Source organism: Pleurodeles waltl, chromosome 10 (assembly GCF_031143425.1).
Source record: "Pleurodeles waltl isolate 20211129_DDA chromosome 10, aPleWal1.hap1.20221129, whole genome shotgun sequence".
NCBI classification, from domain to species: Eukaryota; Metazoa; Chordata; class Amphibia; order Caudata; family Salamandridae; genus Pleurodeles; species Pleurodeles waltl.
Window position 1 is genome coordinate 614,207,721 of NC_090449.1, and position 144,179 is coordinate 614,351,899.

The following is a 144,179-nucleotide window of genomic DNA, read 5'->3' on the forward strand; positions in this document are numbered from 1 at the left end:
ATGTCTAGTTTCCAGAAATGTGTGGGTTTAGTGTGTTTCTCTATATGGCCGCCGAATCCAGGACCAAAAACACAGGTGCCTGCCTTACAAAACCAGTTTGTTTTGCCATAGACAATTTTGATGTCTCCACAATATGATTTGGGTGGTGGAATTTGGGGCTGAACTAAATTGGGGAGCTCCCAAGAGAGCACTCTCTCTCTGCTTCCCGCCGCATTCACCTGCTCTCTGGGTTGGCCTAACCCACTATTACCCAGTTGCACGAACAGCTTGCGAAGGGACAGCAGGACTGTCCTCATCACCTCCCTCATAATGTACTGGAAGAGGAGTTTTCGAATGGGACTCCTCTGACTGAAAAATCACTCCCAGAGTCTGCGCCATTGTCCTATCCCTCAGATGCTGTCTCAGTATCTGATGTCTCAGTCTCTGATCCTATGTCAGAGCGGTCCTCTATAACCCGAGTGCAGGCAGCAGTCATCCATCAAGATGCCATCTCTGCTATTGGCTAAACTGTTGCTCTAAAACACTAGACTACGTAGACAGTCACAAAATCGATGGTGTGTGTGAGATACGTGCTGCGATCGGGGGCCAGATACAGTTTCAGAAGGCCTCGTAAGAAAGGGGAGAGTCTCCCCTTTCTTACGAGGCCTTTTCAAAGTGTTTCCTGGCCCCCCCGATCGCAGCTGTGCTGCGATCGGGGGGGCCAGGAAACCTGAAAGTGTTTCCTGGCCCCCGATCACAGCACAGCTGCGACCGGGGGCCAGGAAACACTTTCAGGAAGGCCTCGTAAGAAAGGGGAGTGTCTCCCCTTTCTTACGAGGCCTTCCCTAACGTGGAAAAGGCCGTTTTCCCCATCAAAGCAGGAAGCGTCCGCAAGGCTGCTTCCTGCTTTGATGGGGAAAACACCTTTGAGACCTCAGCGCGCCTCGCGGCGCGCTGACGTCACAAAGGGGCGGGTGGGGGGCAGGGGGGCGGGGGGAGACACGGTAGCTTCCGTGTCTCCCGAGGGAAGTAAAAAAGAAAAAAATCCTCGGGTGCAACGCACCCGAGGATTTATTAATGCCCTTCCTGGTGTCGGCCACTGGTCGTGACCCGCACCAGGGAGGGTGTGTGGCCGTCGCCCGCACCAAAGCGGTTAAACACCGACCGCCAGGGTTGTAATGAGGGCCTATATATTTTATGATTCTCCTATTCTCTCACATTGGTCATATTTATTGTTTACCTCTACCTTATTTCCTTGCAGTTAGGACCCTTGTTGCTTAGATTGGTGTTTTACCATGTCATCACGGAAACAGTCTTTGACATAAACGAATTGTGTGGTTATGCATTTGAAGAGTTAAAGGGGTTCTGCGGGGAGGAGGGCCTACCCTTAAGTGAGAAATCTGGCAGATTGGACCTTCTGAAAATCCGGTACTATTTTCAGAGGGGCTGTGGGGAAGCATCTGAGAAAGTGGACCAGGAGGGAGACCCTGAGGAGGACCCCGAGAATGGTGAAGACTCTAAGTGAGAGGGTTCCTAATCCACACCCCCAGAGGGCAGTGACCTTGAGGAAGATGAGGAGGAGGGAGAAAATGACCAGGCAGGGTCGCCAGTAGAGTGAGAACCCCATAGATATGGAGTACTTTGCTGGGTCTAATGTCAGAAGTAGTGTCACCTCCCATTCCTGGTCCCCTGAGGAGCTCAGGGATAAATAGGCTGAGTGGGGCCTGAGGTTGCAGCTGGTGCAGCTGGCTGTAGAGGAGAGGAGGCTGAGGTCTTAGTTCGGGAGAGGATGGCAGAGGCTGAAAGTGCCTTCGCCAGAGAAACGCTTGCCTTTGAGGAAAGGAAGCCGACCCTTGAACATAGTTTTAGAGTTCTGGACTCACCAGCATTGCAGGTGAAGCCCAGTGGTGGCAGAAATTGTGAGTCTAGTGTTAGGAACACCACTCACAACCCATAGACTTGGTACCTAGCTTCAAGGAGGAGGGATGACATATATCAGTGGCAGCAGTAGTATGAGAGTGCTGTGTCAGTACACAGGATCCCTGAGGAGTATGATTGGGGAGCTGGCCTGGGGAGTTATATTCCTGATAGTGGGAGGAATGCCCTACCAGCCCTAGAAGGGAGAGACAGGCAGAGGTACATCCCTATGAAGAAATCCCTGATTGCAAAGTATGGAGTTACCCCTTAAGAGTATTGGTTGCATTTCAAGGCCAATAGGAAACTGTCATACAAGTCTTGAGAGGAGTTTGTGGAGAAGTGTAGCACAGTACTAGATGGATGGATGTTGAGTAGTGCAGCAAGCAATTTTCAAGGGCTGTATAATCTGGTTATCAGAGGGCACATGTTCTGTTATTTTAAAGAGCTATGCCAACATCTCTTGGATAACAAATGCTCTGCCCACAGGGAACTTGCAAAGGAGGAAGAGCTCTGGGTGAGTACCAGGAGGTCTGGAAAGACACTTGGGAGTGATCCTAAAGGAGTGGCTCAGGTTCCCCGAACCGAGGGCAGGGACAGTTTAGAGTCAACCAGACATGTCCCCTTGTAGTAGGGTGGGTGCAGGGTTCCATGTCCCTTCGAGGAGGAGGAGGATAAGTGGGGGTGGGAGATGTCCCAGGGTGTCCTATGCCCAGAGCCTGGGAAGTATGCCAAGGGGGCCCCAAGAAGGGAATCTACTTTGTACCAGAAGACAATCCACTGAGGGGGCCCACATAGTGTCAGGAAAACTTAAGGAAATGGCTGAGACAAGCATGCCAACCAGTTCTTGTATCTGACAGTACCACGCTGCAGAGGAGGGTGCAGATGTCCAGATTGAGGGATAGGGGGAGGAAGGACTCATCCCCTAACCCCTGTCGACACCTGCAAAGGAGACATGGCGAGGAAGTTGCATCTCCCAAAGGCCAGTCCGTACCAGTCCAATCTGCCAAACTAACACCTGAAGAGGTTCACAACAGAGAAAAACAAGGCCACAACACAGATAAAAACACTGAAATATTTCACTACAAACCCGGGGAGGAGGGGATACTGTTTAACCTTAAATTCAATACCTATATAATTATATACAAGGGGCACTTGAATTATGAGATTGTGTGGTCGCAGCATTTTCGTATACTTATAGATTTGCTGCATTGGCTACGTAATCTACCATCTGCTGCATATTCTGCAGATTTAAAAAAAAGAAAATCATTTGTTTCTAGCTCTAATGGTTCGAAAGTCACTAAAAGCACAGCAAGATGTTTTGCCACGCATTAGAAGTCCCTGTGCAAAGATTGACTCATCACCTTTTGGTTGCTTATTGCTACATTTGAGGTGCAACCAAATTCCAGACAGTGGTAACCAGTGTAAAAATTATAAAGGAATGAAATAATACCATCATAAAATGTGCCACATTAAGCTGCATAATTTGTCTTTCCTGGCACATAATTTACTCCACCCTGCTCAGTGCTTAATTTGTAAATAAAAACGTGCCGGTGCCCAAAACCCTCCTCTTAAACACGCGGCTGCTGCATTTAAATGTGAGAGCAAGGAATACTGAGTCAGCGTAATCCTGAAGCCATCTCAGGCCTCTTCAATCCATTAAAATCCACTCCTTGCCCCTTCAGCTGACTGGCAGCTTTCTGCTTTCTTCCATAGTGTCGATTTTTCCTTTTTCTCTTCCTCTGCCTTTCCATTATGTGTCTTTTGCTCGCAGCAAATACTTGAGGCAGAAGAATAAGCCCCGGCCTTCAAAAATAAATGCCTGTGTTCAGCACCGGAAACAATAAGCACAAATTAAGCACTGACCCTGCTGCATATTCTGACCCTCACCTGGTGCATAATTCCAGTGCTCATGATTATGTAATATTTTGGACCCCTGTAATAATAAAAGTTATTTCTTTTCACAAACAAAAAAAGCAAAGCACGGAGCTGGACATTGACTTATTGGGTCTGTTGGGTGATTGTTCAGTTTTGAGTTTCTTGGCCACACGGTAATCTGAACAGTGATGTATTACGTCTGTTGGCTGCATTTTTTTTTATTACCACACCACTACCTTGAGAAGCCTTTGACTACTCCCCTCAGTCAAGCATGGAAAGGATGTAATTGGCACACGTTGCAGAGACATAGTATGATGGATCACAACCTCAAACACCACTGTTGGGCCCAATAGCTCCTATCTGCCCTGTCGCCCCAAAAGCAACAGGAGATTGGTAACCCAGGCAGCTATCTCATCCTGTTTAGATCACATGAATACAATCTTACTTACCGAAACAAAAGCTTACCTGTCGTCTTCAGACTGGGCTACATGCAGCTGCCAAGTCTGTTTCTTAATTTACCTCAGCACCCTTTTGTAAAATCCCAGTTTGACTTCCTCCACAGGTTACCACGAATCAAAAGACTCATGCTTTAAGACACGGGTGCACATGACACTTGCTGGTACTTTTTCCTGAGCTTCTTGGCTTCAGCCCTACATGACCTCTCTCATGCTTTGTTCCTCTTCTGATGCATTATTTCGTGTGTTAATGTTCCACTGAACCACAGCATACACACTTTCCTGGTTCCCGTTCTTGTTCCCAGTGCACCAGCATTATAAGACTGCCCGTGCAAGGTGGGTGGTGTGGCTGTGAGAGTGCATGATGAAGCAAGTTACAGCCAGGTGTATTACCTTTGCCAATGCTTGTTTACGTGACGTTTTAATAAGCTGCTATTAACATTTATTGGTGTTGCTGCTCAGTGCAGAGTGAAAGAAAAAGCAACTGAATACATTGCAGCAGTTACAATTCATCCCACAAAAACTCAAAGATCAGCCCCTTCTACCCTGTCCTTTCCAGGGATGCATCGTCAAATTCTAAAATTGGTCTCAGTAGACCTACGCTTCATTCAGTCTCTGGCTGTCTTATTTTTAACACACTTGTCTTATCAGTTTGGAACATCATTGATATCCATCCTTTGTTTTCACCCTCCAATACGGAGTCTGCCCAAACTTCAATACCTTTTTATTTTAACCAAAGGTAGACTACTAACTGCACAAGTTTCAATGGCTGGTCGTTTTTAACACCAACGTCATTTATAGTTTCTTGAAATATTTAAGCACCCCTTTGTTTCCCAGGTGCGTTAGTGTTATTTTACTATTATCCTTTTGTTTTAGTCACAAAATCTGAGTACGGCCTCACTAGTATGTGTGCTGTTTCGCATCTGCCAGTTCTTCAAAACGGAGCCTTGCTGGGTTTTCCCAGGCCACACAATGGCCCAAATAGACAAAGGCTTTTTGGAGCCATGAACATATGTTTGCGGCAAAAAATGTCTTCTCTCATACCTGTTAGGAATTCACAGAGGATGTCTTACAGGAGTAAATGATTTTACTATCACATTACTGCCACACTTACACCTGGGCCGTTTGATGTTACAAGTAGTAATGTTCACAGTTGCATCGTCTTCCTTTCATATGCTGACGAGTATAGTTTCAATGTTTTGACAGTTTGGTGCTCCTTAAGTAATGTTTTTCAAATCGTTATTTATCAACTTCCATAAACCAGCAACAACAACAAAATATTTCCAAACAACAGCTCCAGAATCACCTTTATCATATTTTCCTTCCCCCTTGGTCTGTAACTTACTTCTGTTACAAAACTGTTATTTTATTCAATGCAGCAGTACGTTGCTCTTAATGTCTTCCAGACTTCAGTTTAGTTTGAAACCAGTGATAGCGCGTCCTTTTCTGTTAATTTATTACACATTAGGACTCGTTTTAGGCCAATGAATCTTGTGACCCAGTTGAGAGACACCGTAGGACGAGATAGCTGATCATTATGTCAATCAATATATCAATAATGTCATCAATATTTATCACAACAATACACTTCACTTTGGTTAAAGACATTAATCAAAATTGGCGACGCAACCATGACCTTTCAGCCATGAATAACCACACCTTTAATAGAATTTTATGAATTTTATTCCCGATTAGTTACAATCTACGAGAAAAAGGGTTAATCTCAATACCAAGAAGCATAATAGCATAGTCACAATGTGGCAACTGTGATAAGATTTCATTAACGCAAGAATCACAAATATTAGAACATAATACGGCGTAAACATAGATCAAGATAGCAGAATTCTGAACACACGTCAATTCAACATAGCATAATGTCAGTCGTTTGTCTATTTGCGTCAGTTTAAATGAAACCCTGTCCTAACCACTGATTAGCATTAGCATGTTGGGCTTCATGCAAAACAATTTAGAACACCAATTTGGAAAACATCTAACTATGGTCTCTAACAAAATGAGCAGTTGGTACCTAGAAAGGAAAAGAAAACAGACAAATTACAAATTGCATTGTCATAATTTCCCTCCAAGGATTAGGTCAGCACTCAGGATCAGTCTTCGTCTTCAGGACATCAGTCAAAACGCCATCAGTCTAAACTCAACTAAAGGGCATAGGGGACACTTCCCTCATAAGGAGGAGTAGTGTAAAAAAATGGGCACTCTGTGGATGAGGATGGTTTTGATAAGTCTCAAAGTCACCAAACAGAGTGACAGAGTTTCTGGATAAAATCAATAGCATTCCCTACCTAGTTCTAATGGCCCTTCTGTGACATGGGTTTTTATCCCTTTTCCGTAGTACATTCCCCCAAAATTCTATTGGACATTTACTATACCCCACTATCTTCAACCTATCCAACTTAATATTAGGTAATCCCAATTGTCACTCCACATTAATTCATCACATTTTGATTGGTCTCCATAATTGACGTCTTCGGAGGTGGCACGTCCGGTGTTACTTCACTCCTTGGCACGTCCTTTGGGTCAGCAGATCCATTGTCCATCGGTCTAAATGACCTTGTACATTACATTAATCTACACTTGTTTCAATATGCTCATACTTTTTAAACCAAGGCATCGAGTATGCGCTTGGGAACGGTGTTAACATAGATACATTCATCTTCAAAGCTGAAGAAAAAGAACATTTGCAAGGTCATGGCCCTTTGCGAGTCAGCACACTGGAAAAACAGAAAAATACATTTAATATGAGAGCTGAGCGACTAAACTGCAGCTCACGCTAACTTAAGGCTTACGAGGAATTTCAATACAGTTTCATCAATACGAACGTTAATATAAGCTTAATTGAATCTAACATAAACATTTTATTCATCATTATTAGTTTGCGTATACATTGGTGGCCATTTACCGTGGTCACAATTCAGGTGCGTGTTTTAGCAAATTCGCTATTATTACAGTTTCTATGCAGTATTGTCACACATTAATATAGATATTCTGCTCTAATATAGGTTATATAAATCTATGCTCTCTCACCAGTACATTTCAGGCTTAGGAGAACCTGTTATATCAGTCCAATTTAAATAAAAGTAGTTCTTCTCACTGTGTCAGTCAAGGATAACCCCTTTTGTTCACTGAACTGTATTACGTTATGGTGCTCATTTTGACTTTGGTGGTAAAAAAATGCCTACCGCTGTGGTGACGGCCGCCAAAATACCACCATCGGGGCTACCATCTGTCCACCATATAATGAGCACTGCCGGACTTCCGCCACAAGAAGAGCAGAAATACAGCAGTGTTCATGGTGGCGGACGGTGGTAAGGTGGGACTGCTACCACCAGCACCGCCACGCCAGTAGAACACCGCCAGTCGTATCAAGACTTGTGATACGGCCTGGTGGGATGCTGCTGACAGCCCCTTCCTGTTCCCAGCCGGAAGACTTCCTTGTGCAAGGTAAGTCGGGCTTCCGACAGGGGAGGGGGGAAGGGGGCGGGAGGGTGAGAGGGTGGGAGGTGTTGTGTGTGTGTGTGTATGTGTGTGTGTGTGAGTGTGTGCATGAGTGTGTGAGTGTGTGTTTGTATACATCTGTGTGTGTTGTGTGGTTGTATGTGTGTGAGTGAATGAGTGTAAGAATGGTGAAGTGAGTGCATGTCTGCATGTCAGTGTGATTATGTGTAAGAATGTGTGCAAGCATGTCTGGAAGTATGCATGTATGAATGCGTGTATGCCAGTGTGAGTGGTTGGGTGTATGCATGGTGCGTGTCTGCGGGTGTGTGCATGTATGGGGGTGGTGGGGTGAGTGAGAGGATCGAAGGAGATGGGAGGTGTGTGTGTGTTTGGATCGGGGTGGGGTGTATTTGAATGTCAGGGTGGGAGGTTAGTGTGTGTATTGGGGGTGGGAGGTCTTTGGATCGAGGGGGGTGGGAGAGCTGCCTACCGCCATGGTTTTTGTGGCATTGATAACGCCACGAAAACCATGGTGGTAGGCAGGCTCATAATGCCGCCGGCGGTACTGTGCTGGCAGCCAGGCTGGAGACTGACATCTCCGGCCCAGCGGCTGATACCGCCATGGCGGTATGAGTGGGGAAGTGGTGGGGTGGCTGCAGCCAACCCACCATTCTCATAATGTGGCGGTATGTACCGCCAGCCTGTTCGTGTTACTACTGCCACATTAACACTCACTGCTGGGGTCATAATGACCCTCTATGTCTTCAAGAACTCTCACAGCCATGGAGGGGTGTGGCTTGGCAACAATGGCGTAGCACACAAGCATCTGAGCTCTTAGCTAAAATTCACTATCCGCATTAATCCTGCAGCATTTTGCCAGCATTGGTGCCCCCTCAGCCCATGATGACTGATCGTGGCCCAGGCCGACATCTCAATAGCCTTGCACACAAGATGGCATCTCCCTGTGCGCTTTGACCCCGCTACCTATGAGGCCCGCGTCGGTAGAGGGAGCAGAGACTACAAGCAGAGCGGGGACATTGAAGTGAGGCCCCAGCCCTGGCAATCACCAGACATGGCAGAGTACCTGTGATGCTACCTGTGCCCTGCGTCCCCTAGTGGTGTGTGGGGTTCACCCATGGCACGGGTGGCCTGAAGTTATGGCTGAGTGCAGACAGGCACAAGGATCTCGAGTGCTGCAGTGGGGAGCCGCTGCACGAATCGAGGCTCCACCTTGGCAGACTAGCAATAGCTGACCCGAGGAAGGCGCCGTGTAATGCCTGTGGAGCTATGGATGGTGGGCGAAGGAAGCGCTGCCACAATGTCAGAGGTACTGTGCAACAGCGGTGCAGCACACAGCTCCTGATTTCTTCTATACACATGCGGGGATTGCAAAAGGGCGGTGCTGTGCGAGGCGGGGTCTGACCCTTCCCAATAACCTGTTGCTGTTCTGGTCAAAGTGGGGGCCCCCCCTCACTTAATTGGGTACTCTATTACCCCCAGGTGGGGACTGGAGCCCTGCTACATGTGTCCAACGCGGCATGCAGAGGTTGCTGGGTGCATGGGAGGACAGGACGCTGACTACCTAGAACACTTTAGGGGCGAATGACGAGGCACCACGCCACACTGAACTTCTGGGAGCGCCCATTTCCCTAAGGCCTAATGCAGCGTGTTATACTGGTAAAGGACAAAACTAACGTGCCAACACAGGTGCTGCAGGCCCTTACTGTTTAATAATGGAAGCTTTGTGGGGGAGTGGCCAACAATATTGGGGACTAGACATGCCAGAGCGAAGGTCCAGCCGGGCCCACAATAATACAACATTAATCCTTGTCCCCGGATGGCATTGACCCCGCAATCTACTGGCAGACTGCCCTCCTGCACACAGTGACTTGTCTGAGGCAGAGAAATGCAATGTTACTTGCACTATCGGTTGGTTGGGACAGTAGTCACCGTTGGACATTGCAGGAAAGTACCATCTTTCTTGGCATGTTACCCCCAAATTTACATGTATGTCAGTATGTTTTTGCCTGTCTCACTGGGATCCTGCTAGCCAGGGACCCCAGTGCTCATAGCTTGTGGCCTAACTGTGTCACGGAGGCTCTGCTAATCAGAACCTCAGTGCTCATGCTCTCTCTGCCTTTAAAATTGTCACTATAGGCTAGTGACTACATTTACCAGTTCCAATTGGCATACAGGACCCCCCTTATAAGTCCTTAGTATATGGTGCCTAGGTACCCAGGGCATTGGGGTTCCAGGAGATCCATATGGGCTGCAGCATTTCTTTTGCCACCCATAGGGGGCTCAGACAAACCTTTACACAGGACTGCCATTGCAGCCTGCGTGAAATAACGCACACGTTATTTCACAGCCATTTTCACTGCACTTAAGTAACTTATAAGTCACCTATATGTCTAACCTTCACTTGCTGAAGGTTAAGTGCAAAGTTACTAAGTGTGAGGGCACCCTTGCACTAGCAATGGTACCCCCACATAGTTCAGGGCCATTTCCCCGGACTTTGTGAGTGCGGGGACACCATTCCACGCTTGCACTACATATAGGTCAATACCTATATTTAGCTTCACAATGGTAACTCTGAATATGGCCATGTAACATGTCTAAGTTCATGGAATTGTCCCCCCATACCAAATCTGGTATTGGGGAGCCAGTTCCATGCATCCTGGGGGCTCTACTGTGGACCCCCAGTACTGTCAAACCAGCTCTCTGGGGTTTTCTCTGCAGCTACAGTTGCTGCCACCCCACAGACAGGGATCTGCCCTCCTGGGGTCTGGGCAGCCCAGTTCTAGGAAGGCAGAACAAAGCATTTCCTCTGAGAGCAGGGTGTTACACACACTCTCTTTGGAAATAGGTGTTAAAGGCTTGGGAGGGGTAGCCTCTCCCAGCCTCTAGAAATGCTTTGAAGGGCACAGATGGTGCCCTCCTTGCATAAGCCAGTCTACACCGGTTTAGGGAACCCCCAGTCCTTGCTCTGACGCGAAACTGGACAAAGGAAAGGGGAGTGACCAAGGCCCTGTCCATCACCACCCCAGGGGTGGTGTCCAGAGCTCCTCCAGTGTGTCTCAGACCTCTGCCATCTTGTTTCCAAAGGTGTGGGGGCACTCTGGAGGCCTCTAAGTGGCCAGTGCCAGCAGGTGACGTCAGAGACCCCTCCTGATAGGTGCATACCTGACTAGGTAGCCAATCCTCCTCTAAGGGTTATTACGGTCTCTCCAGTAGGCTTTTCCTCAGATTACGACTTGCAAGAATCCAGCAGGACTCCTCTGCACTTCTCTCTTCAACTTCTGCCAAGGATCAACCGCTGACTACTCCAGGACGCCTGCAAAACTGCAACAAAGTAGCCAGAAGACTACCAGTGACATTGTAGCGCCTAATCCTGCTGGCTTTCTCAACTGTTTCCTGGTGGTGCATGCTCTGGGGGCTGCCTGCCTTCATCCTACACTGGAAGCCACAAAGAAATCTCCCATGGGTCGATGGAATCTTCCCCTTGATTCAGCAGGCACCAAACTTCAGCTTCACCGGTATTCTGGGTCCCCTCTCATCCTGACGAACATGGCCCCTGGAACACAGGTGGTGGACCCAAGTGACCCAGACTGTTCAGAGGTCCAACTGTCCGAATTTGGAGGAGGTAAGTCTGTGCCTACCCTCCCCAGACAGTAATCCTGTGCACCGTGTGATCTGCAGCTACAAGGGCTTCTGTGCACATTTCCAAGAAATCCTGCATGCACAGCTGAGCCTAGGTCCCCAGCACTCTGTCCTGCGATGCTCTGCTCCCTGAGTTGACCTCCAGTGTCGTGGGACCTCTCTTTGTAGTGTTGAGACGACCGCCATGTTCAGTCTTCTTGAACCCGTGTTTAAGGACTTCTGCGGATGCTTCATTCCTGTCCGTGGGCTCTCTACGTTGCTGAGGGCCCCCTCTGTCTCCTCTCCCAAGTGGCGACATCCTGGTCCTTCCTGGGCCCGGGCAGCACCCTTTTTCTCCAACTGCGACTCTTGCAGGTAGCAAGGCTTGTTTGTGGTATTTTGCCAAGGAAACAACTCTGCGTCCTCCAGCACGCCATGGGACATCTTCTGCATGAAGAAGAACCTCATACCTCCTTTTGTTGGTGGAAAACCAGCATCTTCTTTCAACCAGAGGCAGCCATTTTGCACCTTCATCCAGGGTTCAGTGGGGTCCTGCACCCCCCCGGACACTTTAGCGACTCTTGGCCTTCGTCCCCTTCCTTTGAAGGTCTTCAAGTCTAGGAATCCGTCTTCAGTGCTTTGCAGTCTGTTCTGGTCCTCGCAAAATCCTGTATCACGACTTTAGTGTGTTTTTGGGGAAATAGTAGTACTTTACTCCTACTTTCCAGGGTCTTGGGGTGGGTTCTCCTTTACACCCTTAGTGTTTTCTCACACTCCCAGCAACCCTCTATACACTACACTTGCCTAGGGGTGCATTCGTGGTTCGCATTCCACTTTCTTAGTATATGGTTTGTGTTGCCCCTAGGCCTATTGCATCCTATTGTGTTTTACAGTATTTGCACTACTTTCTGACTGTTTTACTTACCTGATTTGGTTAGTTGTGTATATTTTATGTTTGTTACTTACCTCCTAAGGGAGTATATCCTCTGAGATATTTTTTGCACATTGTCACTAAAATAAAGTACCTTTATTTTTTTAGTACCTATGAGTATTGTCTTTTTTATGATTATAGTACCTATATGATATAGGTGGTATTGCGTGAGCTTTGCAAGTCTCCTAGTTCAGCCTTGGCTGCTCTGCTATAGCTACCTCTATCAGCCTAAGCTGCTAGAACACTACTACACTCTACTAAAAAAGGATATCTGGACCTGGCCTAAGGTGTAAGTACCATTGGTACCCACTATAAGCCAGGCCAGCCTCCTACAGATATGGACACCGACCGACACAGGGGGGCGAGTGAAGCACGGTGGAGTCGGACTGCTGCCCTGGACCCCGGAAGATCTGCATTGCAGAGGGCCTGGGCCAGCGCTGGGGAGCTGAAGGTTTCCTACCTTCTTCCCTGCTTACCAGATAGCGGTTGCTGAGAGCGTATATGCCGCAAGGGAGGAACAATGAAGCCAGGCTATACACCAATGGACATTCTGGGGAGACCCCGGGGAGAGGGCCTCAGCTGCACTGGTGCCTGCTTGATGGGAAGAATATAGTGGCAGAGCTCAAGGGGGTGCGTGATTGACCCAAGCAGTGGCACCCGACTTACCCTGGTGCTCCCGGCGTCGTCGTGAGGGTCCCTCTCGTAGGCCTTTTAGCCAGCGGAGGTGTTGTGCGGGGCAGTGCGGCATACGGTGGCATTCCCAGCTATTCAACGCAACAGCAAGGATCCTGTAGATGCCCCCTATCCCAAATCCCTGAAGTGACCTGATCAGCGGAGGCCCCATTGAGGAGTGGGTAAATGGGGGAGTGCCTGGATACAGCGCTGTTGGGCCACACGTGGTGCAGAGGCACCAGAGAAGGCCCAATAATCCTTGGCCTGCACCCGGGCTGATACCAGGAGACGAAGGGCCCGAGAAGACGGTGTGAAGAATCCTCACTTTTACTTGACAAGACCAGTGGCATAATTAGAGGCACGGCAGAATCAGGGAGAACAAGGAGTAGATATTATCAGAAGAGATGCTGAAACGTTATACAGCAATTTTCCCTCTCCTGAGCAGCTTGCACTGAGAATTGAACCCTCTACTTGCCTAACAGACTGTGACACATTGCACTCTGCGAGAGTCAGAGTTATGTTATTATGTTGATAATGTTTACTAAGCTTGTTAAATTGTTGAATCAAGGTAGCAGGAGTCCACCTTAAAAGGCAATACATCCGGGGGGCATGGCTAGGCCAGCCAGCAAGATGGCCATCACCTCGTGAGGCTCTGCTGGGCTGGGGGCCTTTCCGACTCATTTATCCTTCCTGGAGCGGCCACTACATTTTCTTTGCTCCCGCGGCTCCCTCTGGGACCGGGGTGCCTCGACTGGTGTTTTCGGCGGGTGCTGGTGGGGGCCTGTTGCCCCGGTTTCGCTACCGCTGCCTGATCAGGTCCCGCGGCTCGGCCGGATCGGAAGCGCAGAAGGGGCGTCCTCTTAGAGGCCTCCTTCCGCTGTGCGCGCTCTGAGTTGTTTCGGCTCGGTGCGCAGTTGCCTCCTCTGGGGTGGGGAGCCGCGCCGAGTCAGTTTCGGGTCGGTTTGGCGGCCGGAGCTGCTGAGCCGGCCGGCCCGGTTCACTGAGAGCCGGGTGGACCTTTTTTTTTTCTGCTGCCTGGTTGGGTCTGCACGCGGGGGTTCGCCTCTTTCCGAGGCTCCCTCCCGGTCGACATCACTGTCTCGAGGCAGGAGTTTCGAGTTTTTGCCTCCGAGGATGGAGGTGGAAGAAGAGTGGATTACCAGTCCGTGGTCATTTTGGCAGTTGTTTTGGGCCGCGACCTCGGACAGTGGACTCTAGACCTGGGCCCGCTTCGGCCTCTTGGGTGGTGCCCGGTGCTACTTTCTTTTCCGGCGGCCCGCTCTGGGGCCTGGGTCACTGGCACAGGGGCTCTGCATCTGCCCCCCTGCCGGGGGGGTGCTGGTGAATCCTGTGGGCCCCCCCTTGGATGTACCGAAGAGATAGGCATGGAGGGATCCGAGTCAATCCCTTCTACGGTGGAAGCAGCGGGGGTTCCCCGGTTGGACCCTCCTTTGATGCCCTGTGGGACTGGTGAGTGACCGGACGTGGCTTGCCTTGGACTCGGTGGGCCTCCTCTGTGGTTTGGGGTGGCCCTCGCGGGGGTGGGGTCCACCTGGATTGGTCCTGAGAGACTGCGGCGCCCTTGCCCCGGAGTGGGCGTGCATGGGACGTGGTACCTCAGACATTTCACTGGGCGTTGCTTCTGTGGTGCCCTACGTGCGAAGATCTTCGTGGGATTGCTGGCAAGTTCTAGTGTGTGACAGCTTGCTGAGTTGGAGACGGGCTGGCGAACGTAATAATGGTGGAACCTTGAAGGTGCAGTGACCATGCGGCGGGATCGGCCACCTTGTTCATTAGGGTGGTGGGTGCTGTTGCGTGATCTGTGACCCGGGGGAATTCAGTTCTTTTAAAATCGGCCTTTGGCGGTCCCCCTGCCTGCTGGGGCATTGCTGCTGTGAGGATGGGAAAGGTGGAGCACAAGCAGTCCAAGCTTACCTTTGATGGCGGTAAGAAGAAGGATGGCACATCCACCTCTCAGCCAGAGGAGTCACCGGTAGATGCAGGATCTGCCGACATCTCGAAATAAAGCTATGTTTTTAGATCTCAAAAGCAGCCTCTCCGGCATTGATGCTAAACTAGATCATCTGACTGAACAACTAGACCGAATTAAGGCGAGAGTAGATGATCATGACTCGCGGTTTGAGCAGCTGGAGGCACGCACATCTGAGTTGGAGGATCAGCGCCACGGTGCTCGAGAACAGCTGACAAGTATGGAACGAGTACTGGAAGACATCCACAGCAAAAATGAAGATTTGGAGGCCAGATCGCGGCGCAACAACATCCGTATAGTTGGTCTTCCGGAGTCCACAAACATGGGTCGGATGGAGGACTTCGTGGAGGGTATGCTTTCCGACATTTTTCCGGGAGAACTTTCCCGCCTGCTGGTGGTGGACAGGGCACATTGATCACTGGGGCCTAGGCCCCCACCCGGCGCTCCACTGCGTCCTTTCATCGCTCGTCTGTTGAACTATTGCGATAGCGATGCGGTCCTCAGACTGGCCAGGGATCGACAACCGGTGATATACAAGAACTCCGAATTAAGTATTTTTCTGGATTACACTCCCAGTGTGCAGACTGCTCAGAGAGCTTTTGTGCCGATCAAACGTACTCTGAGCCAAACGGATGCTAGATTCTCCCTTATCTATCCTGCAAAATTGAAGATACAGCACAGGGGTAAACTGCACTTCTTCACAGATCCTAAGCTGGCAGCGAAGTTTGCTAAGACAGTTCCTAAGAAAGTGACAGCTGCTGATGAGGCGGCCTGGGGAGATGGGCGTGCAGAACTACGTGACAATGACTGATCTGAGCTATGTTGCGGGATCCGGGGGCCCCTTCTTTTGGAAAGCAGGGGTGCTTGCATATCCAGAGATTCTTTAAATTAGCCACTCTGTTGACTGTTTTGCATTTTGGGCCCTATGCCCCACCTCCCTCCTGCCTCTTCGGGGAGGCAGGGTGGACGGTCTAGCACACGCCTATCGGATGAGTCCTTTCATAATGTTTGATGTTGTTGTTGGGGGTCTGAATGTTTTGGGGGGTGGGTTCTCAGCTTTGACCCGGTTGGGGGGTCTGCATGGGTGCGGGAAGGGCATGTATTTCTTTTGATTTCCTTTTCTTTTTCTCCCTTCTTTCCTTTCTCTTTTTCCTTATGATGGGACTGGCAGATCTGGAGGGTCGCGCCGGGCTGGCGATGCTGTTAATCAAATGTCTGTGAGCATACAGGGACCATGACAACGGTTAGATGTTTAACATGGAATGTGCGTCGCTTGAAAGATGCACGTAAGATGCGACTGGTGTCCGCTTACGTTTAACGCCAAGAAATTGATGTCTGTATGCTTCAGGAGACATACTTAGTAGCGGCGACGCAGGACCGCCTGAAGGCGGGTTGGATTGGGGAATATCACTGTGCGGGGTTTTTGCGATATGCTAGAGGAGTGGCAATCCTGCTGCGCAGGGGCTTGCCTTGGCGCACTCAGAAAGTAATAGTGGACCCTAATGGCAGATATGTTTTGCTGAGCGGCATGCTTTCAGACAGGGACTGCAGGCTTGTGTCAGTATACGGCCCCAACACGGACAACCCTGGGTTTTTTCATGAGATATGGCGCTTGATTGATTCCCTCGGCAATGGGGCTGTTATCTGGGTTTGGGGATTTCAATGTCATTTTGGACCCAGTGGCTGACCGAGAGAGTCTGGCCAGAGTGCATCATGTTGCTGCGGCCATGGCCCTAACTTCTGTGATGACCGCGGGTTCCCTGGTAGACTTGTGGCGGGCGACGCATGGGACTAGGCGGGAGGGTACATGTGTTAATTATGCCAATAAAAGTTGGTCGTGTATTGATTGCTGGCTTGAGATGAAGGATGCGGAACTCTGGACTAGGTCGTGGATCATATGGCGCATACCCTTTTGGATCACCCCCCCTGTAAAGTTGGTGTTGGAGGTGCCTGGGGGTCCGGGCGTGCATTTACTTGGCGCCTGCATCCTGGGGCACTTAGGGACTGCGCGTTTAGGGAGGAGTGTGAGGCAATAACACATTATTTTGCTGAGAATGAGGGGTCAGTGCAATCTGCTGAAACACTCTGGGAGGCCTTTAAGGTGGTGATCCGTGGGGTGTGCCTCTCGAAGTAATACGGGGTTCTAAAATCACTGCGCCGGGAGTTGGTGGATCTGGAGGCACAGATAGTGGAGTTAGAGCAGCATTTGGTGACAGACTGGTCTGGTGCTACTCTTGCGGCCCTGCGGAGTGCACTGTCCGCGTATGAGGAGGCCTCGGTCCGTGAGACCTGCTTCCTGGGTAAGTTTGCCAGAGTTAGGAGGTATCGTGAGGGTGAGAGGGCTGGTCGCACTCTGTCGAACATGCTGCGCGGACCATGGGCCAGTGACTATATTACAGAAATCAATGATGCTGCAGGTGAGCGAGTGGCGGGCACGAATGGAATATTGCAGGTATTCACTGATTTTTTCACGGATCTCTATGCTGAGCCCCCACAGCTGGATGCTGATGCTGCTCAGGACTACTTCTCGAAGATTAGCCTCCTCTGGTTTGATGATGTGCACAGGTTGTATTTTGATGCCCCCTTCACGGTTGAGGAGGTAAAGGCTGCAATTCAGAGCTTGCCTGGTGAAAAGTCCCCCAGCTTGGATGGGTTAAACCCTGCCTTCTTTAAGGAATTTGTTGATATTCTTGCCCCCCCGGCTTCTGGATGTGTATGCGGAGGCTTTGGAGGCTGGGATCCTCCCCGCTTCCCTGCACGAGGACTTAATCGTTACGATCCTTAAGCCTGACAAAGACCCACATTGTTGTGACTCGTATCGTCCGCTATCTATGATTAACACAGACAATAAGATTTTGGCGAAGATGATAGCGGCGAGGTTACAGCTGCTGTTTCCGAAGTTGGTGCTTCCGGATCAGTCGGGGTTTGTCCCGGGCCGGTCTACGACCCACAATCTGCACACTTTCTTCGCAGTCGCGGGGACAATTGACGATGAGGAGGAGGATGCTGCGGTGTTCTTGGGCGTCACTAAGGCCTTTGATTCGCTGGCATGGGAGTATTTGTTCAGGCTACTCGCCAAAGTGGGCATGAGTATGGGTTTTGTGAAGCTGATTCGTTTATTATATACCGAACCCACTGCCAGGCTGCGGTTGAATGGCTGTATCTCCGACCCTTTCAGGGTAGCTCGTGGGACCTGACAGGGGTGCCCCTTGTCGCCGCTGCTGTTTGCGGTGGCGATGGAGCCACTTGCAGCATACTTAAGGCAGCACCATAATGAAAGAGGACTGGTGTACCGTCAGCACCCGGTACTGATCTCGATGTATGCAGATGATATAGTGCTGTATGTGCGCACACCGCGGGCTAACCTGGATATATTGCTGGATGAGATAGTGCATTTCGGTGCCTTCTCCGGCATTGTGATTATTTGGTCCAAATCTGTAGTGCTGCCTCTGACCGGCGCAACGATGCGTTCCCCTAGTCAATACCCCATCAACTGGACGGATGAGCCTGTACGTTATTTGGGAGTTTGGCTGAGCCGAGATGAGAACTTCCTCCGGTCGACTAATTATGGCAGGGCCATTACATGGCTGGAAGAGAAGGTGGAGGTGTGGCGTTCGCTGCCTCTCTCGTTGACAGGGGGAATTGCTATTGCCAAAATGTTAGTGCTGCCTAAATTTCTATATTTATTTGTAAATGTTCCTCTCCATCTTAATGCGACCTTTTGGCGGAGACTCCGTTCTGCTTTGATATGGTTGGTGTGGGTGGGCGGACAGCCAAGGGCCGCTTGGGAGACGTTGACGCTGTCCTTCAAGCAGGGTGTCCTGGCTGCCCCCGATCTGGAGCTTTACTATTATTGTGCTCTAGCGCATTTTGCTTATTACTGGCTACGTCCCATTCGGTATCTGCCTCACCTCGCGCATGAATGCGATGCGCTGTGGCCGTACGGCCTATCCTGAGCCCCTTGGGGTTCGGCTCGTGCTGGGCCCCGGGGTGTGGACAAGGTGGCATGCCCCCTTTGCTCCATCGATGTCAGTATTGGATGTCGCGGATGAGCAAATGTTCCGAGATGCGGGGCTCCGCAGCTTTCTTTGTGCTTCTAACTTGATTAAGCTGGGGGACTGGTTTGTGGACGGGCAGCTGCTTTCACCGGAGGCTGCGATCGGAGGGGGGCAGGACAGTGCGCTGCATAAATTGTATGTGGTGTGGGTGAGTGCAATGCTTTGCGCCCGTTTTCCCCGATTGCCTGAGATACCATTGACGTGCCAGGCCCAGGAGGTGCTGTGCAGTGTGAAGTCGCCGCGTAAGCTCATCACTAAACTGTATAACGGAGTGCAGACGCAGAGGGGGGGATCTGGCGCAGTCGGCTAGGGCTAAATGGGAGGTGGATGTTGGCGAGAGTATCTCAGAGGAAGAATGGAGGAAATGTTGTGCACATATGAAAGTCCTGTCACCTAACTACCAACTGCACCTCATACATTTTAAATTCCTACATCGCATGTAATATACCCCACGCAGACTGCACTCTATGGGTCTGCACGCAGACGCATGTTGTGAGCGGTGCCATGCTCCCGATGCTGACTTTTTGCACCTGTTGTGGTCTTGTCGAGATGTGAGTACTTACTGGTCAGGGGTGCTCTGCATGATTGGGGAGATGATTAGCTTGGATTTACCCCTTTCTCCTAAGCTAGCGCTCCTAGGCTGTGTCGAGAGGGTACCGCCTGCTTATAGGAGATTTGTGGACATGTTGCTGCTGCTGGCTAAGCGCAGGGTTGCGATGTGCTGGGGTCGCGGACTTGCTCCCCGGGGATCAGACTGGCTGAGAGACGCCTCCTTCTGCCAGGAACAATTCATGATATTTTGGGAGCTGACCCCAGAGGGCTCTAGACCTAGAGATATTTGGACTCCACTGCGTTCCTTTCTTGAATCTCATACATACGCTGCGATGTAATCATATTCTGCTACTCGCACATACACGTTCTATTTCCCGATTGCTTTTGCGCTGCAAGATGGATCTGTAAAGAATGACTGTGTCCCTCTTCGGTGTATTCTCTCTGCTGGTCCCCCCTCTCCCTTTCTTTCTCTTTCTTTTGTGGATCTCTGATCCCCTCCTTTCCTACACGAATTGTGTTCACTATGCACTACTCATTGATATTTTAACATTGTCAAGAGCATTCTTCGTGCTGTCAGTGAGCTATGAGGTTGGATTTTCCTTCTGAGTGGCCGCTTGTTTATTTGAACCTCAATCCAATACTCCTGTATAATTACAGATCACGAGATCTACTATCTTCCTTATGTTGTTGATTGTGTTCTATATTTTGGGAGTTCGCTTTATAATTGCATAATCAATCAATAAATAATTTTTTTTAAAGGAAAAAGGCAATACATCCAGAGAGAATGAGGAGGCACCGTTCTATACTTACATGGAATGTGAACAGATTGGAAATAAAGTGAAAAGGGGCCTGGTGACTGCCTACATTCGATGCCTGAAGCCGGATGTGGTGCTCCTATAGGAGACCTTTCTTAGGGATACCCTGCTGTCACTTTTTAGCTCATGGAGCATATACTATGCTAGCGCATGTAGGATTCACATTATGGTCCAGGGCAGTAGCAATTCTAGTCTGGAAATTCCCCCTTTTTCAAATACAAAGAACATGGCTGGATTCACAGGGGATCTATGCCATGGTTAAGGCCCTTTGGAGATAACAGAATGTCACTATAATAAGCATCTATGCCCCTCCACAACTGCAGCAACCCACTACACAAATTGATGGGAATTATGTTAGATACTGAACACTCCTTCATATCATTGAGAGTTGTTTTAATGATGTGATGTGATTGCGCTGGATATGGACAGATCTGGGGCAAACCTGACCACTCCTCGGACTACACCTCTGGCTACATTTGCACACATTTTAGGGCTCTGACTTATGACGATGCATACATCCTCGAGACAGAGGATTATTTTACTGTTCAGGTACACAGAGTATTTTCCAGACTGGATTACGTCTTCACACTGACCGGGGAGGGGAGAACGACATATCAAGCCAAATATCTTGCAAGGGGCCTATCCATTCTGGCTATTGATGGGACAGAAACCCCTTGAGACCAACAAAGATTGGAGATTGAATACCTAAGAACTGCGAGGTGAGACTACCCTGAGTGAGATTTGAACTATTTTTCTGAAAATGAGGATTCAGCTATCTCAAGTGTAAAATTATGGGAGGATTATAAGGCAGTCATAAGGAATAGAACCCAAAATATAATTATCCACAAAGAAAAGGGCTGTCAGGGAATTAGAAGACCTAGAACAGCCACGTCAGAGGACAAAGGCCATTAATATATGCTCTCCGACTCCCCTGTCACTGAGAAGGGCAAAAGCCCTACTAGCAGAGTATGTAACTCTAGCATCAGATGAAGCCCGCAAACAGATGCTTGCCACACACCACTGCCTGTGCGAAGTGGGCGATAAATCTGGAAAATTATTGGCTAAGCCGATGGGAGATGGAGGCTAGGTTGGTGCACCAAATTGTATGATTGGAGGGCATCCTGTGTGGTACAGATCAGGGAGTAGCAGCGGAATTCGTGACATTTTATGAGACCTTTACAGAGAACACCCAATAGTAAATCCCACACAGATAGAAGACTATCTTAATACAATAGATCTGCTTACCCTCTCTAGCCAAGAATGTGAGGCATTAGAGACGGATTTCACTCTTGCTGAGGTGTGGGCAACAGTTTCCAAACTTAACTCAGGGAAAACACCAGGGCCCAATAGTCTACCGGTGGAAGAAAAAAAAAAAAATAATAATAATACACCAGCATACTGGCTCCCTATTTATTAAAATTATTCCTGACAGCCCAAGAGAAAGGGATTCTCCCGCTAGATTTACAGAAAGCTGTGATGGTTGTTGTACTGAAAACTGGTAGGCCACCAACTGAGTGTGGCTCGTACCACTCTATATCTCTGCTCAGCATGGAAAAGAAAGTGCTGGCTATTATCTTAGCCACACAACTCGTGTGTGTTGCCTCCCCCTTGGTCTGTAAGGACCAATCTGGTTTCTTCTCCAAGTGATCCACTAGGGGCAACTTCTGTTGACTCCATAACTGGATGGCAGAGGTCCAGTGAAGACCTGACCCAAACGTGTGGTCTCTCTGGATGCCAAAAGGTCCTTTGATGCTGTACACTGGCCTTTTATGACACAAACGCTGAAGAGTATAGAGTTCGATCCACAGTTCCTGTTGTGGGTTAACCTACTCTATACCGAACCAGGAACGGACGTAAGAGTCAATGGAATCCTGCCTGCAGAGTTTCCTATCAGGATAGGTACCCAACAGGGTTGCCCCATGTCTCACCCTCCTATTCACATTGCCCCTGGAACCACTGGCGTGTTTGGTGCATGCACACCCTGACATCAAATTATTCCTGATAAATGGGTCCCCAATTCCAGACGAAGAAATATCCTTATATGCTGACGATATTCTCCTGCACATGGCCCACCCAGAGATATTGCTTTCAAAGGTCTTCCAGGTCTTTGAATGCTATGGAATTTACAGTGGCTAAACGATAAACTGGGGTAAAACAGTCCTAGTTCCTGCCAGAGGCTCTCAGGATCAGACAGGTCACCCCCAGCAACTACGGGTGGCACAAGAGGGTTTCCAGTATTTGGGGATATATGTCACACCTGAAAAGGAGAAATCCATAGACAAACATTAGGAAAGTAATGTCAGAATTTCAGCCACATGCAGACCTCTGGACACTGCTTCCCCTTAACATACTAGGCAGAGCCGCACTATTCAAAATGATCACGCTTCTGAAATTCCTGTATGCTCTACAAATCACCTACAATAAGATTCCGGACAACATGTTCGACAAGATAGACAATATACTTCAGAAACTATTGTGGAATAATGCCTATTCTAGGACAGCCCTATGTACTCTACAGCACAACTCTTACAATGGTGGGATAGCACTCACAGATCTCTAGGCTTACTACTGGGCCTCACATCTTATCGCTATAAATGAATGGAGCCAACTAGATGAAGACCACCCCACCTGTGCACTGGAACTAGCCACTGAGGCATGGCATAAGACTACTAACTGCCTGGAATGGACAAGTAGGGTCACCCAAGAGACCCCATTGCGGACAGGACTCCTCCTTAAGGAAATAGGGAAACTGAGAGGATTTGAGGCCTGGGACAGTCTGGGCATCTCCAGGATAGGAGACTTACTTGAAGAGGGAACCCTGATGTCCTTTTCACCCCTCCAGAGAGAAATCCAGTTTAGTGAAACACAACACTATGAACACCTGCAACTCACCCATGTCGAAAAGTAGAAAATATTCCCATAGCTCCTCTTGACTACTCACCACTAGAGGCTAGCCTCCTGCTGGAGGATATAATTGAAAAAGCAGTCTTTGTTGTCTACAAAACTATTAGCAATAATATCCCTGACACACTTCTGAAACTTAGAAACAGGTGGGAAACTGACGTGGGCAAATTGGAAGACCTGGACTGAGACGCTGCACTAATGTTTCCACAGGAAGTAGTGATAAAATCCAAACTGAGGCTTATCCAGCGTATCCACTATGACAAAATTCATCTGTACACAATAGGCAGGACGACCTCCCCGGGATTTCTAAGATGCAGAGCCGTGCAGGGATTTTTTTTTTCAAACGCTGTGGACACGTCCTTCATAAACGGTTACTGGCGCAAAATACTCCTAGAATTGGGCAAAGCGGTAGAGATGACTATACCAGACGATCTCAAATTTGTATTCCTAGACACACCCAGGCAATACTCAATGACACAGACCTGCAGAGAGACAGGTTCTGACAACGCATCAATCTACTCCTTTAACTCTACAGGCTCACCCCCAGTGGTAATTTCTGGTAACTCCAAGGAAATCATATAGTCTGGTATTTGCTTTTCTGGTACATGATATAGCATGCAGGTTCTGAGTAACTACTTTGGGCCTGTATGCTCGGTGTCTGCTGGAGACTCTTAAGGAACTACTTCAGCTATATTGTAAATAACTTCTCAACAAGGCTGAGTGAACCGAGGGGCTGTATATAGTGTACCAGTTGTTCCATAACTTGAGTGAATTCCACCTGGGGAAGGCCCTGGGGAGCGAGATTAGGTCCTTCTTACCCTGCTATTACAGATGATTTGAAGTGACAGTTAAGCGCACTGTAAGAGTGCACACATGCTGCATGGTTGCTTGATTGTTTGGATGGGGAGGTTTTATTTCCTTGTCTTAGGGTTAGGGAGTTGGGTTGTTCTTATTGGTTTTATTGGGAACTTTGTATTGGCTCGCCTCCACCAGCTTACCACTACTCCAACACACACGAGTTATCCCCTTTGTCCGACATGGGTCCTGGGCTTAACGGTCCAGTGGCTCAACTTGCTTCCTCAATCCCCAGGACCTATAACATTATTAGTTCAAACATCGGGGACTTAACAACATGACGAAACAGGATAAGTTTTATTCCTGCTTGTAGTGGAGGGGGATACATGTTGTTTTACTTCAAGAAACTTACCTTACAGCCCCAGAATGTGACGCCCTAAAGAAAAGATGGTGTGGCCACGTATACAGCATACTCTGCTTTTGCTAGGGGAATTCTGGTATGGGTTCATCCTGGAGTCCCATTTCAGGTCACAAGGGAAGTAATAGATCGTAATGGCCGTTTCGTGTTAGTGTCAGTGTCAGGAGGCCTGGCAGGACAGGACCTGACTATAGCTCAGATATATGTCCCCAACTCTGACCAGGGGTGGGGGCTCTGGCTGGATTGCCTCAAGTAATGGCTCCTTTTCTGGCGCAGACCATCCTGTTAGGAGGAGACTATAATTGCATCTCTGATCCTCTCCTTGATTGATCACATCCACCACTAGGTGGTTCCCAAGTGGTATGGATTGTAAGCGCTTACCAGGAATGGCAGCATCAATGGGGCTTTGTCGATTCCTGGAGACATCTGCACCCAGATTTTAGATACCGTTCCTTCTACTCTGGGATGCACGATCTACAAGTCCGATCTGACACATTCCTAACCTCACCAGATGTACAGAGATCCATGCGGCATGCAGAATACCTCTACATCAGTGTGTCAGATCATAACCGCCTATTAGTGTCACTGGTCTACAATAGAGAACGTCCTGCATCCTGGACTGGTGTCTGCACGTAGATGTCCTGGAGGACCCTGCCTTCTGTCAGTCCATTGGGGAGGCCATCCAGAACTACTTCTTAGAAAATTCTACCTCCACTTCTTTTTTTGTTGTTAGAGTGGGAGGCCTTTAAGACAGTGATCCATGGGAGGTGTATAACAGAGATAGGTGGTACCCTGCCCTAGTGAAAGACATCAATGAAAAGGAAAAGGCCCTTCGGGATCTAGAAATAAAGAGACCAGGTAAATGGATTTGGCACAACCGCCCTTAGAGGCCAAAGAACAGATGGAGGTCTGTACAGAGAGTCTACTGTGCTTTGATTACCGGGCCTATATGGTGCAGGCACATGCCGAACATGATGAGGCAGGGACTCTTCTGGCATGGCTTGTCAATCCCACATCCCGTAACTCAATGATTCTAGAAACAGTCTACCACTGGGGAGCAACTGTATGATTAAAGGGCCATCATAGATCGTTTTACGAAATACTACACCTCTTCATATGCACCTCCCCCGAGTGTCCCATCTACTGCACAAATAGACTTCATTGAGGAAATGGACCTACCTCGTCTAGGGGAGCAGATGGCTTTCCAGTAGAGTTGCAGTTGCCAAAAAGGTGGCCTTACTACACTTGCTTTATTTATTTTCTACCCTCCCAGTGTATATTTCTCAATCTATGTTGTGTGACCTGGACTAGCTATTAATAAAGCTGATCTGGGGAGCGGGTAGACAGAGAGTGGCACTAAGCAAACTACAGCGCCCAACTCTTGAGATAAGTTTGGCGTCCCAAGACATGGAGGCCTATTACTTGGGTGCTTCATTTCAGTGGTTCACCCAATGGCTTAGCACACCAATCCACCCTGGAGGTGAGGTCCTTAACGGGATCCCAACTTTTGATATAGTGTTCCATCTCCTATTAATACCCAGGAGAGCACCTCTGAGGGAACCCATGGCCTTGCAGGTTCTACAGCGCTGCTGGCAGCCTAGCCTACAGTGCACCCACTACCTCACCATATTCCTCGTAGCTCCCTCTTGGAGGTGCATGTCCCCGTTGCCCGGAGGAAAAGCCCTATGGGGCCTAACAGGATGGGCGACATACGAAATTACAAAAATAGGAGACATATATATATATATATATATATATAAATATATATATATATATATATATATATAGATGGGGAGCTGTTGGCCTTTGAGGCCCTTACAGAAGATTTTGGATTACTGCAGGGGCAGTTTCTACTGCACTGGTAGCCACAATCAGGGAACATTGGAGACAAGGCATAGTACAGCCTGCTGCTCACCAAAGTTATCAAGTGCTTTGTTCTTCGAACAGTAGAATTAAAGCTCTCACACTACTGTATCAGTCATTATGAGCAGACATGCTAATTCCAATGGAGAATCTGCATCTTAAGTGGGAGGAGGACATAGGTTCCCCTACACCTGAAGCACAATGGACATCTATTCTGTTCCACACTTACATGGGGTCTCGCGGAACACCAGGTTCAAACTGATATATTTCTAAATCAAGCAGAGGGCTTATCTAATCCCAGGTGAAAAAGTTAGAACATTTGGTGCACAGAGGTCCACTACCCTAGATATGGAGAACATGGAGTGGAGCTTCTCCATATGCTGTGGTCCTGCCTTGCTCTGCTTGACTTCAGAGAAGGAGCATTTGACTGCATTGTTGAGGTCACTGACAGATCAATTTCCTGGGCCCTTTAGCAGGTCTCCTGGAAAGATTCCCCCGCAGTCTTAAACTCACCACCAAATTCGTAGATCTAGCCCTCTTATTAGCAAAACAGGAGATTACATTATGTTGGAAGGTGCCTAGCAGTCTTCGTCTGATTAAGTGGAAGGAAACTCTGACTTTAATAGCAGGCCTGGAGGTGCAAGTACTGTTTCGGGAGGTGACGAGGGGACAATGTACTATGGACAAGGCTAGAGCATAAGATAAATTTGTTGGCTGCCTAAAGGGGCCTGAAATAAATTTCCCCAACGGCTCCCTCATGTCACTGCATGACATGGAGGTTGAGGATATCTAACTTTTTAATCTGATACCCAAGGGGGCTGTACAACTGCAGGTTACCACTTTGTGGGTATACGGTGTACTAGCTATGGAGTGTGTATGGCGGACGCTTGAGGAGGGTGGGTTGGATGTCAGTACTGTTGATTTGTTTTCAGTGGTACAGGTCACACAGCAGACTACCTTATAAGGCTATTCCAAGAGCACTAGCTAAGGGACACCTTAACGATGATTACTGAAAGGCCTAAATGCATAAACTGATTTGTTACTTATATGACCTGTATTGCTCTTACTTGTATGCACGTTAAAACTAATAAAATCTGTTTAAGAAAATGTTATACACACACAAACCTCCCCCCAACCCCACACCGAGCAAAGTTAAGTAGAATATTTTTGCCTCTTTATTGGATGCACATACCAGATAACTGTTGGGTCCTGTTCAAGTACATTAAAAGCAACAAAAAAAAAGGAAAATGTTTGTGGTTTTACGGATTTTTTGAGCAAATATTTCATGCGTGTTTATCATACTGTAAAACGTTTTACAAAATGTCCAAACAACATTTTTTTTTTACATTAACTATCAAAAAAGAACCCTTGCAGACTGGTCGATAAATTTCCCTTACGTGTAATCCTAGACAACCGTCAGGCCAACCTTCACTGACGTCATGAAAATTGAAGAAACTCCACCTAGGTGTAGTATCATATAGGGCACGTCTTAAGACAAAAAGTAAGACTGAAAAAATATACAATTCTACGGCCCCAATGGCAGACCTAGGCAGCTTTTACAGGCTATCACCTATTACAGAAATGCCTTCACTTAGGCTACAAAGACATTAGACGTTCAGACATTAGAGATTACACTAGTCAAAAGCACGTTTGAAAAGCAGTAGTAGGTGTCACTCAAATATTCTCTTTCAGTGTATATTAGGAAATACAATCGTTTGTGTCATAGAAATGTGCTTGTTAAAGTATGTAGATAGACCCTTTTGTTATCAAAAACAAACTTTTTAATTATAAAAACAAAAAAACTATGTCCTGAAATAATTTTCGTGAAAAAATACACTTTTTGTATCCTGAAACCCAAGGGAATTATTCTTTCGCAAATGGAGACCGTATGTAGTTTTATAAAAACCTTCCTTTCACTCACCTTTCCCTAGCTTCTGACTGGAAACATCTGTGTTCAATACTGGAAGCTTCCATCAATAAAAGATTAAGTTGTTATCAGCATCACTCCCAGGGGGATCCAGGGCACAAGGCTAGTACGGGTGTAAACCCTGACAGTACAAAGGAATTCAAGGTGCTGTGTCCCTGCAGGTAGACTCATTGGTTATGTTCAAGCAGGCAAGGTCAGTAGCAAGTAAGTCTGTTAAGCTTCAGCAGGGGCCTTCAGGCTTGTTCTTTGCTAGGCGAAATTGGGTGGCACTCACCACCAAGTTCTATAATCACAAACTGCAATAGGGAACATGGAGGTGCAGGTTCAAAATGTGTTCAGTAAGCTATAGGGAAGATCCAGCATGTACAACTAATTTCAGGCAGTTGGGCCACTGTCCATCACAGTTAGTGCATCTATCAAGCTCAAAGGGTCTATCCAAAAAGGCTGGGACACAGTTTCCCTCCTCCCTCAGAAAGGGTGGGGAAAGGTCACCCACCACTGAAAGTAACACAGGCTTTACTGTCTACATGATGATGACAACGTGTGTTTTTAGGTGGGGTTGCCATGGTGGGAAACTTTTGTCTATTTCTCAAGTCAAATAAACAAAACAAAAAGGAAGAATAAAGAGGAATAAGGATCGGGACTGCCACCTGTGGGTAGTACCTTTAGACTATAAACCAATGTTTGGTGGTGGCTTGGAAGTCCTGGAGCATGGGGACATTTATTTGTGACACAACGTTAATGGACTAAGCTTGTCTAAGACAACTAGTTTTCTGATAAAACATACGAATAAAATATAAGTAGATATTTTAGAACCATTTCCTTCACCCAACGAGGCAGAAATAATCCTGGCAAGATGCTAACTTTATCTGAGAAGCTGAGACAAAGTGCACTTTGTGAAAGATGGCAGCACTTTCCAACTTCTTTGATGAAATGTGATTATAAAAAAAACTTGCATTTTGTCCGTGTTTTAACTCCAAATGTTCTTACCACTCCTCAAGTTAACTGTCCTGGTACATGGCACTCAAAAACATACCGAATCAGTGATTGATTTTGTTGATTTAAGGTGTCCAGAACTTTTCCCTGAAGAAACGCAAAGAAAGGAAAATGCATTGGGACTCATTTCAGTAGTTGTAGAAATGATGAACTTATGATGCTGTGCTACCGTTGCCTCGAAGTCAGTACTTTTAGGGTCATTACATCACAGATATGTACTTGCAAAGTATATTGTAGGTTGGAGTTCAGTTTCTTTATATCACGGTACTTTTACATAACCTCAATCCTATAGATATTCACTGAAAAAAACAGGTTACAGTGATGCTATAGTTAGGTGTTCAAGTTACTAAACAAGGAACATTAAAGACAAAAACACCAGTTAAAGTTTACTGTGCTAACTATAACTTTGCCTGCAGTCATTCACAGCTTATGACTTCACATATTGCATCACTCATGACATGTTAAATGCCATCAAATTTTACACGATATAGTCATTCTGATGCTATTCAATAGGGTTAGTGGAAGTAATTAAACACTGTACAGCGATAGGTAATTTTCTATCACCAATCATGTGATAATGAACATAATATTTGACCACATGTTGGACATAGCATATTCGTTATTCTTGTAACTAAAATAATAAATTTTAAGGGAAATGTACAAAGTGCATTTCCTGAAGGAAGCTCCGTATCAACAAGCAATTTAGTCCACTTATTTGCAAATATAAAATATTGGAGAAATAATATGAACTTTGGTAAGATCGCATTAAAGGGTACATGGTCTTGGATTCGAGATACATTATTTTTTTCACATCCCACAATCAGGTCTTTATAAAAAATGTTTACAAAAACAGTTCTCCTTTATGCAGATTTACAAATTCACAATGGCGAACAAATATTTTTGGAGTACACTAATCATCCAGTTTTCCTTTCTCTGGTCACCTTCGGGTCTTGCAGTATTTCATCCTCTTTTTTCTTGTACAGATTCAATAGATATTCATTAGGGTGGATGCCAGACTCTTTCAGCTCAGACATCACCTTTTCTAATCTGTCTAATGTCTTGGCACTTTGAATTTTACGACCAGCCAAAAACAATGTGAACTCCTCAAATTCAATAAGCTTACAGTGGTGAATGTCACAGATGTTCTTACAGTTCTTGGCTTTGTCAAGGCGGGGGAAAAACGTCAATCCAGACATCTTTTCTAGCTCTTCAATGTCAACTTGAAATTCAGGCAGTTGATGACTGAAGCTAATGGGTCTGTTTGGCACCACAAAGGCCCCGAGCACCAATGGTTCAGGCTCAGTTTTGCCTCTTCTCGCAAGAATCACCTTGAATAAATGTGATGGAACAGCTACATCATCTTTGCCGATTACCTTCAAGTAAAACAAAGAGTGGGTATTAGGAAAAAAAGTGCAGGGTTTGTTTTTTTAAATTTTCACTTCAGAAATACACTCTGAAAGACCTACTCATGGGTCTCATACTAGCCCAGCATAGAACGGCCATTCGATGAATGTCCCCAATTGGACCAAAGACAACGGAATGGCTGAGAGATCTGGCCTAATGGCCAAATGCTGAGGAGGGCCATGTGTGTAAAACACGTAGGGAGAATAAACTCGTAGAAGACTTACAGGCCTGGGCATCCATTGCTCACCGAGCTTTAAAATCCCCCAGATACACTGCCTCCTTAGGTATGAATGAAGATAAAGATCAGAGTGATTGCGTTGATTGACTGAGGCATGGATGATGGTGTGCGCTACAGTACGAATCAGAGCCATGTATAATTGTCCTCACTACATCTTTCACGGTGTGCCAAGTTCATCACACTGTGCTTCATTAAAGAAATTAGATTATGTGGGACACTGAAGGGGAGGTTTGGGGGGGATATAGCGGGGAGATTTGTAGTTGAAAATATTCGTCAAACCATTTTGTGTTCTCTAATTATGTAAGAGTTGAACTGTTGATCAGGAAAATGCCAATAAAACCATATACATAAAAAACCTGAGACCTACTCAAAGAATTGAAAGCCATGTTGCACTTCCCTTAATTTACCGTCCAGCCTACAATAAAAAGAAAACCGGAGCAAAACAGGTGTAATGATCTCTTCAACAGTCCACCACCAAAGCTCAAAACAATTTGGAATTTTGTAGATACATTGGTTTCCTGTACTGAATATACACTGTCCACTGTAAATTCCCAGGAATGTTGGAGGAGTAAGAGGAGTTCTGTGAGGTAAAAGAAACATGCACAAAAACCCATCACTCAGTTACTCAAAACAAGAAATATCACTTCCCCTCCTATGTCAGAGCCGCAATGACATCAGTAACATCTGTCAAGATAAAATATCAGTCTATATAAAATTATTCTGCTGATCTAGTAAATAGTATGCAACAGGATTGTTAAGACAACTCACACTACAAGAATTTTAATTTAGGATATTCAGAACAGATATTCATTTTAAACCGAGAAGCCTCATACCATCAGCAGATTTTATTTAGTTCCCGCTTGACTTACCTCTAGTAAACATACACCACAAAACACACCCTTTCAATTTCATGTCACTAAACAAGTCCATATTCACATTCAACAACCATTCAAATTCTAACTTCATTCACATCTAACATTCACAACATATTCACAGAGAGGGATGGTTCTGACATTGCTGACTTCATTCAATTACACAAATAGGCCATACTTTGCATCTATTGAATTGAAGATTAACAAATTCTCACTTTCAATCCATTATAGATACACTATATCAATAAAGTAGGCAACTAAAACAAGAAGAGGGGGTGGGGGAATTACTTGCATATATGAAGTCACTGAACAGTGGGCCTATCTCCCCCAACTCATCCTCTACATTCAACTGTCTAAAAGCTGCAATATGTCTATGCCAAACCAACAACAACATTATTGATCTGATATCTGAATATTTCTCTCACAGTTACGTACAAAAAGGAGGATGCCTACCTGTCTTATCAGGATCTATTTAGCTCTATGTCCGTCTCAATGAAAGGAGCAATAGGCTTTATTAAAATGGCTCTCATACACTTGAGCTTGTGTAGCACGCTTCATCACTGAATCCTCATATGGTGAGTCTACTACTCTAAATGCAGGAGTTACAGACCAACACTAGGTGCAAAACCGGAAGGACTTGATGGAGAAACTGTGATGTGGCAGATCAGCCTGTGTGTAAAGTGCTATGGGGAGAGTCATAGCCTATTAACACATTTGAAAGGTCTGGAAATACCCAAGCGAAAAGCATCATCGCTAACTAGAAGATGTGTGTGTGTGCGTGCAAGGCTATGTGAATTTCTTGTACAGCGGCGAGAATGCAAAGTTGTTATAAAGTTCACCCGTTTTTAAGTTTTTTAGATATAAAATAATGTCCCCAAGTTATTTTGTGTGTGGAGATAATTTATTACATTGTCTGCATCAGTTCAATCTAAATCTATTATTAGTCTAAAGGAGACAAAAAAGACTGCAATAGATACACAAGAAATAAACATTTGGGAGTTGTTCACTTACAGCCCTAAACTATGTAAGTGGTAAAAAAAAATACTCTCAATTGAGTAACTGAAAAACATATTTAATTTTAACCCCATATTAAAAGTAGGTTTCCTACGGAGCACGCAACTTTGGAGTACGTAAAACAGTACTTGTGTAGTACTCTTTTACATACAGTTACATGTTTTCGTGAACTCTCCACAAAACCTCTAAAATGGGAAAAAAATGAGATAACCAAGGGAATATGAATATACAATTCGTACAAATCGAAAGGACTGTGCCAATATTACCACTTCCCGTATTCACAAATGATTTTGTGAACCAGTCATTAAGATTATTCGACGTGTGATCTGACAGGAATACTCATGGTGGAAAGTAACCTTTGATTTTCAGCCCACCACGACCAAAATAGGAGGACAGCGCATCATGTGTAGTAACAGTCACCTCGAGAAGTGTGTCATTAGCAATCGAAAGAGAAACCGTACTGAAATAAAGGCGCGCAATATGCAATAACAACAATAATTTTGCTCATCGGGTTACGATTATTTCTAAAAAGAAAATATGATCAGATAGCAATTACATTAACTGAACTATAACCCAGCATATTCCCTACCAGGGACCAGGGCAGCTGTCATCTTTTGAGAACAATATCTTTAGCTTAATTTGTGCTGGTGGTTGTCGGTGGTGGGCACCCGAAGTGACCTTTGGGGATCGGGGCTTATTCTTCATCATCGGACTTTGACCCAGAGCAAGAGAGAGAGAAAGGCAGAGGGGATGAGGAAGAGAAAGATAGGAAACAGTGGCAATGTGAGAAAGCAGGGATGTAATAAAGAAAAACGCAAGAAAGATATAACGAGACCAGAAGAGCAGGCTGATTAAGAAAGTGAAACAAGGTGGAATCGCGCTGTGCTACAAAATAAATAGAAAAAATAGTCCAGAAACCATACGGAAAACATGGAGCCTCGTTTGTTTCCAGTAGTTTGCCGGTGCTCTGGAGGAGGGCTAAACACCGGAAAGGGCATGACCAATGCATGTGTTTCACAAATTAAAACAAGCAGAGTTTAAAAGGCAAGCTCACAAACCAATAAAAGTGACTGACATAACATGGGTGTGGTTAAAATCCCCATAAAGAGAGATAAGAAGAGGGACAGAGGGCTTTGAGCTCGCCCCTAATAAATGAAAGCGACTTTGCAGCTTTATTTTTGGCACTAAAGTACAGCTAACAGCTAGGCTTCGCTATAATGTTAAGCGCAGGGCACAAGAAAATAAAAGAAACAAAATAAAGGTGGGGTAAGTTAGGCAGTATGCAAGTGACATCATGGTGTGGGACATCACCTTGTGTGAAATCACACTGTGTGACATCGCACATAGAATAACGGCATCACAACCCATGACCTCATAGAAAGTGACATCACAAGGTGTGACACTGTATCTTAAGACCTCACACATATGTTTAGCAGGTCTAGTATTAGTACATCCTAGCGCATTACAATGTTTAACTGATGAGATAAAGTGTTGCGGTTACGCCAAAAAAGTGATGCAAACCTAGTGCAAAATCTGGGCCTCAACTTATACATTATTTAAAACCCTGCCACAAAGAAATGGTAACAAGGAGAGATGTGCCAGTAAATCTGTTCAGCTTAACTGGTTGCAAAGTCTGCATTTTAAAATATCATATGGGGTTAAGAGATCTTTGTATGTCAACTAAATCTCGGGGAATTATAATAATTGTAATATAACTCTAAAGGTTAATGCACTTGCTGAAGAGGTCTATGTTTTGTCTAGTCCTCTTGTCTAGGGCTCATGGTAGCCCCGTGGGCTAATGCGTCTCCTGCAAAGTACACCATGAGACATGCAGATGGCACATTATTTCAGGTAGATCAGTAAGTGGGATACTGTTTTTAACAGAGATCCTTTTCTTGCTTGCAGTTCATAAACTGTATTCCTTCTAATATATCACAGTGAACCGTGAAGGAGATGTGGCTCCTATACCTTGTAATCCTAATATATCAGACACTGAAAAATTATTTACACACATTATTTGGCAATGCATAATAAACAAAAGAGTCGAATTTAAATTGGGATTTGTGTAAATATTGAGACAGCCCAACACCTCGGACATTTTTGCAGTGCAAGCATTTATCTTATATACAGGGATTGCACAAAGTCAAAAGCATGTCTCTCTTAAATACTTGTGAAGTGATAAGCTGTGAACCTTTGTTTCACCTTCATTGCATTTAGGTGGGAGGCTTCCCTATAGTTAGTTCCCAGCCAGGATACTCCAATAGAAGGAGGCCTGATGGCTCCTTAACTTTGGGTTTTGGTATGGGCCTAGCTGGAATCTGATAAGCCGCCTCTCCGCCTGCACGTTGCTGCTGTCTGAAAATGGCAGAGAATGAAGGTGCTTCTGAATGTGTCGTTTAGCATATTTCTGTAGGGCCCAACTTCTTGACAGGGCAGAAGGCGTCTAGCCTATAAAAATAGTGGGTAGGTGCCGTCTACCAGCATATACCCTCGACTTGTGCCCTGGTTAACTGAAAAATACAAACATGGTCAGCGTATACGATTTTTTTTTGTCTATTAGATTGCAAAAATGGGTTAGCATGTTTCTCAAAGGTACATAATTACACCAAAAGCAATAACCGAAGCAATTAGGGCTATAAAATCAGCTATGTTGGTGGTCTCTCAAACACCTGCACCCGCTTGGGGATATGTAAACTATAATAATTGACGAGTGGATGACAAGTCCACTGATCAAGGAATATATATTTTCTTGTCATCCGTTTGTGCATCACATTTGCTTTTTGAATGGGTTGTTTCCTTGTAAATAACTGCTTCTAGGAGCATTTCTTCACACTATGGCTTTGTTACATTAAGTTTTGTTAAGTTTTGCCTGCATTATACATGTACTAAAGAAGTTCTGTTTCTAGTGTGCTTAACATTGTAGACGTTAGTCACGTCTTTAGTGCATCTTCAAATGATTTTGCAGTCCGATATTTACACAGCTTAGAGGAGAATTTGAGCCAGAAGAAAATATATATTGTGCTACCCGCAAGCAGCCGCGGGCCACAATTCTCTCCCTCTAGTAAGCCAGATAGCATCCATGAAACCACCACGTTTTTGTAACCAAAATTAAACAGCTTCTAGACGGAGTGCGGACAGTGATAAATTAGATAACACACAAAAAAACAACTAATCACAACTAGAGTGTGAATTTTCGTATTCTGGCATTTGGCTGCTCTCTTCACGAATAGAAATTTGGTTTATCACTCACCCTGTCCTCTCAGCATAGTTGATCCCGCAGAGCAACAACTGCATTTGTGAATAGAGGTAAATTAATAGGCATAAAAATAAAATAAAGTCGAAGTACGGCGCACAGCAGTACTACATCACAATATTGAAAAAATATATCGAAGCACTGATAATCATATGCCAGGGTCACCAATTCAGGCTGCGACCTCCAGCAGCATCAAGGTCTCCTGTCCCCAGGAGCCAGGTTAGCTGCTTTGCCCTTGGGGTTCCGCACCCCTGCGCTCTTGCCCTTCCTGTGCTCCTGGTTCCCGCTTTTTTCCCCGCCTCCCTGCATCCCTTCCAGGACCTATTTAGTGGAGGTCGCAGTGCATCCGCGCAGAAGGTGCACTGCTGGTGCACCAAAGGCAAGCTGTCCACGCCTCGACTGTCGCCAGCGCCAGTAACCCAGGACTTCCAGACGACCGCAGATACTCCACTCCTGACCTTCACACACTTGACCCCAGTCGCATCAACAACTACTTCCTAGCTTTGCAATGCCCTCGCTGACCCCTTCCACATCAAAATAGAAAGCATCTACAACAACTTCAACCCCCAACCCTCCAACACCCTCTAACCTCCAACCAACCACCACTACTGACCACCCACTCAACGCCTGGAAACAACTCAGCGATGCAGACACAACCACCCTTATGTGCTCCATCCACTCTGGAGCACCCTCCGACCCCTATCCCACCGACTTATCAACCTCGGAAGGACCGAGATCAGCTGCCAACTCACCACAATCATCAATGCCTCACTGGCCATGGCCACCTTTCTCGACGTCTGGAAACAAGCTGAGATCAGACCCCCTCCTCAAGAAACCCTCGGCTGACCCCAACAAACTACAAAACTACTGACCCATTTCGCTGCTCCTTACCCCGCAAAGTCCTGGATAAGCCAGCCAACCTCCAACTCACCGAACACCTGGAGAGAAACAACCTACTAGACCCATCTCAATCAGGTTTCAGAAGCAACCACAGCACAGAGACAGCTCTAATCGCTTCCTCAGACGACATTCGTGCCTTATTTGACAAAGGGGAATCCGATGGCTCCATCCTGCTCGACCTATTAGTCACCTTTAACAGTCTTGCACCTTACACTCATGTACTGCCTACGCCAGACGGGAATCACTAACGACACGCTCAACTGGATGGCTTTCTTACTCACAGGACACACCTAAAAAGTCTGGCTCCCCCCCTTCGCATCACAAGCCAAGCACAACATCTGTGGCGTTCCCCCAGGCTTGTCCCTCAGCCTCACACTCCTCAATATCTACATGACTCCACTTGCAGACATAGTCAGATCGCATGACATCAACATCATCTCCTATGCCGACGACACTCAGCTCTTCCTATCACTATCCACCAACACCAATACTACCAAGACAAATTTCCACAACTGCATGAAGAATATTGCAGCATGGATGAAAGACAATTGCTTAAAGCTGAACACAGACAAGACGGAAGTTCTCATCTTCGGCAAAAAAAACACCCTCTGGAATGACTCCTGTTGGAGCTAAGCCCTGCCCATATGCCAAAAGACCATGCCCGCAACCTTAACATCATCCTAGACAGCGAGCTCTCCATGAGCCGTCAAGTTAACTCCGTCGCCTCAGCCTGCTTCCACATGCTATGCATATTCCGGAATGTCTTCAAGTGGCTCTCCATCAACACAAGAAAGTCAGTCACTCGTGCCCTCATCACCACCAGTCTTAACTATGGCAACGCACTCTATGCAGGCACCATCAGCAAACTCATGCAAAGACTCCAATCAATACAGAATGCGCCCGCCAAGCTGAATCTCAACCTGCCCAAGAGAACCCATATGTCCCAGCACCTCAAAGACCTCCACTGGCTCCCAGTCCAGAAGAAATGCCACTTCAAGCTACTCACCCATGCCTACAAAGCCCTCCACGACTGTGGACCCGCCTACCTGAACCAACGTCAGAATTTCCACCACACCAGCAGCAACCTCCGCTCCGCACACCTGGACCTCACACAGATCCCCCAGCACTTGCCGCTGTTGTGCCGAAGGGCACTCCTTCTCCCACCTTGCCTCCAAGGCCTGGAATACTTTCCCCCTCCACCTCCATACCGTTCCAAGCCGACATTATGAAAGGGTTCAAGACCTTGCTTTTCAAGTGAAGACCTGCTCCTAGTGCCTGGATAACCGCACGGGGGACAAGCCACGCTCTACAAATACTTGATCGATTTATTCATTGAATGGTAAATTAGGCATATTCAGTACTGCATCTAAATTTGGTGCAAAGGGGACACTGGACAGCATTTTGTTAAAAACAAGGAAATGTCTTTAAATGACCATGCAAGAAGCCACTGCGCATGTGCAATAGGACAGCACATTGCATTAGTAAGCAATGCATATAATTCCACAAATAGCTTTTGGCTTTTATTTCACTATGATGGCATACTAGCCCAAATATTTATTGTGCCCTATTTTTATATATAAAACGTAGGTTTTTCATACACATCAGTGGCAGTTTGGCATTGGCATTTTGGCCATGTAGCACTACAATCCAGTTAGAGCATACTAGTGTTACTGCAGACAAGTAATTTGACATATACAAGGTTGGTATACATAATGCACTCCACCCAGGACATTTAGCTTTCCTACCATTAGGAGCCCCATTTACAATGGACTTATAGGGAACGTAAATAGGTCAAATAGAGAGTTCCAATGTATAGCACATGAAGGGACTCACAAGCACTTCACTGCTATTTAGCAGTGGTAAAGAGTACAACATCATATATTTAGCACAAATAGGGTTGACCATGCAGAGAAGGACGATTTCCTACAGACAGTATGTATGTATGTCTTGGTATTTCTGAAGTTCAAACCTAAAAGACTAGTATTTCAGCATAGTATAGTGGGCAAGCAACATCTCATGTATTTAGGAGGTGGGAGACACATGGAGGCGGTACAGCTGGTGTAAGGGATACAAAGTCAGCCTATCGGAGGTAGTGGTCCTTGAAGAGATGATTTAGAGTTCCTTCCTGAATTGTAAGAGGACTGACCAAGATCTACATCCTTGGGAAATACTGGTCACTTGGTTAGCTAGGTAGAGATTGGGTCTTGATGTAGAGGATCCTATAAGTGATGCAGCTGATCATAAAGATCCTTTAGATTGAGGGTGAAGTGATTGGATTTTGTTAAGCTTGTGATGAGCTGTGCTGCTGAGCAAAGGATGCTTTTCAGAGCAGCAAGTATGGTGTCTGAGATGCCGATGAATAGGGCATTGCCCCATCTAGGTGGCTGAAGATGTAGGCTTGAATTGTAATTAGGAATTCTTCTAGGAGAGAAGGTTTCCACTTTTTTGGGCAATACAGTTAGATTCAGGAAGTTTGGGGCTTTTTGGTAAACAATGTTTTGAGTGAAAGGTTTTAGTCCAGGAGAAATCTGAAGGATTTAGCCTTTTCATTCAGTTGGGGTGTGAAGCCTGATAGGTTTTAAATTGGAGAGCCATGACTGAATTAGAAACTATTTGGCTTGTTGGCAAGTAGGAGATAATCGATGCTCAAGTTAATTAGCTCAAAGTACTTTACTGACATCCAGGTTTGGATTTGTTCGAGGCATGCTTTTACTCTCTGTATGCCATTGGTTGAGGAGATTTTGAGGTAGAGTTTGGTCTCGATTTACATATTAATGGATACTGAGTTTGAGGCAAGGATGGCTTGAAAGATTTGATAAAAAGATTGAAAATGACAAGGAACAAGATGCAGCCTTGGGGCATCCCACAGGTGTCAGGGAGAGACCAGGATCTGGTGGTTCATTTATGAACAGGTTCCTTTCAGGGAGGATATGAACGACTGAGGGACTAAGCCAGTGAAGTCAATGCAAGCTTTCCAGATGTCGATCAAAACGGATGGTCTACAGTGTCAAACACTGGCGAGAGGTTGATCAGAAACAAGAGATTAGGATTGTTTTCATACTGAGAAAGAGAGAATTGTGAACTACTTTAAGCATGGCTGTTTCAATATTGCTGTGTGCTTTAAACCCTTACTGAAAGTCTTGAAGTGGGGTATTATTGCTGATGTGCTCCTGTGGCTGGGTGAAGACTGTCTTCTCAATGATTTTTCCAACTAATTAGAGGTGGGTGATAGGACAAAAGTTGGCAAGGTTGGCTGGATCCGGTGTAGCATTTATCAGCAAGGGGAGGATTTGTCCTGTCTTCAGGATGTCTGCCAAAGGGCCTTTTATTAGTGAGGTGTTGACAACGAGAATAAGGGGTGTGAGGGCATCTCTGTGCAGACTTAACATAGGTGATGGGAACTACATCATCTTTGTAAGAGGTGGCCTTGAGTGAGTTCAGTATATTAGAAAGGTTTGTGTGGAAAACATGGAGACATTGAAGATATGATGTCAGATCTGATGTAGTTAATTTTCTCAGTGAAGAAGTAGATAGTGTTGCATCTGTCAGCTGATGGTGGGATAGTAGTCTCTGGGATGGAGTTGGCAGGCTTAAAGAGTATTGCTTCTGTTGATTGCTCTACTGATAGTGGTCTTGCAGTTGGTGGCTTTAGCTGTGGTGAGGAATGGAATAACGGTTAGGAGTGATGTGCTTTCAGAAGACTAAGGTTCTCGTGGCATTTTCATCTTCCTCCATTTCTACTTCTGTCTTCGCATGGTACATTTGCTTCTGGTAAGTTCTTTGGGTTCAGCAGAGTGCTAACTGCTTGGGTACACAAATCTTCAGAGAAGCATAACATTCCATGTGTTTGTTTCTTCAGAGTGGGGTCGAGAAGGGTGTTGACATCAGTATCTTTGTTATACCAGGATCTCCTGGCAACCCATGGTGGCTCTTTATCTTGATGACACTGGCTTCAAGCACATCATTAACAATGACCAGCCTTATTAAAAACTCTTTTGTTTAAGGCTGGTTTCCACCTGTACTGAATAGACATTATTTTGGCACTATTTAGCAAACCTAACTTGGTTCCTTTTCATTAGGCCAACTATTGACTTACTAGTTTTCTCTCTGCTATCATAAAGACTGTGGAGAAGCATCTTCCTGGTTGTATATGCAAGTCTTTTTCTTGAAGGGACACAAGCCGCATGCATTTGGAAAATCCTTGGGCAGAGACTAACACAGTTGCCACCATGAATATCTAAGCATGATTAGGAGACCTGGATGGTCTATTCTTACTTGATATCTCAAAGTCCTTTGAAATGGCCAACCATAATATTTTAATTGGCAGGTTGTGATATTATGAGCTTAAGCTCACGAGGATATGATTCTTTTGTTACATGCGCTAGTGTCGCCCCAATCTGGGTTTTGCTCTGGCTAACTAACAGTGCCTCATCTCTACCCAACAGCAGGGATGATTGGGTAGCTGAGCGCATGACACAATTGACTTCTCAAAGAAATCGTGGTGACTTAGGTCCCATCCGTTTCTCTCAGTTACATTAGTCTCACATACACAAAGACAAACAGAGGTAGTCTATGTTTCAATAAGGTTTTTAATGAAGCAACTGCATCTTAGATAGCAAAGCATGTACTGCAATAACCAGGGCGAAACAGCATGACAGAATTAGAATGGTGACAAGGAGAGTGAAGCACAGAAATAACGCTACCATATTGTCACTAAAGTCAATGGACTAATTCCTACCCAGGCTATAATAGAGCACAGCATGTTAAGCTCTTGTTCTGCCCTTTAGGTTCCCCTGGGAAGACATCATCCCCCATACCTGAGCAAAGGCCTGAAGTCTGCATAAGCAGCTGTTGCGAAGAGCTCAGCAATCAGCATACAGTTGTGGTCCTCTGGCTGGAATCTCCCTCTAACGTGTAAGAGACAAGGAAGTGTTTTTATAATAAAACAGCTGATGTTCTGAGAAACTGTCCCTACGTAAGGATGTGTGTTTTTCTATGAATACCAGAGACAAACCTTTTACCACATTCACCGGCAACCTAGCTCACTGCAGCCTTGAAAGAAGCACAGAGCAAACAAAAATGTCTTGTTTGAGAATGTAGTGCTGGCCTAAGCAAGAACAGCTTGTATACATTTGGTTGTGCTCATGGTTCTGGAATGGAGAGCTTGTAGAAGACAGATACAGCTTATCAGCTGCAACCTGTCCTCTCCGTGAGCAGTCCGTCTCAGGTCGTGGGTGGGTGACGTCACTCTCCAGGTGATGGCAGATTCAGGATCACCTATCACCATCTTGAGAGACAACTTTCCACAAGAATTGGGGAAATAGCCTTAACCTGACTCCCACCGACATTAACCCAAAAGCTTTTGGGGAAAAAGACATTGACATGTTAGGATATTTTCTCTCCAGAGACAAGTGTATAGGCAGAAATACATATACCAAAGTGTATGTTGCAATTAAAGGCAAGGATATAATAGGGTGGAGAGATTTAGCCAAGAGTGGGTCCGTACCTTAAGCCAGGTATGAAAATCCCTGTGGTGTTAGGTGAGTTACCAATTGCCCAAGTAAGTGTGAACCTAAAGCTACAGACATTGAGTCCATTTTAGAAAATTGCAAAAATGTTTTTACTAATAAAGCAGGTTTAGTCAGAGGGTTTCAACATCGGATTTGGTTAAAACCTATGATCAAGTTATTGCCCACAAAGTTCGTCCTATAGCTTTGAGTATCAAAGAAGAGCTTAAAGTAACTCTTAAAAAGTTATGCGAGGAATGGTATAATTGTGCCATGTGAGTCATCACAATGGTTCTCCCAGGTTGCGGTGGCAAGCAAAAGCTCAGGAGAAATTAGGTTATGCACTGACTTACGCTCTATCAATAAAAATATCCTTAATGATTGACATCCCTTAGCTAGGATTCATGATTGGCAAATTTAGAAGGAGCAAGTGTGTTTTCCAACACTGATTTACGCTCAGCATACCACTAAGTGCCCCTAGCAGAAAAATCTTAGGAGTTGACAACGTTTATCGTGCCTTTCAGAGGGTACAAAAATGTCAGATTACCATTTTGACTCCCATCAGCAGCAAGTGTGTTTCCGAGGCTAACGAACATCTGTTTGTAGCAAACTAAGAAGACATCTGCCGGATTAGGGAGATTACTATTAAAACTCCAAGAATATACATTAGATGTTAAGCATGTATCTGGTGGAAAAAACGTCAGAGCTGATTGCCTGTCTAGAATGGCACTGAATGTAACTGATGAAAGTGATCTATATACTGACAGTGTGTGACAGCTATAGAGGATAGCACAGTTTCAGGAATGTTGCTTTTATAGAAAAAGAATCAAACGAAGCAAACACAGATGATGAGAATCTAACTAAATTAAGAAAATGTATTGTAGAAGGATGGCCAGAAACCAGAAATTTGATGGGGGATTTAAAAGTATATTCTCAGGTGACCAATGAATTATCCTTGGTGGGTGACAGGGTGATGTGACATAATCTATTTGTACCACCAGAAAAATTAAGAAAATCCTTGATCACAATTGCACATTAAGATCACCAAGGTGTTAGCAGAGCTATTAAGCATTTGAAACAACACTACTGGTGGCCTTATATGGATGCACAAGTGAAATCTATGCTAGACAACTGCCCTTAGTGTTTAGTGTCCGATGAACAGTGAAAAACAATGAGTATGCCCTTGCAACCAATTCCCTTTCCTGATGCACTGTGGTATAAAGGTTGCATTGGATTTTGTTGGTTCTTACTTACCTCCTCAAGCAACATGAAGTAGCTTGTCATTGTAATTGATTTCCACTCCAAATGGATTAATTATTCTTTGTCAGAGCTCCCAATACTGAGCCTACCATTACATTTTTGAGTAATATGTTCCCTCTAGAGGGTTCACCAAAAGAGATTGTCACAGATAATGGCACTCACTTCAACTCTTATGGCTTGTGCAAATTTCTTGAGTTATATGATGTTAAACACATTGAAGTTGTACTATACTCACCTAAATCTAATGGATTAATAGAACAAGCTAACACGTTTGTAAAAGAAGGCATTCAGTGAGTGTTAGCAGTTGGAAAGAATGTCAAAGAAGTCGTACATAGGAAGACTTGGAGTTATACCATGTCACCTCATACTATTACAGGTACTGCACCTTTTACTTTGATGCAGGGAAGAAATGCACATACAAGTCTGTAATCAACATAGTTATTACCCAAGGAAAGCTGTGTACCATCCAATAATTTCAAAACTGCACATAACAAGGTTTTGCAAAAACAGAAAGAGATGTAACAAAGATTTGATATTAGTTATATCGGCAGAAGTAACCTAGCTTTACAAGACAATGAATGGGTACTAATAAAGAAACCCAGAGGTGTAAAAACAAAAAGGGGCGTCCAAGTTTTCCCATCCCATACAAGTGAATAAGGTTAGTAAAGGCACAGCATTACTTGAAAGGAAAGGGTGCTGAAACAAACACAGTTTGGTAGAGTCACTCAGGAGAAAGCTGCAATAATACATAAACACAAAATGGAAAGCAATGTCAAGGAATGTGATTGGCCAGTATGATTACAAAGGGACAAAGTGCACACAGGTAATGGAGTTTGCAGTCACTCAGTGAGCTCTGATACTAATGTTCAGCACAGTGAATCTAGTCCAAATAGGCAGCAGAATCAAGAGCCAGGAATATCAGCTTGTGTGTGAAGGAAAAAAAGGTTTTATATTCTGCGAACTGTTTAAAAATGACGTGCAAGTTTAATGACTATATCATGAAGTACCTAAAACTTAGCTTCTGAGCTAATCAATCAATCAGGAATTTGTAAAGCGCACTACTCACCCGTGAGAGTCTCAAGGCACAGGGGCTGCTCCTATTGCTTGAACAGCCAGGTCTTGAGAAGTTTCCTGAAGGTAATGAGGTCTTTGGTCTGGCACAGGTGGGTAGGAAGGGTGTTCCATGTTTTGGCGGCGAGGTTCGAGAATGATCTACCGCCGGTTGTAGTTCTGTGGACGCGTGGGACGGTTGCGAGGGTGAGGGCGGCTGAGATGCCAGGTCAGGGTGTAGAAGGAGAGCCATCTGTTGAGGTATTCTGGTCCAGTGTTGTGCAGTGCTTTGTGAGCGTGGGTGAGGAGTTTGAAGGTGATTCTCTTGTTGACTGGGAGCCAGTGCAGGTTTCTCAGGTGGTCTGTGATGTGGCAGTGGCGGGGATGTCCAGGATGAGGTGTGCTAAGGCGTTCTGGATGCGTTGCAGCCTCTTCTGGAGTTTGGCCATTGTTCATGCGTAGAGGGCATTGCCGTAGTCCAGTTTGCTGCTTACGAGGGCTTGGGTGACCGTTCTTCTGGTTTCGGTGGGTATCCATTTGTAGATCTTTCGGAGCATGTGGAGGGTGTTGAAGCAGGAGGAGGAGGAGATGGCGTTGACTTGCTGGGTCATGGATAATGAGGAGTCCAAGATGAATCCTAGGTTGCATGCATGGTCAGTGGGAGTCGGGGCAGCTCCGAGAGTGGCAGGCCACCAGGAGTCATCCCTTCCGGAGGGGGTGGAGCTGAAGATGAGGACTTCCGTCTTGTCGGAATTGAGTTTGAGGCAGCTGCTGTTCATCCATTTTGCAATGGCCTTCATTCCTTCGTCCTTGGTGAGGGAGAGGATCAGCTGGGTGTCGTCGGTGTACGGGTTGATGTTGAGGTTGTGGGATCGGGCAATGTTAGTGAGCGGGGCCATGTAGTTGTCTGTTGACTGCCTTCTCAATTACTTTTGCAGTGAAGGGGATCAGGGAGACAGGCTGGAAGTTCTTGAGGTCCTTTGGGTCCGTCTTGTGTTTTTTGAGGAAGGCGTTGATCTCGTCGTGTTTCAAGCTCTCCAGGAAGGTGGTGGACTCGAAGGACCTACTGATGATCTTCCGTAGTTGGGGTGTGATGACAGAGCTTGCTTTGTTGAGGGTGTGGTGAGGCCAGGGGTCAGATGGAGAGCCAGAGTGGATGGTGTTCATGATTTCGATGGTGTTGTTTACGGAGGTCCAGGAGAGCAGGAGGTTGGTCGGAGGTGAATCTGTGGTGTTGGTGGTTGCCGGGGGAGTCTGGGTGCTGAAGCTGTTGTGGATGTCTGCAATCTTGTGGTGGAAGTAGGCTAGGGAGCCGCAGGTCATGTGATGGCGGGATGTCGTTGGAGCTGGGGTTGGAGAGTTCCTTCATGACGTTGAAGAGCTCTTTGTGGCTCTGTGAGTTGTTGTTGATTCGGTTTTGAAGGCGGTTCTCTTGGCGTCTCAGATGAGTTGGTGGTGGCTGCAAATGGCGTTTTTGAAGGCTATGTGATTGTACAGAGTCAGATCTTGGCTCCACTTTCTTTCAAGTCTTCAGCAGGTTTGCTTAGATTCGTGGAGGTCGGCGGTAAACCAGAAGGCCTTTCTGTCAGTGCGTCTGTTGGAGGGATTCTTGATTGGGGCAAAAGTATTGGCACAGGAGTCGACCCAGTGCCTGAAGTTGTGGGCAGCTGCATAAGTGTTGGTGGTGTCGATGGGTGGGTTCCGGGAGTGGGGCGCGTTAAGTTGGTCTTCGGTGAGTATGTAGTCAGCAAGCATAGCAAAGCAAAGCATAGAAAGGAGGAGAGAGGCAGAAGGTAGCCTAGTAGGAAAGCAGAGCTCTTACACTAGACCCCAGGGATGAGGCACAGGCAGAAGCCTGCGGGTGGAGGCGGCCCTCGAACTCCCGACAGGGGTCAGGAGTTCAGAGGAGCCAGGGAAAGGGCTCTACTTGCAAGGTGGAGCCACGGGAGGCAAAGCAGTGCACTTACCAGGTCAGTGGTATTGCTAATCAAAAGTACATTGCAATTTTATTGACTATGTTATATATTGTTCTACACAATTAATATTTTGTTTTATGTTGCATTGTACTTACGTTTGTGTAAGAGGGAAGGTGTGTGATATTATGAGCTGAGTTATCAAGTTGACCAGTGAACTTCCAAGGACTGCCACTGGACATTCTAATTTAGTATTCATTAGACCTGGCCAAAATTAATGTAATATTCTTTGCAAAAATTATGTAAAATGGCCATAAAATTAGGCGGAATTACTTGAAATGCTGGTCTGACTTTTTTTTTTTTTCTTCAAGGAATGCGTTCCGACATGTATTTGGATCCAAGAGTGCATTTTTGTGATAGAAATAGCACAAAATTGCAGATTCCACAAACAGCTGCTTACATTCCATTTGTTCGCATCATTCCCAATCTCAATTACGTAGCTTTACCTAATCTCTGGCATTTTGTTTAGCAAGTGTAATGCAAAATTCCAAATACTACGCAAGATTATGCCAGCAAAACAAAAATTTGCCTTGGCCTAGCACTCACCAGATAGTCAAACCTTTTCACATTGGATCAATATTCCCAGAACCTCAACTAGGTTGTATATATATTCTTCTTTTCATAAAAGATAATGCGTTACGATTCTTCAGATGACAGACCCCGTAAAATCGCTAATTTGATACTAGTGCATCACAAGGTAGAGTCGAAATACAATGGAACACAATGTCAGCTTCTGCTCACCTACTCTCAAACTGCCCATTTCCCTTTCCATAAGGTAAATTCAGAATAAAAGGATGACAGATTTGAAATACTTTTTTATTTTAAACAAAATGTGCCATCTGCTGATAAGCAAGAGAAATATATTTGCCCTGGACAACTACTCAAAGCACTGTTTGTAATCTATATTGCTTAAAGAAGCATGGGAAGCTTCAGTGCTCAGATTTTTTTTTTTAATCCGCATAAATGTCCCTAGTGCAGATTTCCTACAGCCGGACACCCAGGACATATTGTTTAGGGTCAAGGACAACAAGTTCTCTGGTTTATTTTGTCCTGAGACAAGTAGGCCCAACCCACTGCAGCACAAACCCTTTGCCTGCCGATTTACAGCACCACAATATCGAACAGTGAAGGAGGAAATTGTCTGCTCAAGGTAATATTTATGTCCATATGTTAATATTGTTCAAACTTGTATTTATGGCTCATTACTGCAAAACCTTTATTTTTAGGGTGAGCTTTCTAAATAAATATGATCTCGGACTGCACTACTGACAGTAGTTCCAGAAAAAAAAAAAAAGTGTACACACCTTTGCAAAGTTTAACAATATGAGGCTACGTATAATGCTCCCAGAAAGCACTCTGATTAGATGCAAATATCCGCAGAACCTTTAAAGCAAAACTGCTGATTCTTTGCTTTCAAAATAAAATGTTCACAAAAAAATGCAACTAGGAACAAAAATGTTTTGCAAAACTACTGTGAAATTTCTTTGAAGCATTATTTCTCAAAATGTGTTGATGAATGCTAATATTTCCAAAGAATATTCACAAATGGAATGTCAGTCTAACACGTTTCAACAAGATTAAGCGAAACATGAATATAAGCAGACACTAGCAAAGCCATTAGATTAGACACTGGTGGTCAGTATTTTGGTTTTGTCAATGTATGTCTTTTTTTTGGCATGGCTTTTGTGAGACTTTATTGTTGTGGGAGCAACTGGGCCCTCACCATAGTAACAAATAATTACAAAAAGCAAAAATATTTTTGGCTCAAAAAGAACAAACTGCACAGTAGTTCCTGGAACTGAACAAAACTACTTTGTTTGCCGGTATGCTCCATCTGAAAGAGCAGATTTTGATCTTCCACAGTGAAGCTAGCTGATTGATGGACAGAGAGGGAGGTAGGACTGTAATAAAAACAAATGTCTTGATTAACATCATACCTAATTCGGGGCTTAATTCTTAAAGTAAGTCACAAAAGTGCACCAATGGTATATGTCTTTGCATTAGTGCAGATTTACATATTTCATGAATTCACAGAAGTAGACTAGGAAATTGTACTCCTAGAAAATAATTGTGAACTGTATTTTAGCACAAGCAAATACATGTGTAGATTTGCTCATGCGAAAATGTGTTGAGCGTTTACTAGTTCACTTTCCCTTTACCCACTTTCTTCCCCAACCCTGGAAAAAGTTTTACTTCAGACCCTTGTCAAATATAACTTTCAAACCTTTCACAGTATGGGAAATGATTAGAAGAGAGAAGGTGAAAACCCTTAAAAAAACATGCAGGCTCAAAGGGGCATTCCAACCCTGGAACTATTGCTTACCCCTTCCCCTAGTATGTAGATCTGCAGAAATGTGGCAAAATAAGGAAAATGCTAGTATTGAAGCCCTACTATAGCATTAGCCCTGGCATAATCAGAGAGGCTATTATCAGAGCTCTTATATAATGAGATTGCTGCATTAATTTGTTGCTGCATTACATGCCAAAAAAAGAGAAATAGATTTTTTAAAAGGACAAGTAGATTTATGAAGTAATCTGTCCCATTGACGAGTAGATACTTTAATAAATTCCACACCCCTGATGACGTGTAAAAATTAGACCAATTTTCCATCAAAAACATTGTAATCCCATAGCACTGCACATTATGTTGGATAAGCACTGTGTTGTTGTGTGGGGATTTGTAAGGTGCTGCATACTCTTTACATTTTGGGCATGTGCGGGTTCAAGCCCAAACATCACTCTGAAGTGGAGCTGAATAGCAAAGGCAAGGCAACAGCAAGTGAGACAGACTTCTAACCTAACTTATTTGCCCTGAAAAAAAAAAAAAAAGTCAGTCAATTTTATTGTACAGTTATATATAAAACCTTCACAAACACAGAAACAATTTGGAATATTCAGCATAAAGAATTAAAACACTACATTATACCAACGACAATTCTAATTCCAGGCAAGGAATGATTCAAGTGCGTCATGCTGTGAAAAAAGAGAAAAAATAAATAATAATAAAAATAATACAGAAATGGATAGTTTCTCTTACGGAAAGAGAGGCAACTGCCCTACAAAACCCCAAAAAGGCACTGCAAGCCTATATAGATCTCGGTTGGGACCCTTACACTCATAATAACATTGAAAAACCACCTAATTTCACAGAAAAAGTCCAGGCAAAGACACCAGTACTGTTCTGTAGATCTACTCGCAATTCAAAAAAAAAAAAGACGCAATAACGCCGCCAGTGTTGCCGGCCGCATCATTGAGTAGGTGCACACATGAGTCAACACACATGCACAAACAAACAGAATTAAATAAATGCCATTTCCTTTCTTTTTTTCTAATTATTGGACAGTCTAAGATGGCACATGCTGCCTGTAGCAGTAAATAATTTTTAAAAAGAGCAAAGTTAAGTGAGTGAAAACATTTTTCTTGTAGTGAATTTCTGGCAACAAATGATAGGTGTCAGACCCTTCAAAACACAACAAAAAGACAAGCTTTGGCAAAGCCAATAGGTCTCGCCTTTACAAGACTTATTGGCTTTGTTTTGCCATGCAGTACACCAGTGTGGCTTCTTTTCAGCATGGCTAAAGGTTAGTGGCGTGGAGTGTCATTGTGGAGCGGGGGAGTAGAGTGTCCGAGAGTGGGTTTGGCTGAATTTTGTACAGTGGAGTAGGACGGTTAGAGTGTTGTATAGCTAAGTAGAGGGGAGTAGGATTGAGTGGCAGAAAGTGTTGTAGGGTGGGGTGGAATGGGGTGGAGTGGATTAAAGTGGATTGAGGTAGTGGGGTGGATTTAATTGGAATAGAATGGGGTGGATTGGATTGGGGTGGTTTGAGTCAAAAGAGGTGGATTGGTGTGGGGTGGTTTGGCGTGCGGTGGACTGAAATGGGGTGGATTTGAGTGGGGCAAATTAGTTTGGGTGGGTGGTTTGGATTGCGCTGAGAGGGCTGGAGTGGGGTGGATTGCAGTGGAGTGGGGTGGATTGCAGTGGGGTGTGTTGAATTGAATTGCAGTGGATTGGATTGAAGTGGGGTGGATTGCATGGAGGTGGGGTGGACAGATTCGATTGGAGTAGGGTGGACTGAACTAAGATAGGGTGGGGTGGATTGGGTTTGGGCGGACTGGAGTGGATTGTGTTGAGGTGGGGTGGACTGGAGTGGGGTAGGCTGGATGGATTGGACTGGAGTGTGGTGTAATGAACTGGGATTGGGTGGGCTGGAGTGGGGTAGAGTGTGGTAGACTGTACTGGAGTGAGGTGGATTGGAGGGGCTGGAGTGGATTGAAATGGGGTGGGTGGATTGGGGTGGGGTAGATTGGAGGGGTGGGCTGGGATGGATTGGATTGGGGTGGACTGCATTGAGGTGAGGTAGATTGGATTGGTGTGGGGTGCGGTGGACTGCAATGGGGCTGACTGGAGTGGGGTGCATTAAGTGGAGTGGAGTGAGGTGGGTAGGACTGAGTGGGATGTATTGGCTATAGAGTGGTGGATTGGATTTGGGTGGATTGGATAAGGGGTAGGGTGGTGCTGGATATTGGTGGGGTGGATTGGGTTGTGGTGGATTGGACTGGAGTGGGGTGGGGTGGATTTGGTTGGAGTGGGGTGGATTGGGTCAGAGTGCGGTGGACTGATTGGAGAGTGGTGTAATGGATTAAAGTGGGGTAGATTAAGGGGGTTTGGAGTGGGGTGGATTCAACTGAGTAGGCTAATGTGGACTAGACTGGACTGACTGGGGTGAATTAAAGTGAATTGCACTGGAGTGGGGTGGACTGTATTGGAATGACGTGGATTGGATAGCGGTGGATTTGATTGGAGTGGGGTGGGGTGGGGTGGGGTGGCTTGGAGTGTTCTGGGATGATTGGAGTGGGTGGGATGGCTGGAGTGGACTGGGTTAGAGTGGGCTAGGGTGGGTTGGATTAGAGTAGGGCGGAGGGGACTGCAGTGGGTGGACTGGACTGGAGCGGGTATGATAAACAGGATTGGAGTGAGATGTATTGAATTGGAGTGGGGTAGATTGGGCTGTGTTGGGGTGGATTGGGCAGGGTTGGGGTGGGGTGGACTGGAGTGGGGTGAACTGGGAAGGAGTGGGTTGGATTGGGGTGAGGTGGATTGAATTGGAGTGGGGCAGATTGTTTTGGACTGAAGTGGGTTGTTTGCATTGTAGTGGGTCAGGTTGTTTTGAATTGAATTGGGACAGACTCAGGTGGGGCAGATTGTTTTGGAATGGAATGGGGCAGATTGTTCTGGATTGGAATGGAGCAGACTGGAGTGGGCCAGTTTGTTATGGCTTGATTGGAGTGGACAGATTGTATTAGAGTGGATTGGAGTGGGTTAGTGTCGGGTGATTGGATGGGAGTGGGTGGATTGGAGTGGGTGAATTGGGATGGAGTGGGGTGGAATGGATTGGAGTAGGGCATATTGTTGTGGATTGGAGTGGGGCAGATTCAAGTGGGGCGGATTCCAGTGGGACAGATTGTCTTGGATTGAAGTGAAGCAGGTGGGAGTGGTGCGGATTAGAGATGGGGAAGATATCTTTGGATTGCAGCGGGGAAGATTGTTTTGGATTACAGTTTGGCAGACTGGAGTGAGGCAAATTAGAGTGGGACAGATTGTTTTGGATTTGAGTGGCAGACTGTAATGGGGGATTGGAATGGGCTGGATTAGGTTGTGCAGGCTTGATTGGATGGGAGTGGGATGGACAGGTGTGGGGTGAACTGGAATGGAGTTGGGTGGAGTGGATTGAGGTGAGGTGGATTGGATTGGAGTAGGGCATATTGTTTAGATTGGCGTGGGGTATATTGTTTTGATTGCAGTGGGGCATATTGTTTTGGAATGGAGTGGAGCAGATTAGAGTGTGTCAGATTGTTTTGATTGGAGTGCGTCAGATTGCTTTGGGGTGGAGAGAGGGGTGGAGTGGTTTTGGAGGAATGAAGTAGAGTGGGATGGAGTGGACTGGACTGGTGTGGGGTAAAGTGGGTTGGATTGGGGTGGCCAGTAGTGGGGTAGATTTGAGGGGGTGCATTACGATTATGTGTTAAAATATAATTTCAAAGATTTCACATAATAAAGAAACACTGTTGCTTTGCAATATTTCAAACAGGTTAATTGTTATATTTTGAGAACAGGGCCCACGGGCAACAATAAAAGAAAACATGAGTGGAAAGTGAGTAAAGACGACTTGGCAGAATAAATGAAAGCTAACTTTAAAAAATAAAACGTTACTATTTTGTTTGTCCTGCTGGGCATGTTTTGCCAGTCACTAGCAACAAAACAGTACCTAGCTCACATTATGAGCAGCGGACGGGCACTAATTAAGTTGAATCAATTAGTGCTTTATCCCTGCTCCATACAGAGGATTGGAAATTATGCTAAGCGTGCCTTGATGAATTACGAGGATGTAAAGAAGAGTGCCATGCAAACCAACAAATGGGGAGCGACTGAGATGCACGCGCTCGCAACACCAACCCTAAGAAATTCAAATGCCTGCATGGGGTGGAATCAAGTGGGGGATGGGTGTGCAACAGAGGAGCAGTTGAGGGAAAACCAAAGAGGAGGGACAAAATAAAAATAAAGAGAGGTGAGGTGAAAAGCAGCACCTGGGGTAGACAGCACCCAGGAGAATGGGGAACAGGGATAAGCACACAAAAACGCAGCGCACAAGGGGGAGAGTACAATGGAGCAAGGAGGCAGGTATTTGGCAGCAAAGGCGAAAGATTTGAAATATTTGCACTGAGTGCTTAATGGAAAAACAAGAAAAAAGTAGTTCCCTAAAAGTGAGCCTGGGAAGGATACAAGTCAGGCAAATCGAAAGCATGGCAAAGAGCATATGCTCTAAGGGAAGGATAAGAGAAATGAAAGCCATCAAATAAAGAGCAAGTAAATGAGAGTGATCACAAATAAAAAAATAAAAAAAACACAACCAGTGGAAGCAGTGGGATAATCATAAACCCACTGTCAGCACTTGGTATAGCCCACAAAGCTGTTTCGCAATCAGACAGCTGTCCCTGTCTGGCCGGCACAACCTAAAACCATGAAGCCTATCCGAGTGACACTCATGATGGCGAACCTCAAAATAAGGATGTCCTTTTGCTTAAGAAATGAGTAAATACACAAATAAAAAAACATAAGACAAGGGGAAAAAAAAGAGGTGCACCAGAAAAAAGGAGAGGACAAAACGATACAGGATAATAGAGAGAGGAAGGAGTACTAGGGTATAAAAAAGAAATGGAAATAATAGGATTTAAGTAGTGCAAAATAGGCAAAGAAAGATTTTAAAGAAAAAAACAGTTGAGGGAGAGTGGGCAGCAGCAACACAATCAGACGCAATCCTCGGCATGCGCAGCACCCTTGGGCCCTGAATCAGAGGAGCAGGCAGCCGAGGGTGCACCACGCTAACACAAGTGTGCTTGAAGGCTATTCGCCAATATGTGATGTGAGACGGAAATCAGTGAGGAGTTGAAGAGATAAGGAGGTGAGGATGCCACTAGAGAGCCATGGGACCCGCGGAAGGGCTGGGGCCCCAGTAACATCACCTGCCCCCTCTCCACCATCGGCATCGCCATTGCGCAGCCCCTTTAATCCTCCATCGACCACGCCTCATGACAGCCAGAAGAGGAAGGGGCCATAAGCGGGCTGCAGGCAGCAAGCGGAACAGTGGGGGGATACAGAGAAGTGAATGAAACATGACTCCCCGTCTGTGATACTGCAGACCGTGACTCAGGGGATGCACGCAGCAAGTAAGGGGGAGCATTAAAGCATCAAGGTATGCGTAGTGGCCCAGCAGCAGGGGGAGCAGAGGCGATAGAGCATCAGCATCAGGTTGAGCCCCCTGGTCGCAGAGGAGGCCCGGCTAGGTGCAGGCGCTGCTTGTGGCCAGGGGCGTGCAACCACCCCGTCAACTCCACAATACCTCCGCAACTTCAACAATTCGCAGCAATCCACAGCAGCAGCGGCAAGAGCCAGGGAGGGCGGCCAACATATAGCAAGTTGCAGAGGGAAAAGCAAACAACCAACATACCTCCAATGGCTGAAAAGGTAGCTTCAAGAGACTTTGTTTTTGTGCTCAAACCTGCACCCCGGTGATATTGTGCAGCCTAATTAGCTGTCCAGAAGTGTGCCTTGAAAGCCTCCCAAAGAACACAGCGGGTGTCAAGAATAAACCCAGGGACTGACCGGTGGCAAGCCAGAAGGAGGCAGGGGCACAAAACAGCAGAGCGATCCATGCATTTCACGCTGGAAGGTCACCCATAGAGTCTTCCCACAAAGGAGGGCAGTTACCATGGCAAAAGGGTGAAGAAAGAAGCAGCAAATAAAATCTAGTGGCCTGAGTTGGGCCCAGGAGGCAGCAAAGGCAAAGTCCCTGGTCAAGTACTTCAGGATCAGCCCAGGAGATACAGCATGGAACCTAATTCCCAATACTGGAAGCGTCCCGGCACTAACGTCCCGCGGGCAAGCTAGATGCAGGCAGCCAAGAGTCACTAACCCCCAGGGTGACTGCTCAGACAAAGGGATACTCCGTTTTGGACGATAAACACAGAAGAGAGCATGACAGCCCAAAAAGTAAGGAAGAGTTACTAAGCCACAAACTGGCTATTCAGAGTAGAAGCAGAAAAAGCAGTAAAAAAGCAGCACACCTTCTATTCTCAATCAGGAAAATGAAAATGTACTCAACACAACAAAGCTCTCTTCAGCCTCACTTGTAATGCCCTGTCCAGGGGCCATAGAAAGCGCTGAGATGCCACCAAGGACATCAAGACACAAGGCCTCAGAGCAGCCATCGCAAGGGGTGACTTTAGCAGTTGTACCTATTAAGGACACAGGGGGCTTGGGGAGGAGCCCAGAAATGTCTCAATGAGTGCACAGATACCAAGAAGCCCAGAAGGTCCGAGCAGGAGCAGAATGATTCTGTGGCCCGAGCAACACCAACACGGTACAAGCCCGATCAGCATGATAGATGCAATGGACAAATTAGACGACAAAATCCAGGAGTGCAGTCCAGAAACAAGCCTAGACCTCTACAAAACTCAAGACACACTACTGACATAAATCATTGCCACTCTCATGACTGTCACAAACACCCTCACTTGGTAGTCACACAAGTTGGAGGTTCAAATGGACATTATGCAAACATTAGCACCCGCTATAGCAAACATGGCAGCCAAGCTAGAAGAGAAGGAAAAAGAGCTACTTTAAAAGAATGTCACTGTAGAATTATAGTGGAGAAGCTACTGACGTTACCCGAAGTACTTACAACAATGATAGGGATTTGGGAAGCCTCCAAAATAAGCATGATAACCAATAAAAAGAGAGATAACCAATACAAATAATAAGGGGCCAGAGTCACTATCAGGGGCACAGAGCCCAGGAGATGACGGAGCAACGTCCGGGAATGAGCAGTCATCCTTGTTATCTCCATCAAACATAGTTAACAGCTGCAATAACACTAACTCCAACCAGCAAACAGGCATGAGTTCAGCGGGCATCAACAGCATTAACTCCAACCAGCAAACCACCATGAGCTCCGCTGGTAACATCATCATCAATAACAACAACAATAACAATCAAGGATAATAATTCATTGACAAGGCGATAGAAAAAAGGTTAAACAAAAAACACTAAGGGAGACACTCCTACGAAGGAGTTGGGGCAGCACCCCTATGTAGGGGAGGAAAGAGAGGAAAACGCAAGTGCAAACCTCTTCCCAATATTTGAAAGAAAAGTTGCATCCCAAAGGGTTGCAAGAGATCGGGATTCCAAAGCCATCGTGGAAGAGGGCTCAGGTCAAGAGAAAGCACATGAGGAGCTCCGGCCATCTAAATTAGCATCTCTGCCGGGCCAGGAAGCAGAAAGGGGAGCACACAAAGACACAGCCTGCCAGGTTAAGCAGGAATAATTAAACGAACCACATGGAATGGGCCTAAGTTCAGCAGCCTCATGTTGTGACTTGAAATACAGGGGACAGCAAACTGTTGGACCAAATGACATCCAGTCAGAAAGTATGGCTCAACAGCCCACAACAAACAAAGACCCTCCGGCCAAGTAGCTGTCTCACGCAAAGTTACATTTCGCCCACAGTTCAGGTCACAAGGGAGACAGGATATCCTTAACAGGGCCAACATCTTGAAGCTACTTTAACACATTCCCTCTTTACTTCGCATAACAAGTAGAGAGCTTCTAAGCATTCAATTTGAGGGTGGCAACCAGATGAATACCCTGGAAAAGCGGTTCTTGAGACGGCGGTCCCCAGCGGAGCGGTGCTGGAGACGGCGGGGCCCAGTTCAGCGGTTCTTGCCTTGAAGGGCCCAGTTCAGCGGTTCTTGAGACGGCGGTCCCCAGCAGAGCGGTGCTGGAGACGGCGGACATTCTATGGCCAACTGCTCATTGCCTGGTGGTGCCCTCCTGGGCAGCGGGGATGGTGCTCCTTCAATGCCCACCTGGGCTGTGGGTGGTGGGGCCCTCCTGGCCAGCTGGGCTGGGTCCTCCCTGGGCAGCGGCTATGGGGGTGGTGGGCTCTCCCGGGGCAGCTGTGCCGGTTCCTCCCGGGGCAGCGGCTATGGGGGTTGCGGGCTCCTCCTGGGCAGCTGTGACGGGTCCTCCATGGGCAGCAGGCCTGCTGCCTGACTTCTCCGCCTTGCTGCCCTTGCCCTCCTTAGTCGGGAGTCTGTGGCCCTTTCCTCCCTTTGGAGCTGTGGCTGTTGACTGTGGCTGGCTAGTGTCCTGGGGGGATATCGAATCCGGGCTCCGGCGGCGGCCCTTCCGCCTTCTGCTCCTCTTCCCAGGGGGTGGGCTGGCTGTCCCCTTGCTGCTGGGCGAAGATCCAGACCTGCGGGCTGGTGGGCTCCAATACCCCTGCACCCTTGTCAAGGGGGCTGCAGGGCTGGTGGTGGCTGAGGTGCTCTTTTTACCCCGACGAGAAGGAGGGGGGGGCTCAGGGTCAGGAAAGAAGGTAGCAGTAGAGAGATAGATTTTCTTGGGACAATGGATAGTGGTAGGTACAGTGGGTATGGGAGTGGAGGGAGAGGATGTGGTTGTAGGCGAGACAAGTTTGCTGTCTTTGGGTGCAGGTGCAGGAGCGGGAGGCTGTCGTGAGGTGGATGGCTGTTGGGTGGGTGGGTGGCTGCGTTGGTGTGGTGTGGAAGAGGGGGTGACAGACACAGTGGGAGAGGACACAGGGGACGTGTAAATGGCAGTGGGGGTGGTGACTGCACGTGTGCGGACTGTAGTGGAGGGTATGCTGGTGATGGAAACACTGGCTGATGGTGAGGTGAATGAAGGTGTGAGTGTAGACGTCACAGGGAGGGAGGAGGGAGACGAGGAGGTGGGGGTCACAGAGGTGGTAGTGACTGTTGGCATGTCTGCATCGGAATGTTGCTTGTGTGAATGTCTGCGTGATCTGTGGTGCTTATGTTTGGATGAGCTGCTCTTGGGTGTTGAGGTGTGTGCAGGCTGGTCTGATGGTGTGGGTGGGACAGGCAGAGGAACAGGAGACTGGGAGGAGGGAGTTAGTAGAGGGAGGCAGGAGACAGGGACAATGGCTGCCGTCAGTGCTGAGGCCAGAGCCTGGAACGATCGCTGATGGGCAGCCTGACCCGAATGAATGCCCTCCAGGTACGCATTGCTGCGATGAACCTCCCTCTCCACCCCCTGGATGGCATTCAAAAGGGTAGTCTGCCCAACAATGAGCGTTCGGAGGAGGTCAATGACCTCCTCACTGAGGGCAGCGGGGGTAACAGGGGCAGGGCCTGAGGTGCCTGGGGCGAAGGAGATGCCCGGCTTCCTGGCAGAGAGCGGCACGGGGCGAACGCTGAGGGGCTGCTGGGAGGGCGGAGATGGTGCGCTGGGTGGCGGCTGTACCTGTAATGGCGGGGGGCACGGATGGTGCCACCCCCGCAAGGGAGCTCCCTTCCAAGGACGTGTCCGTGTCGCTGCAGGGTCCAGTCGTCCCCGTTGTGGAGCTCCCCTCGCCCTCCGTCTCACTGGTCCAGTCAGACTCTGTGGCATGGCCCTCCTGGGCCATGTGAGATGCAGCTCCCTCCTGCCCCGATGCCACTTCTCCTCCGCCTGATGATGCTGATGCACACAAGCACAGAAAGACAAACAAAAAGGGGGGGGGGAGAGAGAAATAAAGAGATTTTGAGTACATGGATCACCGGTACAGTTAGCGGACATGACAGACACAGATGCCCCCTGCACTAAGTTGCGCACTTGGGGTCCGCTACGCATTCCGTGGAACATGCCCTACACGCCTAGAGTTGACAACTGCACCCATGGATGACAAGGCCCAGGGATGGCTGTACTGACACACTACTGAGGGTGGTGGCTGGGGACACAGGGGCTTACGGGGGTGCCCAGCCTACAGATATCGCCCTGGCCTAGGGGGACCCCCAGCCCTCCTCCCCCACCCAGACACCTCCACTGCGCGACAACAGAGTAGATAATGCTTGTACTCACCCCCTTGTGTCTGCTGTGCTGCCCTCACGCGCCCATCCAAATCAGGGTAGGCCACCGCCAGGATCCGGAACATCAGGGGGGTCAGTTGACGGCAGGCACCCCGCCTACGTTGGGAGGCCATCCCCAGCAGAGACTCGGCGGTCTTCTTGGTCCCGCGGCGGATGTCCTCCCACCTCTTGCGGCAGTGGGTGCCCCGTCGATGGTGGACCCCCAGGGTCCGGACTTCCTTGGCGATGGCACGCCAAATCCCGATCTTCTCATGGGCGCGGACCTATGTGACACGTACAGGGAGGGAGAAATACCACGTTCAAGTTTGTCTGCATTTTCGTTGCCAGTGGCCCAACGCCCCCCATCCACGCCAGGCCCCCCTCCAGGCCCCCCGCCAGGCCCAACATGCCCCCCATCCCCGCCAGGCCCCCCGCCATGCCCCCCGCCAGGCCCAACATGCCCCCCATCCCCGCCAGGCCCCCCGCCATGCCCCCCGCCAGGCCCAACATGCCCCCCATCCCCGCCAGGCCCCCCGCCAGCCCCAACATGCCCCCCATCCCCGCCAGGCCCCCCGCCATGCCCCCCGCCAGCCCCAACATGCCCCCCATCCCCGCCAGGCCCCCCGCCATGCCCCCCGCCAGGCCCAACATGCCCCCCATCCCCGCCATGCCCCCCGCCAGGCCCAACATGCCCCCCATCCCCGCCAGGCCCCCCGCCATGCCCCCGCCAGCCCCAACATGCCCCCCATCCCCGCCAGGCCCCCCGCCATGCCCCCGCCAGGCCCAACATGCCCCCCATCCCCGCCATGCCCCCCGCCAGGCCCAACATGCCCCCCATCCCCGCCAGGCCCCCCTCCAGGCCCCTGCCAGGCCCAACATGCCCCCCATCCCCGCCAGGCCCCCCGCCAGGCCCAACATGGCCCCCATCCCCGCCAGGCCCCCCGCCAGGCCCCCCGCCAGCCCCAACATGCCCCCCATCCCCGCCAGGCCCCCAAGCCAGCCAGTGGCCCCAAATCCATATTGAATTAAACTCACTTGTTGGTCTGGAGGACCGTAGAGTAGCGCATACTGGGGGAGGACCCCATCCACAAGTTTCTCCAACTCCTCTCCAGTGAAGGCAGGGGCCCTTTCCCCAGTCGCAGCAGCCATTGTCCCTTCCAGACTGAGGTCACAGCAACACTTACAGTATAGGTCCTCTCCTGTGAAAGTTCAAGTCGCAAGTGGATAAGTAGATAGAAAATGGCGGTCACGTCCGCAGCGGTGCGTACCGCGGCGGTGCGTACCGCCACCGCCGGCGCCCTTCGCCATTGGCTCCTGAAACCCATAGGCTTCAATGTTAACCAATGCGGCTTCGCGCCGCGGTCTTCGACCGCCGACCGCCGCGGTGTGCCACGCCAGCGCATTGACCTCACATCCCATTGTCACACTTCACAGGTCAGGCAGCCGCCATTTCGAGGGTCCACATGGCTCAATTTCAACTGCGTCACACAGGCCTAGGCCTTGCATAGCCACTCAGACACGCCATTCACTGCATAGAGAATCGTTTACTGTGCAAGCTGTGAGTACGTACCTGTGGGTTGCTTGACTGTGTGCTCCATGTTGTCCTTCCTAGGCACCGTCCGCTGGGTTTGGCAAGGAGACGGATGAATCCTCGCGTGTACCGACCGCTGGTGGACCTGTCGACAATGGAAGAACGCCACATTATCCTGACCTACCGGCTTGACCGTGCCACTATACATGAACTGTGTGCCCAGCTGGAGCCCGACCTGATGTCCCCCATCCGCCAACCCACAGGGATTCCCCCTCTGGTGCAGGTCCTGTCAGTACTCCATTTCTTGGCAAGTGGGTCATTTCAGACAACAGTGGGAATTGCTTCTGGGATGTCTCAGCCCATGTTTTCGAAGGTGTTATCCAGAGTGTTGTCTGCCCTGATGAAATACGTGAGGAGCTACATCATTTTCCCTGAGGTGGGCGAATTGGCTACAGTGAAGGGTGATTTCTACGCCCTTGGACATATTCCCAACGTCATTGGTGCCATTGATGGGACCCATGTGGCTTTGGTTCCCCCAAGAGACAGGGAGCAGGTGTACAGGAACAGAAAAAGTTACCATTCCATGAACATCCAGGTGGTGTGTTTGGCTGACCAGTACATCTCGCATGTAAATGCCAAATTCCCAGGGTCAGTGCATGACGCCTACATCCTGAGGAATAGCAGCATCCCTTATGTGATGGAACAGCTAGAGAGACACCGTGTATGGCTATTGGGGGACTCTGGGTACCCCAACCTGTCGTGGCTACTGACCCCAGTAAGGAATCCCCAGACCAGGGCAGAGGAACGGTACAATGAGGCCCATGGGCGTACTAGGAGGGTGATCGAACGCACCTTTGGCCTCCTTAAGGCCAGGTTTCGGTGCCTGCATATGACAGGTGGATCCCTAATGTACTCACCTAAGAAGGTGTGTCACATCATCGTGGCCTGCTGCATGCTTCACAACCTGGCTTTGCGCCGCCAGGTGCCTTTCCTGCAGGAGGATGGTCGAGACGGTGGTGTTGTGGCAGCTGTGGAACCTGTGGAGAGTGACGAGGAGGAAGACGACGGGGCTGAAACAGACAACAGGGACAGAATCATTGAACAGTACTTCCAATAGGACACAGGTAACAATTCAAACATAATTTAGTAAATGTGAACTACTCTCCTGCATCTCTGCTGCCTGTCTATTTGCCCCAGTGTATGATGACTGAGTTGTGGCTTTTCCCTCCCTATTTCAGATCTGGGGTCCCCACTACGAGTCCTGTGCTTCGTTTCCCCATGGCTTACAGCTTTGTAGCAGCTGTTTGTTGACTTCACTATGTACAAGGACATATTTGCACTGTCATGTCAATTACAATATTTTGAAATCACAGCCAGACTCCAGATAGTTTTGTGCAAAATAGGTGTTTATTTCAGTGCTCAAAATGGGATGGGTGGTTTCAAGTGGGTGGGGGCTATGGTGAAGGAATGTCCATGGCAGAGTCCAGAGTAACAGTCACACAGGTGCATTGTCCAGAGGCCTGTGGAGAGATGGAGCATGGGCAGTTCAAGGAGGGACAGGGTGACAATGTGGGACAGTGGGATGACATCAGGTGGTATCCTTTGCTGGCGGGGGTCTTGACATCCTACTCTGTCTTCTTGCGAGATCTCAGGGCCCTCTTGCGGGGTGGTTCTTCTCCTGCAGGAGGTGGGGGTCTGGTGGGCTGCTGTTGTGCGGGGGCCTCCTGTCCACTAGCGCCGGCGGAGGTGGTTGGCTGTTCTTGGTCCAGGCTAGTGGCAGGGGCCCTTTGTTGTTGTTGAGTGTCCGTCCTGGTGTTGATGAGGTCCTGCAGCAGCCCTACCATGGTAACCAGGGTGGAGGTGAGGGCTCTGATGTCCTCCCTGTACCCCTGATAGTGTTCCTCCTGCAGTACCTGGATCTCCTGGAACCGGGCCAGTACCGTCGCCATCGTCTCCTGGGAGCGGTTGTATGCTCCCATGATGGTGGTGAGGGCCTCGTGGAGAGTGGGTTCCCTGGGCCCGTCCCCCCCCTGTCGCACAGCTGCCCTCCGAGTTGCCCTGTTTCCCTGGGCCTCTGCCCCCTGGCCGGTGTGCCCACTACCACTGCCCCCAGGTCCCTGTTGTTGTTGGGGTGGTGGGTTATCCTGGGTGCCCTGTAGTGGTAGACACACCGCAGATTGACGCGCCCTGGAGACAGAGGCATGGGCCCGCTGGGTGGGAGCTGTGCTGGTGTTCCCAGAGGGGTTTGGGTCTGTAGTGGCCTGTGCCTGTGTGAGGGGAACCGACTGTCCAGAGGTCCCCGATGGTCCGGGCTGGTCATCAGTGTCCAGGTCGACAGAGCTGCTGTCATCGCTGACGGCCTCTTGGGTGGGGGGTGGGGAGAATTCTGGGCCCTCCGTGGCGGTGTGTTGACGGTCGGATCCCGCAGGGGTATAGAGGTATGGTTATAGTTTCAATGTGTGGCATATGGGTGTATCTGTGGGTTCCCGTGTCCCCAAGTGCTGGCATTCGTGTGTGGGGGCTTTGGTGAGGGTGGCTTGTGGGGGGGATGTGTATATGCATTGGGCATGCTTTGGTGATGGGTGTCCATGCTTAGTGGACGCATGCAGGCCTAGGTTTTGGGATGTGTGGGTTGTGATGGTGAGACATTGGCAGGGAATAGGTGTGCTGGGGGTGGGGGTGAGGATGGTGGTGGGGGTGAGGATGGTGGTGGGGGTGAGGGTGGGGGTGAGGATGGGGGTGGGGGTGAGGGTGTGGTTCGAGGATGGGGGTGAGGGTTGGGGTATGATTTGGCATGCAGGTGGGGGGAAGCAGTAGTGAAGCTTCAACTTACCAGTATCCATTCCTCCGCCGACTCCTGCCAGGCCGTCAGGATGCAGGATGTTCAAGACTTCCTCCTCCCATGTTGTAAATTGTGGGGGTTGAGGTGGAGGTCCTCCGCCAGTCTTCTGCACGGCGATGTTGTGCCTGGATACCATGGAACGCACCTTCCCCCGTAGGTCGTTCCATCGCTTCCTGATGTCTTCCCGATTTCTGGGGTGCTGTCCCACAGCGTTGACCCTGTCGACAATCCTCTGCCATAGCTCCGTCCTCCGGGCAATGCTGGTGTATTGGGCCTGTGTGCCGAAGAGCTGGGGCTCTACCCGAACGATTTCCTCCACCATGACCCTGAGTTCTTCGTCTGAGAAGCGGGGGTGTCTTTGGGGTGCCATGGAGTGGTGTGTATGATGTGTGGGGTGGAGTATGTGTAGTTAAGTGTGTTGAGTGTGGTGGTGTGTGTTGTTTTGTGTGTGGATATTGTGTGGGTGATGGTGTAGTGTGCCTCTGTGTGATGGTATTCTGTGATCGCTGATGTGTCTCTCAGTGCTTCTTTCTGAATTTTTGGTCGTAGGGGTTTGTGGGTGATGTGGGTGTGTGTTTTATATTGTATTGTGTGTGTGGGAGTGGTGTGTGTATGTGTATCAGGTGTGTGGAATTCAAATCGTCCAATGTGGCTGAGTTTTGTTCGTTTGTGTCTATTCTGACCGCGGCGGTGTGTACCGCCAATGGAAAACCGCGTTTGAAAGACCGCCGCGTGGATTCGTGGGTCAGAATGGCATGGGCGTATTTCTGTTGGCGTGACGGTGGAGGTTTGGTCACCTCCACTTTTCCGCCGACCGCTGGTCTGGCGGTCTGTTGTGGCTGTCGGATTTTCGGAGGTTTGGCTGCTGCGGGTCAGAATGACCGTGGCGGGTTACCGCGACCACGGCGGAATTATGGAGGATTTCTGACCGGCGGTAGGCGCCTTTTACCGCCGAGGTCAGAATGACCACCATAGTCCCATGTGCTCTATTGTCCATCAGGTAGCCAAAGGGGCACGCATAGCAATATCAAACCCACACAATGCCTGTTACGGGGGGCTCCACCCGTACAACTAACCACCTTCTTTCAGAACCTCAGTATAGAATACAAACCAAGTAAGGGTCCAATCAAGAAAAGAATTACAGAATGCAATACAGCAGAAGGAGATGCGAGGGCCAGGACCACATAGTATCCACCTTGTGGGGGCAGAAACAATCATCATCTCTAGAACAAAGGACGGGCACTGGACCCCCAGAGAGTGAGAGGCTGGCACAAAAAAAACAAGTAATTAAAGGTGAAGTAGTATATCCCAGAGCAAAATAGATCAGCTTTAAATTCATGTCTTGGAACATTGCAAGTGTCCTAAACAGTGAATCAGCCATGAAGGAGTTGCAGGAGGGGGACATACTCTGCCTACAAGAAACTTGGTCAATTAATGTCGTACACCTAGAAGATGTTTCTGGTCTGCATATACCAGCAAGCAAAGTACACTCCTATGACAAGCCTTCAGTGGTCTTTCAATACACGTGAATCAGTCTCGAGAAGTGATCATTAAAGAACAAAGGATAATCTCAGATGTGCTTCAGAGCATTTTAGTAGAGGGCATCCACGATGGTGAAAGAGGGAAGGATCTGCTAATCATTAATGCCTACCTCAACGGGCATGGAGCTTCAAAGCTAGAGACAACTAAAAAGGCAATCTTTGCTCTAGAAGAAGTATTGTGCGAGTACCTTCAATCTCCATTATCTGGGAATTCAGGTGGCCAATAATAGGAGTAGTACACCTGCAGAAAGAGCATTAACAGCTTCCTTCATGCTTACAATCTCGTTTCGGCAGAGGCCTCGGACAACAAATTACATCTTAAGGCACCAAGTGTCCCCTCCTTTAATAACTGTATTACCATTGATTACACATTTTTAAGTAATAACATCAAACAATGGATGTCAGATTTCCAGATGTATCGGCCATGGTCATAGTAAAATTCAAACTTCATAGCGAGCATCAAGAGCAAACAGAGGCCATTAGTCACACTAGGAGGTAGAGGACCATAGACTATTAAGGAGGATTAAATGTCAATTCAGCAGAAATTGATATAGGAGCAGGGAAGTGGGAGAAAAAGAGAATCCCATCGCCCCCATTTAGAACTGGGGCACCTGGATGGCAGACTTGCACACTGCCCTTCTAAGGGGTGCTCGGACACCTACAAACAAGTCCGGGAGTAGTCTAACATATAATACAAGCCTTAGGGACAGCACCCGCATCTTAAGGCATGCGAAAGGGATCCACCAAACATCAGGACACAAGACAAGGCCTAAAAGCAAGCAACCAAGATCATGAAACTCCTCAGTTGGAAATTAAAACAAAGGCATAACGAGAAGGAATTGATCAAAGTATATGAGCTGTGCAAAGACAGAAGCAATTCTGGGAATAAGTAGCCAAATTGGAGAATGAATAAATAGATAGGTGCAATTCAGTGACTGTGGAAGTTTGGCTAGCTCATGTAGTGAGAATATACACAACTAACCCAGCCAGGTGGTTCTCGCCAAGGGAGACCTCACTGGTCGACAGCCTAACACCTAGTGCGGGGTACCCAAAGAAAGGAGGATGCAGGGTGCAGGAACAGCAGGCTGTCACTAAAATTATAAAAAAGATAAGGGATGGGACACCAGGGCCCAATGGCCTCCCTGGTGGCATGTTCAAAGAAGATCTGGCAGAGATATTATCTATTTTGTACACAGAATGGATGATTCAAGCAGATGTTCTGGACTCTTGGCAAGGCTCCTTGCTGCAGCTAATATACAGGAATAGCAACACAATGGATCCAAAGAACTACAGGCTAACCACACTATTGCATATAGAAGGGAAATCATATGACAGTACTTTACTAAATTAGCTAATGACTGGATAAAGAACAACAACATTCTAGCCCTCTATCAAACTGGGTTCTGCAAAGGGGGTTTAACTATTCACAATATAGTAGTACTATCCTACCTAGCACAGCAAGCAAATACCAAGAAAAACCTGCCGGTGTTCGCCTGCTTTGTGGACTATTTGGTGGCGTTTGATGGTGTGTCCAGAAACAATCTATGGAAACAATTGAAAATGTGGAAGATCGAAGACAACCTCCTGAAGGCCATCATCTCGTTATACAGTAAGACCTAGGTGAGAATAAAACTAGCTGGGGATATAGACTCCCAAACGCTGTACACTGATGGAGGCTTAAAACAGGGCTGCGTCCTTGCCCCAACGTTCTTTAAATCTGCACACACAGCTGACTTAGGCAAGGCACTTCAAGGAACTACCTTGGTTACCCCCAAAATTGGGGGTCATAGATTGCATATAATACAGTGCGCAGATGACCTGGTGATTTTTTGACCCCACCAGAGTTGGCCTACAAATGGGACTTGATATCCTGGACACATATAATGAGACTAATGAGCTAGTAGCCAAAGGAAGCAAGACCAAAGAGGTGTTCTTTGACAAGACGCACAAAATGCCCTCCTCAGGTGGAGGCTGGACACTCAGACCATGGAACAGCAAGAACTTATAATTACCTGGGGGCAGGGCTAAGCGATACTGAGAAGACAATAGTACACCAGTCTAAGATGAAGGTCAAAACACAAGCAACCATATGTGCTGTGTAAATTACGGGGGGAATTATGTAGCCCAACAACAGTACCGATCAATAGAGCTATAAAATACAAATTGCTAGTGGTCACAGGGTACGCCCAGCAAGCTTTCCAGGGCAAATGGAGACGACACTGGAAAAAGCCCAGAGCCAGGGCTACAAATGTGTCTTCAGGTTACCAAAATACACATACAACTGCTTGATCCAGCTTGAGTTTGGATTGGTCCAGCAAAAGTACGAACGTGTGAGCACTCAAGTGAATAAATATTATTATCAGATTCTTAAAGCTCGTACAAGATCATTAAAGGAATTACTCAATGCAATATTTGAAGGGGGGCCAAACCCCTGGAACAGCCTCAAGAAAGTTGCTGTGTCAAAATTGAATCCAGCAACAGCAAACTGGTCACTGGAGGAAGTAAACTATGTGTCAATAAAGAAAGCTCTAAATAAACCAATCTCTCAGCTATTGAGGAAAGATGATATGGCCCAATACAAAGAAAATGGAGGGCTACCAGGCCTAGCTTCGTCTTAGAGTGGAATCCCTGCTACATCTCATATGATGCTGCCCCGCTTTACTCCAACAACGTTGGGTGCTTCTAAGGCCAATGTTCCTATTGCATAGAATTAGGACATGTGCAGAGGCAGTCCCTAGGTCCCTGGCCTGCACAGTGCCATCAGAGCTGGCCTAATTTGAAAGATAAATGAGAGCGGTTCAAACTGAGCTGAATAAGGCAACAGGCTCTGACAGCAAGCATTAAAATAGTGAAAACGGAACAAGCGATTTGAAAGAGGAAGAAGAAACCAGCCAGCAGGTGCATGACAGCTAATATAGAACACTTGTTCACAGCCAGAAAGTACATGCAAGTGGCCTGAACTTTGTGTTATCATACAGCAGGCCACAACTGGAAATGTGGGACATCAAGGAACCAAGGAAGAGATAAACCATCCTCTGAACACTTGCAGAAAAAAAAACTGTGCATGGTTGTATTCGTTTGTTTAGAACATCTCTAAACAGCTCGCAAGGAATACTTTGAATATTACTATTTTCATTGAAGTGGCTGGAGGGTGCAGAGATAGTTAAGACAAATCATACAACACGCAAACATTTTATGCCATGTCTACCTGCTGTGCAAAGGCACGGGGTGGGTGTTAATACCGTGCCTGCATCCAAAGTGGTGGGATGCGTTCCGTGCCGCTACGCCAAATCATAAATCACAAGCCCTTTACACATTAGGACTATCTGAATGTACGAGGTGGACTTTTTAGCAGTCTTTGTTTATATTTTGCATCTTGACGGGATGCAGCCGTAAGATATGAAACACAGATGCATTGGCTAGCTTTCACGCATTTCTCTTGTACTTTTAATCAGAGAAATGTTTTATGTTACGTGTCCGTATGTGTGTGTACTTACAACGATTTTAAGTAATTATGCTATAAAATGTTTTCATTTCATTCATTCATTCATTCAGTTGAGAGAGAAGGAGGAAGAAGTATAGAAAGAGGAATGAAGAGAGGAGAAAAGAAGCACTGGAAGAGCAAATAGGTCTGTGTCAATGGACATAAACAACATTTGTTCGTGTCTGTTTGCATGCTTTAGAATATTGAAGGCAGACCTATTGTCTTGTGTTAGGAGCAGGAAAGGTTCCCCTCCATCTATTATTTTCAAACCTTGGCCTCTTTGTAAGTGTGGTTCTCATAATAGTCGGAAGCTACAGATTTTCCTAAAAGCAATTCACACCTTTCAGCAGGCTACCAGGTCACTGTTAAGGACCTCATTGAGGGCTAATAGAGACTTTAGGCAGGCAGGACAATGCCAACTCAGAGTAATTACCAATGGCTAAAATTACTTCGGTAACTCAATTCATCACTATTTTGTGTCACGCAAAGCTAGTCTTGTTTCAAGTTGTTACTTTTACTATCCAGGCATGTTCAAACTTTACTTCTGGTGAAGTAGAGGTTTCACAACTAGGCATACTTTAAACATATCGTTTTTTTTTACTTAAAGTGTATTTATATATACCAATGTGTAGTGAGACAGGCTACCCATTCACAGAAGGTTTTTTGGAGGAAATATTTCCCTTTTGTCTTGTGAGGAGATGTGAATGATTTTAAAAGGATCAAAACAAGAGGAGCATGCAGGATACCAGGTTCGGGGTGGCTTCCTTTTCAAGTACTTCTCTATGAAGCTCTGTAGACAGCTTTTCTGGGGGGTGATGCCCCCTCACAGCACTGTAGTCTCCAGCCTGGAGAATCAATAACAGAGACCTAAAGAGATGTGAACTATCTGCATCTGGCTATGGACAACCACAAAGGTATTGATCAGGAAAGAGACAGAGAAGGTTGGTCTCATCTAAGGACCCTTTCTCACCCCAAACACTCAGTTCCCTTCATCCCAACCACCTATTAAATGGCCGTACTATAGTAAGCACCTAATCTAATTTCTAGAGAAGTAGTGTCTCTTTGGTCCTCACTTTACTGTCCAACTCTTCTCCCTTCTAATACATTTCCACTGTCCAGGAAAAAACTTCACCTGCTGCAGTTAACTGATGCTCTAGAGAAACTATTTTAAATTTGTATTTTAAAAGCATAATAGTTTAGCAGAACTATCTGATTTTCCTTTCAAATTGCAAACATGTTTGTGTACATTTTATTTTGAAAGCAAACAATCATCAATCTTAATATATTCTTTTCAAAATAACAACAGCAGTATATGTGATCAAAGGACTGCATGTTCAAATCCAAGGTAGGTCCACTCAGGCTTTCATCCTTCCAATGTCAGCAAACTGAATACTATCACAATTGTATCAAGTGTTATTTACAGATTTAGACACAGCAGAATTTTGGTATTAAACCACACATAAAAACAAATTTATCAACTTTAAGTGAGCTTACCACCTCTACGTAAGAGATATAGATGCATGAAATTTAAATTCTACAGGTTTAGTTGCCTTGATTCCAGAGCCTTGTTCCTTTGCTAATTGACAAACTTTGAGGACTCCACACAACCTCCCTTGCTGTGAATTTTCCAGGCAGAAGGACTTTTCCTATTGCTAGAAACAGGAACTGCTGTTTTTTATCTCACAATATCAACATTATAACCATTTTAAGTTTTTCGAGTATTTCCCAACTTCATAAAGTTTGCAAAGTTAGTTAAGTTTTTAAAACACTTGCCGAAATGAGCAACAATCCAGTGCTACAATGTTTGATTTATAAATTTGGTATAATTATTGTGTAGTGTTTCCGCCAAAAAACACAATTTTCCACCAACTCATATCTAAGATGACGTTTAATGTTTCCATTCTATTGAATGCTGGCTACTTTCAGTTCTTATAAAATCGGTGCCGCCAACATGTTCGTTGCAGAATACTAATAAATACTAATGCTCTCCCCTATACATCATAAAATATAAACAAGATTAAGTAGGCATGTTTGCCCACAAAGACCCAGAACATGGCCGGTTTTGCATCAGCACTGAGAACACCATAGAAACATAAAAAAACATATTCAGGGCCATGATTAAAAATATTTAATATTTTCTCAACAAAGATTTCATATTTACTTAACAATATGTTTATACCCGTAAAAATATCACTAATTATGTATTGCACGCCCCAAACTAAACCTTCCCTTTGCGTTTAGAGACAGAGGTTTAAATGATATGTTGTATCAAAACATTGCATCAAAATGTGCACATTTGAAAATTAAACTTCTTACCGGATAAATAACTTTTCTTTTCCCATCGTCCCCCGTTTCAGGCAGTGTTAGTGGTCCAGAAACTATCCAAACATCATCAAATTTTGCAGTTAAATCCCGACAATACATTTCCACCCTGCAAGAACAAGAATTAAGTGAACTTAATTAAACTACAAAAAATATAAACTTAAAAATATAAGCTTAAAAATGCATTTGCGTAACTCTTAATAATTCCAAAGCGAGGTTGATAGTTCAGCACAGAAGAAACTAAACATCTATCACATCACTGTCTACATAGGTTTTCATCTTGGTACTGCTAAAGATTATCATAAAACTGCTGTAGTGCTGTATATGTAACATGTGCTCTTCTTGATCTACAACTAAAACCCTCGAATGTTATAGCACTCTTTGACGCTGCAGGTATAAAAATAATATAGGGTTTAACTCTCTCAGCAATAGGCTGAAGATAATTCAAGCTGACTCCTTTGGAATCTCTGCGGTGTTAACTATGCTAGAAGTGCTGCTGTAATATATTTTTTAGGGTGAAAAATACCTTAAAATAGTTTGATACTAACACAGAGTCTCTTTCCACTTTGCCAAAACCTAAACACATTCTACTTCAAGCATCATATTTGTTTATCTTGAAATCTAATGGGCAAAGACGTCATGACTAAACCATAAAATGCATAGTGCTGGTATCACAAATAATTATTGACAGTTAGGCTTTGGGGTCCAACCTTCTATTTGTTTGACTTTCAGACAGGCAACTGAATACGCACTAGTCACAGTATTCTGCCAAAATTATTTATAAATACCAAGTTACTCCTTTGATGTAACCTTCGAGGTTTCACAATCACACGACAATCTTACAAATGATAGATCTCTCATAAAGCTAAAGGTTTTATGTGTCTATAAACTATATGTTTCTAGCTATCTCCTATATGTGACAAAGGTGTAACTTTCTTTTATTACGTGCAGGTCCCCATGGAATTATGCGAGCCCTCATCTAATTTTCTCTTAAACATCCTTCAACATTCCCATTTGGTCACATCTGCCGTTTTACCATTGATTTCCTCCAGGCGCTTGTATGGATGACTCTCGTCTTCAGTTGTCTACAGTATTATGTATCCAGGCAGGCCACACAAACTACGAACCAATTTAGGTAACCCCTCACATCCCAGCGCTCTATAATGAAGAGGGGAGATTAATTGCTCAAAAAGTGAAAGGAGGTTCCATAAGTCTGGGGCTTTGTCTGGGAGAAGCCCTAAATAACTTGTCAAGCATAAATCACCGAAGGGGCCGCTCTTTATGAAGGATTCTTCTCAGGTTATTCAGATGGTCTTTAATCCTTCTGTACTACACTTGCACTTCTAACTCTTCAGGCGCCCCTTTTGGAACCCTCTCCCACTCCAGGGGATGCTGCTCTTTTTCCTCAAAACCAACATTTCGTTGGTGATATTACCTGAGCTCATCAACGGAAGGCTCACATTCAGGGAAACAGCAATGATACGGATTGAATAGTCAGCATACCCAAAATGTGTGTGGGAGGGGGGGGGGGGAACTACAAGAGATTGAGAATAATCAGCTTTAGGAGGATGGAATGATTTTATTGAAATCAATAATCGTCCCAGGAGAGACGGGTGGGTTCTATCCCACCCCAAACTGCTGTTCTCAGTAGTTTTTACATCCTTGTACTGCTTCTGCTGCTCATTTCTGACAGAGATGCTCGCAGTCCCCAAGCTTCCTACAGGTTACACACAGAGTAAATGTAAAGAAATGGCTCCCTGTTGCAGATACCCCCCCACTTTTTGCCTGATACTGATGCAGACTTGACTGAGAAGTGTGCTGGGACCCTGCTAACCAGGCCCCAGCACCAGTGTTCTTTCACCTAAAATGTACCATTGTCTCCACCATTGGCACAACCCTGGCACCCAGGTAAGTCCCTTGTAACTGGTACCCCTGGTACCAAGGGCCCTGATGCCAGGGAAGGTCTCTAAGGGCTGCAGCATGACTTATGCCCCCTAGGGACCCCTCACTCAGCACAAACACACTGCTTGCCAGCTTGTGTGTGCTGATGGGGAGAAAATGACTAAGTCGACATGGCACTCCCCTCAGGGTGCCATGCCAACCTCACACTGCCTGTGGCATAGGTAAGTCACCCCTCTAGCAGGCCTTACAGCCCTAAGGCAGGGTGCACTATACCACAGGTGAGGGCATATGTGCATGAGCACTATGCCCCTACAGTGTCTAAGCAAAACCTTAGACATTGTAAGTGCAGGGTAGCCATAAGAATATATGGTCTGGGAGTCTGTCAAAAACGAACTCCACAGCTCCATAATGGCTACACTGAATACTGGGAAGTTTAGTATCAAACTTCTCAGAATAATAAACCCACACTGATGCCAGTGTTGGATTTATTAAAAAATGCACACAGAGGGCATCTTAGAGATGCCCCCTGTATTTTACCCAATTGTTCAGTGTAGGACTGACTGGTCTGTGCCAGCCTGCTGCTGAGAGACGAGTTTCTGACCCCATGCGGTGAGAGCCTTTGTGCTCTCTGAGGACAGAAACAAAGCCTGCTCTGGGTGGAGGTGCTTCACACCTCCCCCTGCAGGAACTGTAACACCTAGCAGTGAGCTTCAAAGGCTCAAGCTTCGTGTTACAATGCCCCAGGGCACTCCAGCTAGTGGAGATGCCCGCCCCCTGGACCCAGCCACCACTTTTGGCGGCAAGTCCAGGAGAGATAATGAGAAAAACAAGGAGGAGTCACTGGCCAGTCAGGACAGCCCCTAAGGTGTCCTGAGCTGAGGTGACTCTGACTTTTAGAAATCCTCCATCTTGTAGAAGGAGGATTCCCCCAATAGGGATAGGAATGTGACCCACTCCCCTTGGGAGGAGGCACAAAGAGGGTGTACCCACCCTCAGGGCTAGTAGCCATTGGCTACTAACCCCCCCAGACCTAAACACGCCCTTAAATTTAGTATTTAAGGGCTTCCCTGAACCTAAGAATTTAGATTCCTGCAACTTACGAAGAAGAGGACTGCTGAGCTGAAAAACCCCTGGAGAGAAGAAGAAGACACCAACTGCTTTGGCCCCAGCCCTACCGGCCTGTCTCCCTCCTTCAGAAGAAACCTGCTCCAGCGACGCTTTCCCCAGGACCAGCGACCTCTGAATCCTCAGAGGACTGCCCTGCTTCCAAAAGACCAAGAAACTCCCGAGGACAGCGGCCCTGTTCAACAAAGACTGCAACTTTGTTTCCAGAGGAGCAGATTTAAAGACCCCTGCAATCCCCGAAAGAAGCGTGAGACTTGCAACACTGCACCCGGCGACCCCGACTCGACTGGTGGAGAAACAACGCTACAGGGAGGACCCCCAGGCGACTCCAAGACTGTGAGTAACCAAAGTTGTCCCCCCTGAGTCCCCACAGCGACGCCTGCAGAGGGAATCCCGAGGCTCCCCCTGACCGCGACTGCCTGACTCTAAAATCCCGACGCCTGGAAAAGACCCTGCACCCGCAGCCCCCAGGACCTGAAGGATCGGAACTCCAGTGCAGGAGTGACCCCCCAGGAGGCCCTCTCCCTTGCCCAGGTGGTGGCTACCCCGAGGAGCCCCCCCCTTGCCTGCCTGCATCGCTGAAGAGACCCCTTGGTCTCTCATTGAAACCTATTGAAAACCCGACGTGTGTTTGCACACTGCACCCGGCCGCCCCGTGCTGCTGAGGGTGTACTTTTTGTGCTGACTTGTGTCCCCCCCGGTGCCCTACAAAACCCCCCTGGTCTGCCCTCCGAAGACGCGAGGACTTACCTGCTGGCAGACTGGAACCGGGGCACCCCCTTCTCCATTGAAGCCTATGTGTTTTGCGCACCACTTTGAACTCTGCACCTGACCGGCCCTGAGCTGCTGGTGTGGTGACTTTGGGGTTGCTCTGAACCCCCAACGGTGGGCTACCTTGGACCCCAATCTGAACCCCGTAGGTGGTTTACTTACCTGCAAGAACTAACATTACTTTACCTCCCCCAAGAACTGTTGAAAATTGCACTGTGTACACTTTTGAAATAGCTAAATGTGTTTTATGTAAAAAGTATATATGCTATTGTGATTATTCAAATTTCCTAAAGTACTTACCTGCAATACCTTTCAAATGAGATATTACATGTAGAATCTGAACCTGTGGTTCTTAAAATAAACTAAGAACAAATATTTTTCTATAACAAAAACCTATTGGCCTGGATTTGTCTCTGAGTGTGTGTTCCTCATTTATTGCCTGTGTGTATGTACAACAAATGCTTAACACTACTCCTTTGATAAGCCTACTGCTCGACCACACTACCACAAAATAGAGCATTAGTATTATCTCTTTTTGCCACTATCTTACCTCTAAGGGGAACCCTTGGACTCTGTGCATACTATTCCTTACTTTGAAATAGTGCATAGAGCCAACTTCCTACATTGGTGGAACAGCGGTGGGGTACAAGACTTTGCATTTGCTGGACTACTCAGCCAATACCTGACCACACGACAAATTCCAAAAATTGTCATTAGAAATTGATTTTTGCAATTTGAGCTATTTTTCTAAATTCTTAAAAGACCTGATAGGGCCTTGTGTTAGATCCTGTTTAGCATTTCTTTTAGAGTTTAAAAGTTTGTGAAAGTTTGAATTAGAACCTAGAACTAGTTTTAGATTCTTAAAAAGTATTCCAACTTTTAGAAGCATAATGTCTAGTACAGAGATGAATGTGGTGGAACTCGACACTACCCCTTACCTCCATCTTAAGATGAGGGAGCTAAGGTCACTCTGTAAAATAAAGAAAATAACAATGGGCCCCAGACCTTCCAAACTACAGCTCCAGGAGCTTTTGGCAGAGTTTGAAAAGGCCAACCCCTCTGAGGATGGCAACTCAGAGGATGATGATAGTGACTTGGAGGGTGATTCCCCCCTACCAGTCCTATCTAGGGAGGACAGGGCCTCTCAAGCCCTGACTCCAAGCATAATAGACAGAGATGCTGGCTCCCTCACAGGAGGGACCAACCTCTCTGAAATCACTGAGGATAACTCCAGCGAAGAGGACATCCAGTTAGCCAGGATGGCCAAAAGATTGGCTTTGGAAAGACAGATCCTAGCCATAGAAAGGGAAAGACAAGAGATGGGCCTAGGACCCATCAATGGTGGCAGCAACATAACTAGGGTCAGAGATTCTCCTGACATGTTGAAAATCCCTAAAGGGATTGTAACTAAATATGAAGATGGTGATGACATCACCAAATGGTTCACAGCTTTTGAGAGGGCTTGTGTAACCAGAAAAGTGAACAAATCTCACTGGGGTGCTCTCCTTTGGGAAATGTTCACTGGAAAGTGTAGGGATAGACTCCTCACACTCTCTGGAAAAGATGCAGAATCTTATGACCTCATGAAGGGTACCCTGATTGAGGGCTTTGGATTCTCCACTGAGGAGTACAGCATTAGGTTCAGGGGGGCTCAAAAATCCTCGAGCCAGACCTGGGTTGATTTTGTTGACTACTCAGTGAAAACACTGGATGGTTGGGTAACTGGAAATGAAGTGCATGACTATGTTGGGCTTTATAATTTGTTTATGAAAGAACACATTTTAAGTAACTGCTTCAATGAAAAGTTGCATCAGTATCTGGTAGACCTAGGTCCAATTTCTCCCCAAGAATTGGGAAAGAAGGCAGACCACTGGGTCAAGACTAGGATAACCAAAACTTCCACTGGGGGTGACCAAAAGAAAGGGGTTACAAAACCTCCTCAGGAGAAAGTAGGTGACACTAGAAACAAAGAAAAAGAGTCCTCTGTAGGCCCCCAAAAACCAGACCAGGTCGGTGGGCCCCGAGACACAACCCAAAACAAAGGTGGGTACCAGGGTAAGAACTGGGATGCCACTAAGGCATGGTGCCATAACTGTAGACAGACAGGGCACCACACCAAGGACACTTCTTGTCCCAAAAACAAACCCCCTAGCAAAATCCCAGGGGTGACCAGTGTAGCCATTGGAGATGACTCCTCAGATGAGGAGGTCTTCATAGCCTTCAACTGGAAAAAGGGCCCAACAGGTGAGTTGGAGATTCCAGAGGGAAGTAGACACTTCCACCACCTACTGGTGAATGGAATCCCAGCCACTGCCCTGAGAGACACTTGTGCCAGTCACACTATTGTGCATGACAGGTTGGTGTTCTCAAACCAGTACATCCCAGGTGAGACTGCCAGAGTAAGAGTTAGCCCAGACAGGGTCACTGATAGGCCTGTGGCTTTTGTGCCCATAGAAGTGGGTGGGACTTTTAGCTGGAGAAGGGTGGTAGTCAGTACAGACCTCCCCCTTGATGGTCTCCTTGGAAATGACTACCCAGAGGTTAGTCAGAGCCCAAGAGAGGAACTGGTCCAGTGCCAGTCCTCTCCCAAGGATTCTAGAGTTCCTGCCTCTGCAGTAAATGCAAGTAGGCCCCAGAAGAAAAAGAAAAGAAAACAGTGTAGGAAGGGTGGACAACCTTTAGCCAAGGTTCCAGCAAGCCAAGGAGATTCTGCTCCAGTAGGGGAGAACTCCAAAAGTGGCACTGGTAAAGTCCAACCTGACCCACAAGAAGTCCTGGCTAGTCAGGCAACTGTTAAGCCTGAGTGGGTGGCTCCTCAGCTAACAGAAGAAAGAGTGGAAGAAGGGTGTTTACTACAAGATGTGGTAACCCCCCACTCTAATACAGCAGACAGGCACCCTGAACCCAAACAAGCCTGTAACTTAGCCCCTTCCCTTGTAGGTGAAGAGCTAAAGGTGTGGTTCTGGGCACTGACAGCTGTCAGTGGCCTCTGCTGGGTGTTAGCCTTTATGGCTGCACTATCCTTGGCATGGTGGTCAGACCCCATGCCAAATAGCAAGTTAGGCCCCCTGACCCTCTTGGTCATGGTGGGGTTACTCCAGCTCTGGGTAACCTCTTTGGGTAAGCTAGGGGTGAACCTGGCTAAGATAAGATTAGCAGAGGTGGATACCTCTAACCCCAAAATAGAGAGAATGGGTGGAGACATTAAAAGCACAGACAAGCAGCAGTTCAGATTAGGTCCTATCACTGTGGAAGTGGGTCAGTTCCCCAGAGGGAATGACCTGAACAGGAGGATGTAAGGCAGAGTAGGCCCTGCAACAAACCAGCCTATTTCCTCTACTCTTCCTCGCCTGACAGACTAGGAAGACTCTCCCAGCTTTGGCTGAGTCTCCTGGCCTGTGGGCTGGGGGGGGCTTGTGTAAAGAAATGGCTCCCTGTTGCAGTTACCCCCCCCCCCCACTTTTTGCCTCATACTGATGCTGACTGGACTGAGAAGTGTGCTGGGACCCTGCTAACCAGGCCCCAGCACCAGTGTTCTTTCACCTAAAATGTACCATTGTCTCCACCATTGGCACAACCCTGGCACCCAGGTAAGTCCCTTGGAACTGGTACCCCTGGCACCAAGGGCCCTGATGCCAGGGAGGGTCTCTAAGGGCTGAAGCATGACTTATGCCACCCTAGGGACCCCTCACTCAGCACAGACACACTGCTTGCCAGCTTGTGTGTGATGGTGGGGAGAAAATGACTAAGTCGACATGGCACTCCCCTCAGCGTGCCATGCCAACCTCACACTGCCTGTGGCATAGGTAAGTCACCCCTCTAGCAGGCCTTACAGCCCTAAGGCAGGGTGCACTATACCACAGGTGAGGGCATATGTGCATGAGCACTATGCCCCTACAGTGTCTAAGCAAAACCTTAGACATTGTAAGTGCAGGGTAGCCATAAGAATATATGGTCTGGGAGTCTGTCAAAAACGAACTCCACAGCTCCATAATGGCTACACTGAATACTGGGAAGTTTAGTATCAAACTTCTCAGAATAATAAACCCACACTGATGCCAGTGTTGGATTTATTAAAAATGCACAAAGAGGGCATCTTAGAGATGCCCCCTGTATTTTACCCAATTGTTCAGTGTAGGACTGACTGGTCTGTGCCAGCCTGCTGCTGAGAGACGAGTTTCTGACCCCATGCGGTGAGAGCCTTTGTGCTCTCTGAGGACAGAAACAAAGCCTGCTCTGGGTGGAGGTGCTTCACACCTCCCCCTGCAGGAACTGTAACACCTAGCAGTGAGCTTCAAAGGCTCAAGCTTCGTGTTACAATGCCCCAGGGCACTCCAGCTAGTGGAGATGCCCGCCCCCTGGACCCAGCCACCACTTTTGGCGGCAAGTCCAGGAGAGATAATGAGAAAAACAAGGAGGAGTCACTGGCCAGTCAGGACAGCCCCTAAGGTGTCCTGAGCTGAGGTGACTCTGACTTTTAGAAATCCTCCATCTTGTAGAAGGAGGATTCCCCCAATAGGGATAGGAATGTGACCCACTCCCCTTGGGAGGAGGCACAAAGAGGGTGTACCCACCCTCAGGGCTAGTAGCCATTGGCTACTAACCCCCCAGACCTAAACACGCCCTTAAATTTAGTATTTAAGGGCTTCCCTGAACCTAAGAATTTAGATTCCTGCAACTTACGAAGAAGAGGACTGCTGAGCTGAAAAACCCCTGGAGAGAAGAAGAAGACACCAACTGCTTTGGCCCCAGCCCTACCGGCCTGTCTCCCTCCTTCAGAAGAAACCTGCTCCAGCGACGCTTTCCCCAGGACCAGCGACCTCTGAATCCTCAGAGGACTGCCCTGCTTCCAAAAGACCAAGAAACTCCCGAGGACAGCGGCCCTGTTCAACAAAGACTGCAACTTTGTTTCCAGAGGAGCAGATTTAAAGACCCCTGCAATCCCCGCAAGAAGCGTGAGACTTGCAACACTGCACCCGGCGACCCCGACTCGACTGGTGGAGAAACAACGCTACAGAGAGGACCCCCAGGCAACTCCAAGACTGTGAGTAACCAAAGTTGTCCCCCCTGAGTCCCCACAGCGACGCCTGCAGAGGGAATCCCGAGGCTCCCCCTGACCGCGACTGCCTGACTCTAAAATCCCGACGCCTGGAAAAGACCCTGCACCCGCAGCCCCCAGGACCTGAAGGATCGGAACTCCAGTGCAGGAGTGACCCCCCAGGAGGCCCTCTCCCTTGCCCAGGTGGTGGCTACCCCGAGGAGCCCCCCCCTTGCCTGCCTGCATCGCTGAAGAGACCCCTTGGTCTCTCATTGAAACCTATTGAAAACCCGACGTGTGTTTGCACACTGCACCCGGCCGCCCCGTGCTGCTGAGGGTGTACTTTTTGTGCTGACTTGTGTCCCCCCCGGTGCCCTACAAAACCCCCCTGGTCTGCCCTCCGAAGACGCGAGGACATACCTGCTGGCAGACTGGAACCGTGGCACCCCCTTCTCCATTGAAGCCTATGTGTTTTGGGCACCACTTTGAGCTCTGCACCTGACCGGCCCTGAGCTGCTGGTGTGGTGACTTTGGGGTTGCTCTGAACCCCCAATGGTGGGCTACCTTGGACCCCAATCTGAACCCCGTAGGTGGTTTACTTACCTGCAAGAACTAACATTACTTTACCTCCCCCAGGAACTGTTGAAAATTGCACTGTGTCCACTTTTGAAATAGCTAAATGTGTTTTATGTAAAAAGTATATATGCTATTGTGATTATTCAAAGTTCCTAAAGTACTTACCTGCAATACCTTTCAAATGAGATATTACATGTAGAATCTGAACCTGTGGTTCTTAAAATAAACTAAGAAAATATATTTTTCTATAACAAAAACCTATTGGCCTGGATTTGTCTCTGAGTGGGTGTTCCTCATTTATTGCCTGTGTGTATGTACAACAAATGCTTAACACTACTCCTTTGATAAGCCTACTGCTCGACCACACTACCACAAAATAGAGCATTAGTATTATCTCTTTTTGCCACTATCTTACCTCTAAGGGGAACCCTTGGACTCTGTGCATACTATTCCTTACTTTGAAATAGTGCATGCAGAGCCAACTTCCTACATCACACAGAGTAAACTACTAGTAATTACTTTAAATTCCAATTTGCAGGATTTTCCCAACAATGACAAAACGTAAAGACACACTAGAGGAACATCAAAAAGCACACCCATATTTGATAAATATTTTTTTTTCATGTCTGCTTCTTTGGGATACAAGAAAATAGGTTTTGACCTGTTCCAGAATCCAGAATTATTCTCATAGTTCTGTGGCACAATATTGGACAGATAGAAGGTTTCAGCCATTGCTTGCTGTAAAACAAAAAATAAATCAACAATTGAAATAATGAGGTAGTGAAGTGTACATGGGGGCTCTATGAAAATGGATGAACACAACTCACAGGGATGATGACAAAGCTCTGCAGCCAAACAGGCATAGCCATGCTTTTATAAGAAAAAAAAAAGAAGAGGTATAAAGGGGACATTTATTGGCTGGCAAGCGGGACGCACACAGTGTAGTTCTCGCTATAAAATGCATGTGTAAAAGGTGACGGTTGCTGCTAAACCACGCCACATTTATTGTACAGCATTCTAGAAAATCATGGAGCATCATTTTGAAATAATAGATGCACAAGATATAATGTAATTGCTTTATTGTCCTCCACTAAGTAATACATTTTCCCTTTCAAAAGCATATCTACACTTCTAGTACCGACAACTACGTTCAAGTCCAAGTTTCTCGAGCAACTAAAACGTAACATCCAAGTGACCAGGTGCAGGTTTCCTTTGGCAAGTGATTGTGTAAATAGGCCTACCTACGTTTTACAAATCCCTTACCCTGTGCTCTTACAGCTAAATTATGATCGTGTTCTCGTTTTGAAGGCTGACAAATAGTGTCATGCATACTGCAGATCATTTCTTGGTGCATCTCTGCAAGCCTTCTCACGTGGCAGACTTGAACAGGTACGCAGATGGGGACAAGACAAAAAAATAAGCCTTCAGATTAAGCTGTACAGTCACCTGCCTGAGCCTTGTAATCACCTCTTGCAAATGGCGCGTACAGCACACTTGTTCAGTCCTAGTCATGCATCACAGTAGGCATGTGCGGAGATGCTCTTTGGGTCTTAACACCATCCCTGTAGACCAGGCAGACAAACCTATCTTTCCCAGCAGCAGCATCATAGCTGAACATATTCCACGTATACACATTCATCCAGTGATCTGAGGCAGAGGGATATTCTGGTACAAAAAAGGGCAAGATGACAATGCATAAAGCAACGGGTGCAGGCAGATTGTTTTTTTTCAGGTGTGGCAAGGGGTGAACAGGACTAGGTATTATGGAGTGAAAATGAAGCGGTGTGGAATCCAAGTAGCCCGATGCCCGGGACATACTGTTTGGGATCAAGGACAACAAGTTTTCATTTTTATTTTGTCCTTTGTACCAGTAGACCCAACGCCCCGCAGCACAAACCCTTTGGTTTCCAGTTTACATTACCACATTATGGAGCAGGGCAGGGAATTGCCTGCAGTTGATGTAATATTTATATCCAAATGTTTAAGCTGTCTGAACTTGTTGCCACCTACCTTCCTCGCAGTGAACAAAACTACTTTGTGTGCCAATACGCTCCTTGTGAAAGAGCAGATTGCTATCAATCACAGTGAAGGCGGCAGACAGAGGGATAGAGAGAGAGAGATATAGAATGTTAATAAACAACAAAAAAGTCTTGGTTAATGACAGTCCTAATTAGGGACCCAATTCTTAAAGAAAGTCACAAAAGTGTTCCCGGGGTAGATATCTTTGCATTAGTGCAGCTTTACATATTTCATGAATTCACAAGAACTTACCCAAGTAGACTAGGAAATTGCAGTCATGGAAAATATTTGTAAACTGTATTTTAGCATGAGCAAATATGTAGGTCTAGATTTGCTCATGTGAAAATCTGTTGAGCCTTTACAAGTTCACTTTACCTCCAACCACTTTTTTCCCCAACACTGGAAGAAGTTTTACGTCTGCCATTGTCAGAAGTACATTTCCGACCTTTCTCAGTATGGGAAAAGATTAGGGAAGAGCTGGTGAAGGCCCTTGAAGCATACAAGCCAGTAGGTTTTGCACAGACTAAAAAGGGCATTCCAAACCTGGAACTATTGCGTACTGCTGCCTCCAGCCCCAGTGCATAGATCTGCGGAAAGGAGGCAAAATAAGGAAATTGCTAATACCGAGGCTGTAGTTTAACAGCAGATTATGAAGCATGTACACCCAGCATTTGAAAACATTTCCAGATTCCAGGCCTTAAAGTTTTATGTAGTATAGAAAAGCCCCAGACCGTGGAAAATTTGTTATTTCCTGCAGGTGCCATATGTCCGCGAGACCAGCCACTCTTCCAATAATCTTCATTGGTAGCACTAAATATTGGTGAGATGTTAGGATCTGGCTTGAATTTACAATGTTGTCGATCAGCTGTACCTGGAGAAAGAGCAATGCAAGTACCATGATGAGCATTAAAATACAAACAACTTATTTTGGTCATGCGTGATCCTAGAAATGTAATATAGCAGCATTTTTATACTACTATGTACTTATGTTCGCAACAGATAAGAAGTCAGTGAAATAAAAAAGTGCTGTTAGTTTTGCTTATTTGCAGCACAGAATAAAATCCTTGTGCTTTACAACATGTCAGTAAGAATACTAAATCCTCACATTCCACAAACAAAACTATATTTCAATCAATAGGGTAATGGATTAGACTATTCAAATGCACTCCATCTGGCGGTACTTACGAACCTGCTGAAAAATGCCACATGAACCACCATATGGTGGACACATTGGTGACTTCTGCCCCTCGCTTTGCTCACGCTACTCGTATTCTTTGGTAGCTCCATTGGCTCCCTGTGAGACAACGTATACGTTTCAAAACCAACTGTACAGTACATAAATATTGATCTACGATACCGTCAGCATTTACTTACTCCCACGTTGTGTTCCCTAGAAAAGTCTGCAATCCTCCTCTTGTAATTTCATGGCCATCTCTAGGTTTCATAAATTGAGATCAGAGGGGTCGGGTTTTCCCCATCATTGCAAGTAAACTCTGCAACTCTCTGCCCTAAATTTAAGTGAGGAAACGTTTTTATTTCGGTTTCGTCACTGACATACAAGCTGCCTTTTTCTACAAGCTTTTAATTATCCATTATGATGTTTTAGCTGGTTTTGTTTCCACTTACATTTGGCATAGCGCCTAGGATCACTGGTGATAGCGCACATTTCCAATGCAGATAACATAATATAACTACATTTGGAAGTGAATACAGAAAAAGGTTTATCGTTGAATATTAACCTCCATCACAAATATATAAAAATACAGCCACAATGCAAACATGTAGATCAATCTATGGAACAAAACATTAGGAATTGCTTAGCACAACTACTCAGTTTGGATTGTCTTCTTTGTATACCTTTTCCTGAATGAAGAATAGCATTAAATTTTAGTGCGCCAAAAAAGAACATAATTTCTGCATCTTCACTGGCTCCACGTACCTACTACTTTGCTTTTAGAAATGTGTTCTATCACCCATCTAGGTATTCGTTTCTCCTGATCATAGGAGAGTGCATGATTTGTGTAGTGTCTGATCTCTGCCCCAACCACAGGGAATCCATATTCTTTCAGCAGATGGTCTTCACACAGTTCTAACGGGGAAAAAAATAGAAGTCTTAGAAAAAAATCCTCGCAAGTATCATCAAATCCGATTTTAGGTACACCCAGGAAATTTCCTCTGCAGTGCAGGTCAATCCAAACAGTAGCAACTGTACCATTTGGCAACCAAATTACAACATTTGTGTGATGAATGCATTTGAAACATGTTTTACCATTCACTTTGTCATTTACTCAGTTAGGTTTAGGCTGGAGTAGTAGAACAAACATTATGCGTGTCTATTACTGAACTACATTGAGAAAGAAATAGAAAAAAATCACCACAACCCACACTAATTTGTAACCGCCTTATGCAATGGCTCGCACTCTCCGTGGTCTGTACCAACTGCATCTTCTCATCAATCCGGGCATAGCAAAGATCTCTGCTGAAAAAGAGCATCAAAGCCAAACCAACCAGACTCATCAGTGTTATAGGCATGGATTCTACACCCTCCTGAGCGAAAAGACCACCAGTAGGCAACATAAGGATTGTTTAGCCTCATCCAATTAGGCAGGTCTGCTGTTAACAAGCCACTGTTTATCTTGACAGTAAGATTTTGCCTACAGAGAGAAGAAAAGTGTTCCATAGAGTTGGTGCCCAAGGTTGGTTTAACAACTTTAAAAAAAGCCTATAGTATTCTCACCACCAGAAGGTCTTCGAGTGTTTCATTGTGGGTCCCTATTTATCATCTCATGGATAGCTGACTGCACAATGGCTGGCTGTAGCATCTGGTTCTCTTCTGAAGGTCTTCAGCCATGGGCTGTTAATGGTGCTTGGTTGTGGTGTCCCCCGACCACAGTAAAAGAGGGCTCCTAGACTTGACCCTTAGTATTATGTCACTTTAGACATTACCTTGAATGACTGCTAAGTGTGTATTATTATTCATGCAATGTTCCTCTATTATTTCCACCTTGGTTTTTCCTTCCCCTCTGTTTCTTTCTCATAATTGCATAAATACATTGAACCATTTAATTACATTTTGTAAAGAACTATGTTTGAAATCACTAAGTTCAATTCCAGTAAATAAACAAATAAAAGTATACATACTTGTGAGGTCTCAAGATATCGTTTTTGTCAGTTAACTATAAATCAGTGAATTTCTGTTTTTTTAGTTTAAAACGTTACATTTTAACTGACATTTTCACCCAACTATAATGTCATGTTAACCTTTATCTTTTTTTTCAGTGAATTTCTATATTTTCTAACATACCATACCACACCACCACTGCACCATGCTCAGTCATCCCGTGCCCACACTCCTGTGGGTGGCCAGCTATACACTGCGCACGGCCTTTGGCAATGTGAGGGGTGAGTGCAGGACCTGGCCTTTGGTGAGGCCCTCTGCCCAGCTCCCCCATTGGTGGCCACATGCCCTCCCGCCTGAAAATAAGTACACCAGCCCCAGGGGACTTTAAATAGTTCAAAGAGGGAGGCCACATGCCACCCATCCCAAAACATTACCCCTGCGGCAACCCAATGGCCCGGCCCACGAAGGGGGATTTTTATTTACAAAAGGCTGGCACCCCATCCTCACGACCCCCTCTTTTCTTTTTTTTTTTTTTTTACATTTTGTCACAGTTGTGTGGTACAATTTAAGGGGGAAAAAAAGAAAAGGGAAGAACATTTGGCTCCAGGGGCCTCATCCACCTTGCCCAGGGGGTCATGGTATCCCTATCCTGCCCCCCAGAATGTACTTTTTTATTCTTTTTTGAGGACAGGGGCAGGAACCAGAGTCCTAAAATGGATGCCGCAACACCTTTGTTGATATCTGCCAATCAGGTCTTATCTTTAGATCTACATGTACATAAAATCTGAACCTTCATTTTTCACAAAAAGAGTGCTTTCTGGGTAAAGATCTAACTTTCTGCCAGATATGTTTTAATTTTATGTATCAATTTTCCCCTGGAAAACTGGGTGGGGGCTACAGTGAGAAATTGAGTAGCTCATCTCGTTCTTTTACCTTTCAACTTTACTTTTTACTTGTAGTCCTGGATTCACAAATGAAAGAGCAAAATTACAAATACCTCAATAAAAAAATAATAAACAGCGCTAGGTTAACTAATCTCACTTGACATTGGAGAACTCAATTAAATCTGCCAAAGAATACTATGAAGATAATATTTGGGACAAACAAATGTGCATGTGTCAGCACAATTAATGACTTTAGGAAGTGTCTGGCTGATATACTTGGGAAAGCCACTAACTCGGTGGAATGTACTTGTGGCTAAAGGTGCGTTATGTCTGGTGTTGAGAGGTGACTTGGTAGGGATGGAATGGTGCCACTGGCAAGGTCAAACAGCAGACTTTTAATGAACACAGTAGGGCACTTACTGCTCTCAAAGACGTTGTGTTTTTCCAGACAAAAGTCTTCTGTGAAGAATATCGTGATAGCAAAATTGGAGCCTGAAATATTTTCCACTTCATCAAGTAACAAATAAGAATCGAATACAAACTTCCTTGATTATTAAACCACAGAATAGAATCCAGAGACTTCTACTTCAAGAAGTTTCCTGGGAAATTTAACCTGGCCATTTGTGCTGAATTGTAAATTTAAATGGGAGACTTCCAGGAAGCTGGTAAAGAAGGGCAACATATTTCATTGGCAAACGATAAAACAGTTCCTTCACTGTGTTGCACTAAGACGTTTGAAACAAAATGGAAGACACAAAATGTAAATCAATCGCAAGAAGAACCGACAGAAAATTGTTTGTTGGAATGGCAATGTTCCCTCTATGCTATATGGGCATAAGCCCAAGAACAAACGGCCGCAACTGCACGTGAACTGGTATCTTGATTTTTGTTGACCCTGTCAAAATGCTCATTTAGCATGAGTACTGAGGCCTACACCTGTCCTTGATAATGACAAGTTACAGAGCTTGCTCTGTGACCTGAAGGGACGCACCAAGTGTGCTCTCATAACCAGTGTAGGACTACTGCCCGAGTTCTGGATTGATCACATAAAGAAGTGGCAGAAGCGAACTGAGCATTGGGAATTTGTAGTATTCACCAGCCAATTTCCTGTGTCAGAAGGGAGTCTGGGTCTTCACACCCCACTCATGTAAATATCTACTTCAGTGTAACCCCCAGACACTTGCACTGACATTTCTTGTTCGTGTATGTGCAGCACAGGCATGGTAACCAGATTCTGTGTACAGTCAGAGTCTGAGTGCTGCAAACATGGAGCCCATTTCGGATGGTCCATGGTTTAGCAAGGCACACGTTTGAGGGTAGACACAGCTTCCTCCAACAATGGAAATGTACTGACTTCATTCCTGGTGTTAGAGTCTTACTACCCAAACACTGGAGTGAGGGAGTATGAACAAAGGGCTATACTTACACATTCAAAGGAGTCTTTTATCAAGGTGCTTCTATTTAGTGGTTTCTAAGCACTGTCATTTTGGGGATAGGAGAGGTGAGCAGTAGGTGAGCTGTTCTGGTTGTTAAAAGGTGAGGACATTTCTAGTCCAGGTTTGCCCTCGAGTCCTTCCCTTATTGCTGATTTAGGAAGGCAGATGACAGCTAAGTACAGAGATCTCTCAGTTATTATGTCCTTGTTCTGGATACTCCTAATTGGACCCAGCTTTATCGCTACCTGCTTTTGGACACACAACATTACTGCCTTACATTTGGAAATGGAATTTGGAAATTAACTATCCTAAGCTGGTTTCAAAACCTTAGAGAGTGGATCCACATCTTCAGTCTTGAAAATTAGTATAACGGTGGGACTCAAACCACCCCATTATGTTCCAGTTCCAAGTTCATATTGACCAAGGAGTGAGAGGTCCACAGAGTACTTTAGGAGTTATTGTGTGGAGAGGGCTAGTGTGTGCATAACAGCCTGTGCCCCAGAGGTTTATACAACTTGCTGGAGAAGCAGAGGGTCTCTCTAAAGTGCAGAAGCTTGCCTTTTGCTCAGAGTGGGAAAGAGTGCCTGGTCCCTGTAAAAGGACAGCATGCCAAGAGACGAAGGAAAGTGGTGTTCTAGGCATGTGGAATACTACCATTAGAAGCAAAGTTAGAGTACACTTCTGTCATGATGGGACATTCAGTTTCCCAATGCGATTCCCTTAGTGGCTTTAACAGCCAAAGATGAACCTGCACCTGAAACAATTCCGGCGGCCATGAATGCTGAAGAGGAATACAGGACTGATGCAGGTGCAGAAGCTGCATCTGCCAAGGATGAACACCCACCAAGCAAACCTGCATTTCAGTTCAAACCCCAGTAGCCTAAGTCTAGAGTCTTATCAAGGTCCCATGTCATCTGAGTCAACACTGAAGGTGAAGTTCTGATGAGCACACTCCCCAGCACCATACAAACTGCATTTCTATTAATGGATAAAGCAGGGTCTAAACATGAAAGACTGAACAGATCAGGCAAATATAAATATTCTGTGAGGCATAAAGTGTTGCTAGTGTGATTGCTTTTGGAAAGAACTGCTTCACCTATGACTGATCTACACATACGCAGATACATTTGTATAAATCATCATATATAATGGAAGAGCTTCCCAGAAAGGGAAGATACCACTATATTGGGTGTAACACTTGACTATGATTAGTAGGTGAAATTGCAAACCAGTAACTAAGCCCCTATTGAACTGTATAGAGTTATGTTCTGTTGTAATCTTAAAATACGTTCTAACTAAAATAAGTACTGGGAGAACAGTATGTTATTGAGTCTGTTGTCAGACTGTTGAGTTTCAAACAGTTCCTAGTCACACTGCCTACCTGAGAAACATTTAACCGCAGAAAAGGCATACTTCCACAAGTTTGCAGACAGAGTAAGACAGACTCCATGACACCAGTGGAAAGCAACCATAACACCCACAGTTGAAGTGCCTTCAGACCCACCTTCCTCTACCAAACAGGAGGTGACACCGCTCTACAATACACAGAAACAAAATATCACCTCTGGCACGTTGACTTTCACCTACTCCATTGCACTATGCCAGACACAAAAAGCAACTGCAGTGCTGACAAAGCAGCTATGGTAACAACCTGGCGGAGTAAACCCTTCTCAGATAAAACCTACTCTATCCCCACCTCGTGTCACTCTGGAAGTACAAATCGCCAGGGAAAATGAACAGCCTTGAAATGCATGTGGAGCCTGAAGAGAGACAAAATGACCAGAGAAGCCACAAGCCAGTGATTTACTAAACAGGACAGCAGACCCCTTATAGTCAGGGCCACTAAAATTATGCAGTTCTGTGTCGTTTTCTGCACAATTATGGATTTGTCGCATTTTCCAGATAATCCATCACCAGCTGCATTATATGCAGATTAAAAAAAAAAAAATAGCTTCTAGCTGAAATGGATCAAAAGTCACTGAAATTGGAGCAGTTACTGTTGTTGCACCGAGGAAGGCCATATGTACTGGTTATACTTCAGTTGTTTATTGCAGCATTTGAATGTTAATCTGGCACTAATGAGGTGAAATATTTACCCAATGTTCACATGTGAAAAAATGACAAACTGAATACTTTCACAAAATGTGCTGCACTAGGTGTCATAATTTGCATTTTCTTGCCGCACAATTTAGAGGACACAGCTGCATAACGTGGTCTTTTCTGTAATGGAGCGAGTGTGGGTAAAGGCCTGCCTTGACTACAAATACAGGGCTCTAACTAACAAACATACACAGCACTCAGTGTCATCATCAGGACTGGCCACGAATGGCCCACATCCCCTTTATTTATTCCCCTCGGACGCACTTGACTGAAACAGTGCATTTTTCAGTCATTTCCACAGGGGCGTAAAGCCCAAGTGGCTCACTATATCCCTCCCCACATTAGATAACTTCTGGAGCGGTTCGGGCACACACAGCCTCTAAGTCTCTAGTTGGGGTCTAGATTAGACCTAAAACTATATCAGTGACTGTGCATTGTTCCCTCTTCTGTGTTGGAGTCCATCATCTCAGGAGTCATGTCTCCATCCATGGGTTGTATGTGGGAGCTACTTGGACTTGGAAGCACCTTATTTTTGGGGTCTGATGACAACACATCCATATTTTCATCAATTAGCGCCCTTGGTAGAACTATCAACTTCTTGAATCTGAACCCATTCCAAGTAATAGTCTCTTCAGCCCTCTTGACAGACACCATTGTCACTCTTAATGCTGTCACTGTCCATGCTCCTTTCTTAAATGGTAACCTGAATTTCGAACCAGGGTGCCTGTCCCAGATCAACAGTCTGTCTCCTACTTGGATTTCACATTCTAGGGTTCTTCTAGCCTTATGGCCTCTCTCACTGGTGTTCAGCCTGTGAGTCTGAGCCTTCATGCTTCCCTTAAGGCTATTTTATGCCATCTCTTCTATCAGCGAGTCCAGCCCCAGGAACCACATGTTAGCTCGAGTACAGGATTTCATCTTTTCCACCCCACCCATTGGGGTCAGTTATGGGCCAACTCAATGACACTTAGCTGTAAAGCCATGGAATCACAATCCGGTCCTCTCTCAATATCAGGCTATCCGTCGTTGTGTGCAGGTATTCGCAAACCCTTTGCAGAGACAGCATGGCCTTGTCCACTGCTAACACAATGGGCAATTTTTCCCTGTCTCTTCTATCCATGCATCCAGCCCCAGGAGCCACATCTTCGCTCAGATACAGGATTTCATCTTTTCAATCCCTTGCGGTCAGTCATAGGCCAAATCAATGACACTTAGCTGTAAGGCCATGGAATCACTATCCGGTCCCCTCACAATATCAGGCCGGACGTTGTGTACAGTTCTTCACTAACTCTCCAAACAGACAACATGGCCTTGTCCACTGGAACCCACTGATGGAAACCCTGAAGGAAATCCTTCCATTTGTTCCACTGCAGTTCCTAAATCACTTGCTGGAGGATATTGACCATTTATGTTGCACTCCAAGTGTTAGCCAGAGACAGCTTTCTGGCAGGCACCCCGCACCACTGTATTCAAGTAGTCGTCTGTGTCCTCTTCTAACGATGGCTGTTCACCGCTCAGGTCTGCTGGGTGTTGCGACAGGAAATCAGCAGAGTTTCCTGCTCCAAGTTGGTAGAACACATTGAAGTGATATGGTAAAAGATGGACCATCCATTGTTCAATCTGATTCCTGAGCAAGTCATCTAACAGACAGCATTGAAGATCCCTTGCCTCTGCTCCCTCTGTCTTGGCTCAGACTGAAGCGGGCAAAGTGATTAGTTCCGCCACAAGTGGAGCCAGTCTTGCTTTGAGCTGGACACTTGTCCGGTGCATGGGGCTGACACTGCCCTCCTGAGTCTCTCAGGGGTTATCCCCACATCCTCAGAGCAGGCCACCCCTGATGGCATCCACCGACTCTGCCTTGATGACGAATGGCCCTCTGGTCTTCTGTTGGCTATGGCCTCCCACTAAAGCCATCTCCATCTCCTTGGCTCGAGTGCTGGATAAGCCATGAGATCAGACCAGAATCGACATGTCCTCCAGCCTAATGCCTGGCAGGCGGAGGATCAGCTGGTGCAATGTGGACAATCAGCACCCCTGGATCAGTTGGGATCTGACTTCCTTGGCTTGTTCATCACCAGTACAGTTATTGGCCAGTTCCCTTAGGTGGGCAAAGAAGAGGTCAGTGACTTTCGTTTCACGTTGCTTTGCTTATCTCAGCTTGAACCTTTTAAAGTGCAGTTTCTGCTGCAGGTTGAAGTGGGCGTTGAGCATGGTGATATAGACACCAATTTCATGTAGCGGGAAGGTGTTCAAACTGTTTGTAGTTCCCTTCGCCTGCGAAATGCAAATGTTTCACAGTCACATCGGCCTCCCTGATGCCACAGAAATAATTGTTGTGGCAGCCAATCCACATTTTCCACTGGGGGCGGCTGCTGCGGAGTAAAGTAACTCACTAAATGGTGGGAGTGGTGCCACTGAGGTATGGACACTCACTCCTCTAATGTGGAAGAGTACTTCCTGTGCCTGGGCCTGTCCAGCTATCCTTTGTGCCTCAACTGCCATTTGGGTAGTGGTGTGATGATTGGCTCACCTCTGTCTTCTGGCGCCTCGAATTTGGAGTATTGCTTCACATGGTTACACTCAGATGCCACGCTCCAGTAGGGCGACCACCCATCCATAATTTTCACGGACTGCCCAAAAATTAGCCCTGCCGACGGTTGTCGGTGATTGAAGTCTTAACGGACGGCATTTGTCCGTAATTTTCGCCTCTTAGCCAAAAGGCAAGGGATAATTCCCACAACAGATTCCCCAACTGAAGTGCAGGGAGTCTTTTGTGCTGCATTCCAGAGGGAGGGACAGGTAGTTAAAAAGAAATAAGCCTTCTTGTCAGGGTGTCTGCCTCCCCAAAAGAAATGCAAATCTGTGCAATTGGCAAATGTAAAGGCTACTTGAGAGGCATTAATTGGTGGAGTCACTTGAATCTTGCTGATGACAAGATACTTCCTTTTAGAAGGGCACTGTAAGGGTGTTCGAAGCTGAGCTATGGAGTGTGTGCTTTTATTGGACAGTTATTAAAAATGTTTGTACAGGATATAATCTGCATATTACTGAAATCTATACGTTACACAAGAACTTTTATCTTTAACCTAATTTTATATGTTAATTTAGTGGCAGCCTATATTATACTGTGTATAGTGCACCTTTAAAATAATGACAAACATTCACAGAGCTTTCGGTGACCTCCTAGAAACTAAAAATACACAAGTCACTTTTCTCTACTGCACTAAACAGGATTCAATTATGTGGGCCTCTGGTTGAACACATGTACATCTGTAGTGACTGTAGTGTATTTCCCATTAATTTTTTTAACTTTTATGTATTTTTCATTTAAGGTATGCCTTATTTTGTAAGTCAAGAGAGATCAACAAAATTTAGTATTTCACTCTTTTTAGCCACACCTTTGATTCCACTTCCGCATTGACATTAACAAGTCACATTTAAGTCTATTAAGTCTAAGTACAATATGGTTTTGTACCTATGGTATTCAGAACTCACGTATTTGAAAGTGATTTCATATGTATTAATGAAGAAAAAACAGTTTTGGTGAATAAAATATTTGCCTAACATCACACAGTTTAAGCAGGGAAGCCGCAAATTATCTCAGTTTTCTAATTTAACCTTGTACAAATCAGCCAGGAAATTAATATATGTTTTTCTTTATGTTAATGCTATCTTTTTACTTCTTTTTACATATTTCTGCAGTTTTTATGTAGGCAGACACTTGACCCAAAGGTATTACAGCACTTTACATGACCACCATTTACATTACACAAAGTCACATTCAATGTGTATAGGCTTGGGTAGATCAAGTGGTTTGTCCAGAATCACAGGATGTTGATCTGATGGTAAGACTCAAACCTGGTCCACCAGTTCCAAAGTCGGCAGCCCTGGCCCTAACGCCACATCCTGGGAAGAGGGGAGGAGGCAGGCAGGAGCCACGTGAAAGCTCAGCTAGTTATGGGCTTGAGATTCCAACAGGAACTCAAGCTGAGCCAGAGCTAGGCTTCAGGCTTAAGCTTTCAGTGCTCACCCTCCTCTAGAATGGATATCTAATGTATAGAAAAAAAGAAGAAAAAAAGTCTGTGATGTCAGCATATGGTGTTCTGTCTTCGCTCTATTATATTGAGAGTCCTGCAGCATGCCAATGGCAAACTTGCTCTGAGTGAAGCCCTACTGTGTGAGTGGGGAGGCCTAGTAAAGGTATTGCAGAAGCCTAGGGTTTTATACATGTTTGTGAGTTTACGTTTTCCTAGTAAGGTAACAGAAAGCAGAGTGGAATACAATTGGGTGGCATTGGGTATGATGGTCTGTAGGAAACCCCATCTTATGCAGGAGGCAGCCAGACAGCCAGTGAAACACCCATTGGGGCTGTGCAACTAAACCAAGGCATTCTAAGACGAGACGGGCTAATCCACCCATAGTCATGGACAGCTTTACAGTGGATTAAGCTACCCGACTGAGCCCGAGACCCCAAATCAGTGTTGAACATTATGAGGTGTCTGAAGAAGAAACGAGGGCTGAGCAAGTGAAGGTTTGCAAACGCATTATCGTGTCACAGGTCATAAATCCGAATGTCGGTCATAAGTCACTGAGGACAGGTCATAAATCATAGTGTCATCCATAAAACACTGTAGACAGGTCATAAATCATTTCCGTGCCATAAATCAATCAGTGTCACTGCCCACCCCCCCCCGCTCATAAAACCGCCCATAGTTACCTAATGACATTGCTAGCTGAATGCTTAGTGCCTGCACCGGTTCAGCGTTTACTGTTGTTGGTTGCTTCTTGAGCTGCAGTTTACTGTCTGTACCGAGAGGATGGGTGATACATTATTGTAGGAGGCTGGCCTGGCTTATAGTGGGTACCTTGGGGTACTTACACCTTGTGCCAGGTCCGGTTATCCCTTATTAGTAGACTAGTAGTGTTCTAGCAGCTTAGGCTGATAGGGGTAGCTATAGCAGAGCAGCTTAGGATGAACTAGGAGACATGCAAAGCTCCTACTATACCACTTATATCACTTAGCACTATAGCATAAGAAAACACAATACTCAGAGTTACTAGAAATAAAGTTACTTTATTTTAGTGACAATGGGGGTCATTCTGACTTTGGCGGGCGGTGGTGGCCGTCCGCCAAAGTCCCGCCGTCAGAATACCGCTGCGCGGTCAAAAGACCGCCGCGGTAATTCTGAGTTTCCCGCTGGGCTGGCGGGCGACCGCCAGAAGGCCGCCCGCCAGCCCAGCGGGAAACCCCCTTCCATGAGGATGCCGGCTCCGAATGGAGCCGGCGGAGTGGAAGGGGTGCGACGGGTGCAGTTGCACCCGTCGCGATTTTCAGTGTCTGCTTGGCAGACACTGAAAATCTTGGTGGGGCCCTGTTACGGGGGCCCCTGCAGTGCCCATGCCAATGGCATGGGCACTGCAGGGGCCCCCAGGGGCCCCACGACACCCCTTACCGCCATCCTGTTCCTGGCGGCCAAAACCGCCAGGAACAGGATGGCGGTAAGGGGGTCGGAATCCCCATGGCGGCACAGCAAGCTGCGCCGCCATGGAGGATTCCCCAGGGCAGTGGGGAACCGGCGGTACACCGCCGGTTTCCCGTTTCTGACCGCGGCTGTACCGCCGCGGTCAGAATGCCCAGGGATGCACCGCCAGCCTGTTGGCGGTGCATCCGCGGTCCCCGGCCCTGGCGGATTTTACCGCCAGGGTCGGAATGACCCCCAATATGCCAAAAGTATCTCAGAGGATATACTCCCTTAGGAGGTAGGTAATATACACAAAATATACACACAAACCAAAATCAGGTAAACAGTTAGAAAAGTAGTGCAAACACTGTAGGACACAATGGAATGCGAACCACAAATGGACCCAGGCCTAGTGTAGTGTGTAGAGGGTCGCTGAGAGTGTAAGAAAACACTAAGGGTGTCCAAGATACCCCACCCCAAGACCCTGAAAAAGAAGGAGTAAAGTTACTCTCCTACCCCAGAAAGACAGTAAAGTCGAGATAGGGGATTCTGCAAGGACAACAACTGACTGCAAAGCACTGAAGACGGATTCTTGGACCTGAGGACCTGTAAAGGAAGGGGACCAAGTCCAAGAGTCACACAAGTGTACGGGGGGGCAGGAGCCCACTAAACCCCAGATGAAGGTGCAAAAGGGCTGCCTCCGGGTGGAAGAAGCTGAAGACTCTGCAACAACGGAAGGTGCCAGGAACTTCTCCATTGGTCAGGAGATGTCCCACGGCGTTAAGACCGCAAACAAGCCTTGCTAGCTGCAAGAGTCGCGGTCGAAGGTTTTGGGTGCTGCCAGGGCACAGGAAGGACCAGGAGGTCGCCCCTTGGAGGAGGAGACAGAGGGGGGGCTCAGCAACACAGAAAGCCCACGCAGAAGCAGGCAGCACCCACTGAAGCACCTGAACAGGCGTTCGGAAGATCTGAGCACAACGGTCGACTCAGCACAACAAAAGGAAGTCCCACGAAGTCGGAGTCCAACTCAGCGAGTTGGGCAATGCAGGACGGCGTGCTGGGGACCTGGGCTAGGCTGTGCACGAAGGAAGTCTTGTAAAAGTGCACAGAAGCCCAAGCAGCTGCAGATCACGCAGTACACAGGATTACTGTCTGGCGTGGGGAGGCAAGGACTTACCTCTCCCAAATTTGGGCAGAAGGGCCACTGGACTGTCCGGGACACTTGGACCCAGCTCCTGTGTTCCAGGAACCACGCTTGTCAGGATGAGAGGGGACCCAGAGGACCAGTGATGCAGAAGTTTGGTGCCTGCGTTAGCAGGGGGAAGATTCTGTCAACCCTCTGGGGATTTCTTTTTGGTTCCAGTGCAGGGTGAAGGCAGACAGCCATCAGAGCATGCACCACTAGGAAACAGTTGAGAAAGCTGGCAGGATGAGGCGCTACAATGTTGCTGGTAGTCTTCTTGCTACTTTGTTGCGGTTTTGCAGGTGTCCTGGAGCAGTCAGCAGTCAATCCTTGGCAGAAGTCGAAGAGGAAAGTGCAGAGGAACTCTGGTGAGCTCTTGCATTCGTTATCTGGTGAGATACCCACAGGAGAGACCCTAAATAGCCCTCAGAGGAGGATTGGCCACAGAGAAAGGTAAGCACCTATCAGGAGGAGTCTCTGACGTCACCTGCTAGCACTGGCCACTCAGAGCTGTCTATTGTGCCCTCACACCTCTGCATCCAAGAGGGGACCTCCCTTGGGAGGTGCTGGTCAGGGGAGTAGTCACTACCCTTTCCTTTGTCCAGTTTCGCGCCAGAGCAAGGCTGGGGGATCCCTGATCCGGTGTAGACTGGCTTATGCAAGGAGGGCACCATCTGTGCCCTTCAAAGCATTCCTCAGGTCCTTCACACCAATTTACAAAGGGAGAGGGTGTAACACCCTCTCTCAGGGGAAATCCTTTGTTCTGCCTTCCTGGGACTGGGCTGCCCAGGCCCCAGGGGGGCAGAAACCTGTCTGAGGGTTGGCAGCAGCTGCAGAGAAAACCCCAGAAAGTTAGTTTGGCAGTACCCGGGCTCTATGCTGGAGACCCGGGTATACATGGAATTTTCCCCCCAATAGGGTATTGGGGTGACAATTCCATGATCCTAGACATGTTACATGGCCATGTTCTGAGTTACCATAGTGAAGCTACATAGAGGTATTGACCTATATGTAGTGCACGTGTGTAATGGTGTCCCCACACTCACAAAGTCCGGGGAAATTGCCCTGAACAATGTGGGGGCACCTTGGCTCGTCCCAGGGTGCCCTCACACTAAGTAACTTTGCACCTAACCTTCACTAAGTGAGGGTTAGACATATCCGTAGCGGATTGGTGACTTATAAGTTACTTAAGTGCAGTGTAAAATGGCTGTGAAATAAAGTGGACGTTATTTCACTCAGGCTGCAGTGGCTGTCCTGTGTAAGAATTGTCTGAGCTCCCTATGGGTGGCAAAAGAAAAGCTGCAGCCCATAAGGATCTCCTGGAACCCCAATACCCTGGATACATAGTATTGGTAAAATTAGTCACTAGTCTGTAGTGACAATTTTAAAAGCAGAGAGAGCATAAACACTGAGGTTCTGGTTAGCAGAGTCTCAGTGATACAGTTAGGCACCACACAGGGAACACTTATAGGCCACAAACTTATGAGCACTGGGGTCCTGGCTAGCAGGATCCAAGTGACACATATCAAACACACTGACAACATAGGGTTTTCACTATGAGCACTGGGCCCTGGCTAGCAGGATCCCAGTGAGACAGTAAAGACACCCTGACATATACTAACAAACAGGCCAAACGTGGGGGTAACAAGGCGAAAAACAGGCTACCTTCCTACAATTGTCTCATAGTCTTAGGCCCAGCTCGCTACCTTGACTGGTCTGTTGTGCTCTGCCGGCTGGTAGCCCGGGCTGCGAGTGCCGTGTCCTGACCCCTTTTCCTCTCTGATCTCTTTATCTTGCCGAGAGCCATCCCAAGGCAAGGGACCGGTGTGCCATCCCTTGGTGGCCTTCCCAACTCCGTGAGCTCGTTCAAGTTCCAAGCTGCGACAGACCGTGTTTGCTGGTGTGGGAAGGTGGGACTTCCTGCTTCCAGCGCTACTGGTCCTGAGAATGCCCTGACCTTGAGGGCCCCTGCCACTTATAGAGCACAACTGCCCTGCAGGCACGGTTCAAATGCTGCCCGACCTCCCCATTGGCTTGTGCTTAGCGACGCTTGTGCCTGTTTGGAGCCTTGCCCCACCCCCCCATTTCCGGGCCTGCTTGGGGGGTACTGCTTGCCCCCCCCACCATTTTTCCCTTGCGCTCTCGGACCAATGTTGCTGGGCCTTGGTGCAGTTTACTGCGCTGGCCTTCTGAGCACCCTGCGGGTGCAGGCCTCTGCCATAAACTTCATACTCGGTCACTCCCACTTCACATGACTTGTCATTCAAATACCAGCATTTCGTACATGGAAGCCATTCGGCCGCAGCTTTATTTGTATTTGTTATAGTACCGCCGCTCATACAGCGCAAATGAAACTCATTATATTGTCACAGGTCATAAATCAGAATGTCGATCATAAATCACTGAGGGCAGGTCATAAATCATCTTGTATTGGGTCATAAATCATAGCGTCATCCATAAAACACTGTAGACAGGTCATAAGTCATTTTACATGCCATAAATCAATCAGTGTCACTGACCCCCCTGGTCATAAAACCGTCCATCGTTACGCCATGACATTGTTAGCTGAATGCTTAGCACCTGCGCCGGTTTGGCATTTACCGTTGTTGGTTGCTTCTTGAGCTGGAGTCTACTGTCTGTACCGAGAGGAGGGGTGATGCATTATCTCATAGTCTTCGGCCCAACTCACTACCTTGAATAGTCGGTTGTGCTCCGCTGGCTGGTGGCCTGGGCTGCGAGTGCTGTGTCCTGACCCCTTTTCCTCTCTGATCTCTTTCCCATCCCAAGGCAAGGAACTGGTGTGCCAAACCCCTGGTGGCCTTCCCAACTCTGTGAGCTCTTTCAAGTTCTAACTTTTTTATTCTGTAATTAGCATTGATCCCCCCTCCTATTTGTGCGTTGCTGCTTTTAGCGCTGGGATGCCTTCGGGTCACCATGCGCTTTACAAATCTTATAAACTAAACTAAACTAAACTAATGTCTGCCACTCTGCCCCGGGCTGCCCACAGTTTGGACCAGAATACTTCCAGCACCGTATCGGATAGGTGCACCCCATCCAGCGCAAAATATTCTGGTCTCCTGAAGCTAATTAAGCCGTACCAAATGGTCTCCCATTCATTTGCCCTGCAAAATTTTGCCACCGCCACGTTGGGTTTCTTCCTGGACCTCTCCAGAGCGCTGGAGGACCTGGTCCTGCTCCACGTTTGCCTAAGCACAATTTCTGACCACAAGAGGCTTGCGCTGTCTACCATCCTTGCTGCTCAAACCAGGCCTCCTATGACCATCTCCAGCAGCTCTGGTCTCCTTGGCTGCGCTAGCTCATTTCCTCCAAGGTGAACTATTACCAAAACGAGTTCCACTAGGTGCCGCTGATACAGGTCTTTCAAACTGGCATGCAGGTGTTCTCAGCGCATGCCTGATTGAGCTTCCCATCTTATGATGGTGCTGGATGGCCCAGGCTTCCTTGTGCCCCCCCTTTTGCTCCACCAGCGTTCCACACCCTGCAGAAAGGAATGGTCAACCATCCACACTGTTCTCCTCCGTCCGCCTGTCGAAAACAAACAGTGACAGGTTGGATGTAGTGGGACTCCAGTAGTTAAGCCCTCTCCTCTTCATTTGTATCATTTTTTTTGGGGGGGGGGGGGGGGTTGGGCTCTAAGCTTTGTCTGATACTTTCTTCTTATTTGTATTTTCTTATGTTAGTGGGACACCAGGTTGCTCAGATGAAAGGCTTGACTTTACTTTTGCCTTCTGTCCCATTTGGCGGTAGGGATTACTTGCTAGCTCGTCTCCTGCAACACAGGTAAAAACAGCCGATGCAATACACCAAGAGCACCACCAGATGGCTCTTGCACATACCCATCCGCGCCATTGACTGCAACAGGAGAATACTACTTCGGGCCCTTTGCAGCCCGTACCACGCTGGGCCGACAGTGGTCGGGTGAGTGATGGGCATTCTTCCTGCTGAGGTTAAGCCGGGCAGAGCTCACGCGTCAAGCCACACTGCTCCTGGAAGCCCCGCGCTCAGAGGCACAGAATGAGCTAAGTGCCTAGACCGTCCTGTGCCTGTCGCCCCCTGTAGCAGCGTTCATCACTCTTGTGCGGCGCTGATGGGGCAGCAGTAGGCAACGTCAAGGATCCGGTCGCCGTCACCAGGTCGTCGCCAGTGTAAATGAGTGGAGTGTGTGCAAAGGCATACCGTGACTACCACTATGGGGATCTAATACACACGGCACCCTGTGTCCCTATGGTCATGAGTGGCCCAGATCCCCTTTATTTATCCCCTTTATTTATCCCCTCAGCAGCGCCTGGCCTGGCATGTTTCAGCCATTCCTGCAGGGGACGTAGAAACAGAGTGGCTTACTACACTCCCCTGCTGCCTAACCCAAGTGGCCCTGCTTATAGGCTAAACAGTGCTTTAAACAAAGCAGCTGAGAAAGTTCCCACAGTCGCCTGGTTCAAGTCAGTAACCTCAAGCCATGAACACTGTCCTTGGAGAAAAAAAAAAAGTTTCTTCGAGATATACCATTTTCTTCAGTTTTATTTCACAATGTGAGGGGAAAACAACACAAATACTTACCCCAGTTACAACGTGTACATCTATTTCTTCCTGCGTTTGCTCATTACCGCTTTATGCCTGCGGTATGGCTAAAATATATTGGGTCTGAGACACAGGGAAGATTACCTGGGATCACATAGTTCATGCGATGGAGACAAATTTATTCCACGAGATGGGGGAGTTTAAAACTTACACCCTCGCATTATTTTCCCTAAATAAAGACCGCAAAGGAATGAAAGAATAAACTGCAAGCCATGTGTATGGTATACTGTAAGTCGTGGTCTTTAAAATGCATGCAGTTAAGAGTAATGTGATTGGTAAATTGTGTTTAAAAGGCACCAATGGTAGAAAAACACATGTATGGGAGAAACTCCCGGTGCATTTGCAACATGCCCAAGGTGTTCCTTCTGCTTCGTAAATATCATCCTAATATTTGTTTTTTTTTTAAAGTTCACAGGCATGACTTACCGGCTGGCGGCTCGACGTAATGCCCCTTCTCATTCTTCTCGAATAGATGCCCTGCAGTCAGGCATGAAGCGGTGCTTACTGCCGCTCCCACCACAAACCCAGTGAGAAATCGCCGACTCAAGAGCAGGCGCCCAAACCGGCCAGACATGACAGCAACAGCTGTCAAGTGTCAACCCCCGGCGAGAAGTGTACACTTCATTCCGCGCAACTCCACTGCCCTTGGTACGTACGTCTTTCTTCTCTGTCTATTCTACCATGGAGAACTAGACAGTGGCAGAGAAAAAGGACAAATGTTAACAGGGTCTGAAATATACAACGGGAGAGTAATGTTTTGTATTAGATGGTGGCGTGCGCTCATGAATGCACGCGCCCGTGTTCTAATGAACAGAGTGAGAGAGTGTTTTTCAATGCTGGAGAGTGTAGATTTTCCTAGTAACTTATGACGGAAAGTCTTAATTTTATTAAAGACACAGAGGCGAATAGTATGCGTTCTTTTCTTACTTTAATTTAAACAGCAGCAGTCAAGAAACTACAACTCCCAAGAGGGTTAGCTAAAGACTAACCAATGGGAGCAAAACAAAAACCAGCAATGGACCAATAGCAAAGGACCACAAACCATAGAGTGTACACTTGACTGCAAGCAGCCCTCTTTTCTTGAGCGAGCCAGTCAAATAGAGTCATGGAACAAAGGATAAATAAGTCCAACAATTGCCAAGGATAAGGAAACAGAACACAAGTCTTGGACCACAGCGATGAGCCGAGAGGTCGATGGATGAGGAAGCTGATCCTGGACAGGTTGTGCTGACGATTCCAGAGGTCTATTCTTGAGGATGGACGTGATGGAGGTAGCAGTGTTACCCGGAAGCTGGAGGCAGTGCCGGAGTCGCTGGGTGGGAAAGAAATAGTACATATTAATAAACGTACTGTGGTGGGATAATATTCGCCTCCGTGTCTTTAATAAAATTAAGACTTTCCGTCATAAATTACTAGGAAAATCTACATTTTATGACAAGACCGGAGGCTCTATTATGCGCGTTTAAAGCTGGTCAACAACTAAAGACGAAGCAGTTCTAACAGGTTTACAATAAAAGGTTTTAAAAACATTATCGTTTGACCAGTCTGCTGACCTGAGAATGTCCTCTAAACTGGACCCAATAGCGAAAGCTTTTGAGGCCATAGCTCCCCTGGAGGAGTGTGCTCCAAAAACGGAAATATCTATTCCCGCTAGGGACATAATCAACTTAATCCAGCGGGCCAAAGTTGCCGAAGTCACTGGATTGTGGGGTTTTCGAAAATAAATTAACAATTGATTGGAAGAGGACGTTCTCAGGTTAACGGTTCTTTTTTCATATTCTTTTAAACAAAGACCTACACATAACTTTGGTTTGTTCGGAAAGAAAGGGTAGAAAACAGAATGTAAGTTAGTTTTGGTACGTTTGGAAACGTGAAAGAGGACCCCTGAAGGTAAGAATTGTCAGGCAGAGATGTCTAGGGACCTAACGTCCGAAGTTCTTTTTATAGAAATTAAGCATAGTAACATGGTGAGTTTAGCAGAAAGCATCTTAAGCGAAAGACTTGGATTATCTGGCCAGGAGAGAAAGAGGTTCAAAACTAGAGAGACGTCCCAGATATGTGAGTACCTAGCAGAAGGAGGTTTAGAGAGTTTAACTCCTGTTAGGAGACGACAGATTAAAGGATGAGACCCAACAGGGTTTCCGTCAATATAGGAGTGGTTCATGGAAATAGCCGATCTGTAAAGATTTATTGTGCGGTATGACTTACCTAAGCCCGCCTGGGCAGCTAGGAAATTAATAACAAGACTTAGATCCGCTGAAAAGGGATTGGAACACTTTCCCAGACACCAGCTTGACCAAAGAGCCCAGGCTGACTTATAGGCTTGTCTCGTGCCGGGTGCCCATGCGTTATTGATGAACTCTGAAGCTTCTGCCGAAATAGCATGGGTCTGTTGGGAAGACCGGAAATGAGCCAGGCTGAGAGAGTTAGAGATTGATCTAGAATGAGATCGTGAGGGCGATCGAAAGGATCTAGAATAAGAGATGGAAATGTCGGGAGTAGAATAGGAAAATCCACAGCCAGCTCGAGAAGGGGAGGGAACCAAACCTGAGATTGCCAAAAGGGGGTTAACAGAACTAGGGATGCCTGTTGACGTCTGACCTGATTCAGAACTCTGTTGATCAAGATGAAAGGAGGGAAGGCATAGTTGAGGGAACCAGACCAATCTTGTAAGAAAGCGTCTGTGGCCAAAGCCAGAGGATCCGGGCGCCAACTGAAAAATTGGGGAAGTTGGGTGTTGAGTCTGGACGCAAAGAGGTCTATTTGGAAAGGACCCCATTTCCTTTCTATCAGATGAAAGACTGACTGGTGTAATTTCCAGTCGCTGGAATCGGTGAGGTAGCGAGAATGCCAGTCCGCATTCGAATTCAATGATCCTGGTAGATATTCTGCTAAGAGGGAAATTTTGTGAGACAGGCAAAAGTCCCAGAGGCTCTTGGCTAAGAGGGCTAGTGGTTTGGACCTGGTGGCCCCTAAACGGTTGATGTAGCGCACCGCTGATATATTGTCCATACGGAGTAGTATGGAGCATCGTGCTCTGTTTTTTGTGAAGCTCTTGATCGCAAAGGAGCCTGCAAGAAGCTCTAAACAATTTATGTGCAATCTGGACTCCTCTGCGGACCATATACCGCCAGTCGATATCGAACCACAGCGGGCTCTCCAACCCGTGAGACTTGCATCTGATTCTAACACAAGATCGGGCACAGAAGGGAAGATGGATCTGCCGTTCCAAGCCTCTAAATGGGATATCCACCATTGGATTTCCATCTGGGATTCCAGGTCCAAGGAGACAAGGTCGGAATAAGCCAGCCCTCGACGAAGATGAAGGATTTTGAGGCGCTGGAGGGCGCGGTAGTGAAGGGAACCTGGAAAGATGGCCTGAATAGAGGACGAGAGAAGGCCGACAACCCTTGCGAGGGTTCTGAGGGAAATAGAATATTTTTGAAGGGTTAAGATTAGTTCTTTTTTTATTGCAGAAACTTTGGAATGGGGAAGGAACAGAGCGGCCGAGACAGAATCTATTTGAAATCCTAAAAACTCTATTTGTTGGCAAGGTAAGAGAACTGACTTTTCGAGGTTTATCAAGAAGCCGAGGTCCAAGAGGAGAGTGACTGTTAAGTGAAGGTGAGAAAGCAAAGAGGCTTTGTTTTGGTGCATGATCAAAATGTCGTCGAGATAAACAATCAGTCTGATACCCAAGGAGCGTAGGAAGGTTACAACCGGCTTCAACAGTTTCGTGAAGCACCAAGGAGCGGAGGATAGGCCGAAAGGAAGAGAGGAAAATTGATAAGTTTTTGAATTCCAAAGAAATTGCAAAAACTTTCTGTGAGAATGATGAATAGGGATGGTCAAGTATGCGTCCTGTAAATCTAGTCTGACTAGCCAATCGAACTGGAGTAAAATATCCCTGAGATGGATAATAGTTTCCATCTTGAAGTGTCGATAGACGACAAACTGATTGAAAGATTTCAGATTGATTACCGGTCTGAGCTTTTTGTTCTTTTTGTGGACGAGGAATATAGAGCTGATGAACCCGGAAGGGTCTGGAGTGCAAAGCTGGATGGCCTCCTTTTTTAAGAGAGATTGAATCTCTGAAGAGATTAATGAAGACATTTCTAGAGAAAACTTTGGGAGGGGAGGAAGACAGAGCTGGAGGGGGGGGAGAAAGAAGTTCGATCTGGTATCCCTGAACCGTGGAGAGGACCCAAGGATCTGCAGAGATTGACTTCCACTTCTGAAGGAAGAAGCGAAGGCGACCTCCTACGGGAGGGCCAGAAAGTTGGCTTACCTTGATTAATGGGCGGTCTGGAGAAACGCTGGCCACGGTTGCGGAAACCTCTAGTTCTTTGAGGGTAGAAGTGGGGTTTGAACTCGTGGGAATAGGAGTTGGAGGAATTGGAATATCCTCTTGAGCCTTGGTTTCTGTAAGTGCGGCCGGTAAAGCGGCTCCTACCTCTACCGGCCCGGGAAAAAACACGTTGGTTGAAAACCTTCTTGAGATTTTGTTGGGCTTTGTCCAAGGATGAGAACGTTGAGACAAAACGGCTCACATCTTTTATGAAGTTATCCCCAAAGAGTTTTCCGTCGGCCTGGATACCGGGGTCTCGAGTAGCCAAGTTAGCTAGCTTGGGGTCCATTTTGAGGAGAAGGCCCTTACGCCTTTCGTGAATGATAGCCGAGTTGGCATTACCTAAAAGACAAAAAGCTCTCTGAGTCCAGAGGGAGAGATCTAAAGGATCAATAGGTGAATCCTCCAACCTAGCAGATTCGGCTATGTCAAAGATCCTTGCCAGCGGTCCTACCACGTCCAGGAGCTTGTCCTGGCAAGTGGTCCAAGCTTTGTCGACTCCCTTCCGGGGATCCTTGCCGAATTTGGTGAAAAAGGTGATAAGTGAGTCATCAATAATTGGGGTTGCCGTAATATTGGAATCCAACGAAGGTCTGGGACATTCTGATTTTAACTTAGATCTGGTTTGCTTGTCTAAAGGGAGGCGTAAGCGGGAAGTGATATAATCACCTACATGGTCTAGCGGAAGCCATTCAGTAGAGTTAGGATGGTGTATGAGTGACGGGTCAAACATAGGAATGCCCTCTGAGTCAACTACGCTGGTAGAGGGACCATCTGTTGCAAGTTTGATACGTTTGGGGGAGGAAAACGTATCATCCGGATTGTCAGACTGAGATAGATCATCCATGTCCTCATCGTCCGTGTCCAAAATTTTTGAGATCACAATCTTTTTAGGCGCAGTAACGTGTTTTAATTTTGATTTACATTTCGATTGAGCGATCGTATTTTTGGTAGAAATCCCCTCCTTAGAAGGAGGCCTGGGAGGAATCAAGTCCTCATTCTTGTGTGAGGCAAGCTCACTCTCTGTTTGTGCGCCTTTACGTGATTTAACAGAGGATAATTTCCGTTTTCTGCTTTCCCCCGCAGAATGGGCCATAGATTTGGACACCATGGACATGACAGTATTCTCAATATTTTTAGACATTTTTTCCATGGATGATTTCATGGCATGTTTAACGGAGGACTGGATTAATTTATTTAAATCCTGTTGAAAGGATTCTTCTTCCTCTTCAGAGGCAGACCTTGAGGGAGAACTCCCTGATTCCATAACAACAGAAGAAAAATGCGGGCAGAAATGCCAGAACAAAGCCCAGAAAAATATCTTGAAGAAGCACTCAGGAGGTTAACAAAGGGTTAATAGGAGCAGCACGCTCCGTGTGTTGAGGCTAGGCTCCTCCCCGGGGCGGAGATCCGGATGACCAAGCCAGACGAGGAGCGAGGCGGCACAAGTGAACAGCTGTGATAGCAGCGCTGTAATAGCAGCACAGTCCCTTGTAGACTGCGTCGTGTAGAGAAGACGCGTAAAGCCGCTCTAAGAGGAGAGCGGCGAACAGCTGAGCCGGTAAGGAATATCCCTGTCAGACGCGCGTCGAACTGAGACACGCGCTGACAGGTTCGGAAGATTAACTGCGCAATAGAATGTTGAACGGAGCGCGCGCCTGGAACGGCCGAGGCCGCCGTAGGGGGAACGGGAAAGGAAAATTAATTAACTAAAACCGGGATAAAACCGCTGCGAAGCGGTGAGGGAACAGAAAAATAGGGTATTCTCCCGATATAGAAGCTAAAAATAAACAGTACAATAGAATATGCAGTAAATACAGTATTTGAAAACAGTTAGTACATAGAAACGAAATGAGAGTACTTATCTTGACTGCGAGCAGCAAGAAAAGAGGACTGCTTGCAGTCAAGTGTACACTCTATGGTTTGTGGTCCTTTGCTATTGGTCCATTGCTGGTTTTATTTTGCTCCCATTGGTTAGTCTTTAGCTAACCCTCTTGGGAGTTGTAGTTTCTTGACTGCTGCTGTTTAAATTAAAGTAAGAAAAGAACGCATAATAGAGCCTCCGGTCTTGTCATAAAATTAAATGTATTGTGTGATTACTTAAAATCATTACCTAGATAAAAGAGGACTGTTTCAGTAAAAAAAAAAGACCATTAAAAAGTTCGTTCATCTAAAATGTAGGAAACAATTTCAGTTAAAAAAAAGCCTTACTTTGAGACAGTCTGTATTTATATATGCGTCCGGCTTACCACAATAGGGCTAAAGTACGTAGCTCCTTGTCCAGCTATTTATGCAAACCACCAATATTGCGTGTTTATTTACAGGATGGGCTCAACATAGAGCGTGTCTGTTAACGCGTCCTTTTATGTTAATTTATTACACATTAGGACTTGTTGTAGGCCAGTTAATCTTTTGACCCAGTTGAGAGACACCATAGGACGAGATAGCTGATCAATATATCAATCAGTATATCAATAATGTCATCAATATTTATCACAACAACACATTTCACTTTGGTCAAAGACATTAATCAAATTAACGACGCAACCATGACCTTTCAGCCATGAATAACCACACCAGTTAATAGAATTTTATGAATTTTATTCCCTATTAGTTACAATCTAAGATTAAGTGTGTCAATCTTAAAGCCAAGAAACACAACAGCATAGTTACGATATGGCAACTTTGGTAGGATTTCAATAAGGCAAAAATCATAAACATTAGAATATAACACGACGTAAACATAGATCAGAATATAGCATAGTATTGATATCACGTCAGTTCAACAAAGCATTGTCAGTCGTTTGTCTTTTTGCGTCAGTTTGATGATCACCTGTCCTAACCACTAATTAGCATTGGCATGTTGGGCTTCATGCAAAACAATTTAGAACACCAATTTGGAAAACCTCTAGCTATGGTCTCTGTCAAAAGCAAGCAGTTGGTACCTAGAAAGGAAGAGCAAACAGACAAATTACAAATTGCATTGTCATAATTACCCTCCAAAATTAGGTCAGCGCACAGGTTCAGTCTTCGTCCTCAGGACATCAGTCGAACGCCATCAGTCAAGGCTCAACTAAAAGGCATAGGGGCACTTCCCTCGTAAAGAGGAAAAGTGTAAATAGGACAGTCTATGGGCGAGGATGGTTTAATAAGTCTTAAAGTCACCAAACAGAGTGACAGAGTTTCTGGATAAAATCAGTAGCATTCCCTACCTAATTCTAATGACCCTTCTGTGACATGGGTTTTTATCCCTTTTTCGTAGTACATTCCCCCAAAATTCTATTGGACACTTACTATACCCCACTATCTTTAACCTATCAAATTTAGCATTTGGTAATCCCAATTGTCCCCCCACATTATTTCACAGTTCTTTGATTGGTCTTCATAATTGACGTCTTCGGAGGTGGCACATCCGGCGTTACTTCACTCTTTGGCACGTCTTTTGGGTCAGCAGATTCATTGTCCATCGGTCTAAGTGACCTTGTACATTTCATAAATCTACTTTGGTTTCAATATATTCATAACTTTTAAAACAAGGCACCGAATATGCGCTTGGGAACGGATTTAGTATGGTTACATTCGTCTTCCAAGTTGAAGAAAAAGAACATTTGCAGGGTCATGGCCCTTTGCGAGTCAACACACTGGAAAAACAGAAAAATGCATTTAATATGAGAGCTGGGCAGCTAAAACCCATAGCTCACGGTAACTTAAGGCCTATAAAGATTTTTAATACAGATTCAACAGTATGAATGTTAATATAAGTTTAATTAATCATAACATAAACATTTTATTCATCATTATTAGTTTGCGTATACGTTGGTGGCCATTCACCGTGGTCATAATTCAGGTGCACGTTTAAGCAATTCACTATTATTATAGTTTTAGTTATTCATTTTAATATAGGTTATGTAAGCTACGCTCTCTCAGTCCCTCCTCTGTTGACGCTCGTCATCACACAAACCTTTCCTTTTAACCTTCCATTTTTAATTTTTCAATTTATGCATAACGCGCATTTCAACATATTACCCCTTATGTGAACTTTCCCAAATTTCATTGAACATTTTCTCTCTTTCACTTTCTTAATTTCTCCTGGTTCCTTTTGTCCAATTTCTTTTAATTTTATCATTAATTTTGCATGCCCCCCATAATCATAATAGACAGGCCAGAACAATTAGTAGACCCATTAGTATTTTTGCAAGTACCCCATTCCAAATGTTGGTAAACCAGCTCCCTACTCTGGCAATTCCCTTTCCAAATTTCTCCCAAACTCCAAGTTCCTTCAATTCCTTCAAATCTGCACTATCTCTAGTTAGGTTAGTAAGCATACTTCTGATCTTTTTACTATTGTCCGGAATGAATGAGCAACAATGGCACTCGTTGAGCATCTTGCAGACCCCTCCACTCTTTGCTAAAAGAATGTCTAAAGCAAGCCAATTTTTAAGAGTCATAGCTCTTTCTGCAGCAAATTCAGTATCAAACAGGAGTATAGCCCCTGTAAAATTTGTCAGCATGTTATCCACAATAGTAGACAACTTTTGAATCTTCATAGAATTCAAGATAACCCCTACTGAAGGGATTATAGCTCCAAATATATCACCAATGACAGCAGCCACTGATTCTCGTTTTTGTCTAGCATGTTGTAATTCAGACGTTTTAGGTATTTGCTTTAAGTCATCATTCTGGTAAATCTTTAGGAAAACTATTCCCAAATAACATGTCCCATACCATCCCTTAGGGAGACGGTAATAAGCATTAAGTCCACAGATGTAGTAGATCCCAGGGATCGCTGGATCCTGTCCATTCAACATAAATGTCCATTTACTCTGAAACAAAAACACATGTCTACATTCACTCGTTCCCACAAACAAATTGTCCTGCTCAGATTTTGGCCTATATATACAAAGCCTACCTACATGTAATGCATCTATAGCTAATTTGCCTTGCGTTTTGATTGCGGTGTAAGCATAATCATTTGCATATGTGCGCTTTTCTAACCCTTTTTCTAATCTTTCTTTTAATGCTTTGCGTCTATCATCAGTGTGATCTAAAAAGCTTTTCTCTACAAGTGACAGTAAGCAGGTCAGATTATTGCGATGTGCATAAGCAGTTCCAAATGTAAGCGTCGGCTCAAAGAATCCTCTAACTATTTTTATATCATGTTTCTTAGCTAGCTTGTTCAGGAATTCAATCACAGGCACAAAAGAGAACACAACATCCAGATTTGAATAAAAGTATTGCACATGCTCTTGATTATAGAATCTGGTTAGTAGCAGACTACAGCTAATCCCGTATGATAAAGGAAGGCTATGGTAGGTAACACCTTCTTGCACAGATGAAGGAATCTTAGTACACACATAACAGTCTTTCGCATCCATGGTCTCTACATATTCATTCAGCAAGCAATAGAAGACATTAGTAGAAAGTTCCCCCTTTGAATTAGTTCCCTCATGCAAGTGTCTTGCATCCTGCTCAAACCTCTCCCATGGTGTTAGTGTTGTAGTTTCAGGTTTTGAAGTAGCGTTATTAGTCTTTTTATCCAACCACAGCATTCCCACAATCACTCCCACAATTATTATTGCACACACAATACCTATTATAAGGCTTAACCAACCACACACCTTACTTTTCTTATTACTACTTCTATTATAAGCCATGTTTGTATAGAATCAGATAGCAGAATAACAATCAATTCGAGGATGATATAGGACTCTTTTGTTTTTTTCTTCTTCTTCTCTCTGCGTGTATTTACAGCATTTTCACTCGCTCCAGGACCCCTTTTGTCAAATCAGGTTAGCAGCTTGTAATAATCAGTTTTCTCAAAGTCAAATCAGGTTCTAATGTCACATCCGGTAATTTATAAGCCTCTTTCTTAGTTTTCAATTTCGATTTTTTTTAACAAAGTATTTCCTTTGAGTTAATTCAAGTACCGTAGTATTGACCTGGTACTTCTCGATCAAAACAAAATGCTAGGAATTCTTGTTGCCATCCAGATGTTGGAGCATATGCCCATTCAGGACCTGTATATCTTCTGTTTGCGACTCTCTTTCTCTTCAACCTGCGTTCACCTTGCAGTTCTCCTTCACTTAGATCTTCCACTCGGGATGTATCAGTTTCCTCTGTTATTGTTACACCTGGTATGCTTCTTATCCTAAAAAGTGGTTTCTCTGGCCAGTTATCACCCTTATGCGTCTTCTTCCGATATGTCTTTTCAGGACGCTGGACAGGACCCTCCTCTTGTGATATAGTTTTTTCACTTGATGGACCTGCAACTGGTTCAGGGGATGCCGATACACTCTGATCTCTTTCTATTGTTTCCCCTTCTTCTCCTTCTTCTTCCTCTTGATCTGTAACGGGTTCAAGTTCTAACCTGTATCCCTCTACTTCTGGGAGAACCTCTCCTTGACTTAGTTCTCCTGCCGCCTCTACTGAGATAGGCACTCCGTCATCTCGCTCGAACTAATTCACTGTTTGAGGGACGAGGCTGTTCTCAGTGGGCTCTCCTGCAGTCTCAGTTCCTTCTTGGCTGCTTTCTGGCCCTGAGACTTCTCTTCCTGGAACTGTTGTGCCGGAAACTTCAAGTTCCTCGTCAGTTGGGCACGTTACCTTCTTTGTGTGACTGGCATGTATCCAATTTGGAACGCCTGCACATTTCACAGCAGTGGTTGTTGTCAAGATTACTTGATACGGCCCTTTCCAACGTGGCTCCAAACACAACTTTCTCACGTGCTTCTTGACAACCACCCAGTCACCGGCCTGTAGGGTGTGACCGGGATCTCCAATCAGTGGCAATGTGTTAGCCTCTACCTGGTGAGAGAAAGAGCGAATCACGTCAGCCAAACCTTTGCAGTAGTCCAACACCATATCATCTGTGATATTCACTAGAGCATTCGCAGGTACTGCTGGCAACCTCATAGCTCTGCCCCTGAGGATCTCATGGGGTGATAGTCCTGTCTTCTTATCAGGGGTGTTTCTCATCGACATCAACACTAAGGGTAATGCATCTGACCATTTCATATTGGTAGCTGCGCACATCTTTGCCATTCTTGATTTCAAAGTGCCATTCATTTGCTATACTAGTCCTGATGCTTCAGGGCGGTAGCTACAATGCAGCTTTTGTTCGATGTCTAGTGCGGCACACAGGAGTTTAATCACCTCATTGTCGAAGTGTCTGCCCCTATCTGATTCTATAGCGACCGGAAACCCGAACCTTGGTATTAGTTCCCTAAGTAGCAGCTTTGCAACTGTGAGACTGTCATTTCTACGTGTGGGGTAGGCTTCAATCCAGTGACTGAAAGCACACACAATCACCAACACGTACTTCAATCCTCCACAAACAGGCATCTCAATGAAGTCCATTTGCATTTTGCTGAAAGGACCACAAGCTCTTCCAATGTGGCTCAAAGTTACCACAGTCCCTTTTCCGACATTCATCTGTTGACAGATGATGCATCTATGACATGTAACCTCTGCGGCATGTCTGAATTTTGGATTAAACCAATCGATTTTGAATGACCTGATCATTGCATCTCTTCCAAGATGTGCCTGTCCATGATATAATCTTGCGAATTGTGACAGAAGGCTGTTTGGCAAGACTAATTTCCCCTCCTCTGAGACCCACAAATCATCAGCCCTCTGTACACATTGCATTCTTTGCCAGGAACGTTTTTCCTCTTTGCTAGCACGACACTGTAATGTCTTTAACTCATCTAGGGTATCAACCACCCTTAATGCAAGGTTCAAACATGTGTCATTTTCAGTTTTCGGTAACAATTCCCACTGTTCCTTGAACGATATACAGTTCAATGCGCAAAACCTTGCGACTTGATCTGCATAGCCGTTTCCCATAGACACAAAGTCTTGTGACTTAACGTGAGCATTGCATTTCACCACGGCAATTTCAAGAGGTAACTGAATCGCATGCAACAAGTCCTTTATTTGTTCACCATTTTTCACAGGAGAACCAGAAAGGTCATGAAACCTCTCTGCGACCACAGTTGGCCAAAATCATGTACAATTCCGAATCCATATCTGCTGTCAGTATAAATAGTGACTCTCAGATTCCCAGCTGCGTGGCATGCCTTAGTAAGGGCAAATCATTCTGCCACTTGTGCGGAAAACACTTTCTCGAGCCAGGAAGCTTCAATGATACCAGCTATGGTACATACAGCGTAACCAGCCCTCAGTGTTCCAACGGAATCTCTTAAACAAGACCCATCAACAAACATAATGCAGTCATTTTCTTTCAGCTGTGTGTCTTGAATATCTGGTTGTGGCTCGGTACATAATTCCGTTACCTCAAGACAATCATGCTTAAATTCTTCCTCATTGTTAACTTCAGTACTCTCCACGGGAAGTAAAGTTGCCGGGTTTAGCACAGTACATCTTTTCAGCGAAACATTTGGTGACCCCAGTATAATTGTCTCATATTTAGTAAGACGGGCATTTGTCATGTGCTGAGTTTTAGTTCGCAGGGCGATTTGCACCTCCTTGGACCTGTGTCAAGACAGACAAAGAACAAGCATCACGTTCATGACAAAACAGTAGAAAAGGCTTAGTATAATCAGGCATTTCCAGTGCTGGTGCCCTGCACATACACTCTCTCAATTCCATGAATGACTCAAGCTCTTCTTTGGCAAGGCTATGGTATATGGCTCATTCTTGATTTCTTTGCCTGCCAGTTTTATCAAAGGTTTTGAGATGATCGAGAAGTTGGGTATTCACTGGCGACAGTAGCCCACCATTCCCAAGAACATTCTGACATCCCTCTTCGTTGTTGGGGGGTTCATTTGCAAAATGGCTGTTATTCTTTCCTTCAATATTTTCCTGGGCCCTCTTTCAATTAGATGCCCTAGGTATTTCACCTCTTTTTGACAGTATTGCACCTTCTTGGGTGGCACCTTATGTCCGTTCTTTCCCAAATGGTTCAGTAAGGCAATTGTATCATATTTACAGTTATCCCTTGTTTTGGATGCAATCAGTAAGTCATCGATGTACTGCACTAGAGTCGAATTAAAAGGCAGGACTAAGGATTCTAAATCCTTTTTCAATATCTGATTAAAGATGGACGGTGATTCAGAAAACCCTTGAGGAATTCTGCACCAACTGTACACCTTATCCAGGAATTTGAAACTGAACAAAAATTGGCTGTCCTCGTGAAGAGGTATCGAAAAGAATGCCTGTGACAAGTCTATAACGGTGAACCATTCAGCATCACATGGAACCTGAAACATGATCACTGCTGGATTGGGCACTATGGGACAACATTTTACCACAATCTCATTCATTTTCCTCAAATCCTGCACAATTCGAACTTTCCCACAGGGCTTTTTCAGACCCATTATTGGAGATTTACAAGGACTGCTCAAGACTTCCTTCAGGACTCCCTGTTTTAGAAAATCTGCAATTATTTGTGACACTTCCATTTGAACATCTTGTGCCATATGATATTGTGGCACCTGGGGAAACACTGCATTTGGCTTCACTTGTACTTTAACTGGTTCCACGCCTTTTATTAGTCCCACTTCCTTTCCTGTCAGATCCCACACTTTCTCTGACATAGTTCCCTGTAACTCGACAGGTAGATCAATCATTGTAAGCATCGGAAACAAGGTAATCAAAGGATAATCCTCATTTGCCGTCCCTGTCTCTTCCTCTGAGAACTGACCTTCATCTCCCTCATCATCACTATTTGTTTGTACCTCTATTCCATCATTGGAACAGGTAATTGAACATTTTGTCTTGCACAGTAAGTCCCTTCCCAGTAGGGATACTGGACTTGAATCACAGACTACAAATCTATGCAGTCCCTGAAAGTTCCCAATCTCAACTTGCACTGGATCTGTAATCGGGTTTGTCAGGTACAGGTTTGCTACTCCGACTACCCTTATAGTACGCCCCGAAAGTGGTAGTTTCGGAACCTCCACACTCCTGACTGTAGAGCGTGTAGCTCCAAGTGTCGACCAAAAACAAGACTTTGTAACCCATTACCTTCCCCTCCACATAGGGACCCCTCTGGTCCACCTCTAATGATCCTGGAAGCCTGCACTCTTCACTATCTGAGCTGTCATCCGACCACTCCTCATTCATTCAACTTTCACCTCGTAATGGGAATTGCTGTACTGTATTATTTTGACTCATTACCTGACCTGTGACCTGTTGAGGAAGCATGACCTGCGGCTGTCCCATCGGAGCCATTGGTAATTGCATTTGCTGTCTAGGTACCATGGGAACCTGCTGTTGTACTTGCTGCATCTGCGCTGGCTGAAAACGCGGCATGTGAATCTGCTGCATGGGTTGTACCCCTTGCATCTGTACCAGGTTATTTTGAAAATTCAGATTTTGATGTCTCAGTTTTGAACCTCTTACATTTTGCAATGTACTGACATTAGTGCTTTGTTGAACAACACCATCCTGTACCACATTCGGGCACTCCCGTTTCCAGTGCCCGACGCCCCTGCACACGTGACATGGTGACATCTTTTTCACCCCTTGTGCGTCATTTTGAACCACAACGGTATTCAAGTCTGGACCGCGATTCACAAACCCTCGGCCTCGACCTCTCGGTTGCGCCTGAAACACACTGTTCCTTTGCGGTTGCTGCTGTATCATTTGCTGGACTACATTCCCCTGTATTCCTGCCTGTGCAACCCTTATCTGCATCACCATCACTTTCTCTTTCAGCTTTTTCTGCTTTAACTCAATTTCGTCGCTTCAATATTTTGCATACTGCAACACCTCGTCAAACATCTTCGCTTGCCAACAAATCAAATGATTCTTAATCATTTGACTGACCTCTGGTCTCAACCCTTCAACAAATCTGAACACGAGATGGTTCATGTCCTTTGGCTCAATAGTCTCAGCACCACTGTAATGTTTGAATGCTTTTAACAACCTTTCATAATAAGCATGTATAGACTCGCCGGTCGATTTTCTGCCAATCAGTCACTTTCGGCGACACTTTTTGTTTCAAAAACTCAATCACCTTATGATAGTACTTCATCACCTCCTCAGAGGGAGCTCCGGTCACCTTATCCCTTGCCGGCTCCTTCGTCGGCCAATCTACCCCTCTCTTACACTCGAGCCACAAATCAGGTGGAACAATGATCTCAAACAAGTTGTTCAAGTCTTCCCATAGACACTTCGCAAGCTTCACGAACCTGTCTGTTTGCTGATACCACTTGATCGGTTTCTCCCTCAATCTGGGATAATCGTTAGTAAAGGATAGGATGTCTCCTCGGGACCACTGTACATGTACTAAAACACCACCAGCTGTTTCTCTCATGGGTAGTATTTTTACTGATTCTGTATTGGGTGAGGCTTTGGTCTGACTTGACCCTGGACTGTCACCTTTTTCCTTATCTATTTTCTTTGCCCATCTGCCTTCCCATTTTTCTAATGCACCCCAAATTTGCACACTTTGCAATAGTTCTTTTAAGTGTGCCTTCGTTCCGGCAGACCTCATGTGCTCAAAATCTTTTGAATCAAAGTCTAATCTGTAGCTTCTTTTCAAATGTTTAGGGTTTTCAATGTCAATATTGTATTTGTCTGCCAGGTTTGCTAATCTCTGATGTACCTTGTCCACTTCTTTAGTAATCTTGGGGCACAGGAATCTCAGTTCTGCTTCAGTGTATGACTCCAATCTGTTTACCCCATGGTCCCGTCCACTAGTTCAGCAGCTTCCACTCCCAGTCTTACAAAATTTAGGTAGTCATCTTGCCCTGTCTTTTCCGGTTCCACTGCAGTCACTGTAGTCTTTTGTGAAGTATAAGTTTTCTCTAGCCATTCATTCAGCTGTTGCACTGTAAAACCTTGCAGTGAAATGTTCCCTGCATGTATCATTGGTGACGGTGAGGTGTTTGTACTTGTCGTCTGTGGAGTTAAAACCCCTAATCCTGCCTGACGCATTGCTTCCAAGGGGGCTTCTACTGGGCTAAGGTCTATTAAGGACCTCGGCTTTTCGACTGCTTGTTCTCCTGGCGCCATTATCTGGGGAGTTCCTATGGACCCTCCTCTTATTGCATCTTGGGTCATTACTCCCTGATCACATATGCCAGATTTGCCTTGTGCATACAATGGCACCGGCGGACCAACGGTAATTGGTAACGATATTGCAGGAGGTGTCTGACCTGGTCCCAGACGAGCAGTAACTCCATAGGTCTGTTCCAAAGTACCCGGACAGGTACTAATGGAGGACCAGCCACTGGGTTGTACCCTGGTATCAATTGTGGTTGCGGCTGGGACAGCAATTTCGGGGTTGACTCAATCTGCACTAACCTTGATTTTGTATTTATCGGGTCTGGCGGCACTATCAGATTTGTCGTAGTCTGAAGTACTGGGACGTCAGGATAGATTCTCTGTATCTGCGGTGGAGGTTGCAACTGTATCTGCATGTCTGGCGCAGTGGGTACACTGACACCATTCTGTATCGAAGTCGTATCACTAGTCTGTACCGTATCAGTAACTCCCTTCTCCTGCGTCTGGTTCCCAGGACCCACGCTAGTGCTTGGAACACTGTCGCTCTCCGCATAAGGTGGCGGGCGATCATGTAATAATCGGTCCATGAATCCTTCATCGTCTGAATCGTCTTCCTCTTCCCAACGTCTCTTATTCTCTTTAGACTTACCAGAGTCCTTATCTGTTTTACAGGAGGCTTTCTTTCCCTGTGACTCTTCTCCCTGAGCTATTGCTGGGAACAATTTTAATCAGTCAACAATTCCTCGTCCCCTCATTTTGTTCTCGTTATCCCACCCAGCTTCTGCATAAGATTTTTCTGCCCTTTTTAGTCTTCTCTGGAACCTTTCTTGTCTATGTTTAAGAGCCATCAAATCCCAAATCGCTAAAGCCTCATACTGAGCTGGCCTCGGAGGTGGTTTTTGTGAACTTAACATCCATCTTAAGTTCTCTAGCACCTTCGGATTGAACGTCCCATGTTCTGGGAACGCTAAACATCCCTCTTTCTCTGTTAATTTGCGCCACTGTTTCATCCATAAACAAGGCGCAACACCCTTCTTCTCCATAACCATGTAAGCTGGAGTACCCTGAGGCGGTGTAGGCTCCCCATCAGTTGCCATAATAAACGCGTCTCCTTTCAGAGCACTCTTAAAAGCCTTGACAAAATTCATCTTTGCGTTTTCTTTTATTTGTATTTAATCCCCAAAAAAATGACTTAGTTCCCAGGATACTCTTCACCCACCTTTCTCAACCTATTGCCTCTCACGGTCGGCAGCCAATCCGTGCACGGCCCCTCTCGACAACTGACCTATCTCAGCGCGGCACCAATGACGTCACACTCGCACACTGCAGCTGACAAAGTCTTGCGGCTCGTCCGCCCCTCACTGAATTCACACAAACTAAAAAAAAAATATTGCGAGCACCTTTAATGACAACACAAATCTGCCGGTTTACTACAGGAAGGGTAACACATTTGCTTCAGAAATTTACAGAGATTTCACTTGAAGCCTCGGTCGCTACTCTCTCCTTCTCAGCTCCCACATACGCAAGCAGAATTCGACCCGCAAATTCTACTCTCGACTTGTCAATGGTTCGTCCTAGTGCACTTTAGAACTTTCCAAATCTCCATTGAAGGTTTCACACATACACTTTGACTCAAACTCGACTTGTCAACCATGCCCGATTGACCTATTAAACCGCACAGATTACAACATAAACCCAAGTGTCTCCTCCATTTGTCAATATGCTCCAGAGTCTTAGACCACGACGGGTCCGTACATGAACAACCAACCATGTGGATAATTTTGAGCACAAAGCGCCACACTCATGTGAAGTAGGCCGACTTCCCTACTCTCATACTGCGGAGTACACCTACTCCTACTATTTTTGTGGAGTTAATGTTGGGAACAGTAGGAAGTGTCATGAAGAATACAATGGTTACTTAATTGATGGTATGGATGATATAAACGTTGATAGTGCGAGTGAGGATGTTTCAAATGATAATGTTGAGGATGTATGTGACAAAGTAGTACTACGGCACAGTGAGAGGATGAGAAGAGGTCCATCTTATTTGGAAGATTATGTAATGGGCTGAAAGTATAAGAAATTTAGTGCACATATTTGTATATGCATATTGTATTTTTAATCTATGTTGAAGAAAACTCTTGTTATTGTTATTTTTATGGAGAAGGCATGTGGTAATTGTACTAGGAGTGTAGAACATAGAAGTGTACAATGTAGATGTAGAATGTAGTTTAGCAAGGTGAGGCAGTTGGGATCAGGCAGTGGAACGGACAGCGTTGCTCTATATACATGCTATATATCCTAATAAACTACATGGGGTTGCTACTATCTATTGCTTTCATTTCAACAATTTCATAATCTCAAACTCGGAAAAGGACACGGTTGTTGTCTTAGATATATCTTCTGTCCAGGATGTAATGATGCTGAAGTGTCTCTGTCTTAGTTCTGATTTATTGGCAGGCTGTGTGGCGAATGCTCTCCTGGGTGCAAGCTCAATGCAGCGAATTCCCTGAAGAATCCTCCACGTCCCTTCATAATGTTGATTTTGGATGTAGACGCTATCGCTCATCCCTTGCATTTGCATTTGCTTTCCTCATCATTTGCTTGGCGGATGAAGGGGGGAAAGGTGGGGATGTTTGGATTTTTTCCTTACAATGCTACAAATGCCCATTCAAGATCAGTGTTTCACTCATCCCAGATTTACATTGTCTTATTAATGAACTGCTGCTCCTCACAATTGAGGCATTTGGGAGTGTTACATCTGTGATCGATGTTTAGCTTACAAAGGTAGTTGTTAAAATTGGTGCTTTTAAATATGGACTGATTGTCAATTCTGACCACTTGTGGTGTTCTGTGGGTGGTCAGAGTTTTCTCCACTTTGTGGGCTGCCTTTTCAAAGAATGATGTTAATACATGTTAATACAAATTCCACTCTGCATACATAGTTCAGGCATCAACAATTAGCCAGAGGGATTTCGCAAAAATCTGCATTTGGGCGGGGCTAACAGATCTTCTTATTGGCACGGAAGTTCACACATGTCCTAATGTGTGACGTGGAAATACTGTCACTACATGTAGACTGTCCATGCTGGTGATAACACGTCCCTTTGTGATACTTTATTACACATCAGGACTTGTTTTAGGGCAATGAATCTTTTGACCCAGTTGAGAGACACCTTAGGACGAGATAGCTAATCAATATGTCAATGAATATGTCTATGATGTCATCAATATTACAATACATTTCACTTTAATCAAAGTCATTAATCAATTCAAACACTACCATGACCTTGCAGCCATGAATAACCACACAAGTTTAGTTGAATTTTATAAGTTTTATTCCCTATTAATTACAATCTGAAAGCAGATGCGTTAATCTCAAAACCAAGAAACATAATAGCATATTCACGATATGGCAACTTTGATAAGATTTCATTAAAGCGAGAATCACAAACATCAAAACATAACACAGCGTGAACATAGATTAATTTAGCAGAATGTCAATAATGCGTCAGTTCAACAAAGCATAAATTCGGTTGTTTGTCTATTAGAGTCAGTTTAGTGAATGCCTGTCCTAACCACTAATCAGCATTAGCATGTTGGGCTTCATGCAAAACAATTTAGAACACCAATTTGGAAAACATCTAACTATGGTCTCTCTCAAAAGTAAGCAGTTGGTACCTAGAAAGGAAAAGCAAACAGACAAATCACAATTGCATTGTCATAATTACCCTCCAAAGTTTAGGTCAGAGCACAGGTTCAGTCTTCGTCTTCAGGACATCAGTCAAATCGCCATCAGTCAGAACTCAACTCCGGGGCAAAAAGGGCACTTCCCTCATAAGGAGGCAAAGTGTAAAATTGACAATTCTAAGGGCGAGGATGGTTTTAAGTAAACCAACAAGTCACCAAACAGAGTGACAGAGTTTCTGGATAAAATCAATAGCATTCCCTAACCCACCTAAATGACTCCCCGTGACATGGGTTTTTATCCCTTTTTCATTGTACATTCCCCCAAAATTTTATTGGACATTTGTTATACCCCACTATCTTTAACCTATCAGAAAACACATTAGGTCACCTAACTCTTCACCCCATATTATTTTACAGACATTTTGTTGGTCTCCATAATTGACGTCCTCAGAGGTGACACATCCGGTATGATTTCAACTTTCTGTAATTCTTTGTACATCTTTTGGTCAGTAGCTCCATTGTCTTCACCGCTTTGAATGACCTTGTACATTACATTAATCTACACTGTTTCATTTTGTTTTTAACATTATTCTGCAAGCAAGTAAAAGTTATGGGAACGGATCTAGCATGGTTACATTTGTCTTCTAGTTTGAAGAAAAAAACATATGGGGTCATGTCCTTTTGTGAGTCAGCACACTGCAAGATAGAAAAGTACATTTAATATGAGAGCCAAGCAGCTAAGCTCCCGCTCATGCTAACTTAAGGCCTATGAGGATTTAAACATAGATTCAACAATGTTATCATTAGTATAAACTTATTTAAACATAATATAAATATTTTAGTCATCATTATTAGTCTACGTATACATTGGCAGCCACTCCCTGTAGTCACATTACAGGTGCACATTTAAGCAAAATTAATATTACAGTTTCTATGCGGCATTATCACACATTAATTCATAAACATTTCATGTTAATATAGATTATATAAGCTACGCTCTCTCAGTCCCTCCTATGATGACGTTCGTCATCACACAAACCTTTCCCTTTCGACCTTTCACTTAATTGTTCACTTTACGCATAATGCGCATTTCAACATTTTGTCCCTTGTGTGAACTTTCCCAAATTTCATTAAACATTTTCTCCCTTTCATTTTCTTCGTTCCTTTTATTCCTCTTTGTCCAATTTCTTTTAATGTTGTCATTTATTTTGCATGCTCCCCATAATCCTAATAGACAGGCCAGAACAATGAATAAACCCCCTAATATTTTTGCAAGTACCCCATTCCAAATATTGCTAAACCAGCTCCCTACTCTGGCAATTCCTTTTCCCACTTTCTCCCACACTCCAGGTTCCTTCAAATCCTCCAAATCTGCACTATCTTTAGTTAGGTTAGTAAGCATACCTCTATTCTTTTTTACTATTGTCAGGTATATATGAGCAACAACGACGCTCGTTGAGCATCTTGCAGACTCCGCCGCTCTTTGCTAAAAGAATGTCTAAAGCAAGCCGATTTTGAAGAGTCATAGCTCTTTCCGCAGCAAGTTCAGTATCCATCAGGAGTATAGCCCCTGTAAAATTTGTCAGCATGTTATCCAAAATAGTAGACAAATTTCAAATCTTTATGGAGTTTAAGATAATCCCTACTGAAGGAATTATGGCTCCAAATATGTCACCAACGACAGCAGCCACTGTCTCTCGTTTTTGTCTAGCATGTTGTTATTCAGACGTTTTAGGTATTTGTTTTAAGTCATCAATTTGGTAAATCTTTGGGAAAACTATTCCCAAATAACATGCTCCATACCATCCCTTAGGGAGACGGTAGTAAGCATTAAGTCCACAGATGTAGTAGATCCCAGGGATCGCTGGATCCTGTTCATTTAACATGAATGTCCATTTACTCTGAAACAAAAACACATGCCTGAATTCACTCGTTCCCACAAATAAAGTGTCATGTTCAGATTTTGACCTATATATACAAAGCCTTCCTACATGTAATGCAGCTATAGCTAATGTGCCTTGCGTCTTTATTCAGGTGTAAGCATAATCATTTGCATATGTGCGTTTTTCTAGCCCCTTTTCTAGTCTCTCTTTCAACGCTTTGCGTCTATCATCCGTGTGATCTAAAAAGCTTTTCTCTACAGGTGTCAATAAGTAAGTCAGATTGTTGTGGTGTGCATAAGCTGTCCCAAATGTAAGCTTCGGTTCAAAGAAACCTCTAACTAATTTTATACTATGCTCCTTGGCTAATTTGTTCAGAAACTCAATCACAGGCACAAAAGAAAACGCTACATCCAAATTTGAATAAAAGTATTGCACATGCTCTTGATTATAGAATCTTGTTAGTAGCAAACTACAACTTATCCCGTAGGTTAATGGAAGACTATGATAGGTGACCCCCCTCTTGTACTGATGAAGGAATCTTTGTGCACACATAACAGTTTTTCGCATCCATTGATTCAACATGCTCATTCAGCAAGTGATAGAAGACATTAGTGGAAAGTTCCCCTTTTGAGTTGGTTAACTCATGCAGGTGTCTTGTATCCTGCTCAAACTTTTCCCACGGTGTTAGTGTTGTAGTTTCAGGCTTTGAAGCATTGTTAGTTGCTTTCTTTACAACCACGGCATTCCCACAATCACACCTACAATTATTATTGCACACACAATACCTAATGTAAGACTCAATCAACCAATAGATGTTACTACATCTATTATAAGCCATGTCTGTAAAGAATCAGATAGCAGAATAACAATCAACTTGAGGATGATATAAACTCTTTTTTTTTTTTGTTTTTCTCTTGATGCAAAGTCTCTCTCTCTCTCTCTCTCTGCGTGTATTTACAGCGTTTCACTCACTCCAGGACCCTTTTTGTCAATCAGGTTAGCAGCTTGTCATAATCGGGTTTTTAAAGTCAATTCAGGTTGTCAGTGTCACATCCGGTAATTTATAAGTCTCTTTCTTAACTTTTCCGCTTTCTATTTTTCTTTTCAGATTTCAGTTTTAACACAGTCTCTTTCTCTGATTGATTTTAGGTACTGTAGTATTGGCCTGGTACTTCTAAATCGAAACAGAACGCTAAGAATTCTTGTTGCCATTCAGATGTTGTTGCATATGCCCATTCAGGACCTGCGTACCTTCTATTTGCGGTTCTTTTCCTTTTCAATCTGCGTTCTCCTTGCAATTCTCCTTTACTTCGGTCCTCTATTCGGGATGTATCAGTTTCTTCTGTTATTGTTTCACCTGGTACGGCCCTTTCTTTCGCAGCCTGTTTCTCTGGCCAGTTATCTCCCTTATGTGTCTTTTTCCTGCTTGTCCTTTCAGGACGCTGAACAGCACCCTGCCCTTGTGCTATGGTGTTTTCTCTTGATGGACCTGCAACTGGCTCGGGGGATGCCGGTGTGCTTTGATCTCTCTCTACTATTTCCCCTTCTTCTTCTGGGTCTGTGACAGCTTCAAGCTCTAGCCCTTATCCGTCTGCTTCTGGGAGAACCTCTCTGTGATTTATTTCTCCTGCTGCCTCTATTGAGATAGGCACGTTGTCACCTCTCTCGAACTCGTTCACTGTTTGAAGGACTAGGCTGTTCTCAGTGGGCTCTCTTGCAGTCTCAGTTCCCTCTTGGCTATTTTCAGGCCCTGAGACTTCCCTCTCTGGAACTGTTGAGTCAGAAACTTCAAGTTCCTCATGAGTTGGACACGTTACCTTCTTTGTGTGACTGGCATGTATCCAATTTGGAACGCCTGCACATTTTACAGCAGTGGTTGTTGTCAGTATTACGTGATATGGCCCCTTCCAGCGCGGCTCCAAACACGATTTTCTCACGTGCTTCTTGACAACCACCCAGTCACCGGCTTGCAGGGTGTGACCTGGATCACTGATCGGTGGCAATGTGTTGGCTTCTACCTGGTGAGAAAAAGAGCGAACCACATCAGCCAAACCTTTGCAGTAGTCCAACACCATATCATCCGTGATATTCACAAGATCTATTGCAGGCACTGCGGGTAGCCTCATAGCTCTACCCATAAGGATCTCGTGGGGTGATAGTCCTCTCTTCTTATCAGGGGTGTTCCTCATCGACATCAGCACTAAGGGCAATGCATCTGGCCATTTCATATTGGTAGCTGCGCACATCTTCGCCATTCTCGACTTCAAGGTACCAATTATTTGTTCTACTAGTCCTGATGCCTCAGGGCGGTAGCTACAATGCAGTTTCTGTTCAATATCTAATGCAGCACACAAGAGCTTAATCACCTCATTGTCGAACTGTCTGCCCCTATCTGATTCTATAGGGACCGGAAACTCGAACTTGGGTATTAGTTCCCTAAGCAGCAGCTTTGCAACTATGAGACTGTCGTTTCTACGTGTGGGGTAAGCTTCAATCCAGTGGCTGAAAACACACACAATCACCAACACGTACTTCAATCCTCCACAAACAGGCATTTCAATGAAATCCATTTGCATCTTGCTAAATGGACCGCCAGCTCGCCCTATGTGGCTCAGAGTTACCACAGTCCCTTTCCCGGTATTCATCTGTTGACAGATGATGCACTTGTGACACGTAACCTCTGCGGCATATCTGAATTTTGGGTTAAACCAGCCAATCTTGAATGACCTGATCATTGCGTCTCTCCCAAGATGTGCCGGCCCATGATAAAGCCTCGCAAATTGTGACAGAACACTGTTTGGCAAAACCAGTTTCCCTTCCTCTGAGACCCACAAGTCATCAGCTCTTTGTACACATTGCATTCTCTGCCAGGAGCGTTTTTCTTCTTTGCTAGCACGACCCCGTAGTGTTTTTAGCTCATCTAGTGTATCAACCACCCTTAATGCAAGGTTCAAACATGTGTCATTTTCGGTTTGCGGTAACAATTCCCACTGATCCTTGAACGATATACAGTTCAATGCACAAAACCTTGCGACTTGATCTGCATAGCCGTTTCCCATGGACACAAAGTCTTGTGACTTAACATGAGCATTGCATTTTACCACCGCAATCTCAAGAGGCAACTGAATCGCATGTAACAAATCCTTAATTTGCTCACCATTTTTCACAGGAGAACCAGAAGAGGTCATGAAACCTCTCTGTGCCCACAATTGGCCAAAATCATGTACAATTCCAAATCCGTATCTGCTGTCAGTATAGATAGTGACTCTCAGATTCTCAGCTGCATGGCATGCCTTAGTAAGGGCAATTAACTCTGCTACTTGTGCGGAATACACTCTCTCGAGCCAGGAAGCTTCAATGATACCAGCTATGGTACACACAGCGTAGCCGGCTCTCAGCATTCCGACTGAGTCTCTCAAACAGGAGCCATCAACAAACATAATGCAGTCATTTTCTTTTAACTGCGTATCTTGAATATCAGGTCGGGGCTTGTTACATAGTTCTGTTACCTCAAGACAATCATGCTCCACTTCCTCTTCATTAATAATCTCGGTACTTTCAACAGGAAGTAGAGTTGCCGGGTTTAATACAGTACATCGCTTCAGTGAGACATTAGGCGACCCCAAAATAATTGTCTCATATCGTGTGAGTCGGGCATTTGTCATGTGCTGGGTTTTAGTTTGAGTTAACAAAATTTCAACTGAATGTGGAACCATTACTGTCAAGGGATGTCCCATCACTATGCCTTCACACTGCGTGAGGCTTTGACCAACTGCTGCAACTGCGCGCAAACAACCCGGTAAGGCTGCTGCGAAGGGGTCCAAGGTAGCTGAAAAATATGCTACAGGGCAATTTGCACCTCCATGGACCTGTGTCAAGACAGACAAAGAACAAGCATCACGTTCATGACAAAACAGTAGAAAACGTTTCGTGTAATCAGGCATACCCAAAGCTGGTACCCTGCACATGCACTCTCTCAATTCCATGAATGACTCAAGCTCTTCCTTCGATAAAGCTATGGTATACGGCTCATCCTTAATCTCTTTACCTGTCAGCTTTATCAATGGTTTTGAGATAATTGAGAAGTTTGGTATCCACTGGCGACAGTAGCCCACTGTTCCCAAAAATATCCTGACATCTTTCTTTGTTGTCGGGGGGTTCATTTGCAGAATAGCTGTCACTCTTTCCTTCGATATTCTCCTGGACCCTCTCTCAATCAAGTGTCCTAAGTACCTCACCTCTTTCTGACAGTACTGCAGCTTCTTTGGCAACACTTAATGTCCATTCTTTCCTAAGTGATTCAGTAAGGCAATTGTGTCATACGTACAATTATCTTTTGCTCTGGATGCAATCAGGAAGTCGTCAATGTACTGTACTAGAATTGAATTGAAAGGCAGTACTAAGGATTCTAAGTCCTTTTTCAATATCTGATTGAAGATGGACGGTGACTCAGAAAACCCTTGAGGAATTCTGCACCAACTGTACACCTTGTCCAGGAATTTGAAACTGAATAAAAACTGGCTGCCCTCATGAAGAGGCACCGAAAAGAAGGCTTGTGACAAGTCTACAACGGTGAACCATTCAGCATCAGACGGAACCTGAAACATAATCACTGCTAGGTTTGGCACTATGGGGCAACACTTCACCACAATCTTGTTTATTTTTCTCAAATCTTGCACAATTCGAACCTTTCCACAAGGCTTTTTCAAACCCATTATCAGTGAATTACATGGGCTGCTCAATATTTCCTTCAGGGTCCCTGTTTTACAAAGTCTGCAATTCTTTGTGACACCTGAATAATGACATCTTGTGCCATGCATTTGGTTTCACTTGAACTTTAACTGGTTCCACTCCTTTTATCAGTCCCACTTCCTTTCTTGTCAAATCCCACACCTTCTCCGTCACCGTTCCCTGTAACTCGGCTGGTAAGTCAGTCACTGTAAGTATCGGGAATAAAGTTATCAAAGGGTAATCTTCATTTGCGGTTTCTGCTTCTAACTCTGTGAACTGACCATCATCCCCTTCATCATCACTGTTTGTCTGCACCTCAATTCCATCATTAGAACAAGTAATCGAGCATTTCGTCTTACACAGTAAGTCTCTTCCCAGTAGGGACACAGGACTCGAATCACAGACTACAAACTTATGTAGTCCCTGGAAGTTGCCAATCTCAACTTGCACCGGATCTGTAATTGGATTTGTCAAGTACTGGTTTGCTACTCCGACCACTCTTATGGTACGCCCCGAAAGTGGCAATTTTGGAACCTCTGCACTCCTGACTGTGGAGCGTGGAGCTCCAGTATCGACCAAGAATGAAACCTTGTGACCCATTACCTTTCCCTCTACATATGGTCCCCTCTGATCTACTTCTAGGTACTCTGCAAGCCTGCACTCTTCACTGTCTGAACTGTCATCTGACCATTCCTCATTCATTCCATCTTCACCACACAATGGGAATTGCTGTACTGTATTATTTTGGCTCATCACTTGACCTGTGATCTGCTGAGGAAGCATCGCCTGTTGCTGTCCCATTGGAGCTAATGGTAATTGCATTTGCTGTCTAGGTACCATGGGAACCTGCTGTTGTACTTGCTGCATTTGCGCTGGCTGAACTTGTGGCATTTGCATTTGCTGCATAGGCTGTAGCCCTTGCATCTGAACCATGTTAGTTTGAAAGTTTGGATTTTGATTTCTCAATTTTGGACCTCTCATATTTTGCAATGTACCGATATTAGTGCTTTGTTGAACGACACCATCCTGCACCACATTTGGGCATTCCCACTTCCAATGCCCCACACCCCCGCACAAGTGACATGGTGACATATTTTTCATCCCTTGTGCATCATTTTGAACCACAACAGTACTCAAGTCTGGACCGCGATTCACAAAACCTCGACCTCTCGGTTGTGCCTGAAACACACCATTCCCTTGCGGTTGCTGTTGTATCATCTACTGAATTCCATTTCCCTGCATTCCTGCCTGCGCAGCGCTTATCTGCATCACCATCACCTTTTCGTTCAGTTTTCTCTGCTTTAACTCAACCTCGTCACTACAATACTTTGCGTACTGCAACACTTCATCAATCGGCTTTGCTTGCCAACAGATCAAATGACTCTTAATCATCTGGCTAACCTCTGGCCTCAGCCCTTCAACAAATCTGAACACAAGATGGTTAATGTCTTTCGGCACAATAATTTCAGTACCACTGTAATGTTTGAATGCCTTCAACAATCTCTCATAGTAAGCATGTATCGATTCCTTAACCTCCTGTGAGGTCCGATCAATTTTCTGCCAATCAGTCACTTTCGGCGACACTTTCTGCTTCAAAAACTCAATCACTTTATGATAGTACTTCATCACCTCCTCAGAGGGTGCTCCGGTCACCTTATCCCTTGCCAGCTTCTGCGTCGGCCAGTCTACCCCTCTCTTGCACTCAAGCCACAAGTCGGGCGGGACAATGATCTCAAAGAAGGTATTCAGATCTTCCCAGAGACACTTCGCAAGCTTCACAAACCTATCTGTTTGCTGATACCACTCGATCGGCTTCTCCCTCAACCAGGGATAATCATTTGTAAAAGATAGGATGTCTCCCCTGGACCACGGTACATGAATTAGAACCCCACCAGCGGTTTCTCTCATTGGTAACATCTTTACTGATTCTGTATCTGGTGAAGCTTTAGCTTTACTCGATCCCGGACTGTCACCTTTCTCCTTGTCTCTTTTCTTTGCCCATCTGCCTTCCCACTTTTCTAAAGCTCCCCAGATTTGTGCACTTTGCAATATTTCTTTTCAATGCGCTTTCATTCCTGCAGACCTCATATGCTCAAAGTCTTTTGAATCAAAGTCTAACCTGTAACTTCTTTTTAAATGTTTAGTGTTCTCAATGTCAATATTGTATTTGTCTGCCAGGTTCGTAACTTCTGGTGTACCTTACCTACTTCTTTAGTGATCTTAGGGCACAGATATCTCAATTCTGCTTCTGTATATGACTCTAATCGGTTTACCCCCATTGTTCCTTCTACTAACTCAGCAGCTTCCACACCCAGTCTCACAAAGTTCAGGTACTCACCTCTCCGAAACCTTTCCGGTTCCACTGCAGTTACTGTAGTCTTCTGTGAAGCATAGGTCTTCTCTAACCACTCATTTAACTGTTGTACCATAAAATAAAACCTTGCAGTGAAATATTCCCTGCATGCATCATTGGCGACTGTGAAGCATTCGTACTTATCGTTTGTGGGGTTAGCACACCTAGCCCTGCCTATCTCATTGCCTCCAGCAGTGCTTCAACCGGGTTAAGGTCTAACAAGGACCTTGGTCTTTCGACCGCTTGCTCTCCTGGGGCCATTAACTGGGGTTTCCTATGGACCCTCCTCTTATTGCATCTTGGGTCATTACTCCCTGCTCACATATACCAGGCTTACTTTGTGCGTACAATGCACCGGTGGACCAACAGTAATTGGCAATGGTATGGCAGCTGGTGTCTGACCTGGTCCCAAACCTCGTGGAGCAGCGACTCCAAAGGTCTGATCCAGTGAAGCCGGGGCAGGTATCAGTGGAGGTCCTGCTGCTGGGTTATATCCCGGTATCAATTGTGGCTGGGGCAGCAATTGTGGAGTCTGCTCAATCTGCACTAACCCCGATTTTGTATATATCGGGTCTGGCGGCACTATCAGATTTGTAGTAGTCTCTAGTACTGGGACGTCTGGATAGATTCTCTGTATCTGCGGTGGAGGTTGCAACTGTATCTGCATGTCTGGCACAGTGGGTACACTGACACCATTCTGTATCGAACCTGTATCACTAGTCTGTGCTGTATCAGTAACTCCCTTCTCCTGCGTCTGGTTCCCAGGATCCGCGCTAGTGCTCGGGACATTGTCGCTTACCGCATAAGGTGGCGGGCAATCATGCAATAGCTGATTTAAAAACTCTTTGTTATCTGAATCATCTTCTTCTTCCCAAGATCTCTTAGTTTCTTTAGGCTTACTAGAGTCTTTGTCTGTTTTACATGTGGCTTTCTTCCCCTGCGTCTCATCTCCCTGTGTTATTGCTGGGAACAATTTTAATCCGTCAACTATTCCCCGTCTCCACATTTTGCTCTCATCATCCCACCTAGCTTCCGCTAGAGTTTTTTCTGCCCTTTTCAGTCTTCTTTGGAACTTCTCCTGTCTCTGTTTAAGAGACATTAAATCCCAAATTGCTAAAGCCTCATACTTAGCTGGCCTCAGAGGTGGTTTCTGTACACTTAACATCCACCTTAAATTCTCTAGAACTCTCGTATTGAACGTCCCGTGTTCTGGGAACACCAAACATCCCTCTTTTTCTGTCAATTTGCGCACTGTTTCATCCATAAACAAGGCGCAATAACTTTTTCGTCAATAACTATATAAGCTGGAGTACCCTGAGGCAGTGTAGGCTCCCCTTCACTCGCCATAATGTATACGTCTCCTTTCAGAGCACACTTAAAAGCTTTGACCAAGTTAATTTTTACGTCTTTTCTTTTGTTTGCATATAATCAAGAAGTGACTTTTAATTCCCAGGACACTCTTCACCCACCTTTCTCAATCTATTGCCTCTCACGGACGACAGCCAATCCGTGCGGGACCCCCCTCGACAACTGACCTATCTCAGCGCGGCACCACTAACGTCACACTCACACACTGCAGCTGACAAAGTCTTGCGGCTCGTCCGCCCCTCACTGGATTCACACCAAACTAATGCAAAAATTACTGCGAGCACCTTAACAACAACAACAACACAAATTTTCCGGTTTACTACAGGAAGGGTAACACATTTGCTTCAGAACTTTACAGAGATTTCACTTGAAGCCTCGGCCGCTACTCTCTCCTTCTCAGTTCCCGCACCCGCAAGCAGAATTCGACCCGCAAATCTTACTCTCGACTTGTCAATGGTTTGCTCTAGTGCTCTTTAGAACTTGCCACATCTCCATCGAAGGTTTTCACACTTACAATTTTGACTCAAACTCGACTTGTCAACCACGCCTGATTGACCTAATTAAACCGCACAAATTACAACATAAACCCAGGTGTCTCCTACACTTGTCAATATACTCTGGAGTCTTAGACCACGACAGGTCCGTACATGAACAACCAACCACGTGGATAATTTTGAGCACAAAGCGCCACACTCATATGAAGTACGCCGACTTCCCTACTCTCATATTGCGGAGTACGCCCACTCCTACTAAAACAACATTTACCTGTCCTAATTACACATAGACTTCACAAATCACCTGCAAAATGCATAAGCTGAGCAAGCGCAAATCCTATACCACGCATGCTAAACGCCGAGAACATTCCCAACTCCCTTAGGCAGGCTCCGAGATCCCGGGAAAGTCATGGGGAATTTAGAAACCCATAAACCTCCAATTTGCATTATCTAAAAAAAACAGTCTAAACAATAATTCTCTGTCCTAGGGCCCCAAAGGGCCAAACCGTCGCTCTGCTACCAGAACTGATAACGCGTCCCTTTATGATACTTTATTACACATCAGTACTCGTTTTAGGCCAATGAATCTTTTGACCCAGTTGAGAGACACCTTAGGACGAGATAGCTAATCAATATGTCAATGAATATGTCTATGATGTCATCAATATTGATCACAATACATTTCACTTTAGTCAAAGTCATTAATCAATTCAAACACTACCATGACCTTGCAGCCATGAATAACCACACCAGTTTAGTAGAATTTTATAACTTTTATTCCCTATTAATTACAATCTAAAAGCAGATGCGTTAATCTCAAAACCAAGAAACATAATAGCATAGTCACGATATGGCAACCTTGATAAGATTTCATTAAAGCGAGAATCACAAACATCAAAACATAACACGGCGTGAACATAGATTAATTTAGCAGAATGTCAATAATGCGTCAGTTCAACAAAGAATAAATTTGGTCGTTTATCTATTTGCGTCAGTTTAGTGAACTCCTGTCCTAACCACTAATCAGCATTAGCATGTTGGGCTTCATGCTAAACAATTTAGAACACCAATTTGGAAAACATCTAACTATGGTCTCTGTCAAAAGTAAGCAGTTGGTACCTAGAAAGGAAAAGCAAACAGACAAATCACAATTGCATTGTCATAATTACCCTCCAAAGTTTAGGTCAGCGCACAGGTTCAGTCTTCGTCTTCAGGACATCAGTCAAATCGCCATCAGTCAGAACTCTGCTCCGGTGCAAAAAGGGTGCTTCCCTCATAAGGAGGCAAAGTGTAAAATGGACAATTCTAAGGGCGAGGATGGTTTTAAGTAAACCAACAAGTCACCAAACAGAGTGACAGAGTTTCTGGATAAAATCAATAGCATTCCCTAACCCACCTAAATGACTCCCGTGAGATGGGTTTCTATCCCTTTTTCGTTGTACACTACCCCAAAATTCTATTGGGCATTTGTTATACCCCACTATCTTTAACCTATCAGAAAACAAATTAGGTCACCTAACTCTTCACCCCATATTATTTTACAGACATATTACTGGTCTCCATAATTGACGTCTTCAGAGGTGACACATCCGGTATGATTTCATCTTTCTGTAATTCTTTGTACATCTTTTGGTCAGTAGCTCCATTGTCTTCACTGGTTTGAATGACCTTATACATTACATTAATCTACACTGTTTCATTTTGTTGTTAACATTATTCTGCAAGCAAGGAAAAGTTATGGGAATGGATCTAGCATGCTTACATTCGTCTTCTAGTTTGAAGAAAAAAACATACGGGGTCATGTCCTTTTGTGAGTCAGCACACTGCAAGATAGAAAAGTACATTTAATATGAGAGCCAAGCAGCTAAGCTCCCGCTCATGCTAACTTAAGGCCTATGAGGATTTTAACATAGATTCAACAACGTAATCATTCGTATAAACCTATTTCAACATAATATAAATATTTTAGTCATCATTATTAGTCTACGTATACATTGGCGGCCACTCCCCGTAGTCACATTTCAGGTGCACATTTAAGCAAAATTACTATTACAGTTTCTATGCGGCATTATCACACATTAATTCCTAAACATTTCATGTTAATATAGATTATATAAGCTACGCTCTCTCACTGGGTAACACAAGTGTTTCATTTAGAAATACCTTCATCGCTATGATTTTCTGATGGTTCTCCTGAGACCATTTATTTTTTTAAACAGCCTAACCTGGTATCAGAATTCTTTAACCCTTTCGCACAACACCAACTAAAGCCATGCACTGTTCATGCTTGACTCACTTTAGGGCTTGTAACGTGGCTGTAGTGCCTACCTGTCTGCGATGTTGTCACTTTAGTAATGTTCTCATTCATTAGACCGTAAGGATGAGATGGCTTCCTATTGTCGTTTGTCCGTCTTTGTGGATTCACATATTCTTCCACTGTCAGAGTTTTGGGAAATTCTGCTTCATTATTAGCCTTATATGCTCCTCCGTTTTGACCACACGGAGCTTCTCCTTTTCTTTAAAGTGAGACAGGCGATACCTGGAGAGGGACTCTCAGTTGGGCTTTAATAGCAGGTCGGCAGCATACTTTAAAGATATTTTCCTGCAGCTGTAAGGCCCACTTCTCAACCTGAGATAGCAGATGCCTGTCCAACCCCTTTAACAGTAGTATCAATGGATATCCATATTTAGCTTCAATTGTGAACTAAAGCCTCATTTGACAGCAGTCACTTTTTCTTTTTGTAAATGTCCATACTCAGCCTCAGACTGTGCCATACTGCCTTCCCTGAAAGGTGCACTGATTATGCCAAATCACTAGGTTGTAGATTCAACAAAAGCCTTCATTTTCTTATTCACATCAACACAGCCTCAGAAATGTGAACTACCAACTTGGGTTTGCTAACGCGTCCCTTTATGATATTTTATTACACATCAGGACTCGTTGTAGGCCAATGAATCTTTTGACCCAGTTGAGAAACACCTTAGGACGAGATAGCTAATCAATATACCAATCAATACATCAATAATGTCATCAATATTTATCACGACAATGCATTTCACTTTAGTCAAAGTCATTAATCAATTCAAAGACGCTACCATGACCTTTCAGCCATGAATAACCACACCTTGTTTAGTAGAATTTTATGAGTTTTATTTCCTATTAATTACAGTCTAATAGCAAATGCGTTAATCTCAACACCTAGAAACATAATAGCATAGTCACGATATGTCAACTTTGGCAAGCTTTCATTAGAGCAAGAATCACAAACATCAGAACATAACACGGCGTGAACATAAATCAATTTGGCAGAGTATTAATAACGCGTCGGTTCAACAAAGCATAATCTTGGTCGTTTGTCTATTTGCGTCAGTTTGGTGAACCCCTGTCCTAACCACTGATTAGCATTCGCGTGTTGGGCTTCATGCAAAAGAATTTAGAACACCAATTTGGAAAACATCTATCTAAGGTCTCTGTCAAAAGCAAGCAGTTGGTACCTAGAAAGGAAAAGCAAACAGACAAATTACAATTGCATTGGCATAATTACCCTCCAAGGATTAGGTCAGCGCACAGGTTCAGTCTTCGTCTTCAGGACATCAGTCAAATCGCCATCAGACAGAACTCAGCTCTGGGGCAAAAGGGCACTTCCCTCATAAGGAGGTAAAGTGTAAAAATGGACAATCTAAAGGCGAGGATGGTTTTAAGTAAACCACCAAGTCACCAAACAGAGTTTCTGGATAAAATCAATAGCATTCCCTAACCCACCTAAATGACTCCCTGTGACATGGGTTTTTATCTCTTTTTCGATGTACATTCCCCCAAGACTCTATTGGACATTTGCTATACCCCACTATCTTTAACCTATCATAAAGCACATTAGGTAATCTAACTCTTCACCCCATATTATTTTACAAGTTTTTGATTGGTCTTCGTAATTGACGTCTTCAGAGGTGGTACGTCCGGTGTGATTTTATCCTTCTGTAATTCTTTGCACATCTTTTGGTCAGCAGTTCCATTGTCTTCACCGGTTTGAATGACCTTGTACATTACATTAATCTATATTGTTTTAATTCACTTTTAACATTTAGGGGGTCATTGCAACCCTGGCAGACGGTGTTAAAGCTGCGGAAATACCGCAAATAGCCCGGCGGAAAAAAAAAGGGAATTATGACGTGGCGGAAACTGCCAACATAGACAGCCACTTTAACACTCCGACCGCCACGGCGGTACAGACAAGCAGCGCGGCGGTCACCGCCAACAGACAGGCGGAAGACAAAGTACCGCCCACAGTATTACAACAGGCCAATCCGACACCTTTTCCGGGGCGGATTCACCGTGGATAAAAACATGTCGGAAACAGCTTTTGCAATGGGAAAACGCTCACCTTGACACACTCCACGAGGAAGGAGGGCACCATGGAGCCGGAACTGCAAATACTCCCTGCGCTTGTCTTCCTGCTCCTCTACGAACATCAGCAACGGCGGTGCCGAAGACAACGGTGAGTACTGCACCTACGACATAGGGGAGGGGGGAGGCAAAAGTCAGGGACACACACACGCAACACCCCCACCCCCAACCTGACCCTCGCACACTACAACACACACACCAATGCATTTCCAAACATCACAGTAACAACCCCCAACCCCCACGGAAGAATGCAAAGACAAAAGGAAATCAGTACAACCATTGTAATGTATCAAAATACAGTAAGCTCATATATACAGAAATATATACACATTCCATATATATACATCACAATTAGTAGTGCAGGTATGCACAATTCAATGTCCGTGGACCACTGGGCCCACAATGCATGGGCGAGGCCCACACACGATACCTGTCCAGAAACGGAGAGAACACTGCTGGGGCATCAGATAGAAATACAACAGGCACCTCAGGGGGAAGGGAAAGGGGGGCACCTCAGCCGGATGACCGCACCACACCAGATCCACGACGGGGCTCCATGCCCATTGATGTATCCTGGGGAGTGCAAAGCCACAGTCTCTCAAGTCTCTCCAGTGGGTGGTTTGCCCACTGCTTTATCCTGGGGAGTGCAAAGCCACAGTCTCTCAAGTCTCTCCAGTGGGTGGTTTGCCCACTGCTTTATCCTGGGGAGTGCAAAGCCACAGTCTCTCAAGTCTCTCCAGTGGGTGGTTCGCCCACTGTTCCATCCTGGGGAGTGCAAAGCCACAGTCTCTCAAGTCTCTCCAGTGGGTGGTTTGCCCACTGCTTTATCCTGGAGAGTGCAAAGCCACAGTCTCTCAAGTCTCTCCAGTGGGTGGTTTGCCCACTGCTTTATCCTGGGGAGTGCAAAGCCAGAGTCTCTCAAGTCTCTACAGTGGGTGGTTTGCCCACTGTACCATCCTGGGGAGTGCAAAGCCACAGTCTCTCAAGTGGATAATAGTCTCCACTGGTTCTGGAGGAGGACTGGTGCCCAGAGTGCTTCATCCTGTGAAGGATTCAGGTAGTGGATGCAGTTCTCCACTGGTTCTGGAGGGGGACTGGTGCCCAGAGTGCATCACGCTCCCCGTGACGGTCCCAGTTCCGTCACTGTCCCAGCCGCACATGGGCTAACGATGCTTGCGTTGGTGGTGCTTGCCCTGTTCAACGGTGCTTGCCATGGCGGTCTTTGCCCTGTTCAGCGGTGCTTGCCCTGTTCAGCGGTGCTTGCCATGGCGGTCTTTGCCCTGTTCAGCAGTGCTTCCCCTGTTCAGCGGGGCTTGAGTTTGCTGTCTCTGACCTGTGCAGCGGTGTGTGGCATGAGGGTCCCTCAGTGCCCAGTGGAGCTATGGCTGCCGGGGCCCTCCAGGGTACTGACGCTGGCGGTGGTCTCCGGACCAGTGACGATAGTGCTGCCCTCCAGGGCACTGACTCTGGCGGTGGTCTCCGGACCAGTGACGATAGTGCTGCCCTTCAGGGCACTGACTCTGGCGGTGGTCTCTGGACCAGTGACGATAGTGCTGCCCTCCAGGGCACTGACTCTGGTAGTGGTCTCCGGATCAGTGACGATGGGGCTGGCGATGGCGTCGTGGCCAGCGGCCTTCTCCGCTGTGCTGCTCTTCCCAGACTTTGGAGACTTCTTCTACCCCTTCACCACCTTGGGAGGAGTCACAGCTGACTCGACGCTCCCCCCGGGACCCTTATGAGCAGCTTTGCCGGCAGGAGTCTTCCCCCTCTCCCGTCGGGCACTGTCCAACTTCTGGTGCTTTACAGGGGGTGGACTGGCAGTGCTTTGGCTCCATGTCACACTGACTGCCCTGGTGCCCGGTGCACTCCACATACCTCTAACACGCACCACTGGTACCGGACTTTTTTTGGCTGAGGTGCTAGTACGGGACCTATGAATTGGAGGGAGGGGTGGGACAGAGGTCAAGGTTGCTCAGGAAAAGTTTCTGACAAACACTGGGACGGGTAGCTGGAGGGGGTCTGGGAGTGGAGGAAGAGGAGGTGGTTGTAGGAGGTGTAACTTTAGATGATTTGGGTGCAGGTGCATGTTCTGGAAGCTGTCGTGAGGTGGATGGATGTTGGGTGTGTGGGTGCCCGCGTTTGTGTACTTTGGGAGGGGGCGTCACAGACACACTGGGAGAGGACACAGTGGACGTGTAAATGGTAGTGGGGTGTGGTGCTGGGTGTTCTGGTGCGAGTCCTAGTGGCTGTAGTGGTAGTGCATGCAGGTGAGAGTGTAGACGTCACTGGGAGGGAGGAGGGAGACGACAAGGAGGGGGACACAGTGGAGGCAGTGGATGTTGCTGAGTCTGTATGTGGGTGATGCTTGTGTGAGTGCCTCTGGGATGTGTGGTGCCTATGTTTGCCTGAGCTGCCCTTGTGTGTTGACGTGTGTGCAGGCTGGTCTGATGGTGTGCTTGGGATAGGCTGGGGTACAGGGGATTGGGTCTGGGTGGAGGAAGTTGGAGGGGGAGGCTAGACACAGGGACAATGGCTGCCATCAGTGCTGAGGCCAGAGATTGCAGGGTTCGATGATGGGCAGCCTGACCAGAATGAATGCCCTCCAGGAATGCATTAGTGTGTCGCAACTCCCTTTCTACACCCTGGATGGCATTCACAATGGTAGACTGCCCAACAAGGGAGCTCCCATCGGAGGACGAGTCCGTGCCGCTGTTTGCAGATCCGGTGGCCGACGTGAAGCTCCCCTCGCCCTCCGTCCCACTGGTGTATTCTGAGCCCGTGGTGTGGCCCTCCATGGCCATGTGGGATGCAGCCCCCTCGTGCTCCGGTGCAACTGTACCTCCGCCTGATGATGCTGATGCACAAAAGAACAGGGAGAGCACAAAAAGGGGGGGGGGGACAGAAGAAAGACAGGTTGAGTGTATGTCTTACCGCTACCGTTGGCGGACAATACAGACACAGCAGCCCACTGCACTACGCCGCGCTCTTGGCCTCTACAGATGCAGTTCCTGAGATATGGCCTACATGGCTATGACTGTCATCTGCCCACATAGATGACACGGGCATGTATACCTGTACTTGGCACTCTACAGAGATGGGGTGGAGTGGCACATGGCCTGCATTCCGGAGGGGCCTAGCCTACGGAACTCGCCCTGGCCTAGGGAAACCCACAGCCCTCCTCCCCCACCCAGACCCCTCCACTGCGCGCAAAGTCATGAGAATGTGAGTGTACTCACCCCCTTGTGTCTGCTGTGATGCCCTCATGCGCCCATCCAACTCAGGGTAGGCCACCGCCAGGATCCAGAACATCAGGGGGGTCATGGTGCGACAGGCACCCCTCCCACGTTGGGAGGCCATCCCCAGCTGAGCCTGCGCCGTCTACTTGCTCCAGCGGCAAATGTCCTCCCATCTTTTCCGGCAGTGGGTGGTCCGTCTCTGGTGGACCCCCAGGGTCCGGACGTCCTTGGTGATGGCATGCCAAATATCCTTCTTCTGGTGGGCGCTGACCTACATGACATGTACAGGGGAAGAAGCGAAGTCATTAGCAACAGCACGTCGAAGGGAGTGGCTCACATCCCTGCCCTTGCCATGTGGCACATGCAATCACACTTCTTCATGCTCGCAGAACTTTGCCCCCTTCCTACTGACATCCAGCGCTCTCCACCCAGGCATAGCCCATACAACGTGCTCCCTGTGTACTTACCTGTTGGTCTGGAGGAGTAGCGTGTACTGGGGGAGGACCCCGTCCACCAGCTTCTCCAACTCCTGTGCAGTGAAGGCAGGGGCCTTTTCCCCAGACGCACCAGCCATTGTCTCTTCCAGACCGAGGTCACAGCAGCACTTGCAGTGTAGGTCCTCTCCTGTCGAAGATCAGGTATCGAGTGATAGAACAGATAGAAAATGGCGGTCACGTCCGCGGCGGTGCGTATCATCACCGCCGGCGCACTTCGTCATTGGCTCCTGGGACCCATAGGGTCCAATGTTAACCAATGCAGCATTGCGCCGCGGTCTACGACCGCCTACTGCGACGGTGTACAACGCCAGCGCAGTTACCTCACATCCCATTGTCCCAGTTTAGAGGTCAGGCAGCTGCCATTTCAGGGGCCCACATGGCTTCATTTACAACTGCCTCACACATACCTAGGCCTAGACTCACACACATACAGGAAGAATTTTGTATTTAGTGTCGTGTTCTGTGTAGCTGTGGGTACATACCGCAGAATTGGTTGACTCTGTGGTCGCTGTTGTCCTTCCTAGGCACCGTCAGCTGGGACATGTGAGGAGATGGCGGAATCCTCCGGTGTACCGACCGCTGGTGGACCTGTTAACAATGGAGGAGCGACATTTAATCATCACCTACAGGTTTGACCGTGCCACAATCCAGGAACTGTGTACCCAGTTGGAGCCAGACCTGATGTCACCAATCCGCAATCCCATAGGAATCCCCCCTCAAGTGCAGGTGCTTTCAGTGCTCCATTTCCTAGCAAGTGGGTCATTTCAAACAACAGTGGCCATGGCATCAGGGATGTCCCAGCCTATGTTTTCCAACGTGTTGTCCAGAGTGTTGTCTGCCCTGCTGAAACACGTGAGGAGCTACATTGTTTTCCCTTAGGTGGAGGATTTGGCTACAGTTAAAGGTGACTTCTATGCCCTGGGACATATCCCTAACATCATAGGTGCCATTGATGGGACCCATGTGGCTTTGGTCCCCCCCCACAGGAGGGAACAGTTGTACAGGAACCGGAAGAGTTATCATTCGATGAATGTACAGATGATATGTTTGGCAGACCAGTATATCTCGCAGGTAAATGCTATGTTCCCTGGCTCAGTGCATGACGCCTACATCCTGCGGAATAGCAGCATCCCGTATGTGATGGGTCAACTCCAAAGGCACCGTGTGTGGCTATTAGGGGAATCTGGTTACCCCAACCTGTTATGGCTATTGACCCCAGTGAGGAATCCCAGGACCAGGGCAGAGGAATGCTACAATGAGGCCCATGGGCAGACTAGGAGGGTGATCGAACGCACCTTTGGCCTCCTGAAGGCCAGATTCAGGTGCCTCCATATGACAGGTGGTTCCCTATTCTACTCACCAAGGAAGGTGTGCCAGATCATCATCGCCTGCTCTATGCTTCACAACTTGGCTTTGCGACGACAGGTGCCTTTTCTGCAGGAGGATGGTCCAGATGACGGTGTTGTGGCAGCTGTGGAGCCTGTGGACAGTGATGAGGAGGAAGCAGAGGAAGAAGACATTGACAACAGGGACTCTGTCATACAGCAATATTTCCAGTGACACACAGGTGAGAACAATCTTTTTCCTATTACATTTACTTTCACACTTCTACCTCTATCCTGTCTGTCAATTTGAAGTAGTATTTGCTCACTGAGTGATACATTTCCATTACGGTTTCACAGGTGTGGTTACCAACGTGTGTCATCTGCTTGCATCCTTCATGGGCTTGTGATGTGTAACATAGGTATGTTGACATTACATTTTCGAACGCTTTTTGTCATTGTCATAGATAATACACATTTTCAAAATCACAGACTGACTCCAGATTGTTTTGTGGTTCAAGGGTGTTTATTGAAGTGCTAATTATTGGAGGGTGTGGCAAAATAGTGATGGGTGATGGTGGAGGAATGTCCATGGCAGAGTCCAGTCTATTAGTCTCACAGGTGCATTGCCCATATGGACATAGAAAGTGGAGCTGGGGCAGTTCCAATCTGGACAGGGTAACAAAGTGGGACAGTGGGAGGACAATCAGGGTGGTCTCATTTCCTGGCGGGGGTCTTGCCATTTTGCTCTGTCCTGTTCCTGGATCTCAGGGACCGCTTGTGGGGTGGTTCTCCGTCTGCAGGGGGTGGGGTGCTGGTGTGGTGGTCCTGTGGCGGGCGTCCTTTCCACTAGTGCCGGCGGAGGTGGTGGGCAGTTCATCGTCCAGGCTAGTGTCAGGGGCCCCTTGGAGTGCCATGGTGTCCCTCATGGTCTTTTGTATGTCCTTCAGCACCCCTACGATGGTGCCCAGGGCGGAGCTGATGGTTCTGAGCTCCTCCCTGAACCCCAAATACTGTTCCTCCTGCATGCGCTGGGTCTCCTGAAACTTGGCCAGGACCGTAGCCATCGTCTCCTGGGAGTGGTGGTACGCTCCCATGATGGAGGATAGGGCCTTGTGGAGAGTGGGTTCCCTTGGCCTGTCCGCCCCCTGTCACACAGCAGCTCTCCCAGTTCCCCTGTGTTCCTGTGCCTCCGTCCCCTGGACTGTGTGCCCACTACCACTGCCCCCAGGTCCCTGTTGTTGTTAGGGTGGTGGGTTATCCTGGGTTCCCTGTAGTGGTGGACACACAGCTGATTGACGTGTCCTGGGGACGGAGGTATGGGCCCGCTGGGTGGGTGCTGTGCTGGTGTTACCAGAGGGTGGAAAGTCAGTGTTGGGCTGTGCCTGTGCGAGGGGAACCGACTGTCCCGAGGCCCACGATGGTCCGGGCTGGTCATCTGGATCCAGTTGGCCAGAGCTGCTGTCATCACTGTGGGCCTCTTCTGTGGGTGGGGTAGAGATGTCTGGACCCTGCTGTCTGGTGACGTTACATAGTGGTCCTGCAGGGGTATAAAAGCATGATTATTGCATCTGTGTGTGTCATGGTGTGCAATGGGTGGGTGTGCGTGTACCCCAGTGCAAGCATTCCTGTGTGGGGGCTTGTGTGATGATGGTTCGGGGGTGTTATGGGTATGTGCAGTGGGCATGCTTTAGTGCTGGGTGTCCATGCTTAGTTGTGTCATGCAGGGCTTGGTGTTGGGATGGGTGGTTTGTGTTATTAGTACATTAGTGAGGAGTTGCAGTGATAGGGGAGGGGTGAGGGTGGGGGTGTGTGATAACATGCAGGTAGGGTGGGGGATATGATAGTTGAGATTTGACTTACCAGTGTCCATTCCTCCACCGACTCCTCCGAGGCCCTCTGGATGCATAAATGTCAAGACCTGCTCCTCCCATGTTGTTAGTTGTGGGGGAGGAGGTGGGGGTCCGCCGCCAGTCCGCTGAATAGCGATGTTGTGCCTGGAGACCACGGAACGCACCTTCCCCGTAGGTCGTTCCACCTCTTCCTGATGTCCTCCCGATTTCTTGGGTGCTGGCCCACTGCATTGACCCTGTCCACGATTCTTCGCCATAGATCCATCTTCCTAGCTATAGAGGTGTGCTGCACCTGTGATCCAAATAGCTGTGGCTCTACCCGTACGATTTCCTCCACCATAACCCTAAGCTCCTCCTCCGAAAACCTGGGGTGTCTTTGGTGTGCCATGGGGTGGTGTAGGTGATGTGTGGGGTGGTGTATGTGGTGATGAGTGAGGTGATGTGTAGTTGTGTGTGGTGTTTTGTGCATGTATGTTGTGTGGGTGATGGTGTTTTGTGCCTCTGTGTGGTGGGGTTGTCTATTGCTGTGCTCTCTGTCGCCTTCGTCTGTAATTTTGGGTCGTAGGGGTTTGTGGGTGATGTGGGTATGTGTTTTATATTGAATTGTGTGTGTGGGAGTGGTGTTTGTATGTGTATCAGCTGTGTGTATTTCGATTTGTCCAATGTGGCGGTGTTTTGGAGATGTGTGTGTATTTTGAGCGCAGCGGTGTGTACCGCCAATGGAATACTGCGTTTGAAAGACCACCGCGTGGATTTGTAGGTCGTAATAGCATGGGCGTGTTTCTGTTGGCGTGACGGTGGAGGTTTTGTTTTCGCCGGTTTATCACTGACCTTTGGTGTGGCGGACTTGTGTGGGTGTCTGAATTTCGGCGGATTCTGAGCAGTGGGTCATAATAGCTGTTGAGGAATTCGGCGGCGGTGTATTGGCGGTCTTCTGCACGGCGGTAAGTGGCT

The 144,179-nt window shown here is 46.2% G+C and overlaps 1 protein-coding gene across 1 annotated transcript; it reads right to left on the reverse strand.

Moving 5' to 3' along the window:
* Nucleotides 1-27,468: 27,468 nt before the first annotated feature.
* EXOG (exo/endonuclease G) lies at nt 27,469-101,829 on the reverse strand. The gene is made up of 6 exons (XM_069211086.1): nt 101,499-101,829; nt 84,227-84,376; nt 83,019-83,158; nt 80,930-81,006; nt 70,851-70,965; nt 27,469-30,612 (listed from the first exon to the last, which is right to left on the reverse strand). Exons 1-6 carry the CDS (start codon nt 101,644-101,646, stop codon nt 30,154-30,156), a joined length of 1,089 nt encoding a protein of 362 aa, XP_069067187.1. The 5' UTR covers nt 101,647-101,829; the 3' UTR covers nt 27,469-30,153.
* Nucleotides 101,830-144,179: the final 42,350 nt, after the last annotated feature.

Coding starts and splice junctions, on each gene's coding strand:
- EXOG (XM_069211086.1), bottom strand. CDS start 101,646: ATGTCTGGCCGGTTTGGGCGCCTGCTCTTGAGTCGGCGATTTCTCACT. Junction 83,159..84,226: donor TTCTAAAAGCAAAGTAGTAG/GTACGTGGAGCC, acceptor CTCTTTCTCCAG/GTACAGCTGATCGACAACAT. Junction 81,007..83,018: donor GAAATAACAAATTTTCCACG/GTCTGGGGCTTT, acceptor TTTGTTTTACAG/CAAGCAATGGCTGAAACCTT.